Source organism: Coloeus monedula (genome assembly GCF_965178545.1).
Source record: "Coloeus monedula genome assembly, chromosome: 2".
Lineage (NCBI taxonomy): Eukaryota > Metazoa > Chordata > Aves > Passeriformes > Corvidae > Coloeus > Coloeus monedula.
The window spans coordinates 72,110,981-72,255,159 of record NC_138782.1 but is presented as its reverse complement, the minus strand read 5'-3'; positions in this window follow the sequence as shown (position 1 = coordinate 72,255,159).

The following is a 144,179-nucleotide window of genomic DNA, read 5'->3' as shown; positions in this document are numbered from 1 at the left end:
AAGAGCATCAGCTGTTAGTCACATTCTCAGAGGGGAGGCAAAATCTCATGGGGTGCTGTTCTCACATTTGCACAGACAGCTCTGTTTCTGTCTCCTTGAAACCTTTCTTCAGGTCCTCAGCCCAGGAAGGAGCAGCATTGCTCAGATGGGGTTTGTGGCTCCACCATCAGCAGGGCTGGGGTTGCAGGATTTCTGGGCAAAGAGCAAGACAGGCTCTTGTCCCTTCTCTACCCTCAGCATTTTTCCTCTTCTCCAAATGGCTGTGTGTCACAGAGCCTTTCTGTTTTAGCTGATATAAATTTGTATTTGCTCCTTCAATTGCTGGTCCTGGTCTTCTGCACACATCCTGTGCCCTGGGTAAGGAGAGGGAACACAATGAAAAAATGTCAAATCAGCAGCAAACTGAAGATTTTACTGCTTACAAGAGCTCACATGCAGAGGAGCAAAGCTGCTTTACATATGTGTGCTTTTGTATTTGCAGTCACACATGCATGAAATGCCCTAGAAATATGCACAGCATGACCAACTATTGCAAATCACAGATCCTTGTTCCTCCCTTTTCCCACTAATTTTCCACGGTCTGCTGGTCTCGCTGATATCTTGTCTAACATGCTGTGGTTGGCTGTTCGGGGATGCTTGGACACTGCTTCATATCTGTGCTATGCAGAAAACTGCAGAAGTGACAGGGCCTTGGAGCTGTGTGGTGGTGTTTTCCCCCATCTGCACCCACTGCAGTTGGCAGCAAGCAGTGCTTCCCTCGAGGCTCCAGTCCTTCCCTCTGGGGCTTCAGTTCTTTCTGTGCTGGAGCCTTCTGGATGTGGGTGGTGAAAGTCACAGACATCCCTGATCCTGTCATTGAGGCTTCCCCCCACCAGGCACTCCTGTCCTGCCAGCAAAATCAATGGAAATTCAGTGTTTGTTTCCACAGCTCAGCCTTGAGTCAGGGTCTGTCCCTGTTAACGGTGTCTGAGCTGCTGTGACTAAATTACCTACAACAGTAGCCTTGACATTCAGGGGTGGGATGGAAAGCTTAAGCTTATAAGCTCAGGTGTCTGAATTCTTAAATATGTGGGAATTATGCTCTTGTACTTAATTAAAAAAAAAAAAAAAAAGCCACACAGATTAATTTCTATTCCGTTTCCGGCCTGCACCTGGTCCCGGAGGTTCCTTGCATTTGCTGTGATGGATGTTAAAAATCACAGCTGCACAGGGGAAGGGTAGCTGGTCCCATGGTCCCAGGGTACCATGTGCCTCCACCATGTATGAAAAGGATGCCATGTATGGCTGTGAGGCAGCCCAGGATGGTGGCCTGTGCTCAGCTATGTGGACCCAAGTCCTTGGGCAGATTCCCTGTGCATGGGAAATCTTCCCCTGTCCTTGTAGGGCAGGTCCCCCCTGGCTTTGGACTATCAGGACAGCACAGGCCCCAGGATATTCATTGTTTGTCAGAGTGTGTGCACCTCAGGTATTAAACACACCTCTAATCTTTCTGTTTTACATCACCCTGAAAATTTGCAGTACTACCCTCTACAATTTAAGCAATCAATTGAGAAAGTAATTTAAAAAGCAATTTTTTTGCAGCAACTCAGTAAAAAAAAAAAAATTAAAAATCAAGATCTAAAAATTATCTGTCTGAAACAGCATGTTTCATGGTTTTGTCATGTGTGCAGCAGTGTTATAATGGCTTTCTCTTATTTATTTATTTATTTATTTATTTTCTCTGTAAGATCTTTGGGTTTCTAATGTTTTGGGTTATAATGTTCCCACAAAAGATTTCCCATGGTAGACTGAGTACCCTAGCAAAATAAAAGGCCTCCTGCAGGTGGTGCTACAATGCTGCAAGTATTTTTAATTAGAATGGGCACAAGAAATGCCTCCATTATCGTTTTCTCTCACTTTACAACAAATGAAAATCTCTGTGTGGGAAGTAGCTCATTATAGGAAGCCAAGTTCAAACTAGCTTCAAATGAAGATGTACAGGTGAAGCTTCTTGGAGACCTGGACCTCACCCACTCTCAGTAGCCCAACTCCACTTTCTCAGCACAGCTAGCAGTTGTGACATATTAAGAAAATCATTTCTTCTCCCCCTGCAAATTCTGAAAAGAATTGTTGCCTTATTCACCATGCCCAATGACTTGTGCAGTTAAATATTATGGTGCGAAATGAGGTTGTAAGATGTCATGTAACAGATGGGTTACTATCTTACACCCCATATTAGTGTAGGAATGTACAAGAAACAGACAACTGAGGAAAAATGGTTGAAAAAACCTTAAATGTCTGCTAAAGAAAAAACCTTCATATTTTATGAATCTCTAATTTTCCACAGACTGGGCAAAATAGCTTGACTTAGCCAGACTAGTCTAATGGGCCACCTCTGAATAGATACAGCCAGTATTCTTTTTTTTTTTTTTGCCTTTAAATGGCATTGGATAGCCCAAAAAAATGAAGCCATTATGTAGGAAAAAAAGTTAACCTGTGGATCAAAATACTTCCGTTTTAAACCTTTGTAATTTCAATGATCTTTACAAGAAAATTGTTGTTCTACAGACTTTCTTGTCTTTAAAAGTGTCTTCTTTTTCCTCTTTCTTTTCTGCTGAAATTTTGTTTCTCCTTTATTTTTTTTTTCTGCTTATGGATTTACTTGTTGTTGTGAAAGGAAATAAAAGGAAAACACAAAAAGTAAAAAAGGGGAAAAAAAGACAAAACACCTTTACTGATTAAACATGAAACAATTTGGTTTTAAGTATCCTTTGCTATTGCTTTTGCCTTCCATTTTAGTTTTTATCCCAAACATGTGCATAAATCATTCTTTTCCTTTTTCTATGAAAATATGTTTCTAAGTGTGTCTGCTTGCTAGTCACAAACTGTTGCAATCCTTGTAGTTAAGATAACCTGGCATGGCATCCTGTGAAGTTACTCCACTTGCATTTGCTCAGGGAAAGAAACAATTAAGCCATCAACACAAATGCATCTAGGGCTGTCAGATTAGAAAATAAATGGAGGCTGAATGATGATGTAGTAGTAACACTTCTATAAGAAACAGATGCAATTAAATTAAAAATGCAGTGACAATATATGAAATATTTCTTTCAGGTAAGATTTAATCTTATGCTCCAGTGTGATTTTGTATTTTTTCTCTTCCTAATGGACAGCACCTGAAACTTCTCAGGGAATTTACAGGGAGAGGCATCAATTTGGAGACAATAACATCTTGCTCCTCAGTGGAATTACAAGAAAAGTCAGCACAGGTACAATATCCATTTATTCTTCAATTTCTCATTCTCAGAGAGGTATAACATGTCTGGGTTGGCATGGCTATTAGCAGTTCAACAACAAGTCGTTTTGTTTAGAATTAGAGAAGAGGTTGCTTCTTATAAATTGAAAGCCTATTAGTACTCATCAATTGAACTAATAGGATATTGTGTTGTACACATCTATTTCCTTGCAATGTGCTACTGTGATCAAGAAGATACTCCTTATTTAATGTAATATTAGCACTGGCATGAAAGAATTTTAATTTTTTTTCATGAGGTGAAACCCTGCGTGTAGATATGGTTTTAAAACACACAAAAACAATACCTATCACTAAACAACCATGTCTTCTTGAAAGATCAGATGCGTGGAGGAAACATAGAGACATGTTGTGAGGTTTCTTTGAAAAAGACTAACCTTCAGAAGGAATTTCTAATGAAAATAGGTGAACAGAAAGATTCAGTGGCTGTGCATGCACACCTTCTGCCCTCTTGGGAAGAAAGGTTTGCCTTAGAGTGCTATCAGTTCATTTTTGGAGACACTAACCTTGGGAACTGTTCATACAGATGCTATTTATGGCTTTCTTGAAGCACATCATTATGTCCTTGAGAGTAAAGGAATGACACCAAGTCTGGACTCAGCACCCCAGGGATTTCTGCATTAGCCACAGATCTCTCTGGGGGACCCTTCCTCTTAGACTGGTCTATTTTATGGCTCTATGCCTTTCTTTGGATGAGTCCCAGTCCTCTGCATGGGTCACACCGCACAAGCAAGATTAGAGGGGGACACCTGGTTAGCTGAGCCCAAGGGGTTTATGTGGTACCTCATACTCAGCTGCTTAGTGCTGTGGAGATTGAAGTGATTTATGTGCACAGGCACACAGGGGACCTCCCAGACAGGGACACAGAGACTCAGGTCCCACTGACTGAGGGAGTTTGAATGAAGCCCATGTTGGGTTCAGATATGTCATGTAACATTGAGGTCACCATTAGAGGAAATTGCCTTTTTTGTGGATTTATTTTTCTGCATTATGTAACATTACTCTCCATAGTTATTTTTATCACTGACATGTAAATGTCATCACAGAGCTTAAGTGAAGGCCAACCAGCTACTGGTTGTAAACCTTGTAAACCACTCCTATTATCATTATTATTATTATTACTACTACTACTACTACTACTGCTTTGTAGGAGCATAATGTTCTTCTAAAATAAAATCTCTGCATTTGGATTTCTTCACACACTGGAACTACAGAGTAAATTTTTAGTGATTGGAAAACAACCTACTGTGAACCTAATCTTTACCTGTGAAGGAAATGGTTGTGCTGTCTCCTTGGGGAAGCTGCTTTAAGATACTTCTGGAGCTTATGATTTAATGGCTATTCCAATTTTAAACAGGAAATGTGTTACTGACATAACAGACATCTACCAAAAACCATCAGAAAAAAACCACAAAATCTAGTGAGGCAGAAGGAGCAAGGCATTACTTATATCAGAGAACCACAGGCTTTTCATATTTGCTAAAGAATTTCCCCCGGCTGGGCGGTCTGTTGACATAAACCTGAAGGAACTGAGAAACCATTTCTATATTAGTATTTTGCTCAACTGCTGATAAAAAACCTAGTTGTAATTCCTTTCTATATGAAAGTTAGCAGAATTTTCTTTTTTTCCCTTTGAAACCATCATCAGACTTGTTTAATTTAACATCATTGTGAGACTACATAAGCAAGAAGCTTGCAGATTGAATTGAGGGGCTTTTGTTCGTAACCAGATTGTCTTGCCTATAGAAAAGGATGCAAAGGAATGGATGCAAAGAAGCAGAAGTTTTAGCCATGCTTCTCCCTTACTGATCTACTAAACTGAGAAAGTTCTTACCGCTATTCCCTGTGAAAAGAGAAGTCACGAACCACCACATCTTTCACCATAACCCTATAAGATTTCCACAGAGCATAACTTCACTATATATGTGAGCCACAGATGTGAAGCCTTCCCATAGACCAGCTCCTTGTTAGCTTGGACAGACTGTGATGCTAAATAATTCTATTAAATTGCAGTTTATCTGTTGGTAATTGGAAGGGGCCTAAAGGCAGTGTTCAAAATGTCCACATTCAAACTGAACTGATCATAGAGCAGAGGAATGTATTAGCTGAGTAAATTGGCCTTTCAACTTGGCACATTTCTTGATATACCAAATAATATTGAGAACAAAGTAGAAAGAGATTAGAAGAAAATGCAGTATTTACCATGTGGCCAGAAATTACTCTCAGTTGCTCTGGCCATATATAAACATTATAATAATTCTTGTGCAAAGTGGTGGCTGCAGTGCTTCACACAAAAGCACAATTATTGTTTGTTCTGGGTAGGCATTTACAGCTACATTGTCTCAAAGAGAAAGATAAACAACATACATATATGTTTATTTTCCTATAGTGCAGGGAACCTTTTCCTCTTATTTCTATACACATTAGATGGCTCCCCTCCCACGAGTTTTTGTAAAGAATGGCTTTAGTTTGTAAATTGCAGGATAAAGCACTTCAAAGGCATGGCAGCAGGAGTCTAGATTTTGCTCTCTATTCTGTGTTAAACATCCCTGAATGTAAGGAAACAATATACCTGGTCACACAGCAGGTAACTCGAGGGTTGACTGGATTGCCACTTGTGCATCCTGTTGGGAAGAAGGACCCATCCCTGACTGAGGTAGTTTTCCAAGAGTTCAAAATTTCCATTCTGAGTCACAATGAATAGTTACTGCCATTATTTATTTCTTTTTTTACAATTTTTTTGATTGCAATTATCTTAGGTAAAACGGTGCTGGCTGGGTTATTGCAGTAGTTGCAAAGTGTTTAATTTATGAAAATATTTCTCTTACAAAAAAGTTTTTGTTACACTTTATATATAATTCTGTTTCTAAATAAAAAGGTGCAGAACAGAAATGCTATGAAAAGCTGAGGTTTCTACCCCATTAAAATCTGTAGAGGTAAATTCCGTGAAGGTATTAGAGATTGAGCCTTGACCAAAGAGCATTTTCTAGTGAGAAATATTTGGCTATGCATGTCCAATTGACTGTTTGCCTTTCCAGCAAGGTGAGCAGATGGGAGACAGAAAGAAGTGTGCCATTTTGAAGGCTGCTATTATAAACATTCATGTCTGCATGTGAGGAACAGTCAGCAGAAGACCAAACCCAAAACCAGCCAGTGTAATGCCAGGATTTACCCTGCCTGATGGCGACACTTCTTTCTGTTGCAGTGTAGGTACTATAATTTGCATTATGCCTGCATTTCTTCTATATTTTTTTCCTCCAGAACTGTAAAAAAAAAAGTACCATTATATTAATTTTTCTTGTTAGTTACACAATGTTCTAAGAATAGATGAAATTCATTTTATCTGCCTAATGTTTAATTTTAAGATTTTTCTGAAGTAGTAGAAAAGAAATCAATAGTAGCTAAAAAAATCAGTTTTGACATTTGAAATCTGACACACAAGGTTGGTATATTTTCAGTGTTTTGTTTGCCATTCCTTTGCAGCTACTGCTAATGGCTTTGCAGTATTCTGAGCTTTGGATGTGCAGAAATGGTTCCAAATAATATATCTCAGAGATATGAAGGCAGAAAAATGCTTTTTAAAGGAATATTCAGTGTTTTTCTTCACTGTGAAATTTTATGTAGGAGTGTTGCTTTTTAAGTTCTCTAACATGTGATGGGAACTGGTGTAGCAGCAGTTACAAACTTTAGCATATTCTGGGAGCTGACAAAAATCTTTAATTAGGCATATATTTTAGGGGTTTTTTTTAAATAAATATTTGGCTTATTATTAATATTTGTTTCCCACGAAGTTATTTTGACCTTTAATAAAACAAAAAGCCAAACCAATGAAAACATAAAAGTTTAAATCTGGAATTATGGATTAAATCCAGAAATATGAGCATGGTTATGATCTCTCCTGCTCCATTTGTCTCCACTGTCTGGTTGCTGAAAGCAGTATATATGCTGGTTTGTCCTGGTGATTATAGTGTTTTCCAGTTTGTCAGCAGAATGGGGGGTGAGAATATATTGGTTGATCTTCCTGGCAGGATGGAAGGAGTAGAGAGCGCCTGTGGTATGACTGCTGCTAGGCATCCACTGTCCACTTCCACCTCTGCATGTGGCAGGAAAGGTTCTGGCCTATGGTTTGCATACACTAGGGACATATGATATGCAGAATAACAGACAAGAAGGTATATCAGAACAACAGGCTGGAATACTGGCATTTTTTTTCCTCAGTGTCAAAAGTGATTAAACATATATCACATTTGCCTGGTCAATCTGAAATGGAAACTATGCTTGTGCCTGTAATAACTTTCTGTGAATAGCTGTTAAAGACAAACAAATGACTTCCTCATTAATGGAAAAAGGGAAGTAATGTTGCTGTGCAAAATGGCACCTGTGAAGGGAAGAAACAAACTCAAGGAGCCAAAGAAAGAAAAGAAAGATGCATATGCAAATATATTTGTACATGTGCCCACACAAAGGCATACACATGTGTGTGTGCATATCTTCATTCCAAATGCAAAGTGGGATTGATCTTGGTTAACACTGGACAACAAAAATGTAGGCTCCATCTAAAAAGTTGTGCTCTACAGTCATATTAATATGTGGAGACAAGTAGGCAGCTCCCATAGTATCTGTAGATTCATCCTAAAGCAGAAGTCTAAGATCAGTCTAACTAATTCCTCCTGCCTCTTTCCCCCTTAGCCACACAGTAATTTCTGGCTTTCTCTTCTACAGCCTGTAAGAGTGTCATCGTTTTTCCAATTAATTGAGGAAAGGCAAATCCCAGAGCTGTGATATGCCATACCAATGAGGCTCTGAAGGAATAGCCCAGGGTTATAGCACAACTCCTCTCCACCATGTAGACTATGACCAAGCCATATTAAGCCTTGTGAAATAAATTTTAATATGCGCAGCCTTTTTGCATAGTCTGCTCCTACTCCTCCTAAAAATTAAAATAAATAAACTGTCTAACGGGAAGGCTGCAAAATCTGAATGCATTTTTTATTTTCTTACATGCTTTGCTTATGTCAAAGGTGTTTTCCTGAAGCCCTTAAAATGATCAACTGAGAATCATTTTCCAACCCAGACTGTAATTTAGAAATATCCAAACCATAAGCTTGTTTTATTTTCTGACTGCATAGGGGTGACATGACAGTCTCCAGTAGTTCACCAGATAACACTGCTGTCAGCAAAGCCTTCAGATAACATAGGAGCTGATCTAAAGCAATACAAAATCAGCTTCGATTAAAGTAGAAATTTTAGCTGAATCCATTCTATTTTAATCAACTTTTTCATTAATGTATATTTCTTTGCATTTTCATTTCCCAGTCAGGAACAGAGGTGGAAGTTCAGAAAAACCTTTTTTTTTTTTTTCTTGTTTACTGAGAAAGGAGATCTCAAAAAGGCTATGAGAAAATTGGTTCTTTTAAGAATTTCAACACTCTGAGCAGAATCACATGGTCTTCAAGAAGGGAATTTATACTCATTGAGGTAAATAACTGCATTTACAGAAAAAAGTTCTCCTTGCTGGATGCATTTCCAGTGAACATTGCATGAATGTTAGCAATAATGATACAACCACTAACAGAAAAAATGTGCCTTCGGAGTGTGTTACATTTGAAATTTCCTTCTTCTCAGTAAGGAAAAGATCCAGCTGGATGCAACGCTTTCTAGTCTACACCTACATTAATAAATTCAAAATGCCACGTCACATTTACACTACCTAATTACTAGCATCATTTTGCCCTTAACCAGCTGGTGCTCTCCCAGGGATATTCTAGGGAGCATAAACCAATCCTGACAAATAATCTGGATGCAGCCACCCTGCCTTGGAAGGTAGGAGACTGTAAAAGCATGGCTGTGGACCAGTCCCCACACAACCAAACCCAAGGAATGGGCCCCGACACAATGGTCTCTAATTGGGTAGATGTTGCTTGAGAATTTTTACTGCCTGTGACTATACAAAACAGCAAAGTATGATGAAGTGAAGTAAAATATGAACCTGAATCAATGTACCTTTGGGGCTGTAAGAGTAAATTTTTGGTGACAAAAGTGGAGTCAGGGTTTGTTGCCTTGAGCTCATACTTTCCATTCCTCTCCTGCTCTAACTAGAAACAGATGACCTGAAAATCACAATACTTAACCCATGATGAGGTCTCTGATGAGTTCTGGTTTAGCCATACACGAACCTTTTGGCAAGCTTCATTTTGAAAGGAATCAGGAAGCCAAGCCAAAGCCTTATTGGGAGGTATTTCTGCCCTTGCTATGTTGTGGTCTCATCATGTCACTCAGGAATGAGGCACTTGCTGTTACATTAAACACAAAAATAACACAGGAAATTGATTTGTGTTGGCACAGTTTTCCTATTTTAAATTATTTACCTGAAATCCAAACCAGAACTGCAGTCAAAGTATAGTTCAGAGCTCAGATTTCTTGGGCTTACATATTAGAGGACTTGACATTTGATCCAGATGGTCCATCTGCCTTTGATTACTGTTTTCTGGTAAATAAAATGAAGAGGGTACATACATTCACTGCCACATTGGAAAAAGCTAAAATAATGTCAAGAGGTTTATAAAATAAGTTAATGAAAGAAGCCAGAAAGTGAGAACAAATATGTCTGCTTTCACTGCAGATCTTTAGTATCCCCATTTATCTACTGATGCTTGTGTTGGTGTTTGGAGCCAAAAGAAAAGTGCACGAAGATGCCCCACACATTAGTGAGTAAGTAGCAAATTCCACCAGCTGCAGCTGCACATCTTTTACAAATATGGACTGAAGTGAAAAAATATTTTTCATTTCTTAATAAAACGCTTTATCAGCAGAGATAGAAAACTACCAGATAAAAATGAGGCAACTGGAAGTCAGAGGGCACCATACCTATAAGGCTGTTGAGATGGGGAATATGTTAAGATATCACATTTGATTGTGATCAGTTTGATATCAGATTTTAATGAGTGCCTGACAAACTGTAGTGCAAGTATTAGTGGGAGCATTTTTGAGATAGGAGGCTTTTGGTTAACTTTATGATTATCATTAGGTTTTTTTCCTCATTCTTTTGCACTTTGGGTCCTAGCCAGAACCTGAAAAGGAAATACCTCTGTACCCCGAGAGAAACTATTTGTGAAGAATTTCTGGCTTGACCTTAAACAGGAATTGTCTGGAATTACAGGAAAGACTTTTTACAAGACTTCCCTCCTAGCTTTGCAAATGCAAGCCATTCAGAGGTATTGGGTGCTTATCAGCAGCTCCGGGAAATGTTTAAGGCTTGTCCAGTTTTTAGCTAACGGGGAGAGGTCCTTGCAAACGGCAAAGAATGGTGCTATTTTCTCTGAAAGTTGTTAGTTTCCTGACTATGGGCTGGGTTGGAACAGTATAGAAGCAACGGTGAAAACATATAGGCAAAATAATTTAATTTTCAACCTCAATGTTTTTAACATGACCGTTCAGTGCTACCGTAGCCAAGGAAAAGCACTAAAAAAGGCAAATATGTGTGTGCTTTATTCCGTTAGTATTAGCTCTTTAAATTAGGGTCCCAAAGTGGACCTTTCCCACTGTGCATGAAGAAGGCATTATCTCTCCATATCCAAACAATCTTAAAGCAGCTCTGTGCGACAAAAAGGTTTATTTTGCAAAGCATTCTGAAAAAGTAGGTAAATATCTCCGCAAAGCAGAGGTTTCCAAATTCATGGTTAACTGCCCCTGCACTGAGCAATTAAGAGGAAATTTAAGACACTCATCAGACACTGATGTGATTGAAAACATTGCTATGTAAGTGCCAGTCTGTAAGCATGTTGACCTTAGAAGAACTACTGGCATGCTGCAATCTGTGTTCCACTCATAACTTCATGCCTATTAGGAAGTTTCTGAAGCATTAGCATGCCCAGATGGCTGGGTCCTCCTGTTTGTTTTGCCTGTGGCCCTGTTCTTTGTTATTGGATATTTACTACAGATTTGAGGAGAGTTGCTTGCCTTGTGCATTTACTGGGTGAAGACTTTGGTTACTTCATTGGAACTCCAAAGTGAGAAACTGAGAGAGGTGTTCCAGTCAAAATGACTTGCCCTATTCATTTCCATGAATGAAGGCTCATGTTTGCTTGGGGAAATCTTCAACTGTTTTGCTATTGTCTCCCTCAAGAAGTAAAGGAAGCAGTCTCCCAAGTTCAACTTTTTGGAGAATGCCTTTATAACATAATTTCAAGAGAGAGAAGAAGGTTTCCGCCTCATCAGAGCTTTTCTTTATTAATATATATGAGTTTTGAATTAATGGGATCATTACCTCCTCTTGAAATTTTATTGTTGACAACTAATAAAATACGCTTATGCATGCATTACTATGTTACACTGAAGAGCTGTTTATTTGAATCTCAAATTATTTGAGATATTAACTGAGATACAGTTTAAGATCTGAGCCAATCTGCATAAATATTTAGCAATTTTTCATCAATTTTCAAACTTTCTAATAGTGATTACCTATAGGCCCTTTTCAGATCTATCTGCAAGTCTGCAAGTTGTTGTTGCTGTTGCTATTATTATTATTAAACCTTAGTACTAATTAGTTTTACCCACTTGATTAGGCACAGAGTGTGTCCACAGGAGAGGCTTTTGCTCTAGGGAATTTACAATGGAATTAGCTCATGTTCTAAAGAGTCTAGTGACATTTAGTCATAGAATCATAGAATAGCTTGGATTTGAAGGGCCCTTAAAGGCCTGTCAGCTCCAACCCTCCTCTTATGGTCAGGCACAGCTTTCACTAGACCAGGTTGCTCAGAGCCCCAACCAACCTGGCCTTCAGCACTTCCAGGTATGGGGCATCCATAACTTCTTTGGGCAAACTGTTTGAGTCACCATAAAGAATTTCTTCCAAACATCTAATCTAAATCTATTGTCTTTGAGTTAATTTCCCTTTGTTCTGTCACTACATTCTCTTTTAAGTAGTCTCTCTCCATCTTTCCTGTAGGATCCCTTCAGGTACTGGAAGGCCCACAATTAGGTCACTCAAAGCCTTCTCTTTTCCAACCTGAACAATCCCAATTCTCTCAGCCTTTTCTGGTAGGAGAGGTCCTCCATCCCTCTAGTCACTTTGGTATGCCTCCTCTGGGTTTGCTCCAACAGGTCCACATCCTTAGTGTGCTGGAGGCCCCAGAGCTGGATGCAGTGCTCCAGATGGGGCCTCAGGAGAGCAGAGCAGAGGGGCACAATCTCCCCCCTTGCCCTGCTGCCCACACTGCTTTGGATACAGCCAACATGGGGTTGGCTTTCTGGGCTGTGGATACTCATTGCTGGGTCATGTCCAGCCTCTCATCTACCAGCACCCCCAAGTCCTTCTCCACAAGGTTGCTCTCAAGCCCTTCACCCCTCCCCCTGTATTGATACCCAACACAGGTACATTACACTAGACAAAGGTCCCATCATTTAGTGCTTTGCTTAACGTAGATTTTTGAGCAGTAATAGATTTGATCAAACTTTATTCAAAATGAATAGCTTTATTGGAAATAAATTGTGCATCAGTGTTATACCTGCAAACATAGAATACTCCACTACTAACATTGTGTGACTCTCTCACTGGCATATCAATATTCCTAAAAGTGGAGGAATATCAGGCATAGATTTACCAAAGGAGAAAGGATGTTTTTCAATTTTTCCTGTTAGTCATTGTAGTGAGCTGGTTGTGACATGAAGGAAGAACTAAGCTGAGCTGAGCTGAGCTGCAAGGATTCCTGAGAGCACAGAATCTCTCTTTCTTTCAAGCTCAATCTGATGGAAATTTGCTATAAAAAATAATCCTGTTTTTAATTCCTTACTAACCTTATGTTCATATAAATGTATTTATCTAAGCTACTGAAAGTGGTCAAATCCATGCACTGTTTCTTTAAATATTGGTCCATCTCATCCTATGAAAGATTCTTCAGCAAACGATTGTTGACAGCTTAACCAATAGCATGCTTGTCTTAATGTTTCTCTTGCTTTGTTAGTTAAGCATTCTGTCTCCTGCCCGCTGAAGAGATGTATTTTTAAACACACAGCCAGGGCCAGCTCCAGAACTTACATACAATAATCAATTGAATACATTTTCATTAATTCACCAGTATTTTTGTCTCTATATTTTATATTTTAAAGCAAAAAATCTATGAATAGTAGAAATTAGTATCTTGAGCTAGGAAATTAAATTTTTTTTTTTTTTTAAATGAAAAATTAAGTGTCCTAATTGTTTCATGTGTGCACACAGATGTCATTGTAGTGATGAATGAGTGGTAAAACTTTCGGTGAAACTATGAGGTGCCTGGCAGAGCCCCAAGCAGTGAAGGCCAGCTTTCCTGTTGGAGCAGCTCTTTCCAGCTCCTTCCATTGAATTCTTGAGTAAAAATTACTCCAGGCTGATAAACCACACAACGCTGACCAGCAGAGAGCTGCTCCAGGGTTGCAGATCTGGAGGAGGCTGCACATGAAGAGGTAGCCATTTTGTTACCCTCAACTTGCAGCCCCTGCAGGGGGTTCCTCTCAAGGACATTGATGATAGCCTGTCTGATTTTAGAAATCGAGCAGTATTGTTTGGGCATGCATACAAGAAATTTTCCATCTGGTATCTTTGTTCTGGGAAGAAACACTTGTCAGGAGTTACTCAATTTTTCATTTTATTTACAAGGAAAACAATTCTGCCAAATATTGCCCCTCCCATCTGGACTTTTTCCTATCCAGACACCAGCCTCTAACTGAACATTTCCCACTTTTGATAGCTTCTGAATGGCATCTGTTAAGTATTGGAATAATTATAATTCATAAGAATGACGTTTTGATACTATATATATTGCGTATTACCTAATAGTAACTGTTAAGCGCCTACATCATTGGCAACAGTAAACAATATTACTGTTACCAATGACAACTTCTAGACCTGTACTGGTGACTAGTGCTTTGGAGTAGTATGTGTTCCACAAATTAAGAAGTATGGCAATCTATTACGTAGTATATCTTTTATTTTATAATGTTATAATTAAAATTCCTTCTGCAGTTGCATTTGAAAGCAGGCAAGCTGCAGAAACACCAGGGCTGATGAAATGTTTTAATCAGAGGAAAAAGCTCAGATTTTGTGTACTTCAGATACATACTTCTATTTTGCCTACATGGTTAAATACTCATCCTTGTCCATAGACTCCAGGTAAACATGGCTATTCTTGCTTTCCTCACATTCTCCTTTATGGTTTCTCAAAATGACAGAATGCTGAGACCATTCCATATCATCCCCCTCACTGTAAAATTTATCCAATATTTTCAGTAAAGGAATATTTTTTGCCTTACTGGCTGATTCTCTGTTATGAAATTTTCCCCACTTTTGTGTGCAGGGAGAACATCTCAATTTTCCAGCTCCAAAATATGTACTTATGTGCCAGAGTCAACAGGAAAAGAAGACTTACAGGATCCAACTCACTTAGTTTTGTATTTCCCTGATGCCCAAACAACCGGAAAGCAGCAGGACCAAAACATTTCATAAATTTCTTCCTAGGTGGTACAGATGCTAAAGCAGGATGTTTGGATCTTTGGCCGGTCCCGGCAGGAATATTACAGTACAGGAAAAATTTGTGCATGCTACACACATTTATGAGGGATGCTTAAAACTTATCTGGACAATGCATTAGTGAGTATGCTTTAGGGAACAGTTCTGATCTGCCAAGCAGTTGAATCACTTCATGTAGAAGGCTTTTACACTTTCTAATCTTATTATTGGATCCACTGTTATTGTGTGGCTCAGCGGCCACACAGGTGGTAAATCTCTTCCCTTCACCATCTTTTTCAGTTGCCTTAGGTTATGAATCAAATAACCCTGATCTCTTCCATTCCTTTCAATCTGAGAATAATAATTTCTGCAATAGTAAAAGCTAAAAAACTTCCTAGCAAGAGAGGAGGCTTAATAGAGAGAGAAGACACCAGTGGATGTTATGCATACATGTTCACCTGTATGTTCATGTCAGTGATTTCAGTTCCACTTCTGGAGGGAAGTAGAAAAATACTTAGTTCAGTTTCTTATATTAGATGCATGTGTTTAATAGAATGTTCACTGATATTTCTTTTTGCAGTTAGAAGTCAAACAATACTCAGTGGCATACTTCTGTTTTATGCACTGACTAGATCTTTCTTTACTTATTACTAACCTTTATGTTCCTCTAGACACCTCTTTCTGCTAGGCATTACACAATCACCAGGAAAAGCATATCCCATCCCAAAGAGCTTATGATCTAAGTGGTCAAGGTAAAACCAGAGGTAGTGACTTTTCCTATGTCACCTGGTAAGCAGAAGGATATAAAAAAAATGAAACACAGTCTTCTTGACTCTTGGTCTCCCTCTTTTCTGAATCACACAATTTTTCTTGGCAATACTCTTTGAAATCTCTTTTCTTTTGATGTAAAAAGAAATGTGGCACATTATGTTATTACTTTGTACTGTTCATTCATGTGAGTCAAGTTGATACACCCTTGAGTTGGTCAAGCTGTTTGTTTTTGAGGATCTCTTCACATTAGAAGCAAAAATAAAAAAGGTTTTGCCTGACATCAAAGCCATATTTATTCTGTTTGGAAATAGGTGGGAATTTGAACAAATTTTGTGTAAGGAAGGATACATTCCCAACATTTGAAACATATTTGAGACACATAGTCTTTTTCTATATGCAAATCCTGATCAGTTGGAGACTTGACTACAGTTCTCACACATATTCAACCTTTTTGGTGATTTTCATGTGGGGTCATTAGCAGGTTTTCTTCTGCAAATTGTTTCAAAGTGTCATAGCACATAGGATTTTACTGCCCAGCAGAATTTTATTAAGTAAGAACATTAGAAAATTGTCTGTGATCTTTTGACCCATCTCTCCTAAGTTCATGATCTGATTTCACCTTCTATTGGGCCTGGAAGAGAAGCTAGTGGTGTAAACTGCCTTCCTGGTCAACTATGAGTAGTGTCCTCCAGGGAGTGTGTTGCCTGAGTTCTCTACACTTACTGCACAGAGGCTAAGATGATGATTTTAGTCTAGATAGCAACTTGCAGTTAGCTAAATCTAGGTGGGATTAACTTTTCCATTCAATAGGTTGATATCTTAACAACAATAAGGAAAAAACCCTGCAGTTCAGTGATGGTATAGTAATTTATGATAATTATGAATTCTATAATCCTACCATGACGGCTTTAGTTTTTCTGTGGTGTGTGGCATTCTTCCATGTATGTTAAAACTTCAAAATATCAAAAGTTTTCTTTAAGCACCTATATATGCTTGAAAAGCCTCCATGGGTTTAATCAAGCACATAAAGTCTAAGCTTCCTCCAGAAGGTGTGCTGAGTCAGAACCCCTATTCTCATCTACAAAAGAAGCCTATATGTTCACAGTAGTTTACTTCGTTTGCTTTTCCTCCTTTTGTGATTAATGTCTGTGGATATTGTAGTGAATGAAATTACTGATCATAGGTTTTGCAGGAACATTGAATCATAGGAGATATTAATGGAAAATTAATTTTGGTTTTGTGTAAGGCATCTCTGTAGGGGGAAATCTGGGTTCTAAAAGCTGTGGTCAAAAGCTGGGGAGCAAAAGTAATGTTTTGTGAGCACTGTCTCATCTGAAATATCTAGAGTGGCTCCGATTTTATATGCTGGGAAGGATCTGCTAGAGTACAATTGAAAGACTACAAAGCATTTGCACAAAATAGGCAGCAATTTTGAATCACTAATGTGCATGAGAAAATTTTAAACTGCTTATAAAAAATCAAGCCGAACATGTCAAATGACATTCATTCAAAGGCTTCCAACCCCACTGTTTCACATTTGAAGTGAGGACTGAAAACATTCCTTCTAAATTAAACACTACCCATATCTTGCAGGACTACAGTAAATTTGAAAGACATCAACAGCTGCGACCAAAGCTAAAGGATGATCTACTTCTCTATACAAGTAAAACAGGTGAAATCTTGGTTCTTAGAAGATGTGGAGTTAAGTAAGTTATGTATGGGTGAGATGCTGGATTCTGGGGTCTTGGTTTAGAATAGCACATGGAAGATTTATGAAGAGTTTTGTGCAAGAAGTGGCTGTACTGCTCTGGTGCTGTGGACAGCTAATACATTAGTATTGTAGTCCACAGATGATCAAACCCAAAAAACTAAGTCCCTAGAAATTTTGTGATTGGTTTAAAGATCAAGAAATGTTACAGACCAGCACTGAATATCATAAGATTTGTGATAAAATCTCAGGAGCTAGCAACATGAAGTGTAAGTTGCACTCAGTTTTTTTTTCCAGTAACAAAAACCTTTCTACTTTTATTTAACTGAAAATTAGTCCATACAGATGAATATGTTCTTTCATTTGACTTAAGCAAAAAATAAAAAGTAATTTTTCACTGACTATTGCAGTTTAGCAATGTTTACTTTTTTGTAGAGAATTCCTGTTGCTTATGTCAGATTGTATTCTCTAAACAATTTTTTCCAGCTGTTATATGGTCTGTCTGTCTGCATGACCATTTTGTTGCTAAGACTTATTTCGTTTCAGAACAGTCCAAAAAACTGCAAATTTTTATTCTCCATATATTACTAGCCTGAACTAAAAAATTGGTTTGGAAGCCTGGGGAAGGAGAGCAAAACCTGGGCCATGTTTCATATGAATCCTTGTTTCTCCTGCATTATTTCCCAGACACAATACTGCTGATGGCAACAACAGGAGACCTCTGTGTCTTTGTCACTCTTGAGCAGTCAGCAATGGGGACTATAGGGAGAAAATGCAAATATGAATATGCATACACATTGATCATTAATGCATTTCCTCTGTCAGCAGATGTATGCCTTAAAAGCCACTATAACAAAACAGGAGTTTAGTGGCTTTCATAACTTGAAAATAATATCAGAAGCATGCTCAGGAGGCATTAATGTTATTTAATAGAGAGTTTTCTCTTTGAAACTGAAGAGTTAGCTCCCACTGCTATAGAAACTGACAGGTCTGGAAGATGGTGAAGATGAGTTACTTCTGCAACTATAGACGTCTTAGAGAGCATGCAGTGTAAAACCACATGGACTATTACCTTTTTTATTATCAGCAAAATTTCTTATCCAGAAATTATAATTTTTTATGTGTCACACAAATATATAGATTTCTTTGCTAAGTAAATGAAGAAATAATCAGATAAAGTAAACCTGTTGCTGTCAAAGTTGTGTAAAACTGTCCTTTGATCCACTGAATGAAATTATAAAAATAAATAAACAGTTTTGAGGGCACTTTGAAGTGAAAGCAATTTTGTTATCACTGGTGAAATGCAAAATTCAGAAAAAATTGCCTCACTGCATTTAGAAATGAAAAATGTTACTTCATATTAGTTTTTTTATGGACTTGTAGTGAAACCTGATCAATGTTGAAAGAAAGAATGATTTAAACACAGAGAAAATGGGAAGTTTAAAGTGAAATACTAAAAATGTTCACCTTTTCTTTCATTAGGTTTAGCTCATGACTTTCCTTCCTTTTTTCCCCCTTATTCAGCAAGCATATGGTAACAGTATTGGTCAACCAATGACTTGATCGAACACAAATTTTGCCCAGCTCTAGTAAACCTCCTTTTGCTTTATACAACCTGAGCTACCATTTCATCACACACAAAAAAGGCTATGAATCAATAGCAGATCACAAGTGAAGAAAATAATTTGAGCAAATGTCACTGCAACTTGACAGAAATAGGGAGTGTGAAAAGAACTCAACAAGTGTTTAGACTTTAGCTTACAGGAATTTTGGCTGCACCTATCTTAATAATGAAGTGTGACCATTTTCTGCTTGCTGCCTTTTTATAAAGATATTATTATTTGCTCTTATGAAATGTATCAAGGATTAATGCTTAAATGTCCTGAGTATAATTTTAACATCAAGATCACTCAGTCATGAAATTTTCAGTAAAATATGGAGGCTAATATAGTTTTACTATGGTCAGTATTTTATTTTCTGTGATATCACTTTGCAATAAATGGGATAGCATCTGAGGCAATAAGTACTTCAAAGGATTATAGTATATGCTGTGGAGTATATATGTTCATGCTGCTGATTTCCATGCATCCCTGATTTGAAATTGCATCCCTTCGTGGGATGGAATTTCAATGCATCTCTTTCTTGAAATTGCTGACAATATCAGGATTGTCTTCAATAGTGGCGAGTTATTTGGCTTTATTCTAGGATTTGTCTGTGGTCATTGATCTAAGTGTCCTGCTGTTTTGAGACACTGAAGTCAAAGCATGGCTAGAGGTTTAAAAAGCAACTATGTAAAACCATTAAAAAAATGAGAACTTTAACAAATTTTAAAATGCAAGGTATATTTATACTCTAAATAAACATATTAACGAAGTGGTTTTATCAGATTTATTTTTATGCTGGGTCTCAAATTTTTAATTCTCAGTGGAATTGATATTACAGGAATAACACACCATTCAGTCAATGAAAAACATTAGACACTGTAAAAATATTTTGTCAGTATAAAGCCCATTCTCTGGTGGGTAAAGGCACATCTTTTTATTATTTCAGCAGTCCTTTGGGCCACTGAATGTGATCAAATGTACATGATAAGCAATCTACTGTTTCAACCAGTGTTTGTTCTTAGGTAATGCATGGCACAGATAAATGAGTATTCAAAAGTGTTAATGAATACTGAAGATATCATACATTTAGCAGGAAAAAAAAAAAGTAATCCAAAGATTTGTGCCAGAACCGTGTTACTAATTTTCCTGCTATTATATTTTTAGAGATCATGATTCTAGATTTAGTATACTATTAATTGGCTGTTGCATTTCCTATCTGTCTTGAAATTTTCAAGCTTTTGGTTATGTTCTATTGACTGTGTTAAGGAATTATGACTAAATGAAAGAATAAATATTCTTTGTCAGAATTTTTTAGCCATGTTTAATTGTGAAGTAGACCTGAGTTTCAGATCTGCAAATCAAGTTGCAGATCTGCTGCATTTCTATAGTAACAGCCATGTCTTGCAGTGCTGAGGTCCTGGCATTGTTTCTAGACTACAGGGTACTCAAAAAGCATAGACTTTTTTATTTATTGGGAATGAAAAGAATTGCCAAAATGTCATCTGGAATCCTTGTAGTCAGAAGAAGTAATGAAAGCTGAGGAGGATAATTATTGGAAAGAGCTATGTATAAGTTGCAGCTTTCCCACACGCCTATCAGTACATGAACTGAGGATTGGATAAGGACTGTGCAGTTTTATAAAACAAGAGTCATACTTGCTTTGTCAGCAATGTTTGGTTTTCCACAGAAATTTTGGGAAAATTATGGGGAAAACAGAGCAAAGAAATTCTCTTGAAGTATCTAAAAGGCTTTGTTGCAAGACAGAAGGAAAGATAAGAAAACATCCCATTGGAACTTTTAAGCACAGTCCTTTCATTAAGCCAAATAGAATTTTTCATTTCCTGTTAACAAAGTTGGAGCTCTTATATTCATAAACTATTAAACACTTGAATTTTCTACAAGATCTAAGTCCCATTCTTTACACTAGTCTGTTACAAGTGAAGGAAAAGGTGAAGTCTAGAGTACAATGTCTAATTAATTATGGAATTTTGAAAACTGGTATTTTACCCTCATTTGATGAATGCAGAGCTGCGTATTGGTCAGAAAACTACCTCATGTCCATGTATTCTGTTTTTTCATTTCACCTTTCAGGTACCCTTGTTATTTAAATTATAAATGTATGTGGGTGTGTATAATGTCCCTCTCAACAGGACTTAACAAGATCTGCTACGATACATTTTAATATTATAAATCCAAGAGAAGTGTCAATGCCTGTGTTGCCCTTTGACCCAAATATTCTGAAAGGAAAGGGAAATTTAAAGACTATCGAGATGTGAAGCTGAAATGATACAGTATTTATAGCAGTTACATGATAAGTAACTATATTCGGCAGCCTTAGATGAATCTTTTTTATTTCATATAGGACTTTTATATGTCTTAGAGGTAGTTTGAAGGTTGGTTTCACATATTTCATCAGTGTTTCTGAAGATCCAGTGAACACTGGTAAACCAACAGAGGTCTTCCAACGCTCTTGTCATGAAAAGACTGGGAGTTTTACAGAAACTTGGTGTCCAGTAATGTCCAGTTGGATGAATCCAATGCTCAGATTCATAAGACCCTCAGAGGCAGGCCACCAGCTGAGAACCAGAAGAGGCTGGAGGATTTGGTCATAGAATCGCAGAAGGATTTGGGTTGTAAGGGACCTTTAGAGTATCTCCTTATGTCTCTCCTGGGACAGGCAGGGACATCTACTAAACCAAGTTGCTTAAAGCAAAGATGGGGCATCCACAGCTTCTATGGGCAGTTTGTTCCAGTGTCTCACCACCTGGATTGTAAATAGTTCCTTATATCTAAGCAAAATCTAAGATCTTTTAGTTAGGACTGTTGCCCTTCATCCTATTAGTACACGTACTGCCTATACCACCAATAAATATATTGAACTGTACAAGCCCCTAAGGGTCACCCCTTTTTACTCATCTCCATTTGGACATTGAGACATTAACTACAACTCTGTGGATGCTGCCATCCAGTCAACTCCAGCCAATTCCTCATCCATAAAACTGTCCACCCATCAAATCTGTATCTCTTCAATTTGGCAACAAGGTTGTTCTGTGGGACCATGGCAAAGGGCTGACAGTAGGTGGTATCAGTTGGTCTTCCCTTATCCACCAACGGAGTCACTCCATCACAGAAGACAACCAGATTAGTCAGGCCTTTTGTGGAGTCATGTTGGCTCTCTCTAATCTCCCTCTAATCTGTATGCCTTGCATATCTTCCAGGAAGATCTGTTTAATAATCTTGTTGAGCACAGAAGTGAAGGTAACTATCAGGTAGTTCTCAGGGTCCTTAATTTACCCTTTGTAAGAATGGGTGTGATGTTTTCCTTTTCTGGTCACTGGTGATTTTGCCTAACTGGTGTGATTTTTCAAATATGATGAAGAGTGCCTTAGCAGCTGTATTTGCTGGTTTCTTCAAGACCCTTGTTTCATTTATCAGAGACAGGTACAATTTATTTTGTCTTCTTTTTCTGAGTAACGTACCTGTAGAAGTCTTTTTTATCATTCTTCACATCCTTTGGCCTTAGCTTTTCTGATCCCACCATACACTCCAGAGAAGTATCCCTAAATTCTTTCTGGGAAGCATAACCTTTTTCCACCGCCTGTGTATTTCCTTCTTGCGTTTCAGTTTGACCGGGAGGTCCTTACTCATCTATGCTGGTCTCCTGCCTTCCTCCTGTCATCCACGCTGCTTTCCTTCGAGGCCTGCAGTGTCTTCTTCCCTATGTTCCAAATTTATGGCCAACATAGTTTTCATCTTACAGATCTGTGGAGAAGTAGCAGCATATTTCCAAGCATTTAAGTTCCTGGAGTTAACAATAGTGTTGGGGTCCCTCCCCTGCCATGGAGCCCTGGGAGAGGGGCCCTGGGGGGGAGGCACGGGGTTTCCCTGCCCCTGGTCAGTCCCATTTCCCATTGGTTGGTTTGTGTTCCCCTGTGTGGCCAAGGACCCTCGGGTCCCGTGACCGGCGAGTTCCTGAGCGGAGCCCCGGCCATGCGGCTGGAGAAATAAACATCTCTGAAACATCTACCACGAATCTGTCCATATCTACTTCGGTTTCCACGGGACTCCTGGTTTGAAATATACTTGTTGCAGTAATCCCCGCTGCAACAAACTGGTGGACGAATGCGGGCAGGATACCGATCCCTGAGGAAGATTCGTGAGTAAAATAACCACTCTAGACCTCTCTCTTCTCATCTTGGTTTGGATATTCTCTCTGGACTATGGAAGAACCGTGGGAAATGGGGCTCTCTGAGCCACAGAGAAAAATGTATCTAGAAGTAAAAGAAATCCTTGAACAACAAAACAAAAAAGTAATGCAACTGGGAGATCTAGAACACTTTTTCATCTGGCTTTTCAAAAGGTTCCCCTGTATTTCTCGAGACTTACTTTTTGATATCGAACCTCCTGTATCTTGTGAGGGGTGTTTCTGGGATGAGATCTGGGATAAAGTATGGGATCAAAGAGAAGCTTGCCGTGCATACCTTATAATCAGGGAAGCCCTTGAGGAGCATTTGAACGGTCCCATTACCCCTAAAGCAGAGGATCATACTAATCCCGTGGCCGAGACCGCGCGGCCGCCATCCCGTGAGCACATGACTGCAGCCGTGCCAGTGGAGATGCCTGTGCTGGATGCGCCCGGCCCCCTCGGGAACGCGCTCCTTATCACAGACCCCATCCCTGTCTCGGGGTCCCCGGCCACGCGGCCGCGAGTGAGGGAGCGATGCCGCAGGCGCCGCGGGTGCCGTGGGCCACGAGCAGCCAGGAACCGGGCATCGGCGTGGCAGCCCGCTCTGAGCACACGGCTCGGAGAGCCCTGCGGAGGGAGAAGCGGCGCTTTCCACAGCGACACGAGAAGCCGCGCAGCGCAGCGCCGAGCCGGAACGGGGCCGCACCCAAAGCAGCGTGGAGTTGGCCGAGCAGAACCGCTCACAGGGCACGGAGCCAGCGGCGATGGCAACGCGGGGCCGTGCAGAGCCCAGACACGCGCCAGAGCAGCCACAGCATGGGGGCCCGGCCGAGACGTCGGAGCCGGCGAGGCGGCGGCCACGCGGGACCAGCAGCCACGACGAACACGCAAGCATGTGATAGGAGGAGTTATAGCCACGAAAGTCACAGGAACTGTGAAATGGTACAATGTCAAAAACAACTATGGATTTATAACACGAGATGATACAGGCGAAGATTTATTCATCCACAGAACTGCCATTAAAAGGAATAACCCTAAAAATTACCTGCAAAGTGTAGGAGATGGAGAAGTTGTACAGTTTGATATAGTGCAAGGAAAGAAGGGTTTACAAGCAGCAAATGTTACTGGGCCTGGAGGTATTCCAGTCAAAGGCAGCCGTTATGCACAAAATTATAAACAATATCCATCCCAGCAATTTCCCTACCCACAGCCTACTTCCCCCTTTTACCCTATACCCAATATGAACCCCTTCCTAAGTTTGCCCTATCCCCAGTTTATTCCTAATCCGTTTTTCACCCCATGGCTTCCCTATACAATTCCATTTCCCTACAATTCCTCTCCGCTACCGAGGGGGGGATGAAAAGGGGAGGCAAGAAATTAAACCCTCTCCTGCCTCAGTTTCCCCACAAAGCATGCCCAGAGAGTTCTGTCTCCCTTCTGTCAGCCCTAAGATGTTCCAGAGAATCTGTTTGGACATTTAAAGACTCAGGAGGGTGGCTTGTTTTGTCTTGAAACTGTTCTTGTTATGTTTATCCAGTTGTTTTCATTCTCCTTTTATTAAAATAAAACGGGTGAGATGTTGGGGTCCCTCCCCTGCCATGGAGCCCTGGGAGAGGGGCCCTGGGGGGGAGGCACGGGGTTTCCCTGCCCCTGGTCAGTCCCATTTCCCATTGGTTGGTTTGTGTTCCCCTGTGTGGCCAAGGACCCTCGGGTCCCGTGACCGGCGAGTTCCTGAGCGGAGCCCCGGCCATGCGGCTGGAGAAATAAACATCTCTGAAACATCTACCACGAATCTGTCCATATCTACTTCGGTTTCCACGGGACTCCTGGTTTGAAATATACTTGTTGCAGTAATCCCCGCTGCAACACAATAGTATGGAGCAATCTGTCAAGGGGACTCTGTAAAGTCAAATAGACAAAAAAGAGAAATTTTCCCCCTTTCTTTTAAGTGAAATTGCTTGTGTGAGAGGCTGTCGTCCTGAGGCAGCAGGGTTCACTTAATGATGCTTTTTATATTTTGTTTAGTATGGAGAATGGATAGTTGAAAAAGAGAAACAAATTTTCTAAGGTTGTCTCAAAGCTAGAATATAACCTCTCCTGAAGTCAAGTAACCAAGCCTGGGAAAAAAGAAAAATTGGGATAACCATTCACACTGCATTTATTCAACTATTCATTGAACTGCTTATATTTTAGTTTTGTTTAGTTGCTTGGAAATTAGTTTTTATTTGTTAAAAATATTTTTGGTTTTCTTTAAGATTATTTTAAACTGTTCTCAGGAATAATCATTTTAAATTCAGAATATGATGGCAGGGAGGGTATCAGCTGAAACCTTTACATTGGTCTTGTTGACATACTGAATGTATATAATTAGTCATCTTTCCACCTCTGGCCATGTCATTCTGGGTCCAGCTGTCAATAAAACCAATGTATGCCAATATATGTAGTGATACTGTACACATACTGTAGATACTTTCTCACACTTTACAACAGAACTAAGCTTGACGATACTAACAGGTTTCAGCTACAAAACCAAAGCTAACCATTTTGTTAGTTATTGAAAGCTGTAGGATTTCCAGGAAACAGAAATGCATTTTTATGATTTAGAGAACACATTCATTTCCATGTTCATTTGTACACGGTTATCACAAACCTTTAAGAACTTCCCAGAAGTAATCAGCTGGATATTACTCCACAATTCACAATAAAAATTCATTGTGGCTTGGATTTTCCCCTTTTCTACATATGCTCTCTGCCTAACATAGTTTATAATTTGATTATATTTGACCCAGGATGGGTCTGATGCCATCCAGAAAATCAGTGGAAGTGCTCAGACTGGGACTGTTCAACTGGAGAAGTCACTCTGTGAAAACTGTTTCATCACTATGGTATCACGCGAAGAAAAAGTGATCTGAACTCTTTCTTTTTTTCTAAAAACACTTTTCAAAGTTCCTATTGAAGACCCATATTTTCTGTACAACAGATTAGGTGAAACTTTAGAAAAATCTGAAGGTTATGATATCTACCCATCTGTCAAGATAACTGGAAAAGCTGTTAAGCTCCTGTGTGGAATAGACAGGAGAAACAGTAGGAGTCACTGCCCAAAGCACATTTTTTCTGATAAACTGGTTAAGATTCAGATAAGTAGTGTCATTTATCAGTCATCTGAATGTGCAGCTGGGGAAGTGAGTGTCAGATGACAGGACTGTTTCTGTGCAGAGTAATGAAATCACTAAAGAAGCGCACAGAAACACAGGAGTATTTCTGTGCATCTAAATGAAAACGAATTCACACTTAGGTAGCATATTTGCTGTTATGAGTCTTAGTACTACAGATAAAAAAACCACTGCTGGTCTTAAGGCTCTACAGTGTATAGGAATTGAGATTTTGTATACGACACTTATATCCAGGACATAATAGAAGAATGCAAGAGAAATATCTGACTCAATGATCAATTTCTTCCCTAATGGAAAAAACCCCAAAACATAAAAAGCCTGAATACTAACTACCACTCTGTGTTGTAGCTGTATTTACCTTCCTGCTATCTTCAGAAGTATTTAAGAAAAAATGTAAGGATTCTTCCCTAAGAAGAGGAGGAAGACTTGATTAAGAAGAAAGGGAAGGCAGGTGCTTTGTTTCTCCAATATCAAAAGTGAACAGTACCAAGTTTTACTCCCTTATCGGTGATTAGCAGGCACTACACAGAATGGGAGACCAGGTAGGCTGGAACTGCTTTGAACCCAAATACAACTTCCATACTTGGTACAAAAGGAAGAGTTTTGTGTAGCCTGTCTGATTGCTAATTCAGCCATATGGGAAGAACTATCATTACTTTGTCCAAAACCAGATTTTTCCTTCAAAAGCTCAATTAAAGGAATGTTGAAACTTTTTTTTTTCTGAAGGAATTATAGTTACTGCAGCTGTGCTTTTTGGGCTCAAAGGGAAGCCCAGAGGCGAAGATCAGCCTCAGATCATCTGTTTGTGCACATTTAATACTTAAAACTGGAAAAACTGAACAAAAGGATTTACACATTGGCCTGCATAGTACAACCAATACCTCTGAATTTTGTTAGGTTAAAGATCAGTATACTTGGCAGGAAGGGGAAGAAGCCCAAAAGAGCTCTATTATTCTTACAGTCCCATCTCATCCAACAGATTTTCACTGGGTGAATTCAATTACTCTAAAATATTTGAAGTCAATTACTCTGAAATACTTGGTTCTTCCTCAGCAGCAGAATTAGTCTATCCAAGACCTCAGCTGAATGACTAATGAGACAGAAATAAAACAATGTAAAATCTATTTTCTGAAAAAACCAGAAATTTGAATTAGTCAGTGATGACTTACAGATTTCATGGGGAGCTCCAACAGGTTTACAACCTGATGTAGTGATAGCTTTTGTCCTGGCATTGATAAAAGTTTTCATGCAGGAGATCAGAGAGATTATGTTATATGAATCTTCTTTTCACCACTGTTTTCATGGGTTGGCTGGAAGGTTAAAGATGCTTTGTCCACCATTAGTTGCCTTGGGAGAGTTCTTGGCCTGTGCATGTTTAAACAACCCTTTACAATCCAGACTATATTTCTCATGCTTACTGCTTCTTGAACAGCTCTTGAAAGAAAAGGTGACAAAAACTAGCTGTGGAATTCACTCACGTATGTTCATTCATACAAGATTGCTTCCTATACAGATTCTTTAGGGTAAAAGCCATAATAATCATGCACTCTGTAGTGTCACTGCAATTAGGTTAAACATTTCAAATTATTGTTGTAATATCCCATAGTATTTTGTAAACAAGATAAAAGTATTTTGTAAACAAGATAAAAAAGATACATACTTTGAAAATACATGCACCAGCTGAGAGCCATCAGTAATTAATTAAGAAATAATTGAATCCTGATCTCAGGTCGCTCAACATAAATACAGACTTGCTTCATTGATGTCAAAAACATTTATTCATAACACTTTTGTAAATAGAGTCAGTGGTTGGTCTTTCATATTTACAGTTTCTACTGAGACATTTTTAAAATGCATTTGTTTCATAGCTGCTAGGGCCATAGAAAATTTTCCCAGTACTATGTAAAAGATAATTAAATTAAATGGATGAAATTCCTTTAATATTTTGGAATATTACATTTTAAAATATAATTTAATATATAAAATATATCTTATTTTTTGCTACATATATTTCTTTCAGTTGTAGTATTATTTTATTAAACGTCTTCATAAATATGAAATACACAATAATAGCTGAACATGATAACAGTGGTTAATCTTTACTGAAGGACTGACCTTTGCAAAGGGAAAGTCTCAGGGATCTGCATTCATGTTGGCCTTCCTCCCTGATGGTCTCATTGATTTGAATATGAATGTAGTGCTTTGGTTCGAAATATACATTACTTACTTATTTTTCTTCTGTGAGATAAGAATTAGGAGAAAGCAAAGCAGGCACAAAACTTAAAAGAATGTAAAGAAGCTTATTAACAGACCTAAAAGAAAGAAAAAAAGACTAAACATTCAGAACACTTCCCCCCACTTTTCTCCCTTCTCCCACTGACAACATAAAAAGACAGCCCTTGAGATTTTTTTTCAGTCAGTTTACCACCTCTATAATAATCTTCTTCAGTTCACTTAGGGAGAAGAGTCTCTCTTGCTCATGCTATGGAGACATCTCCACAAGAAATAATTCTCTCATGGCTTCAATGTCACAGCAAGACAGCCGCCCGGGTTGGTTCTCTGCTCCCATGTGAAAGTCCCTTCCCTTGACTTACAGCTTTCCCCACGACTGTTTTTGAGGGTTCAATCTTGAGCTAATGGGGTACCATTTTAAGGTTGAGCTGTTCAGAAGGTCCTCTTCACCTGTGTCTGGGATCATCTTCATCTCTAGGAACAGAGGTCTTCTTCTTCCCTGGGAGGAAGGGTCTTCATCACTTTCATCTCCCCCTGTTCACGCTTCTCATCAAATCACAGCTACTTCAATATTTGCTTATTTCAGCACAGGGGCTTTTGCTCAAAATTGCAGTTTGAACGCTCCATCCCCCATGCTTTCATGAAATTACAACAGGTACTCTGATGTATCATAGTCCATCACCATTGCTTTACAACAGAATTTCAGCTTCTAGGTTTGAAGCATCTCCTCTTTCTCCTCTCTCGGGGTTTCAGCTCTTCCTTCTTCACTGACTTCGGTGTCTTTATGGTGTTTTCTTCACGTGCATTTCCTTTTCTTTTGACTTGGGAGAGGATTGGTTTCTACAGGCTTCATCTGTTCTGGAGAATCTTACAGCACTAAGAGAGTTAATCTCACCCGGGCCTTGCAGCTGGAATTTGCCTTTTGCTGTTGGTCACCTAATTTCTGCCGGGTGGTGGCCAGAGGTTGTTTCGGTGTAGCATTTTATTTCAGCAGCTGCACTGGGAGGGGCTGGCCGAGCCACGGGGCTGCCTGCACGGAGCAGAGCTGTGGGAGCTGGCCCGCATGGAGCAGGGCCGTGGATGGAACAGGGCCAAGCGGCTCTGGGGTGGCTGTCTCCTGGCCAGCCCGGCCCGCGCTGAGGGGGCTGCACCCCCTCCAGGTGTCCAGCCAGCAGAAGCGGCTGAGATCTCAGCCAAGCCGTGCTGAGGCTGACCCGGCTGGGCCGTGCAGAGCAGGGCCTGGCTGGGCCCCGCTGGGCCGTGCCGCAGGTCTCCAGTTACCTGTCCAAAAGCCGGAAACAAGAGAGCTTTCCCAGGGTTTGCTCATTCTCAAATGTAGATCACAGAGGCATGTCAAGCTTCTTAAGTGGCTTAAAAAAGTTGCCTTCAACTAGCAGTTGAAGTTGGTTCTGTTGGGTCTGGAGGAAGCTGTAAGCACCTCTTTGCAAAGAATCACTTCCATGGCTGATGGAGCCCTCTTTAACTAAAAACCCAAACTATGCTAAACCATGACAATGAACAAGGTAATCAAACATACACAACCTTCTGAATCAACTTTCCACTTAGAAAGTTTTGCACTGTGTTTTAGCCGAAGACAACATTATGTCTTAAGAAACCCTGCTAGATTCTTCTTTTGGTAAAAGGATCAAATAAAAGACTAGAATTGAAGCTCATGTTAAAGGAACACATGACTCATTCCAGATGTTCAAACAGTGGGACAATCTGTTAAGTTGAACAGTCACGGAAAAAGGGTAAGGAAAAGAAAATCTCTAAGGTATATGGAATCTAAATTTTTATGAGGACTTTATGGATAAGGTCAGCACCTTATATGGTGCTCAGATCTTTCTATGAAATCAACATAGTTCTTGCCAACCAAGCTGCTGTTAATTAGTAATGCATCTTGGTTAATTAAAGATGTCTGTATTGAGGGGGAAAAGATACTATAAAGTGCTATAAAAAAGTGTAGGTAAGTAGTCCAATGTTTCTGTCTATTGCTCATTATAGTGGTTTTTTTAGTAATCTAATCAGTCTTTGTTGACAGACCTATTCCTGGGGAGGAAGGACTGATCTTACTTTTGCTGCTTTAAACATCTAAAATATATGATGATTTATTTAAATTTCCTTTCAGTTTTTTTTTTTTTTATTATTCTCAATATGAGAAAGAAAGAGTGAATATATTTTTTCTTCCTTTGTAGTTGTCATGTATACAGTAATCATAGAATCATAGAGTCACAGATGGTTTGTATTGGAAGGGACCTTAAAAATAATCTAGTTCCATCCCCCTTGCCATGGCCAGGGATGCCACTTACTAAATCAGGTTTTTCAGAATTCTATCCAACCTGGCCTTGAAGACTTCCAGGCAGAGATGAGGCATTAAATGCTTAAACAGGAAAGTTTTTTGTGCAACACTTCTAAGCACCTGGAGAGGTAAAGCAGGTAATGTAAATAACTTGTCAAGTGATCTGGGAAAATTTCTTGCCAGATATGATGGAATTGAAAGAACTATAATCACCCTTATATACTGTGCAGCATCAGAATCATGAATTAAAGCTTGTAGATCCATACTGTGTTTCTGCAGAGAGGACTCTTGAGATGAGATCCTGGCTTTGAGATTTACTGCAAACATCTGAGTGTCTCCAAAGGAGCAGAGATTTCCCTATGACAATGAGGCCACATTGTCCCATCATTTTGAGTACCCTAAAATAAATGAATAAATATTAAAACAAAAGAACCAGCTGCTTCACATTGACACAAGCAAATATATTCTGTTCAAGTTTTGTTGGGCAAAATGGGAAAAAAAGGTAGGAAGAGACTGCTTAGGTGGGAGACTATGGGAAGGATTTAGGAAACAAAACCCAGGTGGCTGGTCCATAGATCTCCCATTTGAGGTTACCATACCTTTTGTTGATGGTCTTTGCTGGCAGACATGCAGAGTCTCTAATGCTTAGCACCTATCCATACCCATGCTACACCATGATTCCAGGGTGACCTGGACAGATCCCAGCTGCCCCTGCCATCTGATAGAGACAATACCCACTGAAAGGGCACTGCAGCCCCAGGGCCTCTCATTGAAAACCCTGGTGAGCGTAAATGTTGCTACCTGCCCCCATGGCACCAACCATGAGGCCAAAAACTTGACCCATGGAGCAGAACTCTGTGTACCCCTGAGCCAGAAGTTGGAGAGGATGCTACCATTGAGGAAAACAGCTGGAGGAGGACTCGGGCTTCTATGTTACGGTGTAAAAGGTGTAACAAGAGAGTGTCTCCAGTATCTTCTCATAAGAATAGCCCTTCCTCAGTTAGCTTCCTGCTCCAGCAACTTGTCAAAGCTATGGGGCATCTCTCAGTTCACATCCACCATGTACCCATTTGTTTCCTGGGGCTTAGTTACAAATGGCTCCATTCTCGGAAAGGCTTCTTGTGAAAACTCTGCACTAAGAGTGTCTCCATTAGGGGCTTTTTTCTGTTTTTTAGGATCTTTCATCTAGAGGTAGACAGACACTTTCAGGCATTTTAACAGTGATGCCACAAAAGCTGGAAGTACATGCACTACTTGCTTGTGTCACACCGTTAGTCTGTGAGTTAGCAAATTAACTGTACAGGGTCAGGCCTGTTTAGTGAAAAGAAGATGCAGTTCTGTAAAATATCACTATATACCATGGATGTTTCTAAAATCTTTTAATAGCTCTGTGTGATTTTTCACATTTCTAATGGCTATATTTGCCATGGTTTCCATGTAACTTGCAGAAGCAGAAATCAACAATGAATGAAAAATGCATGTGAAAGATGAAAATTTCCTTCTGGAAAGAGAAATCCCTTAAGAAACAGTGCAGCCATTTGAAACTGTGTACACACAGATGAGGAAATGTGCTGCTAGTTGTTGAGGACTGTACACTCTGGGGCGAAGCACCTCTTCCTGGGTTGCTAATTTCTGCTGAGAGACTGCCCACCAAAGAAAACCCTTTCTCAGTTTCAACTACATATCAAGTCCAACCTCACACTAGCTTCACACTGAGCTTGGCTTCAGGAAGAGTTGTGATGTAAAAAATTATTTCAGAGTATGTTTGCATAGACATAAACTGAGAGTGGTATAGCTTGGTCCATTTTGATCCTTATTCTTTTACTGTTGATACTAGCATGTGTTTTGATAGTTTATTTTTCAAGGTAAGAGTGTTTTGTTTTAATTTTTCTGGAATGTGGCATTATGAAGCAGGAACACTTAGGTGTTTGGCTGACTTTTTTCCCCTAGACTTTCCAAAATAGCAGTCATCATTGTCATGTCCTTTTCTGTCCCACCCCCACCCACCCCTTTCACTGCCTCCTGCTGCTGTCATCACTTGCTATGGACATTCATCCTAAGCAACAGCCAGTAGAAAAAGAAGAGAATGCTTAAATTCTTTACCTGGAGAAGCAGGAAGGGTGATACATGGTGTGCAAACCTCTAGACTGTCTCTTCACTTGCTTTGTTTTCTTCATGTAGTATCACGTGATGCATGGCAGCTGCAAGAGAGATCACTCTCAATGTTTGGGCTTCATCTGAACTCAGAACTCAAAGTAAAGGTCAGGAGCCCTGACCCTAAGTAGATTAAACTAAATAGAAAGGTATAAAGAAACCCTGCCATACGAACTGTCAACCAGAGGGAGGAAATCACTTTGCATTCATCTCTAGACAGAGGTTAAACTGAATTTGGAGACATGGTGCTTAAGCACCACTAAAAATTAGTTAATATGTCTGCAAAACTGATTAAATGAGAAAAAATAATGTATTCATATTAGGTGTTGTTACTAGGCTTTGAAATTAACCTATCCCTAGAACACAGCAGCTTTCAATATTTGTTGTTTTTATTTCCCTTTAACCAACTCAGTAAGGTGGCTCAGAGTTATTTCTCACTGGGAAGATTTCTTTGCAAATAAAATTTTAAAATGAGATTACACAAACCATTAGCATTCACCAAGTTTGCAACTATATTTAGGCGGAAAATAAATCTCTTAGTTGCAAGGCTTGATAGTTTTTGTTTTCTTAAAGATTAAAAGAAAAAAAACCCCACCTTTTTTAGAAGTAAAACCCCAGAAGTTTAATTAGCAACCAAAAAACAAAGGCAAAAAGAGAAAGACATTGATAGATGGCCAGAAAATACTGTTATGTTAGAGAAAAAATTCTGTTTCAGACTTATCCCAGTAGTACTTCCTACAAAGCAAAGCATTCCTGAAGGAGTTGCTCTGCTGGGAGCCTAACACTATTAATGAATTAGTGAACACTGATTCTGAGTTAAGACATTCGGCTTTTAATAAATTACTCCCCCTACACAGCACAGCCTGTCTTTTCCATGCTGCTTTGTTTCTCAATACTTTGTCTTAAATGGGAAAGAGAAGCAAATTCAGTGTTTCTCTTCTAGGTACAAAATTTCTGAATTAATTGTTTTATTGTTGTATCAGTAGGCTTTATGAGTGATTAGTCATGGTAAATATAGATTCAAAGTTAATAACTATATGTACATTCTGTGAGTGTGTCCTGCATCTTTAATACATTATATACAGAAAAGTGTTTTATAGAATATGAAGAATCTTTTTTGCTTGTTTCACAAGTTACATTCACTTGTTTAAGTACATTTCTTGGGCTGTGAAAGTATGGAAATCATGTGAAGCTATGTGATAATCCTGATGCATGGAACTTTTTAAATGCATGTTTGGACTTTGGAATTCCTTGTAAAATACAGTTGTTCTACTGAGTTTGTACTTGTATATAAGAAAAGTAATATTTAAAAAAAACTTTGCTTTCCAAATTTCCATGTATTTGTACCATTACCCTCACATTTTCATAGAAATAACATTAATTTTTGATCCACAAAAGCAGCAACATCTATCTTACACTAAAAAACTGAGAGCCATTCAGAGATAGGGATAACTATGATTTTGCTGTTATTATGAAGAAGCACTAATAAATGGAAATTAAACTTATATCTGTGTTTAGATCTTCCCAAGTTTTTTCTTATAAGACAAGATTTCTGCTGAAAGAGGTGTGCTGTGAGCACCTGATTTTTTAAAGGAAGATATATGTATGTCTGAGATTTGGTAGATGATGTTTTTCAGGTTTCGTGTATGGTATTCAAAACCAGAGATGTAAGTATTAATAGGAGACACTATCCCTTTTGAATATCCAAGAACTGTAGTGTGAGACACATATCTGGGATGTAAGAGACTGGAACTCTATGTACGAAGGATAGGGAAATGCTTAGTTAAATGTGTTTAACTACATTTCTCACATCCAGTCCTGAGCACTAACAGACAAGCAGTGAAGTCCAAAGTAATGGAAATTATACATAGCTACAATGAATGAAGCAAGATGAGAAGCAAAACATCTTGCCAGACCAAGTAGTGGAGCTGGGTAAAGCACACATTTTTTTGAACAAGTCCTCCCTGCTTAAAAATGTGACACATAAATATAATTCTATCTGAACCCAGATACCTTAATTTCCAAACCAAAATGCTACACATATGTTCAGACTTTACATTCTTTTTCATTGCTTTGTGTATATATTTTTATCATTTGTTTTTTCTGGTTAAAATATGGATCTTTGGTTTAGATAATCTGGGGTTTGAATCTTCCTTATATTTTGCCATACTTATTAGAAGACAAGAGAAGTATGTACAAGTTACTTCTTTTCCTATTAATGTTACATTGCAAATGAAATTCAGGAGGCAATTTCCCCCCTTATTAGGACTGCTTTGGCTCCAAGGTTAAAATTCCTGGCTGTTTCAAATTTGGAAGGCTTCCCATGGTAATCATATTCTATATCAGAGTGTGGTCTGTAAACTCAACATTGCCTTATTTAGATCTGTCAGGCAGCACTGACTAGCTGAAACCAGTTTAACTTTCAGCAGGAGAAGAGTAACAGGAGCCCAGTGCCAGTCTTGAATAACCCAGCAGGAACTCAGCAAGAAGCTCTTCCCAGATAAGCAAAAGCACTGTCCTATGGAGAACTTGTCTCTGCTGAAAGACTGGAGATATATTGTTTTAATGAACTCACCTCAAGCTGCTGAAATCATTTGAGGGAACAGATTTGGGTTTATGAATATCCTAAATCTCTTTGATTTAAAAAAATGTGGGAAGTTTAATTTGTATCAAGATTATTTTCTTTCTTCCATTATCCCTACCACACGCATGCACTCTGCAGGTGTGGCTTTCTGTGTGTCCATGGGTATTCTCTTACAAAGACAGGGAACTCTCAGGATAGGATTTTGTTTTAATTTTTTTTCTGTATACTGCTTAGCCGCTGATATAAAACTAGTTTATAATTTAAAAAGAGATAAAAAAATTGCTTAGTTTGCCTGGCAACAGGAGCATTCAAATCTGTGCTCTTTTGCTTCAGCTCTAAAGAAAGCTTCTCTTTCTTTCCACAGATCAAGATAATTCTTGTGTAAGCATTTTACCTTTCATGTAGCCTCTCTTTTCACTGTCTACTTACTCTGCAAGTCCTCATAAATCTTTTACTTTCATGTCCACTTTCCCTCAGTACAAAGTTCAAGACTGAGGACAGCAGCAGGTTCAGGAGGAAGCTGCTACCTCCTGGCACGCAGCTGTAGTGGATAACAGCTTGGCCAATCATCTAGTCCATATCTGGGATACCACTTTATCACTTCAAATTACTAGGACAAAGCTGCTGCCAAGACTAGTTCTTCCTGAGTGCATTTATTGTTTATTTAATTATTTTATATTTAATCATATTTTAATGACACTGGATTCCTAAATTAAGAAGGATTGATTTTTGATTTACACCTGCTGGTGGGAAACATGCTATTTTTGGGAGGTGGGCACACGGGATGAAGGACTAGACTTATAATCAGGCTCCTGGCACACTCAAGCCAGCAGTACTGTACTCTCTCATGGTATTTGTCTGACCAGTGCTGCCTGCCTTTAACACATTAGGTAGATATTGGATAGGACAGAAGATGATTTAAGTTTTGGCTGTTTGATAGCTACTTTTTGAAAAAATGACCTATCCTGAAATTTTTTGGTACAAATGATGCAGCTGAAAAGGTACAAATTTAGTGTCAAGAAGCTATGGATTTTGCAGGAGGTGGCAATCTGATGGATCACTTTACTAGCTCAGTAATAGCATGACATACTATCCTGCTTCTTAAAGTAAAGTGTGGGGAATAAGAAAGAAAAAAATATCCTTTGTCCTCACCTGTTGACATGGAGGTCAATATGTGAATAGATTCACCTGTTATTTTTGTAGCTGTGTCTCTCTTCAATTTTCTCACCACATCTCTTCCCTTTTCTCAGGATGAAAGAAAAGTATGGGACTGGATTGCTGGCTGGCCTTCCAAACACCTAGAAAAAATGATTTGAGTCTTTGTGATTAAAATCCAAGATGTCCCATGCAAAAATTACCAGGTTTTGTGTGGTTCAGAGCTGAGACAGAATCTCAGATAAGGCTTCTACCTTATGCAGGTGAGCCTGAGGTTGATTCGATGCTCACTTCTCACACTATTAAGCAAACCTGCTTTGCACAGGCTGCCCAACCCTAAATTGCCTAACCTTGAGATGCTGACAAATCAGGGAGTGTAACTTCACTGATGGGGGGGGGGGAAAGCAGCAGAAGTTTCTCTCTCTCCTACTTTTTTCTACCTGTCTGTAAGAAAAAAAGTGTGAATGTGGCTTCAGGGCTGTGGATGTCTGAGCTGTCCCTTTTTTAGAAATTATTCTATTTTCGAATGCCATTGAGATAAATAAAAATGGAATTGTTTTTAAAACCCTTACCTAGGAAATTCAAGGGAGTAGAAAGGAGAGTGAAGGAAGAAGAATCCCAGTTCCTGGCCCGTGGACTGTTGCTAACAAAATGAAATGATGAGATCACATTATCTCATTTTACTTATCTATTAATGTATATAATATCTAGCTACAAGTAAATGCATTTATATCTGTATTATTTAGCAATATTGTTATAATATAAATTACAAATACATTTTTGTATATCACATTGTCTTTTCACAGGGATTCTTTTTGGACATTTTAAGCCAAAGTAGAAATAACAGAAGACTTCTCAATGACAATTTCCAACAAATTCCATAGAAATAAGTGGCTGAATTGAAGACAGAGACTCAAATCAGTTCCTGACTGATGGAAAAGCTGGACAGAAATCAGACTTGCTTTGTTGAAAGCAACTAGATGGCTCCCTAGCCAGTACACATATAACACATGTATTACATACTGCTTTATATTGCTTGGTGGGGTTGAGAGGGGAAAGGGGCTTTGGGGACCTGGGTGAGGGATAACAGTATAAATGTGTTTTGTTAATTCTACTGTTCAGAAAATAACTTATAATCTATATTAAAAACAGTCATTCTATAAAATACTATCTATTTTCTTTCTATTGCATATCAACCCCTTGTCATGGAATTGCCAGATACTTAGAAGTGCCTTCACTGCCAAAAGCTCTTCAGCAGCAATGAAGTGAGATATGCCCAGACCAGACAGGTTTCATACTGTAAAGGGAAGAAAAAACTTACCAAAACCAGCCAGACTCATGATGATCTAGGGGAAATTGTGGCAATCAGTTTGATGCCCTTAACATGGGAGAAGAAGTAATTTACCCCTAAAGCCCTTTTTGTTATGTCTCAAGTTGTGGCCACTTACTCCATCAGTAAGTCTCTATTTCAGGTGCTTTCATAGCATTCTCTAGAGTCTCCCTTCCTCTGACTATGTCAGGAACTTTGGCTCCTAAGCACAGTAGCCGTCAATCTCCTCTTTAAATCTGAGACATATTTAAAATAGTGTGAATAATATAAAGTTGTAAAGTAATATAAATTCTCTGGGCAATTGTTGAAGAATGGTTAGAGGATCAGGGGCATGGGTCATTGATAGAATTATGGGATCAATAAAAGAACTGTACAAGCAAAAGGCCTGCAAGCAAAGGCTTGTGTGAGAAACTGCCTGCATGAGAAAGCACCTGTGTGAGAAACAGGCCTGAGAACAAAAAGGGAGTTTTGAGGATGTGCAGCTGTGCAGATAAGATGTACTGACCATGAGAAGGGAGGGTGAACTCTGAATTCTTTAATCATAACATAACTAGTAGAAGCTTGCCAATGTAGTCTAATTATGTAGAAGCAGAAATGCACTTTGATAGGTTTAAGCCAATTAACAAGCTGGTATACTATATAAGTGCCTCTGGATTGCTAATAAACGGAGCTTGCTTTATCAATCACATTGGTTGTCTACAATGTCTTCCCCCGCCGAAGTCGTCGAACTTTTTCAACAGGCAATACTGATTGTCCTGATCTTTCTAAGATCAGTGAAAGAAAACATTTAACAGTGGGAACCATGGAGTCACACGTGTAGATTTAATGGCCAGAAGTTAGCATTAGCATCTGACAGTGTTCCTGTGTCTGTGAATACTATTGCATAAATGGTTACAAGCAAAGCCTTGTATATTTAACCATCACCACCATAACATATCCATGATAGCTGAACCATTACAGGGACTTTTGCCTTCAGTCCTGAAGAATGTCTGTCATGTTCAAGGATAATGCATGATACTAGGAACACTAAAGGAAGATTGCTTTGCCATATCCTTTTGCTATTTCTCTTGTACAGATAAGCTAGGTTTCATCTGACAGAGTTGTCAGTCCACCACCTTTTTATGAGAGCTACATTTTCTATAAAAAAGAAAATAAAAAAAAAGTTGGGGAAAAAAAAGGTTATTGCCAAATACAGTATGTGCAGGAAAACCTAGACACGTACTGTAGGGTGGAAATGAACTTTAAAGTGTGGTAGGGATACATGGATATTAGCCCACTTACACCATGGAAAAAATGAAAGTAGCTGATCATGCCCTAGGCGGGAGATGCAAAAACCAGATGGCTCTTAAAACTGAGTGGAAATCCACAGCATGTGTTGAAAGGGCAACTAGTGAACTGTGGAAACAAGAGTCACTGCAAAGCCTAATTAGCTCTTTTATGTTTGATTCAGGATAAAACATTCTGGTGATCCTGTGCTGAGGCCTCTGTCTTGTAAAGAGGAATCTCTCCTTATTTTTACTGCAAAAATCTTCTCCAGGTACAAAATCACTGGAAACAGAAATGTGAACTCAGCTAAAGAGTTGTACTGAATCAGGCAAAATAGTAAGAAACATTCAAAAAGGAAAACCTCCTTCAATCCAGTTGCAGATAACACATTTTGCAAAGAATTAGAAATTAAACTAACTGATACATAAAAATACAGGCTGTGACAACAAAGCAATGAAAGTTTATCAACCCCACTATCCACATGTTCTCCTTAACCTATAAGCACTGATCAGGAAACACTGGTTGGAAAACAATGTCAAACACACATCTGTAACTGCTCGCACTGGAATGAGCAATAGATCATTGACACTGGGATGTGGACATTGAAAGGACAATTGAAAGATGTTAGTTCAAGAGATAATTCCTGAAATACAAATATAACAGGAAATTTTTCCAGATTATAATATTTAGAATTATTCTTAGCTACCCTCAAAATTCATCATTTACAGCTGAATTTAACTTAATACTCTCTCCTAGTAGCTCTGTTTCAATTCACCAAGCAGACAGCTGTCATACTTTTAAAAAACTACTATTCACAATGGTTGATTATTGCTCTTCTTCTGGATGGTGCCACCAGAATTGACAGGATAGGCTTTATAATAGTCCTTCAATTTCCACTCATCTTCCTTGTTCTACCAGTCTGACATGTTTGCACAAATCGGCCTTATTTGGCCTAGTCTGCCTGCTTTTGCATTCTAGAAATAGCTGATAGACTTGTAAATTTGACTTACATGTTCAGTAAAGAAAAAGATATTCTGAATCACAGGATAATTATTAGAAAAAAATTCCAGCTCCCCCTGCCAATCAGTGCCTGATGTTGGCATTCCACTGTTGATAGTTGGTTTCTAAGAGATTTCTAAGGACTTTACAAAAATGATGAATTTCAAATACTTATATATAGAATTCAGCATCATAATAATAGAATAAGCATTGTCAGTCATTCAGCAAAGAATTTAAATTATACACTTAAATTATTTAAATTCTGGCATCGTTCCTTTACTTACATATTTTGCAATAGTATTCTTAACCGTGACTCCAATTACATGGCTTTTGGTTTATTTCAAGTTTGTCAGCCAAGTAAGTCAGGATGGCTGCATCCACATTGTGATTTTGGAGCAGAAAGCTGGGTCTAGCTTGGTACTTTGTACCTCCTTTGCATTCCAGCATGACAGGTCCCCTTCTGCATCAACCAACCCATCTGTACTATGATGACCTGTGATCTGTTGCTGGATTAGATACTAATAATTTTCTAGGCTTCTCCTCTGAGAATATAGCTGCTGCCACCAGAGCCTTCTCAGTATTTAATAAGGCATATATTAAATAAAGTCTGAGTGCATTAACCTTTACATTCTTCTGCCTTTCCCACTGAAAAAATTGGTTTGTTTGCTGAAGATCTGCTGCTGAGCTGCAGGGAAAATATCTGAGAAATTATTTATTTTGCCTTCCCTCTACCAGCCCCCCTCTAGGATCAAAACTCACCCCACTCAGTAAACCAGGTGAATCCTGAAGACTTTGAGTTTTCAGGCTCTGGAGTTTCATGCTTAGCTGACCAGTCAATGTGGGCTTTCACTCTTGTTGTGAGGAGTGTTCTCTTCTTCTTTTCCTACGGCTTGGAGCATCTGGGGTCACCAATGTCTGGGATACTCCTGGCACTCACCTAATGTTTCCCTGTATTAGTGGGAGCTGAAAGAGCAGAAGAGAGTGTCTTAGTTCTTGAGTTTAGTCTGTCTTGAGCTTTTGAAACATATTTTGATCTTTTCTAAATTCAAGTATAACTGCTAACTTATATCCAGCTGGCTGTCAACCAGCATTCACAAATCCCTTTCTGCTGAGCAACTCTCAAGCCACTCTTCCCCCAGCCTGTAGCCCTGCACGGGGTTGTTGTAATCCCTTTGTTTTAGTAGGGTGCACACCAGAGCTGTTCTTTCCAACAAGAACCAATAACCTTTGTGTACATTTCCCCAAAGCCACAGTGGGACACTGCCCAGTGTGCAGAGCCGGGTCCCAGAGACTTTTCCTAGTAAGAAGAGGGCTTAATGCCTGACATGATAGCAAAAAAGAATGGGCATAGGGATGTTCGGGGCTGATGTGTGATACAGTGCCAAGGCACTGGATAGTTTGGGAGAACAACATTTTGCAGGACACAGTGCTCCTCTGCACTGGGCTCCTCTTATGCTCACAGGGGAGGCAGGATGGGAAGTACCAATGATATCAGTGCTTGGACTATACTGGTACTCATGTTTACTCCCACTCCAGGTTCCAGCCTGCCTCTTTAGCCATGTGGTTACTCCCGGGCCACAATGGTGGTTCTTCAGTCACTCCTAATAGGAGGAGCTGCAAAAATTCCACCCCCAACGAGTTCCGTTCCTGGCTGCCTCCGTCTCTGCCATGACAAATGCGTTGTGCTTGATTTACATGCAGGAAAAACCTCCTAAGACTAATGTCTGCAAATCTCCCATCTTTTGCCAGTGGATAGGAGTCTCCCATTCTCGAGTCTTGACTCTATTGTTGAGCTGTGGAATTCTGTTCTATCAAGTTCCTTTTGGCAATGCATCTTTGGGTTAATCTTCTGAAATATTCCAATTCAGTTTTTTAAAAATTATTCCTACAATGATAGGAACAGGAAAAATAGAAAAGAGAAAATAGTGGAACACATTCTCTAGCACAGCTGAAAAAAGATGCTTTTTCAGGTGTAAGCATTTTTGCGACACCAAAAAAATTCACTGTTTATAGCCTTTAACAGCCTACTGGGTATTATGATCTGCAGAAGTATATATGTGCAACATGATAACCATTATTTTATTAGTATTATTTGTCCATCATATTACAGATGAACTGTGAGGACGTCATTACAGAGATGACACTTGAGGTTTGCCCATGAAGTGAAATGTAACACTACCCTGCCCTGACTGTGACAGCATTACCCTTTATACCAAGTGACAGTTCCAGTCAGTGCACATAATACATGAGTCCATGCACTTATTTAAACCTACTGCGGTGCATATTATGTTTGATATGAGAAGATTTTTCAGGGAAAAGAAGTGCCACACTGAGTGTGCAATAATTGTACTGATACACCAAAGTAAAAAGAACTAATAGGATTACATTAGCTTTTTCACTACAATCCCCTCTTCAGAAATACTTGCAATGGTCTGAAAAAAATCCTAAAACATAAAGGAAGTTCCAAGGACACTACAAACACCATTCTTTCAATTTTAAAAGAAAGAAAGTAGAAAAAGAAAGAAAGGATTATCCTTCTCAGATGGGGGAAGAGTTATTGCATTAAAGCTAACTTATTGGTAGTTATTGGAACAAATGATAAAGTGCTGTATAGACATAGTAGTTTTCAGGAAAACTACTGAAAAAAAGGTTCAAGACTCCATGTTTTCTGTTAGGGTGATTTCCTCTGTGCCACATGACTGTTCTGAAAAATAATGAGTTAATGATTATAACTTGCAACTAAATAATCTCATTAGTAATTAATGTCATGTTTGTAAATTGCTTTGGAAATACATCATGAGTTCTAAATGTTATCTTCATCTACATCAATATTTCAGTGTTAAGTTATTCATTTATTCTGACTGAAGTGAAAAAATCCATATACCAACAGTTTGCTAGGCATAGCTAAAAAATAACTTAATTTGAGCTCTTGCTTTTCACTCTGTATTATGAGCAGAACTAACCCTCCAGCCAAAGAAACCTCTATCTTTTAAAGAAAGGACAGTCAATTTTCAAAGCTCTCAGAGACATGAACAGTTTAACTGAGAAGATGAAAAGCTTGAGGACATATAAGGTGAATGTAATATATATATACACATACTGTTATGTATCCTATAAAAAACATACGTAATTAGGGGAGGGATGCTTCTAAAGGTGTGACGTAAATCTGAGGCTTGTCACCTTTGCATTTTGTCTGATCTTAGCTATTGGTGTTAAACAGAAGGCTGATGAAATAATTGGTCCTCAGGCTAGAATTCTATGAATAGTTAGAAAATCTTAAATTACATCTAGAAATGCATAATTATTTTATAATTAATAAATATATTCATATATTATTAATAATTAATAAAATAAAAATGAAAGTATATAACTAATTAATCAACTAGGAAAGAACTTGACATATGCTAAATGCCATATTGTAAGAAATGTATTTGTTTCCCAGTAGTGTTGAGTAGTAAAACAAGTGTGTTCATTGTAAAAGGTAATACGTGTGAAAAGCTGGCTTCGGATGTATTTCTCTGTTCCCTAGCTAATTGTACAAAATTATTTTTGTTGAAGGATGAAAGAAATTCAAAGTTTTGTAATGCTCATCAAGAAGAGAATTTCCATACTAGAGAGAAGCACATTCTCTATACTCTAGCAGAATACAACATGTTTTTAAAGACACTCAAAGATATAAATCAATTTATAGAACTACTTTATTCAGAATTGTAGGAAAGACATACTATTTAAGGCTAACATGGTGAGATTGCTGGTGCTAAAATTGTCCCTTGGGCAGGGGATCTTGGTGCAACTCTGTCTGGCACCTCACTGCCCTGCCTGTGTCAGCCAGTGCCACAGGAATAACCTTTGTGTCAGGTACCAACAGAAGCATTTGTGGTGTGCCTGGAATTCTGGAGTGTAAGGCAGGCTGTATTCAAGCCCAAAATAAATTGCTTTTGTTAAATGCGGTATTCATTCAACTGTGCCATTTTGGGAGGGATAATAAATGGCTGTGGATACTTCTTCAGCTGAGCTTGAGAGCCTTCAGCATTTTGCTTTCATTCTGTAAGCAGTGGCGATTGCTGTGTATAGACAATTTTGTGTTAAGGAACAACAGGAAAAAAGCTCAGTGAATGGTAATGAACTTTACTCAGCATAGTGGTTAGTTGGTAAAATATTTGTAAAAAGGCACAGGGAGACCTAGACAGAAAACAGTAGTGATAATTCACGTCACTTCAACTCTAGCTGGCTTCCTCCTTGAGATGAGGGAGGCTGCACACAGCCTGGACCCTTTCTCCTCCTTACAGACCTGGACCTTGCCCTCGTGTCCCTCTGGCTATCAAGCCCACTTGGCAGCTTCAACAGCATCCTCCCCTCAGGCTTTCCTGAAGCGGGAGGCAGCTCCATGCTGGAACAAATGGGTTGTATTGACTTGGCTTTCCAGACTGCCAAAGGAATGGGAAATGTCCCACATGGCATGGCTTACATGTAAGGCAAAGCAGAAGGTGGCTTCATTCAGAGTTCTTGTGTAAATGATATAGGTTTGAGTTTTTGAAAAAAAGCCTTTATCTTTATTTTATACCCCACTCTTTTGAGTGTTTTCCATTCACCCCCCTTGCCAGTTTTCAGCCCTGAGCTCTTTGCTAGCTGTCTGACATGTCAAGTGGTAGTTCCCTGTGGAGAGATGCAAAGCCATTTTGTCTGACTCACTTTGAAATAAGGTTCCTGTTACCTCAAAACAAGCAGTAGCAAAGACCCTGACATAACCTGGCCCAAAGAGGAAAAAAAATATGGCCTTGCAAGGAAAAACTGGAAGAATAGCCATGCACAGGAGAAACACTATGCTCTGGTTTATGTTACTTTGAGGTTGTTTATATCAACATTAAAAGGCAAGCTCCAGGAAGGAGATAAGTTTACACACTATAGAATTTGTGCAGATTCTGATTGCATGATGGAATCAATACCAGCTGAGAACTCTAAAACTTGCATATATTTTCCATACAAAACTACACACATACTTTTCTCCTTCATCCCAACTATTATATACATCACTTATTCTTTGTATTCTGTGAACAAGGATTAAATACACAGGTTGCCAATGGAAAATTCAGTCTTCATATCTCCTATGTAAACATGAACTTTTAGCATTTACCCTGAGTAGACTTTTTAAATAAATACCATACAATCCAGCAAATTTTACTGAGGCTTGTGTAAAGCTGGAGTTGTTCCATTTTATACACATAATTATGAAAAAGCAATTAGTTCAGAGTGACTAGATTTACTGATTACAAAATCTTTTGTGAACAAACATCCACCCTCCCTTTCTAGATCCCACCATAGGGCACATAAATCTTTCATGTCTCTGAGCATGTTCTGATGTCAGAACTGACACCTCACTTACTGAGAATAATCTCCTCATTCAACCAGGTGAAGAGAAAATAAATGGGAAATGTGAAATAAAACCCAAGTGCACAAGAGCTGGAATTAGCTGGATTGATGCACATGGATGTTTAAATGAAGACTCCCTTGTGCTGCATGGTATTACACACCTCTTCTCTTTATGTGGGCTGACTGAACCAGGCACCAGTGTGAGGGCACAGACAGCCTGCTCCTGCTTTATTTCTAGCAGAAAGGTGAGAACTGGGCAGTGCCTTGACAGCAGATCTGATATGACACTAGCAATAACCTGCACTGGCACAGCCTATTTCTGTCTGGGCATAAGTGAATAACCTGGGTACCAAAATATGTGTGCTCTGCCATCTCTGCAACCATCAATTAGTTTTCCATAGAAACAACGTAATTCTTGTCAACAGCACCTTTGCTCTTTATGCCACCCTTAAAACCAGAGCTGGAATGTCTTAAAGCTGAACTTAGCCCTCTTCAAAACTGTAAAATGCAATTAAAATCAGGAAAGGCAATGTGGAGAGGAGCAGACACATAGTAGCTGCAGCTCTCAAGAGGGATGGCTGGTCTTTAAAATGAGGCATTGTCTTTAGTTCAGCTTGTCCCCTTCACTTAGTCTCAACCTTGCCCCCTCTTTAGTTGCACTTCACAGACTATAATTAAAGGGCGTGTGGAAAGCAAGTCTGAAGTCTACAGAGATACTTAAATTGTATAAAACCTCCATTAGTAACCAAAAAAAGCCTCAAAAATATTCCATATTGGAGAAACTTTTAAAATATATTATCACAGGCAGTTTGCGCGATCTCTGCGAAGATGCTGTGCATCCATAAGCTCAAATGCAATGTGCACTTGTGGTTTTCTTGCACTTACATTAGCTAATAGGATTCATGTAAATACATACAAGAGGCAAATTTGACCCGGATTGCTGCCTTGCATACCTCTAGGGAGACTTCTTTCTCATGTTTACTTAGATAAAGCACCTATTAATTTAGCAATATGAAGGCTATATGTAGAATAAAATAGGATTGTGTTTCAGATCTGTGGGGAATGTTCTCAAACTCACATTTGATACAGATTCCGATGTAACTGCCAGTGTTGTGCCTATTTCTCTTCTGCAAGAACAACAAAATGCCTGAGAACTCATGGGGAATTTATTATTTCACTGAAGGTTACTTAGAAGACAAATAAAGATGCTATTAGAATCAAACTGCAAATAAAAGAATAGCTAGAGATAATATGCTGTATAGAATTCTTAGTATGATTAAGAACCAAACCTCTGTAATTTAAATATTTTAAAAGGTTTACTGACCCTTAATTCCCCGAAGAAGAAAGAGAGTGATTGTTTGAAATCAGACTAGTCATGCATCTGATCAAGTACGTTGAAAACAGATGCTGACCAGCTGAAGTTTGTTTAGCTTTTTCTTATTCAGATTGCTTCTGTGGATGGGGTAGTGAGGCCATTAGCATTTTGTGATAAACAGCAGCACGTTCACAATGCTGTGGAAAAAAACAAATGCTAGCTACTCTAACTCAGTTATATTTATTTGTGTGTTCATGCCTTAAGACAGACCTATAAAAATGAATTACTGATTTAAATAAATTTCACTGAGAGATAGTAGGTTTCGTTTTTTCAAGAGTTTAGCATAGTATTTCCATGACATGAGAGGAATTAATTTCTATTGTTTGTTTTAAGAGGCATGAGGTTTATTCTGAATACACTGTGTATGGAAGATAGCCGGTCTATGTGTAATGAAAGCACAAGGATTTGTGGCACAATTTGACAAAAGATAATGATTTTTTCATGGGTGTCTATAAACACACCCTCTGTAAATACTGGCCACTTTTTAAATATATATATATGTAAAAGACATATATGGCTTTAAACTGAAAGAGGGTAGGTTTAGACTAGGTATTAGGAAGAAAGTATTTCCTGTGAGGGTAGTGAGGCACTGGCACAGGTTACCCAGAGAATATGTGGGTGCCCCATCCCTCAAAGTGTTCAAGGCTAGATTTCATGGGGCTTTGAGCAACTTGCCCATGGCAGGGGGTTGGACTAGATTATTTTTAAGGTCCCTCCCAAACCATTCTATGATTCTATGTTTCTATGATTCTATGTTTCTATGATTCTATGTTTCTATGATTCTATGACTTTTTCAAGTGATTTAAAGAAAGGAGTAAATGACCTGAACCCTTTGTCTATGGATCACCCAATCAGATATTTCTAATAATTTTTCTTTCCTCTCGTTTTTTTTTTTTTTTTTCCTAGTCACAACATATTGGGGCACTTCTTTGGGAAGCTGGAAGGGCACAGACAATTAAATACTTTGATGAGTAAAGAGGTGTCAGCCCAAAATACTTACCCAGCCTGGTGTTGTATGCTAATACTATTTCCCTGAAATAGAAATGCAGTACAGAAAAAAAGCAAGAAAACCCTTCCTGTCTTATTTGTGAGTGTGACTGCAGATTTGCATTACTGGAACTCCTCACTTACAATCCCGGGCTGGACTTAAATACCGTGGTAATGGGTAATGGGAAAGGGTGAAGATCTTGGTCACCAACAGCTTGCTGTGTCTGTTTGTTTGCTTTAGTAAAATTTTCTCTTGAAAACCTGTTCAAAAGCATTAAGAGCAATGAGACTGAGTGGCTTTCACTGAGGGCGTAATTTGAATACCAGGGGTTTATTCAGATGTAGCACTGGCCTAATTTGTTTGGAGACCCTTTATTGTTAGCGGTGCAAGAAAAGAAAAGAGCTCAGAGAACACACTGAGCTCATTGGTGGCAGTTAGGAAAAGAAAATCTTATTGCTTATAAAGAGAACATATGTGCCATGGAATCACTGAAAGTAAACACTAAATCCTACAGTTTTTTTTTAATAAATGGTTTAATTTCAAAGAGGAATTGTGCTTTAAACTGGGGCTTTTTTTTTTTTTTTTTTCTCCTGGAAGACAAAAACATCTTAAATACATGTTGACAGATCTGTACACATTTGGACCAAACTCACAAACATTCATATAGTTCTAAAAAGTTCTAATATTTTTGAAGCAGTATTGCTATGGTATGAGAATCATTTAAATCAGTGGGTCCAAGAGCAATTCTGTTTTACCAATAGATGTGGAAAAAAGGCAAACAACAGTTAAGCTGCTTTATAAAACCAGATTACAGAAATAATAGCAGCTTTCACACAAAAAATAGACATATATCTTCATCTGGAACCAAAAGATATGCAAATCTGTTGTGGGTGTAAGACTTTGCTGAATTGTATCTAAGGATATGTAATAGAGGTCAGCAGTTTGAAGACAGTGTTGTTTAAGAAGAATTTAGAATTAATATTTCTATTGTTTCTCACTTAAACAAAACCAGTTTCTTTCTGGTCTGCATAAAACTTCTGTTCATCCTGGAGGAAGAGTTTCAGTACTTGCAAGAAAAGCAAACATAAATTTCAGAAGTTTTTAAGGAAATCCCTTCCAAGTATAGCAATCCCACCTTCTTGGTCTGTATCCTCCCACTCAGTGAGCCAGAGGGTCAAAACCACCTTTTGACTTGGAGGCTGGAACTTCCTGGAGCACGATGTACGTGTTTGTGTTCCTGCAGGTTTGGGCACGATGGTGCGGTACAACAACAGCACAGGGTGAACTGGGAGTGCTGCCTGGTGTCTGAGTTCTCCCCTCAAGGTCAGATGGTGTTGATTCCCCCAGCAGAGAACTGCAGTCTCTGGGTGCTATGTCCTACTTGAGAGCTCTAAGCACTGACACAGTGACCTGCTGAAGGGGATTGACACACTTTCTGTTATCAGAGACCTTCTCCAGTTTAAAACTATGCAGACAGGTTGATCCAAAACCAGGATCCCTTTTCTAGCAGCCAAACACACACTTTTCAATGTTTCCTCATTTTTCAGTGAGTTTACCAAAATATCCCTCAGAATAGAGATAGCCTTGACCTTTCTGTCTCTCATCTTCCAAATGGCCTCCAAAGTAGACCAGACAGGGCCCTCTACTCCAGGGCAATGAACTATAGTTGCCATATTATGTCTTGCAAAAAGAAAGATCATTTAGGTCAAGAGGAGCATTTGTGTCTTTAGGGACCTAACGGCAGTGCAGCAGCCAGAGAGCACAGAGGTTAAACTAAGCCATGTTCCACACCTGTTCTGAGCTACTGGCTCACTCCTGAAATCCTGCCCTGAGGGCTATATGGGCTGCAAGTGATTCAAATACATCCTGCTTCAAGATAAGAACAAGGAGAAGAGGGATGCTGTGCAATGATTTCATAGAGCAGTTTCAACATAGAAAAAGAAAACATGTTTTTTAAATGGAAAATTAAATGAGATATAACAAAGTCTGATGTAGTTTTCTCCCAAAGAAAAAGAAATGTGAGACCAAAGACTCAGTAAGCTGGAACTGATTCTTATTTAATGCAGCTGTTTAAACACCTAATTTTGTTGAATGTGGCACTAACTGATTTTTCATATTTTGATGTGGAAAGACTGCTCACAACTGTCGCATTTTATACAAGAAACATTTTTCCTTAGGTACATATAAGAGTTTAATCTCTTGATTTGGTATCAAAATATAGCAAAACCTTAATCAAAAGAATGTACTGTGGCAACTAAAGACTTATTTTGGTTTGAGGACTTAAACTGCAGCCATGTAAGCAGTGGCCATGGCTCTCACTACCATAAGACATCAATTTGAAATGGTGGCTTTAGTAAGTGGGATGTCCACTTGGAAGATTTTACAAGGTTAAATCTTAAAATAGGACTATAAACATCAGGCTATGTACTCTTGGCTGAACATCTGCAAATATTCATTAATGACACCAAAAATACAAGAAAAATGGCTAGTGTGAAAGATATTCAGCTTAAATTAATTTCTTTTTTTATTCAGGGATCAACTGCTCATCTAATACAAAACTTAATGCAAATAAGCATAGTAAACTCGTTTTTTTCCCTTCAAATTATAAAGAAACAATGTAGCAAAGCAACAATTTTCCTACTTTTAGTAGTGTTGTATCTCTCCATAAATAAGGATTTTGTCTGGATGATACTTGCAAATTATGCTGAAACAAGGAGAGCAAAGACTGCTACATTATACCCTGGTAATTTATTATGTGCAGATTTTTGTACAAGACTGTGTCAATGTAAGGAGCAATAGACTTAGAAAATCTAAAAGGCAGCCTTTGTTTTCCTTTCTGGTTTAACCACCTAGAATCATTGACCAGGGACACATTGCAAAATAGGGGTTGGCTCTTATCTATTCCCTTTTCTTACTCAGAGAGTGAGTACTAAAAGGCCAGGGTCCAGATCTTACAGATGTCCAAGGAGCCATGTCAGTCTGTGGATGTATCTGGGTCCCACTTTCCTCATGCTCAGACGCAGTGCAAGGGATTGACACATCCATTGCCTGCTTTCAAACTCTCACATCATCCCATTTAACTATTTTACAGCTGTATTGTCCAGTTTCAAAAAGCTTGAACACCGACATCATGTTTAAGGCTTTTCTGAATTTGTGCCTTGTCTGCTGTTAATGGGGATATTAGCCTTTGGTCTGAATAATTAACAAAAGATCATGTCCTTTCTAGTTTTGTACTGAACCTCATGTGTAATTGAAACTATCAAGCCTTTCTACAATTCAAGCATAAAGTGATTTTTTTCCTGTGCTTTTCAAATATAATCTGAATTTGAAACCATTACATAAGAGGCATCTTCTGCATTTTATATGGTGTGCAATTCAAGCTGTTATAGTAGCAAAGCAGCACTATTGCCTTTTTTATTTTGCAAATAAGCTATTTTTTCCTTCTCTTACTTATAATTACTTCTAATACTTATTATAGAAAGATTGAATAAAAGAGAATCTATTTGCAATTACGCAAACAGCAGACTAATTTTCTAATTAACAACAAAAAGTCATGATATCATAATTGCTCCACTTCCATAGCACATAAGTTATACACAAAAAGAAGTCCTGATGATATAATTGCCTCACATATATTTTGTAGCACCATGAATGAATTTCTCTTCCACTCTCAATTAAAAAGAAAGTTGTTCTATATAATTAGAACATATTTCCTTCTTCCTTTTTCCTATGTGCATGTAATTAGAAAACAGAAAGGAATATATTTTTGAAAGCCAAACATAACAAAAAATATTCTCCTTTCATTCTTATGATTATATAAAAAATTATAACAAAATATATCTCAACTTCAAAACTTTTCAAATAAAACACTTAGATTATTGAAAAAATAATGAATAATCTAATGTAGTTTAGGATGCTTCATTTTTATTGCATTTAACTAGTATTTTTCTTTGAAAATTTTAACAGGAAGTGTGGATTTGCTATATATGTTATTCATACACAGGGACACACACACCCCCATACATTCACATACAAGCAAAAAATATGCAGTTTAGCTAGCAACATGGAAAACAGGAAAAAAAAAATTTTCCTGTAATTTTTCCAATATTTTTAATTTCTAAATTTCCGAAAAATATGTTTAGGAAAATAAAACTACAGTGTTTTCCATATTGTCTAATATCTCCCAGGAGAACTGTATCTATTTCCCTGAGGAGTAGGAATTGCATGTTGTATTCTCAAGGAATCACAAATGAACTTGTTTTACTTCACATAAGTTCTGAGATATAGAAGTCCTAAAGGGCAGCTGTTTTCCTACAGAAAGGTCTGATATGGCCAATCTGTGTGCAACACATAGCACTTGTTATTTTAAACCCCCTGCAAATAGTGTGTCTGGATGGAGCTTCTACATAACGCCCATTAAGTGAGACAGTGCAGACTTTGCTCCCTGTTTTACTGCTAGGAGTGCATAGCTGGTGCTCTCCTGGGGCTGGCAGAATGCAGGATGAAGCCATGGCCCCATCCTGGGCAGGTGGGACCCGAGCATCAGTGCTGGCTGCAGCCCCAGTGCTGAGAGCAGCACTTTGTTAGGTTGCAGAGACCAGCCCCAGCTCCAGGTCCAGCCCCAGCCTGGAAATGCAGCCAAGAGACCACTGCTCACTCATCCGGCCAGGGCTCTTGAGAGGTCTCCTCAGACTGGGGAATAGGAGGGTAGTGGAGGAAGGGAAGAGAAGGGACCATGTTGACTCTCTGACCTGGCAAGTTATTTTGTCCTCACTTTTGAGGCAACAGTATTCAGTTTTGCTTACACAGCTGAAAAGCCTTAAATAGACTCCAGCTCCGTTTTTGTTAACATAGCAGCACCAGGCTTCTCACTGGAGTTGGATTTGAGGCAGCTGGGGTGAATCCTTTGATGCACAGTATCGATGATTTTCAAGCAGAGACAACTTATATTTTCACAGGGGAGAGGAGTGAATAGAGCCTTTCTTTAGCAAATCTGAAAAATAGCCCTAAGGTGTGGCATGCTAGCTTTCAAGAAGCTGTGCTGGAACAGAATAACAGTAGTTTTTCACTTGCAGTACAAAACACTGAGAGGTATTTGGTTAACTTCCCCCCCCCCCCCCCCCCCCTTCCCCCCCCATGAATGTTCAAGAAAGAAACTGCAGAGATTTAAACCACTTTTTTCCACCTCCATGTCAGGATTATGTTCTTCACTAGCTCCAAATTTCCTTTCCCCTCATTCTGGAGGCCTATTTGCATCCCAAGCGAACAAGAGAGGTGTCCAGGAAGTCTTTGGGAAGTTGCACTGAATGAGGTGAAGTTTGAGGCTTACCATATGCAGCCTGCTTTACTCTGTTATCACCTGCCACGGAGTTTGTAAAGTACAAAACCAGATCCTATAGTAAATTGTAAGATTATTCCTTGATGTGCTTTGTAGTGAGGGTACTGGACATTTAAGTACCATCAAATGTTGCAGTATATATATATATATATATATATATGTATATGTGTGGGGTGCATGGATGTAACATGCTGCCTGGACACTTCAGAGATGCAGAAGATGGAGCACAGCCATTCAGACAGATGCTGGGATGGTGACTGAGTCACAGCCCCTTTAACTTGTGGGACTCCTTGGAATGGTGTATCTGACTCCACCCTATCCCTCTTGTGTCTGGTCCTCAACCTGTCTTGAAACATAACCGAGGAATTAAATCTGGTGTATTTGACTACAGCTTTTGCAATTCAGCTGCACTGGTTCTGCAGGGTTAGCACTCAGAAGGCAGCAGCTGTGTGCAGGTCTGGCAGAAGAGACCAGTTCTTATACAGCATTGTCTTTAGCTAAATATGGCCGAAGCCATGACTCCATTTTTTTATCTGAGGCATATCAGAACTCCACATCACCAATTTATGGATAAACCTTTCTAGCATTATCATGCTGAACTTCTCTATGGGAAAACTGCAGCTCCTCTTCAGTCTGCTGCATCTGTCTGAGTCCAGAATGAGCTTGACACGTGACCTACTGGGTTTTGCTGATGTGAGCATGCTGCTGTAATACGGCTCCAAGCAGAAATTCTTCCCATCATCTATGGCCAGTACATTACTGGCATTTAAGCATCACTTAACTTTATCTCACCTGTTTAGTTGTTCCCTCAATGACAACAAACATTTCTGTGCTTAGCAAGTGTGTGATAGATTGAGGCATCACTAAACTGTGACTCCTCACTAATTCTCCATCTTACAAACATCCATAGCAAAAGTACTCTTCTAAAAGTTTAGAAAATTATACTTTAAGTGAAAATGTCCACTCCAGGAAAGGCAGGCACCGAGCCAGCAATTCAACCTCCTTTTCAACTATGTCTGTGTGACAAAACTGCTGGTATCTCATTTGCTGAGCACTTTGCTCAAGCAGAAGCCAGGGACACTTGCTGTGCTGGTTAATGCTATGTGAGCCTTCTTTGTGCCCTTTCTCTCAGCAGAAATCTCACCTGTCTCTCTTGAATGGCTCAGTACACAGGCCACACTATGCTTGGAAGATGAGGAATTTGGTTTGGGGAAGAAATAGGTGTTTTTTTGCTTTTGCTGTATAACCATAAAACAAAACCTGATTTTGCATGGTGCAAGAACAAGCTTATCCTCTTGATAGAGAAATGAGAGTAAAACATTTTTTCCAGAATCATCAGGCAGCAGCAACACAGGATGTAAAATTTAGATCTCATTTCAGTTAGCAGCCAGACCATCCTCTGTAATTACTGAACGTGCACAGGTATTATTTCATTACATCCACCCACGACTGACCTCCCAGCAAGAAGCCTGTTGCCATAATTTCTTTCATACAGAAAATAAAACCTTGTAAAGGACAATAGTTTAATTTTGGTTGGGAGTATGGCAGATCTGAGCAGCATGACTTTACCAGCTATAAGACCAATCATGAGAGTTTCTACTTAACATGCCATCAACGTGGGCGTTGCGGAAGCTTTTGTGTTATTCTCTCCTTCTGCCTTCTATCTGCAGCTGAAATTGCCCCAAACGATGGCCATGGTACATCTGTGCTGGACTGGACTGCTACAAAAATAAAATGCATGAAATTAAAGCTAGAATAGGGCTTCTCAGAAATTCTGAGAGAAAAAAGGGTCAAGAAATAGCCTTCCAGGTTCTCATAACGTTTCTGTATTCCTCCTCAAAGGGTCATTACAGGAACACTTTCAGGAATGCCATTTGTGCAATGTTGTTGTTGCTGTCTGCAAGGAAGGGGCCATGAGAAAGCATGATATTGCTGGCTACATTTCTCACTTGTAGTATTAATTACCTCCAGCCCTTTTTGACAGTTTGGTTCCTGCCCTCTTCTAGTCTGTATCTACATGGGAGGAAAATAATTAGGAAAGTAATAATTATGCTGTTAGGTTTAAATACAATTCCCTTGGCTCAATCACTCAGCCCATGAACACCTAGTCTTCCTGCATCAATAGAGGAGATTTGTTTTAACATTTAAATCTCTGTGGCATTCTTTCAAGTATTTGCACTTATCAGTAAGTGTTGTTTTTGCTCCCATTTAAAAACCAGTGGCAAGGGTGAGAAGTAGGGGCTTTCCTACATGAGCCAAGGAGACGTTTTACACCACAGGAACAGAGTTTATGGTCCTGCACTGATTAACAAACAGGGATTGCTCTGATTTGCACTGTATGCCTGAAATTCCTGTGCACGCAAATCTTGTGTGGTTTGTGGTTTATCGAAACCCCATCATTAAACTATGGAGTATGAGTTTATTCTTATGTACCCAAAAAAGTCAAAGTGTTTATTGTAGCAGTACTCCTTTCAGGGTGGCTGACTTTGAAGCATTACACATAGTGATTCTCTATTTGCCCTGCTCCCCCTGTAAAAAAGTACTTTTTTCTTTTCTTTCTCCAGCACTGATTTTACCAGCATAACTAGAAGCCTATGTGCCTTGCTAGTTCCACATCTTCCCCTCAGGTTTTGATCTGACAAGACTACCATCCTTTCAGTGTTGTGTCCACATTTTTATGCATTTCAGAGAAAAGAGAAAACCTAATGTCTCAGATGAAATGTATAGGTTTGCTCAGTGCCTGGCAACATGAGTGCTTGCCTTCCTCTCCCAAGAGAAGTCAGCCAGGTGAAATTAAATCACTGGTGGCTGAAGTTTTGGTACTGGTCCTCAGCATTCCTCTCCCAGTAACACACAACTCAAGAGTCTGTGTCTTTTTAATTTTGCCCTAAAAAATGATTCAAATATACTACTAAAGCTGGATTGCAGTTTATGCACCTACTCTCAGGTGTGAATTTATTCCTAACCTTCTGAGGGCTTGCTGCTGCTTCAATTTAACCTGCTGTGGTAGGTTGACCAAGACAACAGCCAGGCACCCACACACAGCTACTTGCTCCCAGCTTGCTCCCAGCAAGACAGGAGAGGGAATCAGAAAAGAAAAGACAGGATGGATCAAGATAAAGACAGTTTAATAAGTGAAGTAAAGCTGTGTGTGCAAGGAAAGCAAAATAAGGAATTTATTCACTATTTCTTGTTGGCAGGCAGATGTCTAGCCTCTTCCCTCAGAAGCAAGGCCTCAGCACATGCAGTGATTACTTGGAAAAACAAATGCCATGACCATGAAGATCCCCACTTCCTCCATCTTTTCTCCAAGCTTTTAATGCTGAGAGTAATGCCATATGGCATGAAGCATTCCTTTGGGCAGTTAGGGTCAGTTGTACTTGTTTCATCCCCTCCTGGCTTCTTGTGGACCCTGTACTTTACCTGCTGTAGAGGCTGAGTGGGGACAAAACACCCTCAAAAAGTTGGAAAACCTCAATGCTGTGCAAGCACTGCTCATAAACTGACAAGACACTGGTGTGTAATCAGCACTGTTTTAATCACAAATCCAATCCATATGAAGGAAATTGTCTTTATCACGGCCAGAGCCATCATACCTTCCCCCAGGTTCACCAAGGAGCATTATTATCTTCTGATGGTAGGATGTCTTAGTTTCAAGCTATGAGTCGAGAGAAAAAAAAAAAAATGCAGGCCATGGGATACTAAGTTTTTGAATAGTCAACGATTTCAGGGAAAAACTTGCTCTTAGATATGGTTCAAATGGCTGTATGGCTGTGTCCAGAGGAACCACACTGGATATAAGCAGAATTCACATTGAAAAAGTTCTATGCCAAGAAAAAAAGGCTTGGAACTGTTTAAATATTCATCTATAGATTGCTTCCAATTTAGTTTCTGCATACGTTGAAGGGATGTTCTTTTTCTGTATAAAAGTCTCCCAAAGGAATTTCAATGTACCTTCTTAGCCAATTAGGTATGTGTGCTCAGGAACAGAAAAAATTGGATACTTCTGTTTCCATGAAAGTAATAATTTAGATACACAGAAGGATTGAATCATGTTGAATACTTAGGATTTCTTCTTTTTCTTGGCAAGGTTAAGAGTTATGAAAAGAAAGCTATGCTGCTCAGGAAGTATGTCTAAAATACAAACTATACAAAAAAAATTAAAAGAAAGGGTTTTTTAAAGCATGAAAACCACAAAAAAATTTTGATCAATAGTTTGGCTTTATTTGGCCAGGGTTTTTTTTATGTTGGTTGATTTCATTATATTGGGATTTTTTTAGTATCTTCCTTTTAATAGAAGTTACTTTGGCACATGCTTTAAAACATTTTTTGTTACTAGTCCAGTCTATTGCATAGGACAGGAGGGGTCACACAACAGCTCCTGAGCTGTGTGGAGTTTCTCACATGTTCAACTCACTCCTATGCTGTATGTTCATCATGTAACCACTCTCCAGGTCAATTTGAATCCATGTCTGCAAAATGAAATTATTTTATGTGGGCTGTTTTGTCTGTGTTTCACAGCATTTGGCAGCTCCAAACCCTTCCCCTTTGTGTATTGCCATGGAGACATGAGATGCCTGAAGAGTTACAACCTCATCATGAGCTACTTCTGTCCGGACAGTGCAATGCCTTATGATTTTTGGTCATGGGGAATTTCACGGCATTGAGTTCAGAAAACCCAGGAAAAAAACCCGGGGTATTTACATGTTCCTGTGTTCCTGCCTAAAATAAAATCTAGTTTCTACTATGAAAGTGAAGGAGACTAAGGGTGGGCATCTGAGATTCCATTTACGTCCTCACATTCCCAACTGTGATATTATAAGGTGGCATAATTTCAGTGGTGAAGTAAAAGAAGAGAAAAAATTAGGGATTTGTGTTGGGTAAAAGTAGACATTGAGCCTGAAAATCTTTGTTCCTTTCTAAGGGAAGTATTTTGCAGGAAGGTATCTGGCAGCCGTGGGAGAGACTGAGAGTTGCACTCATAAATATCTGTATGCTTGCACACACAAACACACAGAGGCACACGTACATGCACGCAGTCACTTCAGACTCCTGTCTTTCCTCAACTCAGTAAATAAATGAAGTAACAAGACAGGTGATCAAGGCACAACTCAGACCATTGTACAGTCTGAACTGTAAGAATTTTAATTTACTTTTTTTTATTTTTCCTTTTCAGTGGTAGTTTAAAATTCATCAACGTTCTAAGACAAATTTCATTACCAATGACATGAGCCTAGTGAAATACTGTTAAGGCCAGCATAACAGGTCTGCTGTTATCCTGTCAAGGCCAATTAGATAAAAAGTTGGGTTTTTTTCCATGTGTCAATTCCCAAAAGAGAAAAAGAAAATGCAACTTCATTAGATGAGTGCTAGTAACTACTAAGAATCATGGAATGGAGATATTTGTAATGGCAGTTAAGCTGAACAAAATCAAGAAATTAAATTCAGTGTGTGTCACAAGGAAGGTTCTAGTTTTACCCGTGTATGTTTGTGGTGGGAACAGGGGGAGCTATAAATTCTCTCCTACAATTAGTAAATAAATCAGACAGTACAGTTGCAAAGGACGTTTTTACAGACACACCCGAGAGATTGATCTTCAAATGAGCAAAGACAACCTAAAGGAAAATGTAAAATAAATTGAAGTTTTCTTTCTTACATAATCTACATCACTGGGCACATGAATCAAACACCATTCATGCTTGTATCGTACTTTGAAGTTCCTGGGTTTAAAAGGAAAAGAAACAATTTTTTAGTGGTCCATATCAATACTACTTCTATCACATTATGTAGGGGAGCTACTCACAGAAGTGTGTAGGCATAGGCTGGAAGACGTCCTCAAGCAAAGCTTTGCCTTCCTCCCCACTTCAGTCAGTAGAGCTTTAGGAAAGGTTAATCCTGCACTCAGTCCAGAACATAAAAAGTTCTCTCCCTTCCCCCCTACTGACAGCTGAAGAAATGTCATGCCTCTAAACCACACTGCAACTGTTGTAATAGGTGTGTCAGCACCCATAGTAAATGAGCAACAGGTACATTCTGGTCTAACCTGATGCTAATTCCTGTTCCTGTCTATTCATTTTATATGAAATCTGAGGGACTGAATAACATAACTCAATGAAATAGACAGAATTAGGCATTCCATTTGACTGACATTACATTTCTAAGGGTCTTATACTTCTCATACAGAAGTAAGATAAAGCTTTTCATTGATATTAGGGGCAGAAATGAATGCAAACTCAGCATTGTGAACCCTGACAATAGAGTTTAGAATGCTTATTTAGGGAATATATAACTAATGTATAATCTACATGAAACTCATATTATGCAATGATTGTCATCTGAGGCACAGATGAATAGTTAAACTTCTATTCAAGTAAGCAGTGCAACCCCTCTCATACAAGATCTTATTCTTTGCTAGTAATGCTAGCACAGTAACAGGAGGTACTCAAAATTGGCCCATGAAGAACTGGGTTACTGGATATAGGCTGGTTTCTGTCAGCAGAACTAGAGAATGAAGAGTGTAAACTGGTGCATTGTCAATAACACAAACACTCCCGGATATTGCTAACAGATACAGTGATCAGCACAGATGACACAGGTAAAATCTCTTAAATGCAGTGAAAAGTAAATCACAAAGTGTCCATGATGTTATGCTTTCTAAGAGGCATATTTAGAAAAATGCCAAATTAGACGAGATGGCAAATCACCCAGCCTGAGCACGGCTGAGGACCTACACCTCTGCTTGTTGTGAGCCAGCAGTCTGTGCTGCTTTGTGAGACTCAAAGTCTAGTGGTAGCCTTGGCCTGAGGCTGAGAATGTGATTTACCTCTCCACTCCCCACGTGTGATTTATGCTGTGACCTAACTTAGCCTTCTGCCACTTCCCTCTTCCTCCACTGGGCTGTGACCACCCACCTCTAAAACCTGTTCCGAACTTTGGAGTTTTAGTTCCTGAAGAGAAAAATAGTTGCAGGAGAAGCAGGAGAAAAAGCTTTCAAAGGCCCTTACAAAAGTTAGAGTCAATGATTTTCAAAGAAGTTTGAGCTCCTAATGATGTAACATCCTGTTAGAAGGAACAGTCTTATGCCTATCAACTCACTAGGAATATTTAAACATCTGAATATTACCAGTCAAAGTATTTCCACTTAAGTGGGGTCAAAAATTTCAGATCATCTCAGCTGGTATGTGTTTGTAATTATTTATCTCCTCAGCTAGTATAAATCACAGAGATAAAATAAGTAGCTAACTTAAAAAATTAATTTCAACAAATTTTACATGAATTCATTTTAAAAATATATGCCCTTGCACTCCCAAATTGAAGGGGATATTGAAAATTGCACCTACTGAGGAAAGCAAGAAACAAAGGTCAATGTCTCTATAATATCATGACTGATCTAAGCTTTTAAATATGTATTAAATACTGTGTTTCTCATTATTTGTGAATGAAAGTTCTGCTGTCCTTTATTTGATGTAACATTTTACACAATTGAAAAGACTAAATCATTTGATAAAAAAAGCAGAGCATGCATTGGGCTTTGCAAAAAATTTGCATAGCTAAAGGTTTCTACATAGCTTGATTTATTGTGTTATAAAATATTGTGCCAACTTTAAAAATTTTGTTTATTTATGCTTTTCTTCTTTACCTCCCTAATTATCTGTGGATCTGTTAGATAAACTCAAGAATTATTGGCTGACATATAATTAATATTTTCCACTTAGTGAAGGTTGATTAAGACAAATAAAAGTATTTTACTAACTCTGGCTTTGCTTTTTTGCTTCTAGCACTACACACATAAAGTACAATCTTATACATTCTCTACTCCCAGATTAATTAAAAAAAAAAAAAATCTAGTCCAGTGACCCTTTGAATAATCTGTTTAAGAGAAATGACGCCCCAAAAACTCTTTATCCTCACAGTACGTTGATGTGTACTATGATGGACTATATTCTTTAGAATTATCATGGGTATCAAATTTAAAGTTAAAACAGGTTGGGAGGTACCAAGAAAAAGAAGAATTTCAAAGCCACCTGAAAACAGCTTTATACTACAAGTGGAAGTTTACTTTTTCTTGCAGAGACTTTTTTTTTTACTTGATTCCTTCCTATATCGTCAGTTTTGCTAACAAACGTAGTTTTTTTATACCATTAGAGACAGGTATATCTGTGAACTGATTTTAGAGAAGGCATTTGATTTTCCCCCCATCAAGGAGAAAACATTCTTGTAAAGCACAGCTGTATGTCTGGATAATTGATAATAGACACAGAGAGACAGTGCAGGAACAATTTAAGGGAAAAGTGGTAGGCTAAAAGCCCTTTTCTCCCTCAGCTGTAAGGCATCTCAGGGTGGGAATCCAGTGGCTGCTGTTCTCTTGCTGACTACAGCTAGCCACATGGGAACATCCACATTCCACTGATGCAGTGGCAAAGAACTCACTGTGGAAAAATACAGTTTTATGAGGCTTGAGTGTATAACACCCCCCTCCTCACAGTGCCTTGCAAGTTCCTGTTTCCATGGCAAGCAAACCTTCAGGGTAGAGGAGACATACAGTGTGTCCCCCATATGAGCAATGAGTGACCAGGGCTTCAAGATACTAAACTGACTGCAATATTACTGACACATTGTCATGAAAAGCACAGCAGAGACAGTATTATCATTTGAAATGTTTAAATTTACTTCCCTTATTTCCCATATTTTTAATGGAGCAATTTTAAATTTTGTGGAAGTCTAAAAATTTTTTATATTTATTTATCCATCAGTATTAGAAAAAGTTATTTTATTCTGACAAAATCGCAGTAAAAAATTCAAAATAATCACTGAAAACTGGCTGGTTTTCTTATTCTAGTTAAATATGATATCCCCTCCAGTCATAGGAGGAAATATTATAAGGAAAATACTTATAGGAAATGTCTGTAAGAGATGATTGAAGATAAGTAGGTTGGCCTATATGCTGGCAAATAGAGACTGGAAAGTGAAAGACAACAAAAGAAGGAAATCAAACCAAGCTGAAGAGAAACAATAGTGTGCCAGAAACTTTTGGAATGAACTGCTCTGACCTGCAGTCTGAACAACGACCTGCTCTGCCAAGACGCCTGCAACTTTAGGCTTCTGAAATCCAAAGAAAATAATTATTCTGCCGGCTGCTAACGGAAGGCATCAGCCACAGTTTAGACAGGTGAATCTGCCAGACCATGGGAATAAAGTGCTCTTTTGCCAGTACTGAAAAGTTCTGTGTTTGCCAAATATCACCAGTCCAGCTACTGCTCTCCATCTAATCTCTCACTCTAAGCCAAGCCACTGAGACAGGAGTTACAGCAGCTTTATTATGTGTAGAAAACCAACCTGAACATAAAGAAGCTGCCATGAACTTGTGTTTTGGTGTTGTAATCCCAACAGATATGGAGTAATTTCTTTCAAGGACACATTCCTGATCACAAGGCCATCAGTGGCTTAAGCCATCAGTGACTTGAGCCAAACTGAACCAGTGATTGCATACAAACACACAGTGCAGAAAAAATACATCTATTCCCTTGGACGAAACAGCTGACGAGCACATGGAAGAGTGATGAAGTAAACCTGTAATAAATAGATTCAGACCAGGTAGAAATTTCAGAGTAAGAGATATAATAAGGAAATCAGTAATTTTCAACCAATAAGAAACTTTCTGCACACTTAGGCAAGTTTCCTGTTATAAATATGTCTAAAGGGAGAGATTGAAAACAGGAAAAATACAAAAAATTCCCAGGAAAACCCCTAGCCAATACAGAGCAAATAAAGTTTCTGCTTTAAAAAGATCTTTAACTGATTTAGATCTCCATGGATCTAGAAATATCCAGTGAAATTTTGTTGTTTTATATCAGGCAAAGATTAAGTTTTGAAAACAAAAACCAAGACATTTTTAGGTACAATATAAACATTATATGAAAAATGATCTCTGAGATAACCAGATGTACAGATATAAAAATATACCAGAAAGATATTTTACTTTTAGTCAGATTGCTCAGTCATATCGCCAGCAAGAAAAAGGCAAAATTCAAAGAAAAGAGCAAATATGAAAAAATTTACATCACTTTAAGTTGTTTTCTTTTTTAAAGAAATTTTTCTTTGTTTCATTTGGTTCTGTGAATGAGTAGACTTAATTGTACAGTCAGCTAAATGAAATAACTTATTTCTCCATTTTTGTGTTGTTTGCTCTTATTTTTACTCTTCCATGATTTGCCTGTTGCTTTCACTTCAGTATTTGATCTCGCAGCATGAAAGCAGAATTATCAGAGTATATAGCAATATTCTGGCTTTTCCAGGTGCTTTTTAGTCTCATTGCAATAATCTCATGATGCATCTTGATTAAACTGCTGCTCCTCTTTGAGCCTTCAACTTCTTTTTTCTCTTTTGGGCTACCGGAGAGCGATGTGCAGTTTCTGAAACACCCTGTTCTCTCGCAGACTCTATTCTACTGCTGGCATTTTAACTAAACTATTCATCTTCTGAGAGTTACATTTCTTTTTTACAAATGAGAAGGCAAAAAGGTGGTTATAACTTTTTTTCTGCAAACTGAAATTCCTCAGAAAGAAAAGAGGAACCATGCAGACTTCACATTAAGTTGCACACAGCTTTATTTAACTGACTTATTTAGCCAAAGCAAAGGCAAGTGAGGGAGAGAGCAAGAGCCAACATGAAGTCCACTGGGGAACTCCTTTTTCAGTACCTCAAAAAGCTCCTAGATACCACGGTAATGAGAGCCTAAAATAGCTCTAAGCTAGAAATATACATTCTAATGACTTCCTATTATGCTACTAGTTTTCTAAAGATCTGTGGGAGACTGTCTTAATGATAAATTATAGTGTATAGATAGAAGAAGGACTTAATTATCATGTTCTATTTTTATTGTTGTATGAATGTAAATAACACTAAATGATAACCTAATTTATGTCCTGGATACAATTCCTGCAAATCACATGTTCAGAAGAGGATGTTCTTATCTTTTGCTCCTATGGCTAATGCAAGCTCTTTTCAGCAATGCAGCAGATGCTTTGTGGCTATTTTTCAGTGCCTCAGAGGGTTATTGTTCATAAGAACATGACAGTACTTTATTTCCTTTAATGACTTTTCCACTTGCACTTACAATAGGTGTATTTTTGTCTTGTCACTGTTTGGGTGGAAGTGACAGAAGGACTTGTGTCTTTGAGCTGTCTTTTCCTTGGCTGTTCTGCAAAAATAGTTTCTTTAAGCACCAGTAACAGCTACATGACAGCATCTCATTCCACTAAAAACTAGAGTTCAAAAGTGTGCTTAGTAGTGAGATGCTGCTGAAGTATCATTCTACAATAAATCCTCCATGAAGGACAACTGTATCCCTCTAGGTCTTCTCCTTATTTTAACACATAGTGATCACAGTTTAACAAAGGAAAATTCTTGTTGATATCTCACACTTTGGTCTTCATTCTTTTAACACCCTCCTGAAAACTGTATTTTTTTCCCTCAGAAAGGACTAGCACGGGAGATACAGGGCCAAGGTCACTCAATAGGGAACATCTACAGAGTATTTGTGTTAATAAATGAGAACTCATTTGAAAATTAGCTAATCTTCTCCCTTTCAAAACAAACAGATAAACAAAAATAAAAAAGAAAACTGCTATGAGATGCCTTTTATGTGAGCCTTCTCTGTCTATATGGCATAATTACTAACATTTCATTCAGGAGGTCACGTTCATCAGTCTGTTTAAATCAACAGTGCCAACTGTGTCATGTAAAGCTGTGGGCAGCTGGCACTGATGACTGTGCTCCAACTGGCAGCCCAGGCAGCTCCTACCAGCCCCCATGGTAAAAAAACTGCTTCAGAGTCAGCCTTGTACTACACCCTTTTCTTCCTCCCAGCATCAGTCCCTCCTACCAGTTCCACTTGGAATCAGAGATCCCAATTCATTTTCTATTACAGATGAATGAGAGTTTGAAGGTGATTTGGAGAGTGTTCATGGATGGACTGAAAGGGGATTCCTGAATGAACAAAAACTTTGGAAACGGTAAAATATTATCTTGACAGAAATTATGCACTGAGTGAATTAAGTAGATGTGGACCTGTAAGGCTCTCTGTTCTTTAAATGGGTGTGAATCTGTTAAGCAACTAAACCGGGATTTTGACTGGGATGATTTGGTCATATTCCACAAATAAGACAGGAGAAAACATTTATGTTGAAAGATCTGTTGTCAGGGAACCTTGATTAGTGATTGATTGCTCAGCCAAAGCAATGATTTCACTAGAAAATTCTGGTTGGAAAATTTAAAAGAAACAATCAGAACATCAGAACAAATGTGGGTAATAAGTATCTACATCTTTTATATCTTTTTACCCGGGGTGTTGAGATGCACCTACAGCACTTATATTTTTACATGTATTTATTTGTTTTCCTGCATAGATTAATTAGTCTCTACAGAAATGAGTAAATCTGAAAGGTAATAGCAATTTTACTAAGAAAGTCTTTGAATCCTTCATTCATCCTTCAAACAACCCTCTTTATTCTCCTAATGTTTCCTTTGACTTCACCAGAAGTGAGTGACTTCACCTCTTCATGGAGTTAGCAGAAGAATGATGACAACTAGAAGAGGACCTAGCTCCTCACATACAGATGACTTTTAGGGATGTTGAAAATGGCTTTCCCTCAGTAATGCTCAGGAGAGCTTTCAGGCTTTGTCTCAATACTTTTGCTTTCCAGCTTGTTTCAAAAGAGATTTCTTCCTTTAGTTCTGGTTCTCACTGAGGGGAAGACCAGAGTGAAAAGCTGTTTGCTGCAACAAGGGCAAAGACAAGAGACGTTTCTTAAATTCAGCAGATTTGATTCCCCTCCTGAGTAATTGCAGCAAAGGCTCACAATTTGTGATGGATTTTCTGTGATGTTTCCCATCCTGAGGCCACTGCTGTAGTCTGGATTATCAGATCTGACTCATGGTTTACCATTAAACACTTTACATCACTTTTGTTTTGTACTGCAGAAGAATGTGACCCTGTGACATTTGAAAATGCTAAAGTAACAGTGGCTCTTTTCTGAAATTCCCTTAAGATACACATTGCTTTTGCATTAATTGGATGGTTTTGCTGGTCATTGGGATTATCTCCAGATATTCTTACTGAAAACATATGTGCTTAGATTCCCCTGCAGAAGAATTACAAATCCTATCTCAAGAAGAAGAGCTGCATGCAGACAAATTATACTCTGCATCACACTGAGAGGATGAGAGTATGGGGTCGCAGGGTGCTCCTCTCATATTGTAACAGCATATTTGAAACTGGAGAAATGCTTTCAAAGTACCTTGTATGTCACAGTATTTTCAAATGTGATATTTGGGCAAGAATTTGGATTAAAGAATTGATTAAATTTGATTTAAAATACCAGGCAAAAATATGTATTTGTATTGTATATTGTAGGTATGTTGTATATGTATACTTATGCATGTAGATTTCATATACATGTACAATATTATATATGGTATGCATATGTATTATTCTCTCTATAGTACTCTATAAAATATATACTCAACAGACAAGGTACATTTAATAAATATACATATATATTCATATTTTTAAATCATTATAGCTGGCTCATGCTTAACAAGACAAGCTGCTAAACCATCACTGCTCCAAACAGCCTCCTCGTGACACCAGTCTGTCTCCTGACAGACTTCCAGCTGCTGCCAATTTTCCTTTTCTAACTGGATCCAGCCATTTTGTTTACAAATCAGCTTTGTTTGTTAGTCAATTTAACATGCTTCAGAAGTCCTGTAGCATAATTGGCTAATTGCTTACCAGTTAGGAAACAGTGATTGTGATTTTTTTCCTTCCACAAATCCTTGCAGCCGCAGTCAGGTTTATTTTACATTCAGGGGCATTGATAGGTATGTTTTAAATACAATTTGAATATTTAGAGGGGGAACCTGTTTATGCAACCTTCAGTGTTGAAGTCTGCTCAAGAGCACTTCTGTACCAGGAGCATGTCTTTGTAATGTAAAGTGCAAGGTGGCTTCAACATCAGTGGCACAAATGTGCAGTAATAACATAAGCCATGAATGTTGTGGCTTCCCAGCTCCTGACAGGTACTGATGCCTGTTTCCATGGCACTGGCTCAGATTCCTGCCAGTCCTGAGCTGCAGCTTGTAGCTCTTCCTGCATTCAGCTGTCACTGTGTTGAAGAACATTTTCCTCTGACATCAGAGTACTCAGCACTTTAACTAACACTCTCCACGTCTGGAAAAACAGGTGTATTTAGCCAAAATAATTTTGCATCTGATCTGTAGTTTTAGTCTGCATGCAAGTGTGGAGAGTGAGAGTGAGAGAGATCCACTGCTGTAGAAATTATTTGTGTGAGTAAGGCTGAATGACATTTATTACTGAAACTTCAGGAAATCCTCACTGCTTCTTGTCCCACTCAATGTAAGGGGTGTGGGGTCAGCAAAACAGAGCAGAATACATCATTCATTAAGTGCAGAGTCAGAGCTCAGGAGCCAGACCTTATACACTAAGCAGAGTCTTCTGCTTATTACTTGGAATTCAATGCCTGTTATCTATGAATTTCAGGATGTTGCTCGGGTATGAACTTCTTGAGATAATATAAATCACAGAATAAACTTACATGCTTATTCTTCAGTGCTGGGGATCTTCCTGAGCACAAAGAAGGAAGATATGGACTTCTTGCAAGCCTTTCTCTGTGCCCATGAGAAAAGAACAGAACCCATGAAAGGTCTCAGACGCATCTAGAGAAGAGGCAGAGAACAACAGTTCTTGGAAACTTGATATAGTAGTCTTTGAAAGGGTACAGGGGGTTTTGACTAAAGCCAAACAGTCTTGCAGTTCCACATGCCCATCACCTAGGAGCTGAGCCAACCACAGTCTGAGCATGGAAAGGTTGGAATTCAACAAGATGTCTGGATTTCATGTCTGATTAATCCATCATGAAGATATGACTGAAATAAAAAATGTTTCTTGTAGCAGCTGCAATCAGGTAAAATATGCTGTTTGCTTTACCACTTTTTCAAATGCATGCCATGTTAAAGTAAGTTAACAAGAAGAGACATAAACTGTGTTGTGATTTCATGGTATCCACACCACTTAACCACGAACAAACTTGGCCCTGCTTCTTCTCCTCTAGGAGTGGGTGGAATGATGCTCCTTTTGTAGACTCAATGCTCCAGAAGCAGGGACAGAAGGTGCTAGAAGAAAGCACCTTCTCTCCTTCCCCTTGCTCTGCTCCCATCTGTGGGGCCTCTCTGAGCACTGTTTTTGTGCTACAATAGGAAGTCTTTCAGTGAAAGGGGCAGAGGTGGAGAAAAGGATCATCACCTTGTGCTGAAGCTTGAAGTCCCAGGGGAGCAGATCCCAGCTGCTCACACAAGGTCACACTGGCTCAGGAGAAGGGGCTAATGAGAATAAAAAGAATTCATCTCCTGCTACCCACAGAATATTTATACATATATATGCATACATTTAAATACATATCTTCTGAGGAAGTCGTGTCTCTGTCTTTTGGGAATTTAACTCTGAGTTACAGTCTAGGGACTAGAGGGGAGACCAAAGGAGATGAGTATCGTGTTCATGTTTTGGAAAGTCTGAGCTCTGACCAGTGACAGAAATGAGAAGAATGGCTTTTATATTATCTCTTAATGCCCTTCATAAACATTCATCTTTCTTACAGAGCTTTGCTTTCCCATTGTGTTTGAGTATCCTTCCCTTTGTTTTCCCAGTTGTGCAGTACATTGTAGTTCACTACTTTTCCTGCCTGTATGCTACTACAAAAAGTTCCCTAACATTTTTTTAGGTTCCCATAGAGTACCAGAAGAACAAGCAGTACACGGGGTGAGATGAATTATACTTATAGACTTTACAAAGTGTAAACTGAGGCAGAGAAACTTTCAGACAGGGCATTTTTTTTGGGAGAGAAGCCTGGCCTCTGGAATGCCACTTTCCTGCTTTAACCCCTAGACTACAACCAGAACACTGTAATCTGGAACTGAGCAATGAATTTTTCTGGTAAGTTCTGTAAATCTCATGCTTTCTGTAAATCTCATGCTCTCTGTATTCACTAAAGCCTAAGCTAATGGCTTCCTTGAGCTTTGTGTGCACACTCCTCGGGGGTGTGTGCACAAGCCAAAAAGGAGGGAAAGGAGATGGCTGTAAATACTTGGCTCCAGTATGTGCATTACATCTGTCACAAGGGAATCAGTAAGAAACGTTTGAAAAATACAAGCCACTGCATTTATGCTGGCCAGAGGTAAAGCGACATTTTCAAAATGTTTAGCAGTGCTTCTGCAAGAGACCTTTATATACGTGCAAAATATAAACATATAATTAGTAGCAGGACAAAAAAATAAGTACTAATAAAGGAACTGTAAGCCAAATATGCCAAGTCAGCCCCTATATAGCTCAGCTGGAGTTGACCAAGGCATGAATATGACTCCAGAAATTAGCAATGGCCTCACTGAAAAATTATACAAATTTGTATTTTCAAAAGTAATTTTCATAATGACAGTTTCATTGTGTTCCAGAATAGAATGACCACATGCTGCAAAATAAAAGCTCAAATGGAAGCGAGGGTCCAAGCCATTCATCTAAAGGGAAAGTAGAAAAACTTAATACCAGAAGGACACACTACTAAAAACTTGCATATTCTACTTAATTCAGACTTGCTGACTTTCAGAAAAAAAACTTGAGGAAGATTCAGAGGTGAAGTTTAAGGCAACTTTGCATTGGCTGAAACCAGTTTCTTACGTGGCATAAAGGAACAGAGAAAGCAGACAGTGCAGTCCTCAAAAGAATTCACACTGCAGATTTTAGGACTAATCCCTTACTTATTAGCTTTGTTATCATTTGGGAACCAACCACCTGATTTGAGAGACAAAGAGACTAAAAACCTTAAAATCACCTGCCATATTTTGAACAGCTGTGTTTGGAGAACCTGTGGTTCAGGCCACCTCTGTGCTGTGTGCATTATCATTGACCTCAGGTAAGAACCTGGAAGAGGACTTTACTGTCTCCAAAGTTGTGTTTCATTTTTAAGAGCAGCAGCTGGATGTAGCTACATTCCTTTATGCGAATTTGGCTGCTGATCTGCATGGACAACTCATTACTGGAGCCTAAATAATGTAATTTCCGCTTCCAGCAAAGGCCCATCTCCAACATATTTGATTGACTGGAGCCATGGGAGCATGATAACCTAAAACATGAGATTTTTAGGCTAGTAAATCCCATGTGTTTGGGCTTTTAACAGTAGCAAAGACTTTTCTGAAACATTTAAGGAAGTAGGGACAACTTCATGAGGTGTCAGAACAAGACTTGGCTCTCAATCGCAGGAGAGGTAAAAGCTAGGTAAATAAAAGAGGGTTATGCTGAAGCATAACTAGGGCACTTAAGCTGTATTATCCCATCTGTAAAGAACTGAGACTCTCTTGGTCTCTCTTGCAGGACACTGAAAGGACTGTGACACAATTAAACTGTCTCCATGCTTTCAGACCTGATGCAGAAGAAAAGTCTCCTACCCCTTCACCATTCTCTGATTAGAAATGATCAGAGGAGCCAAAAAGGCAACTGAAGAAGGTGGCTGAAATAGAGTGGAATTGCACAAAAGTAGTAGAAAAATAGTGGGAGAACGTTGTGCTCAGAAAAATTAAGTAGAATGTGTTCTCTCCCTTCCTTTCACAAGAAGGAATGTCAGATCTTTGATACTCCCATTTCCTGCCTCTCTAGGTTGGGCAAGGAGCCAAAAAAACAGTCTTATAGAAACAAGAAGCAAAAAATATGAGTTTGAGGTCACATCAACAGTATCTCATATGAAAGCACGTCTTGCATATGCTCACCATTCAAGCTTCAGCCAAAACTCTCACGTGAAAATGTATGAACAGAAGAATGGGTTAGGGAAATAAATTACTCTCCAAAACATGAATGCTTTCACCTCTTTCTTTGAAGAGATATGACATATACACTTACTGTAAGAGTACTGACTGAGAGGGGACCTCATTAGTATATAAATATCTAAAGGGAAGGTGTCAAGGGAATGGAACCAGGCTCTTCTCAGTGGTGACAAGCAATAGGACAAGAGGCAATGGGAAGAACCTGATGCACAGCAAGTCCCCACCTGGACGTGAGGAAGAACTTTTTACTGTGCAAGTGACCATACACCAGAATAGGTTGCCCAGAGAGGTTGTGGAGTCTTCTTCAGTGGAAATATTCAAGAACCATCTTGACACAAACGTGTGCAGTGTGCTCTGGGATGACCTTGCTTGAGCAGGGAGGTGGGAACAGATGACCCTCTGTGGTGCCTTCCAGCCGGAACATTCTGTGATGCTGTAAGTCAGAACATGTATCTAAAAGGAGCATATCTGAAAGTTGTCCATAAAGGACTGATTCAGGAGCTGAAGTCACTCAACACTCAGTATTTAAGATGCACAGAATCATGTCATACCTGGAATAATCTTTTCGTTTTTTACTTCCTGATAGGATTAAAAGCAGGTTACCTGTTCAGATACCACATGAGGCTTGTTAGTAATCATTCTGCTAAAAGTGTTCATCAGTGTTTGTGAACACCGTGGTACTCTGGGGTTCTCCACAAAGGACATTATTTCTCATTATAGAATAGTGCTATTGTTTTTCTCCTGGTGGTGCTTCATTTTCTTTAGCTCAAATGGGAGCAATGAAGGGGGAAAGAGGATCAAGGTTTTAATTTAAGATAAAATTGCTTTCAACAAGAATTAGAGATGGGAGTAGCAGTGTAAAGAACTGCTGATGTTGGTGGTCCCACACTGACTTTCTTTGAGCAGTACTATCATAATACAGCATTGCTTTCATACTCTAAAAGAAAAGACAGAGTTTTAATTTTTTTTTCATTTCTGTTGATGACAAAATTATAGGTTAAAAAATTGTTGAGTGATTTTAATAGTGCTGACATCTAGACAACTGTATACAGAGGTGGGTGTATTAAACCTGTGATCTTTGAAAAGATAGCTTCTTTCAGATGTGTTTCTCTTCACTACTTTTATGGTTTTTCTTTTACATCACATTCACTTGCATTTAGAAAGTGCAATGAAAAGGACAGTCACCTATATTTACAGCGAGACACTGGAAAATACAGTGACACCAACAGTAGTTGCGGCTTTTGAGACAAACTGTGATTAGGCAGTATAGAAATATTTCTTTTCATTTAGTCCCTCTGGAGAAAGTTATTTTCATAAGCTTCTCTGAAGGTAAAAGACTGGTGGTGTCAACATCTCCATCTCTCTTGAGGAAATTATTCTTGACACTCTAATGCCACCACTGACTTTTGCTTGCAAAGGCTGGTCCCTTACGAATTACCATATTCCTCAAAAGTTTAACATTGTCTTTGTTTCCTCTCTTTGTGCTTATGCATAGCAGAGGCCTCTGAGTGCTTGCAAAGAAGAATGACGCCAATCCTTTTCAATACAAGAATGTTCCCAAGGAAATGGATGGCTCCTGGACCCGAGGGAGACAAGGAGCAGAGCAGGATGTGCTGCAATACACAAAGCAAAGACTCTCTAGTAAAGGTTATGCCACCTGCAAGGGAGAGATGGACAGGATGTGACTGATGCACAGGAAGTGATGCAGGCAGGAAACATGAAAGCCAAGTAAAGAGATTTCCAAAGTAAAACAGGAAAATGGTTGAAAGGAACGAAAACTAAATGACGTGGAAAAAGATGTCGGGGTTTTGTTGTGTTTTGCTTTCGTTCAGACTAATAGTAAAGCTTTGGCAAAACAACTGAGGTGTGCTTCCCAAACTGATGTAGCATGGAGAACTTTGCAGCTTAGATGTGAGGTCTTGAAGTGGCTTTCAGAAAGCCTTGTAAGTTATAAAAGTCTTGTGTGTGTTTGTATGCAGTGTTCATGACAACTGTATGCATACAAAGCATAATAAAATCTATATGTGCTCCAAAAGGTTCATTTTAAATACACAGTAATCTCAAATTTCCTCTTATGATAAAATCCCTTCTGTGACAAACTCTGAATATAAAAAGAAAGATTCTATCTCATACCAGTGAATTCAGCAAGTTTTGCGTCCAAATTGTACCAGTGTCTCTGAGACTGTTTTTCTGGGACACACTTTAGCTTTGATGGGATGTAGACTGGATCTTGACATATATTATGCTGTATTTCTGGAGTTTGAAGCAGCTCAGGAGTCTATTTATTCCTTTCAGTTTATTTCCAGTGTCACTAGTAGATAACATTAATTATTCTATCTCCATAAGGGAGACAAAAAAAAGCAAAACATTTTTAGAATTATATGACATTTGTAGTTTTCAGGACCTTTACTACTGCAGAAATATGACATCATCATTTGCCTCACTTCCTTCACACACAGTTTGCAAAAACATGTTATATTGAGAATATGACATTATTAATGTCTTGAAAGTATTATTTATACAAATTTAGTTATATTAAGCTGCTTCGAAGCTTCATATAAGAACACTGTAAAGAACTGACATTTTTATTGTCATTGTAATTATTATTAAAAATATCCACTATTATTAAAAATTGTGCTATTAGTGTTCATAAAGCTCCAGGTTCATTTCTTATGTTGAAATAAATCCAAGAGGACTACACTGCTAGACCTTTCTCTGCTCCCACTGTTTTTCAAGGCTCTGTGCTGCTTCAAATGGAATCTTCTGATTATGAAAAACACAGCAAAAGTGCTGAGACAGCAAAAAGGAGATGGCAATTACAGTGTATAGACTCTTAATTCGAGCGTATCACAAGATGGAGCCAAAGAGACTTGACAGAAGAACTGGAATGAAAAGTGTAAGTCTCCAAAGAGCTATTTTCCAGGAGTGCAATAATTCCAATGTCCCTTCGACAAAACAGTTTCAAATAAATAAAATAGTGCTGAAAAACAGTGTGGTTATTAGCATTTGCAAGAAAGAGTATTAAATTTTGGAGTCCATCTTGAAAATAAAAAAAAATACAATTAAGTCCTATTAAATAAACTGCCGAGAAAAAGTGTTTACTCAGAAGACAAAAGGCTAGAACCCAGCAAAATGAGGGAAAGAGCTTTTAACCTAAAATACCTTGGGGCCTCTTCATGTACTTGCTGAGTTCATTTGTGACTTCAACAAGGTATGGGGTAGTACAAACTGCCATTCTCCAGTTGTGATTAATTGACAGTATGGCTTTGTGAGCTCAACCCCAAGTGCACTTCCACCATGAAACATGAAGTTGCCTCCAGTGTTTACATAGGCGATTTCTGAAGTCACTCTCTTTCACTAACATAACAATTGCATTTGACCTCATTTCTGGACTGGAGCACATTCTGACTTAAAACAACTCTTCCTGGAGTTCATGTGACCTGCATCTTTTGAAAGGGACAAGGAGATTTCCAGAAGAAGGGAAATGAGAAGTAGGCATGGCATTTCCAGTGGAAGAGGTCCTATTTGCAAAGTGCACATTTTAGGTGTTTGTTTGCTTTGGTTTTGTTAGTTTATATGATAAGCTTAAGGTGAAGACAGACTTTACATATTACTATCTGATAACACTACTAGGATAAAGAAAAAAAGCAATGTGTGCTCCTTGGAAAAGTGATATTTTTACAAAGCACGAATGATGCCTTTCAGCTCCAGCAAGGGCAGAGGACACCAGTCTTGGAGATGGCAATGTTAATCCAGAGCCTTTATGGTGAAGTTTTAAATTTACTGAAATTTGGGTATTTAGCTTCATGTGTTCAGATCTGTAAAGACGAAGAGTAGTCTATGTTTCATGACTTATCAGGTTCTACAAAATGGATTTGATAGATTTAGTTTAATTTCCAGGAGAGAGAAAAAATAAAGACCACGGACATGGTTCCTGCCTCGGAAAGATCAACAACCTTGAGGCTGCCTTTTCATGCACTGAGCAGAGGATGCCCCTAGCCCAGGAGGGAACCCTGGTTGCTCAGGCCACACAACCTCTGAATAAATAGGAGCTCTTCTTACCAGAACTGTAGATTCATATTCTTGAGCAATTCCTAATTCTTCCACATGTTTCTCACCCTCATTCCCTGAAGTGATGGATACTGCATGTTCCAGAGCTGTTGTACAAAAGCCAAATATAAAGCAAGAAGCAAGACATAGCTCCTTTAAGGGAAAGGCTATTAAAACCAGGGCAGTAGGTTTAATCTGCAATCTGGTGCTAACAGACCCAGGTTCTAATTTTCTCTGACACTAACTGGTATCCAGTTCATTCAGTGATGGCTTATACTGAGCTGAAGGTAGGTTTTCTTTTCTGAAGGAAAAACAACCAGTGGAACTATATTCAACCATGGATCCATGGAGCAGTGTTGAAGTGGCTTGGGGGAGGCTACTTTGGCCTAACGTGTGTCTGGCTCTGTTTTCACCTCTGCCACGGTCCCCTCATGATTCTTGCTTACAGAAAGCCAATCTGTGGCTCTAGCCTATGCCATGAAGCAGGTGCTCTAACCGTGAAATTGGGTCACAGCCCAAAACTAGTCCCTTTTCTGGCACAAGAGACTCACAGCTCGTCTTCTGTGGAGCTCAGGGTTAGATTTACTTCTCAGAGATGCAAGGGAGAATTTGCTTGCTAGGTTTAGTTATTACACCATTTCTGCAGAACCTGTTCTTAACTCTGTTTAGATGTATGAAGAAAATGCTACCTCTATCTTGGTCTCCTAACAAAATGACTCCTGATAGGGTTATATAACTCACACTATTTCAAGGGTGTCCCATGTGGGCAATAGATTGTATGCAAAGTTATTTTTATTTTCACATATCCATCTGCCACAATTCATGCTTTATCAAAGCAGTTTACATGATTTCAGGCAAGGCTGTTAAAGAGCATTGGTTTCTGCAGTTGCCATGGGTACCAAGCAACATGTTTTCATTTTATGACTTGATAATTTTTTACAATTCTGTGTTAACTTATTTTTTTTTCATGACAGTAGCATCACCCTCCAGTTCTCAACCATGGCTTGTGACAAAACCTTGACAGAAGGGACTTAGTGGCCGAAACGCGAGGATTGCACTGTTTGTAACCACAATAAAGAACCAGGCAAAACTAGACTATTGACATGTCCTTTTAGTAAGCTGAAATCAGGGAACAGTAGATGATGTTTCCATGAGCCATTCAAGAAGAAGTTATCTTCCTCTTGAACAATTTTTTTCTTTATGTTCATGTCAGGAAATCTCTCTTCCTTTCACATTCAGTGTGATGCAGGTCAATTGTTTGTCAAGGCGCCTCTTTCCTTTACAAACCCAAGCAAGATCTTTGTTGCTGTGAATTAGTATCTCACTTGATAAGAACTAAACTTTCATACGTATCCAGTATCACAGAACCCTTTGTTCCACAATACCAGCTGCCCTTTTCTCTCAGAGGATAGCTTAGTGCATTTCAGTGATGTGCATGCAGTAGCTGGATGTTGTAAAATGCTTTGGGGTCTATCCTGACAAACACTGCTCTGTAATTGAAGGCTATTATTAACTGTTAGGAGAAGTATCCATATCCATATCCATATCCATACATAGGAAAGTTCCATATGCTTCTCCCTTAGCCAGCTGTAAAGGTTTTTAGAGACCTTTTTCCTTCCTCTTTTTCCTGCCTTTTCAGACCAGATATGTGATTTATCAGCACTGAGATTTAGTTGTTGTACAGCAGTATGTCTTAAAATATGTTCTTCCAAAATGTGCTGCAAGTAGAGTTGTGACAAATTCAGTGAAAGCTGAAGGCAAACAGGTTCCTTCTGCAGAACACGACTTTAATATTTGACTAGGCCCTTCTGTTCAGTGAAATGAATTCTGGACACCTAAAAGAATTGAAAGCAGGTATCTGCTTATGTAGGAAAGCTCAAACCCTTCACTAGTCCATATAATTTGATGTGCAGATTTAATGAAAGTCAAGTGAGGAATAGTCAGTGAGTCTTTACTGCTGTCACAAGAAGATGTGGCCATGAACATCAGGTTAAAGCTATAGAATTCAGCAATCCAAAACTACAGCTACATGTTCAGAAATAATTACATATAAGCAGAAATAAATTTGTCTATTCTTGGTAGAACTGTAACAGAACAATGGCAGGGATATAGCAAACAACCAGGCTCTTCATGGTGCCAAGCAATAGGACAAGAGGCAATGGGCAGAAACCAACTCACAGGAAGTTCTACCTGAACATTAGGAAGAACTTCTTCATTGTGCAGATGACCATGCACTGGGACAGGTTGCCCAGAGAAATTGTGGTCTCCCTCAGTGGAGATATTCAAGAACCATCTAGATACAATTCTGAGCAATGTGCTCTGGGATAACCCTGCTTGAGCAGTGAGGTTGGACCAGATGACCCTCTGTGGTCCCTTCCAACATGATCTATTCTGTGAACAGCGATGCAAGAAAACTTTGGATTTGCAATCCATATGTGGCTCATGTCCATCTGCACTCCCTTGCTCTGTATCTAAATTAGTGTTATATTAGTCTTGATAACACTGGGCTTGGGATCACTGATTATCTCATAAAACCTGTGGCAGGTAGCATGCATCAAGTAATTTCTTCATTAGCATTACCCCAGGTAGCTACACACATGGAAGTCCAAATCAGTATGTCTAAAATAGTCTATATGGTATGCTCCCAAACCCTGAAATGTCTTAGCCTTTTTATTCTTGCCATTCCCAAAGATGAAGCAAAAAGCCCTTCTTTGTTCCCAAGAGAGCGGCAGTACTGTATGATTAGTTGCTGCCACTAGCATTAGGTATAAACTGTTGAAGGGATGGTTGGAGTCCATGTTTCTTGTGATCCACTTGGCCTGGCTCACCTGAGCTACTCTGCCTTCTGTTTTCTGTGGTTCACCTATTCAGGTTCACCTACACCTGCCTCTGGCATTGATTTTCTCCACAGACATGCATGAGATACCGTGGCTCACTTTTAAATAGGAGAGGGTGGCTGGGATTCACATAACCGGCATCACAGGATAAAAATAACATGTGTTGGGCATGGCTGGGCTTTGGAGACTTTGGGGAGGACAAACTAGAGGAAGAATTAGAAAGCGCATAGAAAATAGAAGTAATGAACTAATGGTCCCCCCTTTGTAAGGAAAGAGATTGAGAGTACGCAAGAGGAAACTGGGGGAGTTAGGAGGGGTGTTAGGAAGAGTGTTAAAAAATTCTCCATATTTGGCAGCATATGGGGTTCAGTTCCTGGCTGGAGAAGGTGTGATATAAGAATGAGTGAGGGGACAGTGACAGAGATTCAAGACTAGAGTTGAAATATTTCCCTTGTGAAGCCTTTTTCTTTTACACTCAATTTGTTAAATTGATTAGAATAAAATTACCAGTCCACTAGATAGCAGGATGTTTCTTATGCTTGTCTCTCTCTGCTAGCTCCCAAATGAAGCATGGGCTGGCTGTTTGACAACATAAAATTAACAATGATTTTCTGCCTTTTAAAATAAATATTTGAAGCTAAAAGCAGCTCAAAACAAGATCAGTTTGACATGAAAGCCTGTCTAACCGAGAGAAACAATTCATCCATGCAGCTCCTCCTTTATGTGAGGGCATTCTTATTTTGTTTTAAGAATACATAGTGTAAATCAGTGAAAAATTGCTTTTTAAAGACCTTTAGTTCCACTGCAAACAATTTTCTCCTTAGAGAAAGCTTGTGTTTCAACAAAGCTATTTACGTGGTTCAGTGGGAGGTACTTTCATACCCTGCCTCTATTTACAGTCTTCACTAGTACAACACACTTGTTTAGAGCATGCCTTTGCCTTACCTCTTCTGCTCTGAGACAAACAGACCAGTGCAATGAATGACACGCAACAATGACAAGACAGCCTTGTGTTTGCTGCAGGCTGCTGCTGAAAAGGCAAAAGAAAAACAGTCTGCAACAACAAATTACCGGTATTTTTACAGTTCCTTTCAACCACAAGCTGATTCTTTCTACTCAGTAAAACTAGCTCCAGAGGAGCTACCAGGAGCCAGTAAATAATTAGCTGTAGACATAACTGGCAATTACTGAGTCAGAGAGGTGCTGGTGCCCTTAATACCTCCTCGTGACAATGACTGTTGGGGGCATTTTCCAAATTGCTTTTCTAGAGTGATTAGTGCCACTGATTTTTCAGTGCAACTGAAGCTCTTTTGTTCTATCTTTCCTTTTACAACCTGTCTTTTTCTTTGACTGAAATTTTAGCTGCACTCTATAACCTTAATTTGGTACCCATCAGCTATTTCAGTAGCTGAGGAAAGACACAAGTACAGTAATCTTTGTATTAAATAGTAGAATAAATAATTTTCTTGCAATTTTTTTGAGAAGTTTTAATCAATCTCTTGATTTTTAAAGGTGTCTGTTCTGGCAGCTAAAAGCCACTGCTCACTGAAACATTTTCACACTTTGCTGCTAGTGCACTACAAGACTGACCTGCAGAGACAATTTATTATGAGCTCCCAAAGGCCCTGAGGCACTAAAACATTTTGTTTTATTAGGGCCTGAATTTCTAAGAATCCCTATGCATTACAAATATATTTATACATTTATACATTAACTAGATATTATACATATAATTTTAAAAATCATTGATGATAAAAACATGCTGGTCCCAGATTCTTGGACAAGAGAGGGTTGTGCCAAACATGAAGGTTTCATAATATGTGACTGAGAATATTTTCCTTATTTCTGTTCCCTCCAATTTGCATTATTTTGAAACATCAGCTGTGTTCCTGATTATCATACAGTTTTTGCATATTTGGGAAAAAGTAATACATGCTCTAGTTGAGGGTACTTCTATTAGCATATTATATACTAGTGTGGAATTGGTATGACAACGATCAGCCTCATGAAGACAATAGTAAACTCATCTGTATCTTCCAGTACCAGAAGTAATCCTTCCAGATTAATTGTGTATCTCCTGCAAATGGCTACACAACTGCTGAAGACAGATCATTCCTCAGACCTGAAAACATTTTTCTTGCCTTCCTGTATCTTGCTGGTATAACGTGATACTTGTAACACTGCATTATAGGATCATAGAATCATAGAATATCCTGAGCTGTAAGGGACCCACAAGGAACATCCAAGTCCAACTTCTGGCTCTGCACAGGACACCCCAAGAGTCACACCACGTGCCTCAGAGCATTGTCCAAACACTTCTTGAACTCTGGCAGGTTTGGTGCTGTGACCGATTCACTGGGGAGCCTGTGACAAACTTTAATGCTGCAGCTGCCTGTCTCTGAGCAAAACCTGGTTTATTCAGAGTTCATTTCCACTCTGCAGTTCTATTTATATAACCATCTTCTGCTGATGTGTAAACTGGTTCTCATTGACTTTCTTATCATATGCCTACCTTCTCAGCATGCTTAAGGGATGGCTCAGTTCTGCTGGCCATGCTGATATTTATTCTAAACCAAGTTATAAAGTGCTGTCTGCATTTTAGAGTGTCTTACCTTCGTTTTATATAAACTAGCAGTTGCAAAAATATTCTAGCAAAATTTCAACAGTTGCTATTAGCCATTACTAACAAAGAAAATTATTCTGGTGAGTCCATCTGTATCCATACATCCATATGTATCTACATGCATTTATAGTCCAACAAGGAATCCTTCTTATTATTTTTGAGTGTGGTTTTTCATATTCTAGGTCTGCGTTGCTTTGTATGATGATGTGCTATGGACTTGGTTTAGCAGAACTAAGTTTTATGTTGTCTTTATATTTCCAAACTCTGCTCATGAATTCAGTGCCTCGAAAGGATAGATTTGAAATTACATATCAGTAAATCACTTAATGGTTTTAGAAAACTGGATTCCCTGTGTTCCAAATGACATATGGATTTAATATAGCTTGAAGGTATTTTTTTTTCTAACAAAAAATGAAAAATAGTAAACCTCTATGATTGATACATTGGGAATATGGACTGTTGCAACAATAGCTAGACAGATTTATTCAGAGGAATGTCAACTTTGTAACAGATTCTTCTGGTTCTCCTTTTACAAGAATCACACCCACATTCCTCATGAGTGCATTATTTATGATCTCACACTACTTAATATGTTTCCCCTAGTAATTATGCAACCAGCAAACACACCATGAACAAATCTTCAATAATATTGTTAAAGATATTTTCCTTCCCCCCATAACTATCTCTTAACTTTTTAAGGATACAAGTATCTCCCTCCTGGCAAGACAAATTATTTGTGTCATCAGAAGCTGTTCAGAATTTTATCAAGAGATGTGACATGCAGGTGTCAGTCATCTAATGGACTCAGTGTTTTGCATTGTGTTCCACTGTATCTTTGGCAGCTGGTTAATATACCCTATTTACCTGCTATTACAAGATCATGTCTCTATGTAAATATGCTCCAAAGAATGACAATTTTAAAAGATTTTTTTATATTATACATCTATATAGTTGACAATACATTTTTAATGTTTTTGTTCCGTCCTCCTGCTTAATATCTCACAAAAGTGAATTGGATGCTCAAATCGTTTTTTCCACTGTAAACTTCTATCTGGCCTAGATTGAGCACATTTTCCAAATATTTCAGATATTGCATTACCTCTCAGCTTCCACGCAAAGGGCTGGCCTAGCTACCTGGGTAAAATACACCCCAAGACTGTTACTAGGCTAGCTACTATTTTTAATAGAAATGTGGGTCACCAAATAGAGGGTACACTGTGACAATTAATCAAAGGTGGCTTTAGGATGGTAATCCCTCCTTTTCTGGTAGTCACTTGGAAGGAAGCCTTGTGTGTCAATAGGGTGGAGCAGCCAAATTTTCCAAACTCTTGTTCTGAGAACCTCTCTTTTTAATTTTATGTTGTATATTTAGCTTTTGTTTTACCTTTTCTCTCTATGCCCCCAGATAAAGAATTCCAGCCTTGCCATTTCCAGCTTTCCAGCCTCACTTACATGAAAGAAAGAAAGAAAGCAAGAAAGAAAGCAAAAAGTTCATAACTGATGGTCTATTGCTCTTTGTCCATTGAAAATACCCAAGGCAGACATTTTCAGAGTGTTTTGTTGGTTTTTGTTTTGCCTTTTTTTCCACAGGGAAATGGTGTGAGCTTCAATAAATGCTTTGATCTGTCCTTTTTGCACTTAAAAGTACAAACACAATGTTTCACATCAACAATTTTTTTTTTCCTCCAGTTCTTTCTGCTTTTTTTGCACAGTAAATTCAAATGTATGGGCACAGATTAAATATATTCCTCATCTAGACCACTGACAGTACCAACTGAGAAGGAAAGGACAGTAATCAGGATCCAAATAATAAACTAGATCTGTCTCTCAATCTAACTTCTCCAGACGGGTGGATGCTGTCACCATGGCCCATGTACACTGCTTGCAGCCTGTGAAAAGTTGTGAAGCATTTTGCATAAAACTGCTGCTGTGAAAGCTTGTATATTCGTTAGGAAACCACCTTCCTGTGTCTAGTCATATTTACACAAATATATTTACATGAGTCCCTTCCTTTTCCTTTTTTTTTTTGTTTTGTTTGTTTTTGAAAGCTTTATAATAACTCTTGAAGCTAGTTCTTTAGCTGGTGTAAATCAACAAAGCTAAGACCATTTGTGTCACTTGAGGAGGCCCTGATTCCCTTTTTCTTACTGATGGAGGGAGAAGAGGCATGGAGAAGAAAAAGAGAACACAGACGTGGAACAAAAAAACCCTTCCCAGATCTATCTGGGCCTAATCCCCATCTGCCTCCTTCTGATGTGTCTCTGGAGGGAACCCCTGTTACCCATAGGGACTCTACAACATTAGCTTTTAGTGGTATTTTTGTGTAAATCAGACACTGACCTCTGAAGTACAGCTGTCTAGCTAACCTGAAGCCAGCTGATGATGGTGTAAGTATCATTCAGACACATATAGAACATTTAGATGTTCCTTGCAAGCTACTAAAGATATGTAGGTACAAAAATCAGCAGCCACTCCATGCAATACAGTGAGCTTATTGAATATAACTTAAATATAGATTTAATTCTGTGCATTTATGCATATTTTTGCAAATAAATTTCTCTATCCATCCCTTTGAGCTAGTAAATGCTCCTCGAGATGTGGCTTGTGTGACTCGTGCTTTTCCATTGTTCAGGAGATAAGGTACTAAGGAGGAAGTCCTGACCTTGCTGAAGTCAATGATAAAGGCTGTTCTCTCCACTGGGGTCAGAATTTCACCTGGGTGTTTATTTTGATTTCTGAAGGTCGCCTTTGACAACGGTGAATTGACGCAGTATGCTTTGAGGCTATCAAAACAGCAACTTGGAGAAAGAGCTACTTAACTTCTGCATAATAACCTTCCCAGCTAAAGCCCTATGTGTAACAGTTTTTTGTGGAAGATTTAGCTGTAGATATTTCCTGTCAAGCAGTGTTCTTAAAAAGAAAACTTTTAAAAAATTACAAAAAAAATTACAAAAGAACTGAAGTCTGCAGTTTTAGAAAAGTGCATTCCCTAATTTTTAAAGCATGCTCATTTTCACAGCTTAGCAAATGATTTTCTCCTTTTCCCTTAAAAAAAAAAAAAAAAAAAAGTCTGTTGCAGGACTAAGGGTAATCCCCAGTGGGCTTGACATTTTTCCAGAAGAAATTAAGAGCAGAATTCATCAAACATTAATGTTAAGAAGTCAGAAATTCTGGAATGTTTGTCCAAAGTCCCAAGACCCTGAGCAAACACTGTCATCCTGCTGGGCTCCAGCCGAAAATCAGAGCCAAAATAAACAGAGGCAGAAACTCCATCTGACTGATCCTGTGGAAACAGCTGTAACCACTTAGGTGGAAAACCACCTCAAATTCTTCTCCCAGAAAACACTGATGACATGGGAGATGGCAAGCAGGAAAGCCCTGTCAGGGTCTCTCTTCAACTGTGGTCAGGAAAATATTTTCTTTCTCCAGAACTCTAAATAGAAGGGTTCAACCCTGGTCACAATAAAATGCAACCACATAAAAGTTAAATGCCTTCTTTTTCTTGTCTTTTTCTCTTGTGTATTTCTTAGTGTTTGATCTTAAGGTTCCCTCTGCAAATTTCCTATCTGCAAAAAAAAAAGCTCTTCTTCTGTATGAAACCCATGCTTGTATCCAAAAGTGAAATATGATGAGGCTCTAGTGTTTGTGTTCAGATTGTGATTTACAAAGTTGTCTGAAACATACTCACTTCTTGATTTGCTGAAATGAAGCCAGCATTCAGACTAAACACCTTCTGTTCAGCCTTTTTCTTATTATTCTCTTAAGAGGGCTTTTGTGAGTGCTATTTGGCAGAAAAAATAGGAAGCGAATTGGAAGAAATAGCAAACATAAAAAATTCTTAAGGAGAAAGAACTCTGGTTTGGGTTGTTCAAGCTGCACATGTCTTCCCTAAGGAATCTGAAAGGTAGAGGAAACAGAAAGAGAGGATGAAATTCAGGGGGTGTTAACAAGAAAAGAAAACTGGATACCTGCCTCCATGCTCTATGTGAAATAATGCTTAAGCATACTGGATCTTTAAGGTTGAATAGAGAGCATTGCAGGAACACAGTCTGCTTTCAAATTTTATTCACTGCCAGAGGCAATAATTCTGGATTCCCTATTTTTTATAGGAAGGCAGTGCTCATTTTCCTGAGATTTTCACTCTGGTCCAGGAATTCTATTTGGTTTTAGCCCATCAGCAGGCTTAGCACAAACACATAGAGGGTAACACTTTTAGATGTTGTTAATATGGAAAAGTCATTACAAATTCTTGTCCTCTGTGTCTTCTCACATTTGTCAAGACTGTGCCTTACCTGCTTAACTGCAATTCATTTCAGCTAGTTTTCCTGGATGTCAGTTAAGAGCATTTTATTTTCATTCTTTATGATTAAGTCAATGTACAACAGTGGCATTGGTTTTCCTGGCAAGCCGTAGTTTCAGGGAAGAGTTTTATGTTAAAAATAAATGGCCTCTTACAAGCTTCTGCAAAATTAAATAAGAACTATAGCAGGCCTAAAAATTGTAACATTTCCTTATTTTTGACAAATCAGACTACACAGCTTTTCCCATCATTATGGCATAGCATACTGTGAACAAGTTTCCTTTCCCCAAGTGTTCCCCCTGCCTCCTCATCATTCTTTATGCTCACAGATTCTGCTCCTTCTTGCAGTGAATCCCTATACAAAATAAGTAGGGATTGTTTGCATAACAACTTGAAGTGGTTTTGTGTATATCTTTCAAAAAAGGTGCAATTATATGTGATAAGATACCCTTCAGGGTATTTCCCAAGCAGTAGAGATCCTTCAGGGATGTAGCTGCTTGAGATACATGTAAAGGAATATATTGCCCGAAATCCTCTGTAAGTCTTTAGTGGGGGCAACTTATATTTTACTCCTTGTAGAAGGCATAAACCAGAGAACTAGTCCATAGAATAAAGGCTGACACAGGTACTTGCTACTTTGCAAGCAACGGACTGCAAGACTTTTACATAGGTACACCATTACTAAGTGGATTGAGCTTTCTGTGTTTCCAAATGTCACAGTTAGCACATGTAGGAGGTATGAGCTGAGGAAATGCGCAGTGGTCAGCAGAAAAGCCACTGTATTTCCTAGGTCTGAAATCACTCCAGTTGGGAAGGAGTGAGAATAAGAGCAAAGGCAGAGTGGCAATGGAGACAGAAGGGTGGTGGTTTGGAAGAAAAGTCCACAGAAACCCTATGACTGACTGACTAATGCTACCTTGTCTGCTGGTGCCAAGATGATGTAAGCTGAAACGACAGAAAGAAGATTCCATTATTATTATATGTATCCTTTTTCCACAGCTGCAGCTGGATGAGAGCCCGGGAGCTCAGAGAGGCTCCCTTCTCTAGAATAACAACATAACAAGAACATCTGCTGTAGCTATGAAGGTCAGAAAAGTAAGGTCTGCGGTGGGATGTACCACAGATGACACCTCTCTTTGGACAGACAGGTCCCTGGACTCAGACCTGATAAAGGCATGTGATCTTTCTGTGAGCCTTGGAGGAGGGGAGCAGGTGTGATCTCTGAGTTTTGTAATAACTAGTTTGTGTTCAGGCCTCCTCTGCAGGGCAGGGAAGATCATGTTGGGGAATGGCTGTCTGCCTCTAGCCTACTTTTCACTGCTTTTAAATATTTCTAACAGATATGGTACCAGATCACAGCAGCCAGTGGACGAACACAGGATCGATACAGAAATGCCTGGGAATCTCTTGTAAGTCAGACTTGGGCAAAGTTGAACAGCCAAGTTAGCTGCAGCAAATTCAGCAAGCAAGTAAGTAGAGAAAATAATGGAAGCATGCTTTAGTGTTGGGTTTTGTCTCTTCAAGCAAGACTGCATTCAGAAATGCTGGAGAAGAAAAGCCAGCTGAAAGGCAGCTCTGTCTGATCACATTGTCATTTGCATTGCAACTCACTATGTGATGTTTCAGTTCTTCTTGCAGTCTGAAACCAGTTCTCCAAGGATCATGGTCCAGTCTAAGTCAATCTCTTCTCTAATAGTTTCTTTGGCATTCATCACAGCCCATGAACAAGAAGAGCATCTGTCTAGAGATTAGTATGACTGGAGGAGCAGCTGTGCAGTTCCTCTGCCTGTATGCTTAATGACCTCCTATGAGGGTTTGGGGTTCAAAATGGTAAAGATTTTGGAGTGTGGGCTTTAGAAATGCCTTAAAAAGAGCTACTAGCATTGGATAAACAGTGTGGATATCTATTGTCATTTTCAGCAAAACACTTTTTCAATCCTTCTGTCTTTTGAAATAGATTAAACCAGCTAAATATAAAACCAGATTCCATTACATTGAATCTCACAAATCCTTTGTTGTTACACATGGTGTTCACACAGGAACATGTAAATTTCCAACAGAAAACTTATGACCATGGTTAATTCCCATTACCCCTGTACAGAAAAGACTAATCCCCTTTCATCCTCTGCACTTGTCCAATATTCTGAAATGCATTTCTATTACATACCACTGCTGATCAGACCATCAAAGTCTGTTAGGACTCAGCACCACGTACTTACCATTAATTAATCCTGAGCCAGATGGTTGGTCTACATGATATAGTTGGACCTCAAGCCAGCTTGTAGTAGACTATTGCCCACATCATGAAAAACAAACAAATAAATCTATAAACACATAGTGATATCATCCTTGTTGGAAACCACAGCAGAGATGCCAAAGGCAAAATAGCTGGGAGTGCTGAAATATTCTCTCATCACTGCATAGAAGGGTGTAGACAGTCTGTGGAGTTAACATAAGGATGGTTATGCTTTTCTCTGAACCGAAGATGGATGGAGAAATATAGGCCTGTCAGCTCAATACTGTTCGTCAGCATGAAATTTCCTATTAGAAGAAAACAACAAATTAATCTTTAATTTTTGTAAAGGCAAGAACCTTTTGATTTTGCCAAGCCATCTGCTCCAGTCCCCTGCTACAAGGACTGAGCTCGTAACACACAGCCCTGAGGGGGAGATCCTAATCATTAAAAACACAAGATGTGCCAGGAGCCTCTTCAAAAACCTGACTCTTGGTATTCTCTGTATTAACCTTCCCAAGCCGTCCAGAGATTTGATGGTTGGCTTCTGTGAGGTACTCACCTGGTATGAGTGGGCATGATGCCATGGTAGCAGGTGGACTAGGGCATAAATTTACCAGTGGGCATGTGGGGTTGTGAAAACTGAGGAGGACTGTCTTTCCATGCAGGACTGTTGATTTATTCTTTGTGGAAAAATCTCCACATAGGATAAAGTACAAGGTACATCAACCCTACTCCTTCCTGAGGTTGGAATGATTCACATGATTCACGTAAAAATCTACGAATCACAGATTTTTTAAAATTATTTTTCTCTGAATGAATGTGATTTGTAGCAGTCTTTATTCATTAATGCACGTGAATGGTTTTTATTTTATTATTTTTTTTTAATCTGAGGAATTCATTATTTTTTACCTAATTATTATTAGCTTTCTCCTAGAATTAAAATAAAGTTTTAGGCTAAAAGAAGAAATGTCAGATAGAAGAAATTTGTTCAAGTCATATTATCCTGAAAAGGATAATTTTCCTGAAAAGGATAATATAAATAAAACTCCATTTTTTGTGGAGTCTATTCAGGACAGAACGCAGGGTTAGATAGCAAATTGCTGAGATCTGTTTCAAGAGGGAAAAAGAGGGGCAATTCTAGTGTCCCTGAAAAAAGTTCTTAAATTCAAAGGAGGAAAGCAGATCTCAAAGGAAGGGCTAGTACACAAGCTCTAGCTAGTACATAACCTTCTGAAGGCCTAGCTTACCAGTTGGGAATGGTAAGCACCCACATGCATTTTGAAATATAGGCAGCACATAATGGAACAGGCCTGGCTTTATTTTGAAGAAAGAAATAACATTATCACCTGCTGTTCTCCTAGTAACCTTCCAGTTATGTTGTTTACTCCAGGGCAGAAACCTGCCTTTAAGTTATACATTGATCTGTGTGTATCTGCATATAAATGGGGGAGGGAAGATGGTGTATCCTGTGCATGCAGTACAGTTTATGAACCTTTGAATGCTAGAAATAAAAAAGAATGGCTATGCTCCAACCTTCCTGGTGAAGTTAGACCCATGAACCATCATGGACACAAGCCACGGAGCAGCCCATGACCCATGGAGGATGTGGGCTCCCACCTATGCTCTCTACTGCAGTTGCACACTATCCTACAAGTAAAGAGGGAAAGGAGACAGAAGCAGCTTTCCCCTCTGCTAGCCAAGTCCTCTAACTTTTAAAATAGTTTTGGTTTCCTTCTTTTCTCATTTTCCTTCCACATGCACAATTTCTGCTGTTGTTGGTTTCAGGATAACTGGGGAGAGCGAGTGGCCAGGGCACAGTGATCTGTCAGTTTTCCTGGCCCACTGGTTTGCACTCCTGGGAGTAAATAGGACTTCAGTGTGATTCCATACTTCCTGGCCCAGTGCTCCCACTAGCACTTGGTTTTGTGAAAGGTTTCCTTCTCTAGCAGGTAGAAACCAGTTTCTGTGTGTTCCTTGGCATGAATGAGCACCTAAAGCTATTGGCTCCAGAGGCTTTCTGGTGAGGAGAGGCAGTGTTTAAGGAGTTCAAGCACCTAGGGGGTTAAGACATCTGCAAAGGAACAGAATTTCATGGGTGTAAGATGTTACCTGGAATGAACCCTTGTCCTCTGCTCAAAATCTCAGCAGAGAAACAGCTTTTTTTTTGCAGGGTTGGGTAGATAACTCTCATCCTTCCTCTCCATGGGGGAGCTGCCTGTACCTCATCTGCCTGTACTTTGAGCTGACTTGACCTTGAACAAAGGTGCTTGGGGCTCACTTGGGATGTAAAGTGATGTGGCTGGATGTTTACATGTAGGTTGTTTGAACGTGTGGTATCTCAGCAAAGAACTGATGCTGGAACACAGTCAGTCTGCTCCATGCATCCCACGCTTTACAGGATGGCATCACTTGCCCAAGCCAGAGGCACTTGTGGCACCACTCTGGGTTTCTTAAATGAGCACACAGGGCAGCAGTGGCTCAGTCATATCACAGAAACTGCTGACACGTGGCCTAATAATGTCCAGTGCAATACCATGAGGCTCTGGGCAGAAGCATGGTACTGAGACACTACTAGTTTTTCTGGTGATTAGATTCTTCTAGTAGCAGAAACTTTTCACTGGAATTTGACACAACTAGGTTTTGCAGAAGATCAAGGTGAGCTGAAGAACACTGTATTTGCAGACTCTAGCTTTTCCTTTCAAACAAATTTTAGAGGATGCTGGGAGATGTTTTTTTCCTCAGTTGATGACATTGCTAAAGAGAACTACTTCTAGCTAGCTGTCATCCATTTTCTCCAGTTATTAGGTACCTGGAAAAGAATGACTGAGTACCACAAGCTTTGATACCAGTACAAGAACAGTGCCATGCTATGTTTGAATCCAAAGGAAATCTGATGGTATTTTCAAATGGCAGAAAGACAATGTCTGTTAAAACTGCTTCTTGAAGTAGTTAAGGAGTATTTTTCAGGAGAGAACACTTCCATATACCTAAAGAACATTAACAAAAACCCTTTAAAAATAGCAATTGTCTGCAACATCCTTAACATGTGCCCGAGTGGCAGAGGAAACATATGAGATCTTGCAGCAACAAACCATTGATTTATGTATTTTTCCTTTTGTTTTTTTTTCCATAAAACATCAGTACCATTTTAACAGGTCTTTTGAAGTGTTACCATCTTTTGTCTAAAACCACCTGCATCAGAGGGGCATTCATTCTTCACACTTACAGGAATGTTTTATTTTTATATGAATTACAACAGATGTGCACATATTTGTATCCTAAAATCTATGTAGCTATGGCAGAGTTGAAACCAGCTGCAAAACAGAATTTTAAAGAATACTGATGCGGGCAAAACCCCATTTCTCACAAATTGTGTATATTCATTGGCATTGAATATTTAAATTCTACTGAACTTATATTTTCTCACATTGCATCCAGAGATATGTTATTCCAGTCATGTATATTAAATAAAGGTCCAAAAATAATTTTTGTTCCAGGACTATAAACTCTCTAAAAATATTGTTTAAGAATGGAAAGCATGACAGCCCTCATCTATAGCATTGCAAGTGTGGTGCTGTAATGTCCTTATCATCTTCTCAAAAGGTATGTCATATAAATATGTCAGAATACTTGTCATGTTGCGAACACTTGCAGGTAGGAACTGGAGAAAATTTGCATAAACGTTAGAAGCAAAAGAGCATATGCCTAGAGATCAAAATAGCACAGAAAGGAAAGCAGCCAGTGGTAAGAATAAAATTGCACATGCATTCAGATTGTCTCTATTTCTTTCATTTTCAGAAACCCTCTCTGAGTGAGCCTTGCCTAGTTGTGTGCAAATTCTTGGTTGCTCTCAATGATTATTTTTGTAAGCAAAAGATAAAATAACTCTTTTTTCCTCCTTCTATTTGCAAATATATGCAAAAAACCCCTAATTGTGGATATCGTTCTTGTGTAAACAGCAAGTTTTGTGAAGTATACATGAAATCAAAGGCCTTCCATAAATGCTGCTATAGAGCCATGTAGGGTTTCTGAGGTGCAGAGAGCCATGTAGATGCCTCAGGGACCTTCAGGTAATCATCTGAAGTACTGTGATCAGTTCTGGGGCACCCAGGATAAGGAGGATATGGACCTTTTGGAGGAAGGGCTTGGGGACAAGGACTTTGACTCGGCAAGGCTCAAAACACTGACAATTTGCAAAGAGAGGCTCCAGAGTCATTTTTATAAATGACCTCAACAGCACCACTCCAGCCAGTTTGTACAGAGAGCTTCGTGCCACTGAGCACAGTTTGCCCAGAGAAAAGCCGTGCTGTGGTTGTGCAATCATTTGGGAATGCACGTGCCCCCATCACACATAATCAAAGTCCATTAAGTGTCTCAATTAAAAATCTGCTTCAATCACTGAGCTCTCTGATAAAAGTCTTAAAACTAAGGGGATATGATGGTCATATTTGAAGAAATAAAGAAGTAAAAGCACACAAAAGACAGTAGAGTTAGGGTAGGGTTGTAGAGGAATGGAAGAATATGAGGGAAAATTGCAGCCAAAATCCCGAATAGTTTTGCATAATCAGAACTGGTATATACCCTTATGGCTTTTCTGGCACTAACTAGAACCTTTTGGAAAAGGAAAATATATTTGCATGGTTTTTTTCCATACTGTCCAAGCTAACATGTAGCAGTTGGAAACTATTTTAAAAGCTATTTCTTATTACTTCTCAGGATGTATGAAGAAAGAAATACATGCAGAAACAGAGTTTGTGTTGTAAAATCCAATGAGTAGATTAAGAGATTTTCAATTTGGAGAGAGACCACTCGGGCTTTAAAAAGCCTTGTTAGCATCTTCCAGGTTCACTGCCCCTGCTGCTGACCCTGAGGGAAAAGAGATTTCAAAGGTTGCCAAGTGACATACCTTGTGATACTCACTCACTGGTATTTAAACATATTTTAAGAGATCCAATTACTTGGAATAAAAGGAAGCTGTTACACAGAGCTGCCTGCTTTTAAGAGAGCAGAGTGCTCTCCCAGTTAGCCTCATGTTTGGTACCATTCTGGCTTGTTAAAGGCAGGCTTTTCCCCTCCTCTTGTCCTTTCCCCTTCAACCTCCAGTTTGGATGTAGAATGTCACTTTCAGTGTGTATATGTGTGCTTATGTCATATACATTGTCTTAGCATGCTCACAATCTGTAGGGAAGAGTTTCTACAAAAGAAAAATACTCTGGGGCTGGTGCTGTGACACATGAAACTGCAATCTCTGCAGGAACATAGGAAGGCAATGAAAGTTTAGAAAAAACTTTCAGATTTTAATTCATTTTAAAGTCAGAGGTTTCCAGACCAGACTGCTTTACTGTACATCAGATTGTACCACTAGCCTGCTCCCTTTTATTGATTTAATCTGTCTTTGGCTGTGCTGAATGGAAAAGCCTCCCAGTCACCAGTGGTTAGGAGTTAACATGACAGCTGAGGAGAGCTCACATACTTCAGCAGTTTTATTCAAAAATTCCATTAAAAAATGGAGAAGTTTTATAGGGCAATATAAGCTCAAGTATCTCTCACTCAAGATCCACATTTACCTTCATCTACACAGGTGCAGCCTACCTCACCTGAACGTTTTCACACAAATCAAGACATTTGCATTAAAAAAAAATCAGAAGTCAGAAGGAAATTAATGCTTGATCCCATCTAGCTCATTTTGTCCTGTATCATTTCTAACTCTGCATGTTCTAGGTGCAGCACTAGGAAACTCACAAGGCCAAGAGGGAAAAGATGAAGATTATTTCCTTGGTTCTTTTATGCCTTGATTTAGATAAACATGTTTTATGAAATTCTATACATACATTTATACATACACACAAGTACATACACACACATACAAGAAATCTACCTGGTGATGTTCTGTGATTGATACTTCTCTTCCAAATCACTTTCCCTTGCAATTTGATATCAAACAGATTTGAAATTGAGACAGCTCTAATAGAGCATAAATGATGGAGAGAGGATTATGCTACAAACTGTTGCAGGCCTCTCAAGATACTTAAGCATGGATTGACCAAGGGCACGTCATGCCTAACCCAGGTGGTGACACAGGTGGCTGTGTAGGTAAGGGGAAAGCAGTGACATAAGGGAAAAAGTATCACTGTGAGGGTTTCCCAGAATTGGTGGACTCTCTCCTCTCTGGAGACAAAACTGAAATGGACACCACCATGGGAAACTTGCTCTAACTCTCCCTGCCTTGAGTATGGGGTTGGTTGATCTAGAGATATCCAGAGGTTACCTGTTTCTGTGATCCTGTGGCAAAGGGAAGTCCACAATCTCACAGAGCTTCTAGTGCATTGGGAAAACAATTGGGACTCCATGCTTTAAATGCCAGAGGGTACTAGGATCCAGTGTGCCAAGATGCATAGCAAACTGTTCTGCATGCCTCCGTTTTGATGGCTTAAATGTACTCAGTGTTTTCCGATGGTCCCATTGGTGATGAGTGAAAAATAATTATTTTCAAATATGGGGTTTTTTTCTTCATATGGTTTTCCTGACAAGATGACTAGATAAATTTGTAAAAAAAAACCCCCAGACATACATATATATATATATACATATATATATATATATAAACCAGTTACATTTCTCTTGACTGACAATAGTCATGGAATGTAGTCGCTGACCTGCTGATATGTGTCCTGAATATATGGTCAGAAAATTAAACCAGTTAGAATAAGATAACAAGATGTGTTGATCTTGGATCTGAGCCTGATTTTGTATATTTTTATTTAATCAAATCTAACTAAACTTTGGACGAATGAGGAAGCAATCTCCCCACCCCTTTTCATGCAGAATCAACTGTGACATCCTACTTTATGATTTATTTTTTATACTTCAAGTTGTATAGACAATGACATTTTTAATTACTTGTTTTATCTTACAGATAAATTTCTTCATCTCTTTTCTAACAGCTAACTAGGCATATACAGTTGCTTCAAGAACTGCAATATAAAAATATAAACCACAAGAACGTGCTAGCACTTCAAAACTCTTTGTATGAGATAGAAATAATTTTGAGAAAAGACAATCTAATACAATTATTTTATTACTTTTTTGCAGTTTTTTTACCTTTTTTGTATATTTAGACACTTATGAACTCTTACCAAACAGCAAGGAAAATTTTCTCCATTTATGCTCTATTAGAAATAATAATTTACCAAAACCCATCATTTCAATGTTATGATTTTTAAAATCCTGGATGACTTCAACCCAAATTTACCAAATCCTTTCATCTGGGAAAAATATGGGGATTATTTTATCCCTTTATTCAATTCTGTGCCATATTCTCATTCCTGTGTCCATACAAGTCTGTTTAAAACCATGTTGCAGGACTCCCAAACAGTAACTTAAGTGTCACACTTAAGTCCCTCGGCGATATGGAACTTTTAGGCTGTTTTTACTAGACTGTTCAAGAAGTGTCCTGGAATGCAGGTGTCTCACCTCCAGATTTAACTCTTATTCTCCAAGCAGAAGACTCATTCTAAGTCTTGTGCACAATAATAGCTGAAGGATTATGGAATATGGAACTGTAGTTGTAGCAGATGATCTCGCAGTTAAATGAACAAGCTGCTGCCTTGGAAGCTAGGAGTTTTGGACTTAAATTCCTTCGGGTACATGTGGAACAGGGGGCTTTAGTCACTTCCTGCAGCATGAGAGTTTGCAAATCGAGCCCTTCAATTCCTCTTCTTCCTTTATGGTACTTTTAGTGTTTGATTCCACTAGAAAACATTTACTCAATCTGAATTTTCAGATTCTTAAAACTCTACCTGTAAGAAAACTCCAGTGTCAGAAATGCTGTAATCCTGTGGGATCTGATGCAACTAAAATAACTTTGTTGCTGAACATAGCAACCCTTAAAAAGCCTTGGAAAACAGATGTGCTAATAGTCTTGAATGGAAAACACTATATATTCACCACCATCCATTCTCTAGCTTAGGATGGAAAATAAATGACACCAGTCATCAGAAGTTCCTTTTTAAAGATTCATTGTGCTTCTGGCAAATGTCAACAGTCAGGATGGGAGAGAGGAAAGTGTAGGTGATCATAAAGGGAGAATTTGGCTGTCAGTTTGTATTTAAAATTTCCCTGTGGGGAAAAGTGGGGGGAAGGGGAGGTAGAGAAGGTGAGATTTCACCTACCCTTTACAAGGTCATTCTTTTAATTTGAGAAGACCTTAAGAAAGGGTTGTGCTTCTGAGATTTCTGAACTATAGCAAGTGCTTTTTGTTCCACAAAATCCTAGAACTACAGATTAAATCAATGTGCACAGTTAGTAGCAACACTTTTTTCAACAGCAGTGAAATAAAATGACTGGTTCTATGACAAAAATATCCTTTTAATTGTCCAGTCTGGGCAATGACCCAAGGTAAAAACAAGCAGGCTAAATGGCCCGTTGCCAGATCTCTCAAGAATCAATTATAATATTGTTCTTCTATTCCTTGTGTTGGCTGAGTTCCCATTCCTTAATCTGTCTGGAAGGGCTGACATTATTATTTCTCTCTTTTTGCTTTTTAAAAAGTGTTTTTAGAGTTTCTCTTTTCATTTATCTCTCAGGCTCTTTTCACACATTTCTGCTTTGCTACTGAATTTTCTCATCTATTCCATTTCCCTGTGGTTGGTTGGTTTGTTTGTTTTGTTTTGATTTTTTTTTTTTTTTTTTTTTGATGTTGTTTCTTTTCTTCCTGGCACAGCTTGCTAGTGTTAGTTGTGATACTAGCTTAATTCTATCTAGTTTCCATTCACTTCTCTAACTTACCCAGGATGGGATCATGCTATCAAATACTGAAAAAGAAGTCAAGGGTACCTTTAGAGGATACCTCTAGAGGGTACCTCTAGAGAAGGGAAGTGTACAAAAGAGTCCCATTCTTCAGGAGAAAAGGAAGGCATCAAAGGAAGGATTGCCACAGATGGCATATATTGGTGAGGTGGTATGCAGGCAGTAAGCTCAAGAGAAGGATCCAAAAATGGAATGCACGCTTAGCACAGAAATCAGTGCTGAGGGGAGCACACAGCTATTCACATTACACTGAAGAAGCCATCTGGACCACACAGAATATCCATCACTGTGCTTCCCTATGGCTTGTATGAGGCACTTGAATGGAAAAGTCATGTTCTTGGCACTGATGAAAGCAAAAGTGGAGAAACAAGGTTTTCAGATGAGCTGATGTCAGATTGCCACTGTCATTGCTGATGTATTTTGTTGTTTCCATTCATATTAAAACTGAGAAATCTGAGAGCCATTTAATAAGTATGTACAGTGATGCTCCCTGTAATGTGAACCAGGATGCTGTTATAGCAGTCTGGATACGTGGCATCTCTGAAATTACTTTAATAGTAAACTTAATGCACCTCTGTCCATTATGCAGAGTCCTGCTTACTGTTCCTTGTGACTTGAAAGGAGTCGGAATTAAGAAATTAAGAGTGATAAATTGGTAGGAGAAGAGGAGATGGTTCAATATTGACAAGGGAGATTGGATAGAAAGGAACGCCAGTTAAGGCCCAGAGTAGTACAGAAGCTGTCATCCTCTGCCTCACCCATCTTCTTGCAGGGTAGAGCTTTCTGGGGAGGAATTCTAAAAGAAAGATCTTGAGTAGGTAAGAGTGAAAAATACATTTCAGCATAAAATAGACCAAATTTTATTTGGTTTGCTTCTCTGTGACCCTATCTCACAGTTTTCAGTTGACTTGTTATTCACTTATTGTTTTTCCACAGAAAACCAACACATTTTCTCCATTAAGTTGTCTGATATTAAAAATGAACCCAGAAGTAGCTGTCAGTCCAGGGCACATACATCTCTAGTAGTAATGAACCTAATTAAAGTGATGCATTAAAACAATCACAAGGGACACCCATTACACAGCACACATTTAGGAGGGAGCTGGGGAGTTTTCAAACACTTTGGATCGCTTGAGAGCTGAGATTAGACTGCCAGGCACCAAATACTAAGGAAAAGCCTACCCTGGACTGCATCAGCCAGCAAGGAGCAGGCAGCAGAGACACAGCCCTGGGTCATGCCCAAGCTGCCATACACACACACTCAAAGCTTGGAATCATGGAATCACAGAATCATAGAATTGTTTAGGTTGGAAGGAACCTTAAAGATCATCTGGTTCCAATGCCTCTGCTATGGGCAGGGACATCTTCTATTAGACCAGGTTGCTCAAAGCCCCATCCACTCTCACCTTGAAAACATCTAGGGATGGTGTGACCACAACTTCTCTCGGAAACTTGTTCCAATTTCTCACCATCCCTAGAGCAAAAAGTCTTCCTGTTCACATTTTTAGTTATTACCAAGCTGTGCATCACAATGCCCAAGTTCTTTTGAGATCTGGAACTTTTGTCCTGGAAAATCAATGGATATAAGCATGTTTTTGGCACAACAGTTCAGAAAATGTACAGAAGGAATGACTCTCAAAAAAGTCCATTGCACCTACATGGACTGGAGGAACTGCGTCTGTTCCCTCATGAGGGGTAACACTGAAGAAGCACATTAGGAGGAACAGTGGGCCACTAAACACACCATCACAGCTAAACTGCAGAAATTATATGGACCTCTTGCTCTTTTCTACAATCTCAGTGGCCCTTTTGAGTCTCAGGGAAAAAGCAAGCACAGATCCACAGAGTTCTTCCTCCCATGTGTACTGATCAAAGAGAGAACTGCATCACCCACAGCCGCAGTAAAACATTAATTTTTATCTGCAGCCCTTTGTTGGCAGAAAGGGATCAGAATGATTGCATTTCAACAGTAACAGAGTTAGAATTTATTATTATTATCATTTTTAATGTAAAGCAATTGTCCTTGCAGGGTGAAATTTAAAGATAACAAGCTGGAACCATGCATGGCTTTATTAACATAGTGAGCTGAATTCCTCTCTCCCTTCCAAACACAAACCCATGCTGGGCCTGTGAAATTAAAGCTGTCTTTAATGAAACAAGGAAACGACATGACTGAATGAATGGAGCTGCCTAACAGACCCATGTCTGGTAACTGAAGAAAGTCTTGCTGAGAGAAATGGACTGTGAATATTCACTACAAAAACACCGATTAAGAGTTAAAGGACAACAATCTGACCCCAAAACAAATGTTTTTTAAGATCTATCCTCTCTTATCTTTTTATCCTCACCTATATAATTCTCTTGAAGTATTGGAGTCATGTCATCTAAAGAGCTTTCTCACAACCTGCTGGCAATTTCAGCAAGTGTCGTCTTTAATTGGGGTTACTGTCTGGAAATAAAAATTAGGTGCATATTTCTGTGTTATTTAGGAGACTACTTTTAATTACTGGGAGAATATATGCTTAGCATCTCAGACATGATTGTACTGTATTTTGTTTGTTCATGTGATGGGTTTGCTCTTAATTTTTTTCCCATGCCTCTTTCCTCAAGGCTGTCTTGAAAATCTGGTATCAGTATGTGCAGCTATACAAAACCACTGTATCCAGCCCCCTTTTTTACAGAAGACGGGTGTATTTTCGATGGTTATGTGAGCAAGGACACCACTGGATCCCTGTACTGTAGTCACCAGTCCAACTTGGTAAATCATAGCCTTGTGGGTTTTTTTTAATGGTCAGCTTGGTCCAGTTTCCCATCTTTAATAACTCATTTTGTAATAGTCCCTATCCTTTTAGGCCAGATTTTTTCACAGCCTTCCTGATTTTATATATTCCATTCATTTCTTGTTTCTCTCCCTTTACCAACTGCTCATCCCTTTTCACTTAATTTCCTTAAGAATATAAGTGAAAATGAGTGCATTAGTTCTGATCAAATGTTTATTTACCTTCTTTGGTAGTCATCGGTAGTAAATATGAAAGAAAGCAGGTAAGGAAGAGTTCTTCTTTCTACGTGGCTTCCTGGCTTGTAGCAGCCAGCAATTTAAGGACTTCCTTTGCAGTAGGTTGTGTTCAGGCCATTGACTTTATTAGCCTGCTCACAGCCTCTCTTCCATCTATTATTTTTCTAGTTTATATCTATTTTTAGTCTACACAACATCCTGTGGCACTACTAGCACAATGTGTGTGAAGAAGTTCTTCCTTTTATTTTGATTGCAATTGTGCTACTTGTTAATTTAATTGGATGACTTCATACTTGGGCACTGTGAGAAATACCACAACTTCATTCATGATTTTATGAATTGTGATTTTCTTGACCTGTACTATACTTACTTTTAGATGTTCTCTGTCAGTTAAGACCCTTGCACTTTTTGCTTATTTTTTATTCTTCTTGGATGAAGTCTGTGCCTGATCATTCCTATTTCCGGTGTTGTTTCTTTTGCATCTAACTGTATCATTTTTGAGATTAGGCAAGTAGAATTGCATGCAGCATTCAAGAACAGGTGCAAAACATTTCTAGTGTTTGCTTGCTTGAATACTTTCCTTTACTGCTTTTTAAATGGTTCTGAACTTTGTATATGGCATTTTTTAGCACAAATGTTTCCCTCAAACTGTACACAGTGTTCCCTGGAAATCTCTTCTACCTCCTTTAATGGATATCATCATAGGTGTATATAAGTAGGGTAATTTTGTCTACAATGTACATTGCTTTGCACTCATGAATACTGAATTCAACTTAATATTTTCAACGTTCATTTCTAAGTTTGACTACCCTGAAAAATTTTGTATCAAATCTGTTGTCATGAAAATTAAAGTAATATGCTAAACCCATTGGTAGATCATTTATTTTGTATTAGAGTTTTGTTTAATTGTTTGGGCAAATAAAGTCTGGTACTCATGATATTATTGCATTCTTTCTGTTCATTTTTCCCAAAATCCTTTCTATAATTGGAAGGCAGAGGGGTGGGGGTAGTGTTTGCATCAGATAACCTCAGAGATCCTTTCCAACCCCAGCCATTTTGTGATTCTGTGATTCTAGTATTTATTTTTGACATTTTTTCCCTGCATAGACAGAAAATGGTATGGGAACCCCCTATACCCCTCATCAATAGTGCATATAAAGAGTCCACCTAATTTTTCTGTCTTATTTTCCTTTAGTTCTCCTTTTTAACTGAATTGGCCATATTAGCTCTCAGCAAGCTACCTACTCATAAGAATTTAAAAATGTTTTTCTCAATACTTTTTATGCCTTTAGCAATTTGGTCAGAAAAATATTTTCTGGCTGACCTTATTATAGTTTACATTTAATCTCTTTTCCATTTTCTTCAGTTAAATATTACCTCTGATTTTGAGGCATGCCTTTTTTGGTGGCTTCATGGTGTGTATATTTACTGTGATTATAATTTGATAACTTTTACATCTTTTTTCTTCTTATCTCCTTCCAAGTAAAAATATCTGTCTTTATATCATAAAAAGCTTCTTGATGTAAAGATTCTTAAAAATAAATGTCACATAGTACATTTCAGAATTTTTCTTTTCCTTCTTCATTTATTAAGACTGTTTCATTCAAGTATATGATGGTTACTGTTAGAGAATAAATCTTCAAGAATAAGATTTATGGATTTTCAGTTCTTTTCATTTATCTCTAAGAATTGTTGAGAACATAGTTTGTGTTTGTTAGTCCTCAGTAGTAAGTTACTTCTTCAACTAACTCCGCAAAGTGAAACACCACCTACTTCCATGTACTACAACTGACTCTACAGACTGTGAAAGCCTTGCCTGCTGAGGAATTTGCTTCTTTATCATATAAATAGAGTCTATAGTAGGTAACATGTACTTTTACTGAAAATTCTACCCAAATTTTATCAAGAAATGAATTTTTTAATTAAGAAAACATGAAAATTCCTTTGAGAATCTGATTCATGGTGCTTCCTAGCAGCAAACAAATGAGATTCCTTCCCCTCCCCTCATCTTATTATTTTTGGAGACCTTTTATTGTTGTTGATAGGAAAAAAATACGCTAATATAACTTGCTAAGTAAAATGTCTCTTTGGCAGCTATCCCAGAACAGCAACTATAAACACATGTTTAGGTTTTAAGCAGTGTTATACACTAGATAATTTATCATTTCCCTGCTATAGCCATTTCATTTCAAGTCATTAGTCAGACCTGTAGGAATAAATCACAACTAGCAAAATGTTAATAATCCATATAAAGGAAATGGCATTCTTGTCTTTTCTGTATTTGCAGAGAAAACTTGTAAGGAAAATTTAATAGAGGTGTAAAATGCTTACTTTGCTTTCTACCTTATTAAATTATATTCCTGGATATTTTGTTTCTCCACAGAATTGGCCTTTCGATAGCACCGGTCTTATTTCACTGTTTTCAAGTATACATTCCTTTGTGTTTTGCTTGGCTGAGGAACCCTTCCCTCACTCTTCTATCCTGTAGGTTAGTCATCATATTTCCTCAATTACTTGGACAGCAGAATGTGCTTTTCAGCGTGCATATCATATAAATCTAGCAGGTAGGCTGATGAGAAAGAGTTGGACTACTGCTGACTGAGGGTTTTTTCACCAAGAACCAGTGAAGATTTAGAGCTTAATTCATCTCTGTTTTGAAAGAGAAATATAGATATTTGAATGTGGCCCACTGCTGATTGCTGCCTGCAGTAATGTGTTTGTGCGAGTCCTCCCAGCAATAAGTTTGGGGTTTGCCTTAATGAAAGTGGCTATGATCAAGAATATAAAAAAAAAAAAAAAAAAAAAAAAAGTATATATAAACCCCTTCCAAACCCATTTCCAATCCCATGATCCTCAGCCATGGAATTATTTTTTTTAAATTATTTTTTAAACAATGAAAATTGCAAAACCAAATTGTTTTACAAACACTTCCCAATCATGCAACTGTAATCCTTCCTTTATTCTTCAGGGATGTCTTTTCTTGTTCTAGAAAGTGACTCTAAGAAAAAGAATGCACAACTTATGAAATCTCAGTTTTAAACGCTCTGGAAAGTTTTTCAAATAGCTCAGAGAAGTGTTTTCATCCATGCATTTCAAATGAAACCAGGGTGGGCCAAGGAAAAGCCTATAAGCCTAAACCCATTAAGACTGTCATGAATGAAGAAAGGGTGGTGGAGAGGATAGGGGGATTGTCTTTCATGACCTTCTGTTTGATTGTGATTATATTTAAATTTGAGACCTTATTATATTTACAGCTGTGACTAGGTTGCTGTGACAGCAGCAGCACTACCGCCCCTTTTACAGTAAAAGGACCACTATTTCTATATCTCTTCATACAGCTTGAGTTTCATTCCTTTCTTACAGACCATTGTGAGTTATGAATGAATACACTTGGCCTGTCCCCCTCACCTGTCTTTCTTTCCCAGAAACTGGGAAAATTTCTTAAGAGTAGCTGAGGTGCAAGTATTTGGGCAGGGAGGGGTAGTTGTTTAAAGCCTTCTGAGGTTTTAGTTCTCAGAACTTTGCTTTAATTTTCACCCTTTCTTCCCTGGCACCCAAACCTTGCTGCGTGCCCTGCTTTCAGCCGCACATGCTCCTGTCTTCATTGTCACAATAGCATAGCTAAAGAGCGAGCAAGCCACTCTTGTTTCTTGGAAAGAAAGGGCCGTCTGCCTGTCTGTCTGTCAAGTGTGTGAGCTCCTGCTGCTCCCCAGAGTGCCAGCAGAAAGCAAATCCCATTGTGCCTGCCATTTCCTAGCCAACACCAGCACAATGGAGAGCATGTAAACAGTTGGCTGGGCTGATTATTACAATGACTGAAGCAAATCAAGGGCAGCTTTGTCCTGAACAATGAAATCTGCACTCTGTATGCAAATTCCTCCCTGCTTTCACTTCTGTTTCTCATCTGTGCCAGCATGGTCTTAGCAAACCTCCTATGAACTACATAACAAGTTGCAAAATCTTGCAGATCACTGGTCTTTTATTATAAGCTTTCAGTTTCACTTGCTTTACACAAAACATGCCTGGAAGCAGAACCTAGGCTGCACAGCTGTACTTTTTCAGGCAGCAGTAGTTTCCCTACCCTATTTTTTAATACTGGTCTTAGTCTTCTTATTTGCAGCATTATTAAATAAAGTGATAGAAAAATGAGACAAAGAAAGGGTGACTGCATACTGTGAATCCCACGATTCTCCCTAATTTTCTATTAATCACAGCACAGGCTGGCTATTAGATTTATCAAAGTCATTATGGTTCAGAAATGCCTTAGTTATTTAGGAAATAGCACCATTTTTACCTTTCTTGCAGAAATAACCTGATGTGTCAGTGCTGAGGTCCCAGCACCTGCTCTACCCTTTGCTATGTGTGAATGGCCACATGCCAGGTGCTGAATTTAAGCACGTGCTCTACTCACTGATGTGAAGCTTGAGAGGTTCAAGAGGCCAATTTGCCAGCTTTCAATGTTGCAGTAAACTGCTCCATGCAAGCTGTTTCATTTTGTGCTGCTGGGAACACATCGGTCATTTCGGGGCCCTTTTGCTGAAATAGAGTTATATCCTCAATTCAGTTATAATTATTTCTGCTTTTTCAGAGTGTGCATTTTCACTCAGCCCATTCTTATATGTAATTGTAATTGGGATGTTTTGTTTTGATTGTTAGCAGTCATTACTGAAAAGCATTCAATGGACACTCTTTGTTATTAGTGCGAGTTTTAAGAAAAAGTTGTAATTTCGTTTCTAGGGATTTCACCTTCTGCTGGAAAATATTTCAAAATCTTTGCACAAATGAACCACAAGTGAGGGTTGTCCTCAAGGGGTACCACACCTGGTGACATATATGACTGCTGACAAACTGTGTTCACTGTATTGCTTGGCTTGTACTGATAACTCCAGCTTTCCAGATATGCGGCAATGCAGGTAATTGCATATTACAAAACATGGTATGAATCCAACACAGCATCTAAGACTGCTGAAGAAGGGTGAGGGAGAGGAGTACATCACAGGATAATCATTGTTTCCTTGTTTTGTTTTCTGACTGAAGAACTGCTCAGCTTCATGCCACTTGGTTTCATTTGCATGCTGAGATGTCATCTAGATGATCAATTCTCCCCCTAATTTTCTGGAGATGGCATGATATGCCTGAAGAGCTGAATCAGATGTCTCTGAATTAAGGCTCCCTAAGGATTTAAAGGGGAGGGTTTTGAACCAGTCTGCAACATACAGAAACATGGTCCCTCAGGTGCTTTCTAACTTCAGGGGTGAGGCTTGTGTGAATGCAGCAGCATGGCCAACACAAGGATATAAGCAGATCAGTGATATGAATTGAAGGGAAGAAAGCAGATAGGAGGCAGAAACACCCATCTACTGTTGGAAGGTAACAGAAGATAGGAGTCCAAACTGAAATTGATAAGAGAGAATCCAATATTGTTAAAGAGGTTAGTCATAAGGTCTGTGTTGTTATAGCTGTGATACATGGCCCTGAAAAGGTGAGTCAGCCTAAGCTGAAAGCAACCGTAAACTAAGTTTAGATGTTTTGGGGTCTACACAGAGGCTTGCATGAAAAATAGCTGTGGAGGTGTTTGTATTAAGAAAGTGAGCAATTTTTATGTGTTTATTATGTGCTAGCATGAAAAGCAAATCAAAGTCAACTAAATTTCTTTTTCTCTTTCTCTTCCTTTAATTTTCTTTTTTTTTTTTTCTGGTTTTTTTCCTTTCCCCTTTCCTTTTTCTTTTATTTTTTTCTTTCACTTTTCCTTTCTGCCTTCAAGAAGATCCCTACTTACAAGGAACTAAGCAATGTAACATGTATCCAGCCATCAACAGAGCACCCGTACCCCAAGTACAGCAGCTTTAAATGCTTAGTCTAAAAGGGGTTTTCTATTGTTAATGTAAAACTGAGCACAGACTCAGTTGTGTAGTAACATGACCAGCTTTCGCCATCAAAGAAACACTTGGTGAAGGTGTTGTGTACGTCTGGCTTGGACACAAACATTAGTTCAATGACAAGCAATATCCTTTCTAGTGTTTCTATATAAACAGAACACTAATGAGACTTATCTTGAAGAGCCTCTGAGCTAATTCCCCTTAAAGATATTTTGCTTGATATTAAATGTCCCATTTTTTTCCAAAATTTATGCGTATAAGAAATCTTTCAGTCAGTCGTGTTAATATCATTAATGTATTAAGAAATGAGTGACCAATTAGCCTGTTAATACCTGGTTTCACAAAAACCTCTACTTAGCACAGAGTATCAGACTTTATTTAATATTAAAAAAAACAAATAGAAGAGGGAAGCAAATCAAATGCTTTAGTTAGACCCTTCCTGATGACATTCTGCTTTACTTTGCTTTCATTCTTTTTTGCTTCCAGTCCAGACATTTGATCTTTATAAAATATACTTTCCAGCAAAAGAAAATATTGTACATTCTTAGCTGCAAAACATCCAGACTGTTCATTACTTAATCAGTTATGAAAGCAAAGTCTCACAAGTTGGATTGTTTAAAGAAGCTGTATTTAACTTATGGTCAGATATTGTTCTCCCAAGGCATTTTTTAAAAGACCAGGGAAAGTTCTTGTGCCGTGTATTTTTTTTTATCCAAATAACAACTGAATTGTAAATAAAGTATTTTCAGAGGAATTATGGTTAGCATGCTGCAGTATGGATTGGAAAAATAAAATTATGAAGGCAGTATATCAATTCTTTAGGAGGTGAGCCTTTCAACATAAATCAATCCATTAACCAGTGTCCCTTGGCTGTAGTTTATGGCAATACTGACAAAAGTGCAGAGCTTTCCAGAAGAGAGGGTGTGTAGACTATGCAAATAGATAAATGGCTATTACCTGGAGGAGACTGTATGGCAACAAATGAAGTTTAGGTTTTTCTATCAAGTCAGCACTTTAGCAGGGCAATTCAAGTTTGTGACCTTCTGTCGCATACCTGAGCTGGAGCCAACACCAATTGGCTGCAAAAGTGAAGAGATCATTTCTCTCATAATCCATCCTGTTATATTTCTTGGGATGGAATTTTGACATATGTCAGGCATAATTTCCCCTTTCGAAAGAGGCAGAATTTCATCCAATTTCCCCCTTGTCTCCTGGGCTTTTTAGAAATAGGAGTTTATGCAATTTATACAAATGTTACAGAGTTTTGACTACAATGGCCTTTTTTTTTTTTTTTTTTTTTTGCTCTGGTTCTTTAGGAGCAGATATATTTTGCTGCAAATTGTTCTTTGCTCTTTACATAGGGGGTTTTGTGTCCAGCAATATCCTTTGAAATAGATAGAGATAGACTGGTGCTTGCTCTTCTTTTTCAACCTCTTATTTTTAAAGGTGCATTTCAGGACTGAAGTAAAACATGTTTTCAACAGAACTTCAGTTTGACACTATTTCAAAGTTACAAGTTTGTTTATTAACATCCACAGCAGTAAATAATGAAATCTGAATTGTTCGTTTAAAGTTAAATGGATTAAAAATCGAGTAAGCATAATTACAGCAATTTCATTTAGTTAAAATATTATGAACATCTGAATATTTTGACACTAAACAAAGGAAATTGCCATTAAACTCCAGCTGCCATAAACCATGTCAACTATTTTCAAAACCAAATAAATAGAAATATTTATTTATTTCCTAAGCACATTATTTTACATTCTTACCCCCCATTTCCAATCTTTTGAAGCTTTCCTCAACACACTGTACAGTCTTATTTTTATTCAGAAACAGAGTCCTTGTTTTATATGGTATTACTTTTGAGTAGGAAATGGTGAAAACTGCGGTCCTAAAAGACTTAAAATAGACTTACACTACTACAACATTTATAGGGATATTACTAGTGGATCTAATTGAATATTTCAGATTGAAAAATTTGTCTTTAATTTCTTTATTGCTGGTAAAATGATAAGACTTCCTGTATTAAGCAAAGATTCTTGACTAGTGTAAGTCAGTACATTTTCACTGCATGCAGTACAGGATAAGGATCTAGACAGTGAAAAGTTCATAAATATTCATCTTGCTAGGTGTGCAACTCAGTTTTGACTGGGCAATAAATCACAGGGTTTCTTTTCCTTCATGGAAAGATTGTGTAAGAACTTGAAGAACATGTGTTTCTGAGTACAAAAGTGCATGGCAGAATGAGTTTCAGCAAAAATTGCTGAATACAGCCTTGTTGCTTTTTTTCACAACTTTGTGTCAGTAAATTAAGAACTTTAAAATGTATAGGATAAACAAAATGGCATGAGAACCATGGAGAATCAAAATTTTGTACAAATTCAAATTTTTACCTGAAAACCCCACCATCTTTCAGTTCTAATGAACAGTATATGTTTGTGAAATTTTACAGGTATAATCTTTGCATTATTGAACCTCCGATATTTTTTGGACTGATTAACTAGCTTCTTATAATAACTTTTAGACTTTGGCATTTTAACCAATCAAATAAATTAATAGAAAACTGTAAGAAATCACTGCAATCTTGATTGGAACTCCCTAGCACTGATCAGAACACTATATTGCAGTTTGAGCAAATATGTGTGTTTAAAAGGAAAGAACTCCACCCTGGTTTACAGGCTGTCATTGGGAAAGAGACTTTATCTCAACTTTTGCCAGGTTTGTCAAGTTGCTTTAATTGCTCCTTAAGTTATGGCTCTTGGAAATAAGTTTTCTATTTCTTATTATCTAGAATATGGCTGGGAGATAAAGAGCTGTGCAACTGCTTCATTTTCCCTTGACATGGATAAAATTTCACCCAAGACAAGTGAATAGAGTATCTGAGATTTTTGATTCAAATAGAATAAAGATCACAAATTTCACATTCATATGAATTATCCAGAAGAGTTAGCCTTCCATGATTTAGAGAGGTCAGAGAAATTCATAAAACTGGGTACTATTTTGACAATGGAGTTTTATTGACTACCCATAAGAAAGGGAAGAAGATGTTAAGTTATCTGTCTGGCATTCAGTTTGAATCAAGGAATTTTTTCTATGGGAAACTAAGAAAATAAGAAAGATATATATCTATCTTGTCTTCAATAGAAATGTGACCAGAAACAGCTGTGATTATAGACTAGCTAGATATAGGCCTAGCCTAAGTGTCAAGTTAAAGCAGTAACACAAGTACAACAAACTGTTCAGGGACTGTAGGACTTTGGAATCACTGGGAAAATTAACTTGGATAATTTGATTTGCCTTTCACGCAATAGGGGCATTTTCTTGCCCTGAAACAGAGCATAACAATGAAGCAACAAGAACCTCTGACTTGCTTACCAGATCTTCTTCTAAACCTCTAAACTTTCACTGCACATTAAAGAAGTCAAAATCTCAGTACTCCACAGTGCTGTGGTTGCATCTAAGTAGACTCAGGCTGGAATACTGTTCCACAATGATTTCTTTTTATCCTTACCATTTCCCATCCTTACCTTTTTTTCATCCCCGACATTCATGTAGATAATTTAAGGTTGATTTTACTTTTACACTGATAGCTTTTAGTCTGGGTTTTCTCTGTGTGCTTTAGACATCCAGTAAGTAGTAGAAGTGAACCTTGACAATGAACTTTGTCGTGCTTTCACTTTTGTATTAAACCTGCTTTTGCCTGTGATGCTTTGGGGGATCTAAACAACTCATTTATGGCACACTGTATTCTACCCTTTCTCAGAAGCACTCATAATGGCAAAGACACAGAGGAACTCCACTGTTCCCAAAGAGTAGCGGACTGCAGATCTCTTCTGTGAAGGCACAAGGTAACCAGGCCTTGTCTGACATCTCCTATAGATGAGTGTCCTTCTCCAGGCAGGTATGTCTTGGGGAAGAATGGACATCAAGCTAGTCCATATCCAGCCAAAGAATGAATAACATTTATATGAGTTCAGTTTAGTGAGGATTACTTATATTTTTCAAAGGGGAAGAGTGTCTTGATTTCTATTCCAGATGTATTTTGCCTTTTCTCACTGAGAAGTTGCTTGCTCTGGAGACTTTTATCAGAATGCTATGAACCCCTGTGCATTATACGAATTAAATTATTAATATATTTTTAACTGTAAAATTGCAAATGCAGCCGTAATGCAGTTGTACAGAATCTACTTAACATGCCTACTGCAAAAAGGGATCTATGAAATTTTCATGAATGTTTTATATTGCAGGTAGGCAGAATCATTCAGTTCTTGATGTTGCTCAATAATAGCATTGCAGACAGTTTTCTAAGGAGGCAAGCTGTGCTGCCAAATTTATGTGGTGTCACCCGTACCACGAAAAATAAACCTTCTGATGCTTCCAAGATTGTTCTTCATACCACACGTGCACACATGCACACACACACACTGATGCACCCTCTAATCTCTTTCTTTTTGTGCTTACAGACCCTCATATGGAGTAAGCAGCAAAGCACGATGCTCATCTTTTAAATGGGTAACAACTTCAGCCTCACTGAGTTACCATTTTCCCTCTACAATTGTCTGTACCTATCTGAGTAGATGATAAAAATAAGATAAAAAGTGAAAGAGCAATCTGACATTTTAATCACTTTTACTGCTCTAGTCACATTTCAGCATTTTGGTGAAGAGGAAAAACTGGAAAGAAAGAGAGGTATTGAGGTAAGGAGAGATACTTGTCATGATGTGCCACTCCCTATTAGCATGTTCTCATCTAAGCAGACACAATATATCTCTTTCAACACTTTCTGCGTTGTTCTTCATACAAATATGCTAGAAATGAGGGAATAATTTACAGGAAAAAATGTACAGTGACCTCAGAGTGTGCTTTTGTTGTTGCTCATTTTTCAAGTATTTTTAATGATTGTGTATGTCATATGAGATTGCTACTGCTTCCTCTCTAAAAGAATATAACTTTCCAGTCAGGAAGGGGGTAAGAGGAAATCACTGAGGCTTCAAATTTATGGAGGATTAGACAGGAGGTGATTAATCAGCAGGTGACCAAAACCTAAGTAACCTAAGAGCATTTAAATTTTTTTTTCCCCTGAAAGGGTTTTATTAAATCCAAGAAGCCTTTTTAGGTATTCAGACTGTTATGACACTTAGTGGCTTGAATGGGAAATTTCAACAAGTTCTCTCATCAGATAAGTATTTGACAACCAGCTGTAAAAAGGACACAGTTAGATTCCTATCTTGCTCAGTGTGCCAAGGCTCTGGCCAGAAATGATTTTGCCAAGCCTTATCTTAAAAGCAGATAGTAACATTCCTGACCTATGACAGGAGAAACAGTCTCCTCTTAAACACTGCCTTGTTTCTTGAGTATTTTGACCTAAGGGAATGTAGAAGGCAACACCAGCTGGTTTGTTTATTTTTCCAGAATATCTTACATTATTGTTCGCACCCATCTTTTTTCCACTGACCAAACGAGAGAACAGCTGAGGCATCCAAATGAGATCTCCCAGAGTCTCCATCCCTCTCTAATCCACAACAGAGCTATAGTCTGCAGGGGGATGCTCTCCAAGCTGCTTGGAAGCAGCAGAACCAAATAATTCCTCTGCTTTTCAAACTGGTAAAATTTATCGCTGTGTAGAAGAGCAGAGACCAGTCTCTTTTCTCGTAATGAGCTTCCCAGAAAGTGTTTGTTCTTCAGGACTCTTGCTTGTCAAAATTTACTTTTGTGGTTTATTGCTTTTTCTACCAAAAACTATTCTGATTTGGGGTCAGACAGTTCTCTTTTATAAGAATCTTTTTTTTTTTCAAACAGGAAGACAAAATTATTTTGACATAGACAGTGAGGTGTGTGGATTTCCTGAAAGAATATGTATTTAAAGGCCCTGAGCATTACAAAATTATGTTAATTAATTCAATGAGTTTCCTTTGGTTTGTTGCTCATTTATTTTAATTTAGTCTGAATTAATCCCAGTGCACTATATCTATAAGGTTCAAGAATTACTTAATATGTACACCTTTAAATCTAAAGACTGTTTCTGTTGGGACTTTTAGCAGTGGATATTTAGATCCTGTTATGACTGCACTGCTGTGAAGATGCTTTACATTCCCATTGCCAACAATTATCTCACTTTATCCATGCACTGTTATGAAGTGATACTAATATGCTGTACAAGGAAATAACGTCATGTGTCACCAATGCATCCAGAAAATACAAGCTCATCTTACTGAACTGAGTCCCAGCATTTTTAAACTTTTTTAATGTTGTCCTGCCTCCCTTGTAGAAAAAAATATTCAGTGTGGAATGATTTAAGACATCTATGTCTAAGCAAGCTTTGAGAATAATATTTCATTGATCAGAACCAAGGGCAATTACAACTCAACCATCTTTGAACAATCATGGTAGCAATGTTCATAGATGAACATTGTTCGTAGTTCACTGTTCATAGTTCACCTCAGTAAAAATATTAGTTGAAAGAGTTCTTTTCCAAATACATGTTTTGTGTCATAATGAAATGAGATAAATCCCAGCAGGACTCCCTTTCCAGTTAGCATATATGTTCTACACCAAGAATTAGGATCCCTGATGGGTCACAAAATACCTGGATTTGGAGTCACTACTGAACATGAAAAACTAAAGAATTTAATAGGCATTATACTAATAGCAGTCTTGGGTTTATTAGATTCACCCCCCATTATCTTCCCTCTAGCAATTCACACAAAATTGGCTCTTTCACAGCACTTTAGCTGCTCCCTCCTTCCTTCACAGCTAATGAGACTATACTGCTTTGCAGCAGCTGGAAGTGTGTGTCTCTGTCCCATGCAGACAGATTTGCACTATCCTGTGTGGCAGCTATGTGTGATTTACCACACAGAGTGGGTCTTCTGCTGTGGGATATTATCTGAACCCAGGAGAGGGAAGAGAGACAGGTTTAGCTCAGCCTGCTCCTGCTTTGGTTGCATGCACTTGTGTCCAGTAGGACTTTAGTCTGTGTTAAATGTGTATGGGAGCACTATAAAACATCCCAAGTTCAAAAGAAACTGTAGAAGATGGAGAACATCAGGCATATGAGAAAAACAAACCTAAGTGGGAACAGTGTTTGTACTTTTGTTTTACAATCTTATTCCTAAATAAAACTCAAATATTTTCAATCCTGCTTTCAAAACCCCAGAAGTAAAATTTTATCTGAATCTGCATGATGAACTGTTCAAAATGTCTCATGAATTCAGTACAGTGTAAGTACCGTACTAGATGCAGACAAATGGAATTGTTCCCACTGAACTATGCATTGATTATCAAATGATAAATCCATGGCTGTTTATCTACAGGAAGAAAACATTGGACCTCTATTCATTATCTGCAGAATTTTTCAGCAGTCTTCAGTAAAATACAAAAGACTGCTGTAGTCTCACAAAGGCCTTATATATAGCCATCATAGCATTAAAAAAACAATCCCCTTGTTAAAAATTAGCTAATGTTATCCCATATTTCATTGCCATCTTCAAATATCTGAAAAATCTTTGCTAACAAAAATCTGAAATGGAGAGCGAAAGTGCTGTGCTCATTTGACTTTTGTCCTGCCTGCCACCACGTGGTCTGGCCTAGCCAATAACATAGTAATTGATTTTACATTATTTTTCAGTGGCTTAAGGAGCTGCAATTAATCTCCTTACAGTTCTTTTAAATGCAAATCCCATAAAACTGACTAATATGCTTATGAGACCAAAACACCAGGCCAGTGGCTTAGGATCTGTACCATGCTGCTGAGCACAGCCCTTTGTGCAGCTTTTACCAATGAGCTTACAGGCAGGAGCCGTGAGATGGTGAAAGCTGAATTCTATGATCTTACAATCGTGTCTTACACAAATGCTACCAAGTGTAAACACAACAGGGAAACATTTTCATTTTGGCTGGTGTTCAAGACTTTGTGTTTGTTGTAGGATGGCCAGTTAATGAGTGTTTCTTTCTGGCCTAATGTCATCTTGGCAGAAGATTCAAAGGATTTACACTAAAACCCAGAGACTTCCAGTTACTATCAATGCTGAAAGCTCTGCAGACATCTCTGAATATATAGAGGCCAATTATCTTGAATTTGGAGGGGAAAAAATAAAAGATGTAAGTACAAATACAACCTCTCTCTTACTTGTTAATTTTCAGGACAGTACCAAATAAAGAAGATTCTCCTGCTAACATAAAGTGAAGACCCAATGTAACAATTTACCAAAGGCAAAAGAAATCCTTAGATGGAGAAACAAGACATGCTAAGTGGTTAAAAGTTACTGAATCACTTGCTATTTTATCACAGAGATTGCACAGAGAATGTAAAATTGACATGTATACATTTTTATAGCCTAAGCTTTCTAGCAGAGAATCTTTAAATAGCATTAGTGAAAAAATAAAAGGAAAGATGTGACAGGAACACAGAGCAGTTTCAATGTTGTATATAGATTTGGCTCCTTCAACGGTGGATTAAAGTGAGCTTGAAATTAAATAAACAGAACAGCTTCAGAAGTGTAGAGCTGAAGGGAAGTCATCCATCACAATGGAGGAATGTTTGATCTGATGTACAGTAGTTTGCTCAAAAACTTCATTGCTAAAAACTTTCATCTCTGTGCTCAGTGAAAATTCTAATAATATAAAGCATGTCCTGAAGAAATTCAATATACCAAATAATTGTGAGCATCAGTCTTATGGAATGTGTAAAAAATAGACACAGTGGACATGCAGATATATTCTGTTTCTGTCTGAGCTTGACGAGAATGAAAAATAAGTCCCATAACAACACTTACATAAAATATCTCAGTTGTTTAACAAGTTTTATATGATTTTCCATTCTAAAAGAAGGTATTTAAATATTTGTTTCTTAACTATACGTTGTTTGGTAACTGAATGTTTCATGGGAACTTTTCTGTCATTCCTTCACCTTGTTTTAGACACTCCAGTCTTATTAGTCAATTAAAGCTTCTTATCATGCTTGTTGCATATTGTGATTTCCACAGTAGTCACACGTATTGAGAAATAGAGTCTGCCCCAAGGGGCTTGTCTTCCAAAAATATTAAGCAAGCGGCAGTTCAGAAATAACCTGAGATAACTGGTTATGTTCAGCCTTGTGATAGATTATTTTTGAATACATAGTTAAAAGTGTCATCCACAAATAGTCCTCAATAACAGATCTGATAATTTTATCAACTTGTCTTTTTCCTCTTCCTTTTCAATCACTTTAATGTATAATGTGTGAACAGAGTATCTTCCTTCCAGGCAACAAAAAAGAAGCTATTTTGACACTTTCAGGGTAGAAAGAAAAATTCCATTTTCTCTTTGGAGAGCACAGTTATCATTTCTGTGATACTTCAAGGTTAATTCCTGCCATTTGAAGGAGATTACACTTTGACAATGCTGTATCTTGACCTCTAATGTACCTGTAAAATGTGATGGCCTACAGAGAGCACAGAACTTTAATAAATACACAGCTTAATTGCAGTATCAACACACTCTCAGATCTGGGGTACAAGTCCTTCTTCTCCAGAATATATACATGAGATACAAAAGCATGGGAATGAGTAGCTTTTGGGGGTTTTCTACAGCACAAACCTATAGATTGGTAAAGATGTAGAGGACTAGATAGACAAATAATCCTTTTCAACTGGGGGGTAACTTTAACTAAAGGGCACACTGACAAGGAAGTAAGGTGTCTCACAAAATTAAGTTGATAGAAGTAGTTGTAACTCCAAATATCTGAGCTAATTAGATTCACATAAGATTTTAAAAAAAATTGTTCATATCTAAATTAGAGCAACACGCAAATATCTTGAATAACATAATTTAACTGTTGTATAGCAGTTGTTCATCAAAAAATTTCATACTTCCCCAGATTTAATAAAGGTATCTTTTGGTGTGCTTTGGTTTTTGCTAGGTTTTGTTTCTGTGTTTTTTTTTGTTTTTTTTTTTTTTTTAATTATGGCTACAGACTTGATGTTTTAAGACTTGAAAATACTGATTGTATGATCATCTTTACTGTAGAGTAAAATTTGCCTTGGCAAAACATGCAGCCTTTCATTTTATTGATTTGTTCTTGCTTTGTTGTCTTCAGACTTCATGGAAGTGGAAAAAGGTAAGGTTTGACCCCTTTCATTTCCATGAGTCACTGATTAGCTCTCCTTTTTCAACAGCTGGCCCTCAAAATCCCTGGGGCAGCAGCCATAAATGTAGAGATGGCTGGGGTTTTTATGTGCATGCATTGTATAAGATAGACATATTGTTTAGCTAGATACTAAAAGGATCTGAGTAAAATAAAAAATCTAAACAGAGATGAGTGACCATGTTTATTAAAAATATGCATAATGAATCCATATCAATCATCTTTTCAGAAATTACTTGGAATTCTGAAGTCTTTGCAGATGCTGCTTTTTCCAGATTTCCCTTTTTGAGTCATATTTATCTATCTTAGTGTAGATAGTAAATATTTCATTTATCGCTTGCCTCTACCTCTGTTAGGAGGCTTTTCACAGGCTTTACCCATGAAGTAGATTTTCAGAGCACTTAGACTGCAATTTCCTACTCTACATTTTTAGCAACACAGGCACATGTCTTATTGAGAAGAACAATCTTTTTTATTCTCTTGGGGAATGCGATTAGTTTCAAAGGTAAATGCCAAACCCAGATTTTTTTATCTTTTATCAAATACTTTTTAGCTGGAGAACCACTTCTTTTAAGCAAAAATCTTCCAAACAGCTGTCACCAGTGCATACAAGAACATTACCACCTTAAAGCTTGTCAGTTCAATTTTGCACTTCTTCACTTGCCATCTTATGAAAGTGTCATTATTCTTCCCACTCGTGTAAGTCAGCTCCTAGATCAACACAATAAAAGAGGAAGTAATACAGGTTCCAGAAGGTAAAACACCCAGTTTTAATTTAAAATTCCATCTAGTGATGCCATAATATCATCAGACCATAAAAAGCTATTGTATAGGCAGTTTTAAAACAGTAGTTTGTTCCTTGGTGTTGCTTAGGAAGGAAAAGTGGGTCTTATTAGTGCTCTTACATTAGCACTAATGTCACTGTTGGAGACAGTTTGCAATGAAGTTTATGAAAAATTTAATAAATCTGCAAATTTTAATACATGCCTACTGCTGTAAAAAAAAGGTAAAACAAATTAATCAAGTTGCTAAAACTATAAAAGGCCTTTCATGAAGGCTTACATTGATAATACTTTAAATGATCAATCTGCTTGCAGTAACAAAAGGCATCCTCGATCTGCCCTAACTACAAAATCAGGTACTATGTCAATAAGAAGCCCACAAATGGAAAATTGATCTCACAAATTAGGCTAGCTAATTTGAGTATTCAGAAGCAGTATAGAAGTATAACCTTTGTCAAATTCGATCTTGTTGTCCATGCACCGTTTGTAACTCACATAGGTCATAGGGAATCCTGTCAAAAGATGGTAGCATCTCATGTCATGACTGCCTGGAAGCCTTGCATAAAAAGTTTTATCGTGAAAAGTATTGTGTCTTAATAATAGAGGAAGATAGAACATTAGTAGCTTCAACAGCTGCTGTATTAACAGTTGCTAAATGCAAATAATGAAGTGTGGTAACTAGCTGAAATGCAGGCAGGTGTCTGGCATCTAAGCTTGTTCTGTAACCCAAATCTTTCAATAGCAGAAAATAGAAATGGGAATACTGACGTATTTTGTGTGGGGCTTAACAGCAGCAGCTCTGCTGGACTGCACCAAAACCAAAAAATCCCATTTTATTCATCACCTCTTTTTTCAGTTTGCATCAGTCTGTCATTACAAAGCAGCTCTAACACCACGCGTAATATTTTTTCCTAGCCACTTAAATTTTTAATAGGTAAGTTGCAAAGATCATATTAAGTAATTTAGCACTGTGATAGGAAATACAAAAACACAGCTAGAAATGTACAGTCTTTTTTGCCACACTGCTTTCAGTGTGCATCTCAATAAGCTAGGGTATGAATTGTGTGGCTGGAGCCAGAAACAGATCATAAAGGTGAAAAATACTAACAGGTGGCTCAGGTGTATCCTCTTACTGAAGATCCCAGCAATAATGGTCTTACCAGTTGGTGGAGAATTGGCTTCTCTATTAATTAAGGAAAAATGGAAAATATGGTAGAGAGAAATATAGCTGTGACTGACAGAAAAGACAGTATAAGCATAAAGAATCTTCCTAGTCATCTGAGAGAGAAATAATCCTTCACTGTCACTGCAGATGAGTTTATTTATCAACTCTATTAAAGATATAGAATATCATAGAAGCAATAATTGACAAAAAACCACCAGATTCATCATTGCAAAGAGCCATATTCAATGGATGGACTAGCTCTGACAACCAATTCCCTTAAGAAAAGCAAAGTAAAAATTGCACTTGATCACACCTGAGCTGAACTTAAAATTTGTTTGACTGACCTTTTAATATATGTTCAGCTATTTACAAAATCCCTGAACACTACTGTAATTAAATAAATGTCTACTACTTTGCACGTACCTTGTCTCACAACATAAACATATATTATTAAGCTGAGAGTAATTTTTTCATCCTGTATTTAGCTTTGAAGTATGCTGACTTTATTAACAGTAAGTTTTTGATTGCTTGAAAATGTATCTATTTTTTTCCACTTACCCTAATGAATTTTTTTCTCTCTTTCTGTGAACTCTGACTTGTATCATGTAGACATATCATGTCATTTGGAGCTAGCTCAGAATAGCTCTTAATATAACTCTGCCTTAGCACAGTGAGGTCACCCTGAGTGAGTGGTGACAGCTGGATTCAAATATCTAAACGTTCTCATTACTTTCCAAATTAGCCTAAAAGACAGAAGGTTTTCATATCCATCTTGATATAGAGCAGACAACATTTCAGAAGAGTTCCCCCCACAGACAGAACGGCTGTCAGGATGTGACTGCTAGAATAGGAACTTCACTACTCCCTCCTGTAATTTCCAAAGAGAACTACAACCATGACAGGAACGAAGACCTACTAAATAGAGTTGGTAGGATCAGGAAGGGGTCTCGTAATGCTCCTTCATACGAAAACTATAGATAACAACTCTTTAAAATTCGTGTCTGCAGAAAGCACTGTTAAATTTTTTACTAAGGCTATCTGAGGATTTTGCTTAAGAGAGCTTGTAACAAAAGCTTCATCAAGAAAGCTAGCAGGGATAAGAGGTTCCATTAGAAACTTTCTGTCCTTTGACTGTGGAATAAAAAAAAAAGGAGCAAATCAAAACTTTTGGTAATTATGAAAGGTTTAGAGACTTTTGAGAAAGCTAAAAAACAGTATGGGGTCTTGCTTCCTACAGTGCCTGTCCTCCTCCCATGGTGATAAAAATAATATATATTAGCATGTGTAATCTGTAGCATTCATATTGATACACATGAAATATGTGGGCACTAATCTAAAGAGATCTTTTAATGTTGACTCTCTCAAGATCATTGTTAGCAGTAGTGTCAGCTACAGATAGGGTCATCTACACTTTGTGTCAACTTTATAGAGCTGTGGACTCTTTGAAGAGCTTTTCTGCTGTAGTAGGCTCCTGATAAATCCATCCAGAAAGAGTCTCTAAAAGAAATAATATATTACTGTTAGTGCTACCACTTTTGTTTGAACAAGTTTTTTGTGTTCTAGATTTAGAGTTTTTTTTTTCTGTTGTGCCTCAGAAATCAATTCCTTATTCAGTATGAGAATATTTTTTTAAAGCATTTAAAGTTTTTTCTCTGAAAAAAGAAACAAAAAGATGTCAGCATAGGAACATCTGATTTACTTTCTTTGCATTTGGCTTTCTCAATCTCTGAGCATTTTCTGAAGAGAAAGTGAGATCACAACAGGATTGAAGAGCATAATTTTTTTCCAATTTATATACTGCACAGAAACAGAAGAGCATTGAGCACCTTTGAACAAAGACTGTTACTAGGATTACTGTATGTAAGCATCTTAAAAGATGTTCTCACCTGTTGGACTTAAAATCCACTGTAAAAGCAGATGTAGAAAGAACAGTTAGACCTAGCAGTACCTTAGCTTGTTCTCTAGATCAAGTAGACAGGTCTATTTAGATCATCACTCAAAACCAACTTCCACCCATACAACTTGTCAACTTTGGCTGTCAAAATTTTCAAGAAAGCAAATACAAGTATCCCAACAATTACTGTGTATTAAACCTTCAAGTTTTATATGAGGTTTTGGTGGTCTTAAATTTTTGAAAACATTGCATTAGTGGAGCTGTAGCTTTCCTTTTCACATCTATGATGGTCCAGCTGGGGAAAGAGGTTTTGATAGTCCCCACTAGGAAGGAACTGTCTTTTCCTCATATTAAAGTCCTGTAAAACTACAGAGTAAAATGTTATCTTGGCCCTAATATTGAAATCCTAATGCGATTTGCAATCCCAAGTAGAAAAATAACACTTTCTTATGAAGAAATCAGGTGAGATGCCTCATTGCCTGTCATAAAACTTTTTTTTTAAACCTCCAACACATTGGTTTAATGACCAAAAGACCCACACAATTACATCAAACCTGCAGGCAAGGTCTGGAATGAGAGGTACAGTTTTAGCACTTCCAGTGAAGGCTATAAATAGCCTGAAGTTTCTCCACAGTCCAATGTTTAACCACAGCATACTTCATGCAAATAAAAAGATATTTTAAAAAGGGGGTTGAAGAGTTTTATAGAAATGTTCTACTATTTATTGGAATAATTTAAGGCATGCTAATAGCATGAAGGAAAGAAACAGGATGAGGGTTTATGGTCTATATTATAGCAGATGTCATACAAGATAATTAAAATGATTTTTCAGGTCTTAAAAACCTATGAACCTGTGGGTCACTCTCACATCTGTACTGCACTTTCATTGGCTAAATTTTGTGAGACTGATCCTAATTTATAGTCAGTCTTAATTTTGGGGAAAAAGCAGATATATATCGCCATCTTAATTTCAGTCATTCTAGCTGAAAAGATGTTCTTCTATCTTTTAGTTTAGTCTGCTTTATGGCAAGTTTACTGATAAATATGAGATTGTATTGAACCTTTTTTTCTGGAACTAGTGCTTTAGAAATTCAATTAATATTGTATTAATCCATATTAATTACTGTAATCATAGATTCTGTGCATTACCAGGCAATACTAAAATGTGAATGTGGCAAGTTATCTTTTGATCCTAAGAGATTTAGAAATACATATTTCAGTGATTTGAATATGAATTCCAGTGTTTGAAAAGCTCATCTTGTGTGATTTTCCTTCTTTTTAATTTTGAAATTAAGATTCCAAACCTTAAAAATTTAGCTCATTGAAAGAAAGGCATCGGAGTCCACGCTTAGACTGAAAAAACCCATTAGCTTTCACTGCTATCCGAAACAATATGAGATCTGAATTTTTCATTTCAGGTTTGTCCGTAATCAGACAGTGTTTATTGTTTTAAGAAGCCATTACCATTGCTAAAAATTGTTTTTATAGTTAAGGTGACTTCCTTGAAGTCCTCTCAACTGTTTCTTACACATGGTTCCTACTGTCTATAGCTGTCTGATATCCACTAAAGCAAGTGTTTTAAAGTGTGACTTATTTTTTATGGTACTGTAAGTTACAATGATATAGCACTTAAAGTACCAAGTGATATTTTCACCTAATTCAGTGTGGATGTAACTCGCACTGGAAAGTGAGGCTGAAAGAAACTAGTCATCGCAAATTATTGCGGTAAGGTATGAAGCAGCTCTGATGCTATCTTAATTTGAATTCTAACATGGAAGAGCATAACTTAGGTGTGAACATGAGCACAGAGATGTGCATAAGAGCCAAATGTTCATCTTTTGCCTACTCAGGACTCAGATGGTTCCACCTGTCAAACACTGTGTCTAACTTTTCCTAAAGAATATTTAGAGTGATAAAGCTGCAGCTACCATTCAAGGCACACCCTGATTTCACCTTCAGCACTTTCTTGTTCCTTTAGGCAATAAGCTTTGGACAAATACTTGTTTATTTGCTATACTATATATCTCATATAATCTATTGTGGGGCAGCAGGTCTTAATTGACTCTTCATTGAGTTCATTGTTGTAGGCCTTTTTTCCGACCTTCTTTCTGACTTCAACACGTTGTGTGAAAACTTCCTGGTCCTTACTAGACTTGCAAGGGACAAAATGAGCTACTCAGCCCAATCTTTGCTTTTCTTCATACCTCTTCATCCCACTCCCTTACAACAGAGCATAAAAAGTCATCCCTGTACAAACCTTGGCCCTATCTGTTCAGAAGGAGATCTTTCCCCTAATACTCTATAAATGTCTCTGATTTCAGTCCCAAAGATTGCTGAGAGTCCAATGCCAACTCGTTAAGATCTCTTTTACCTGTCAACTTGGAATTTGATTGTTAGACCAAGAGTGGTGTATTTTAGCTGTGTTCTCGCCTTGCTGGTTTCTTTGATGCTGACATTTCAGATGAGTACTATCTTGCTGTGCCTGTTTCCTGATTGCTGTTATGTTGGAGTGGGCTGTTTGGAGCACACCAAATTGTGACAAAGTATCTGGAGATGTGTTTCGCAAGGTAACACGAAGCTGATGTCCTCTGCTGAGACAATTAGCTATTGTACACTGCAGCAAATGATTAAACATCAAGGTATCTTACCTTGGGTACTGGCGAAGCAACAGGGTGACTGACTGGATGAAAGCACCAATTAAAAGATAGACAATAGAATCAATTAGGAAAGCAAAGAATTAATGTGCTTGAGGAACTAGGTAATACTTCCTTAAGATGACTTTTTGATGAGGCAAAGATCTCTTGTTGCCCTTCAGGAAAAGAGGTATAGTTCGTGGGAAAGTGAGACAGATCGAAATGAAACCAGTGCAGGTGTTGGTCCATGGAGCAATGGGATCAAGAACAGAGTTGCATGGGCTTGGGGTGAGCAACATTTTCCCACTGTCCTCACTTGTCTGGGCAGATAAACTCAGAAAAGGTGTTTGCAGCTTTGCCCGGGTGCCATCAGAAATAGTAAGCATGGGTTAATAGTGAGACTCTTAATCTCAGGGTCGTGGGTTCGAGCCCCACATTGGGCGCCAGACTGTAGGAGCTTGGGGGGTTCGGCAATCACGTTGGGCGCCAGACTGCGGGAACTCTGTCTGGGGGGAGCTCGGTGCGGGTTCGGACGGTCGGGACGGTGACGGATGGAGACGAGAGATCTCTGTAGTCAGATCTTGGAACATGCGGTTTATTGCAAAGGGCGTGGGTACAGGGGCACTGCTTAGAGCTGCAGCTGGCAGCTCTGAGCAGGCCCAAGAGAGCAAGAGAGTAAGCGGGTAAGCAAAGAGAGAGTGTATAATAAGAGTGTGTATTAGGAGAGTGTAGAGTAAGAGTGAATAGTAAGAGAGAATAGTAAGAGTCCCTGAAGTCCTGGTTACAATACAATAAATCATCTTCTGTACTGAATATTCTAATTGTCACTAACCAATCTAATACAAGATACAAATCCTATAGCATTTACATACAGCCTATAAGAGTTCTTATATTACCGTAGAGTGTTACATCTTAACTCCTAAAAACTACTCTTTGGACCCCTTCTGCTGAGCTAGTAGGGTCTGCTCTGACCCTTGGACCTGCCTGCAAGCAGAGGGTATTGTTCAATCAAGAGGGGATTACCTTCAGTCGGCCATACCATTGTTTTCCAGTTGTTCAGTAACTAAGATTTGGTATCTCAAAGGTGGCTTTCATTTCGATGTCGCTTATAGTTTTCATATTCCCAAAATCTTTTGTCAGGCAATCACATTTATAAGGCTTTCCTGTTTCATCTTCCCCAACAAATAGAAAGCAATAGTAAGTGGAGAAAGATGCCAAGAGGTCAGAAATTTCCAGGGACCTGAGTGAAGCCATGCCTCCTCTTTCTTTCCTGGAACTCTGGAGTACAGCGTCCACATTCCCATCTCAGTTCCTGCTTCCCACTCCTGTTTCTTCCCTTTGGTGTGATAGCCCCCACTAAACACCAGTGTTTCACACCCAAGTGTCCCTACTCTCTTCTCAGGTTCCCAAGAATTTGCAGGTAACTGGATGAGGTCCAGCTCCTAGTGAGGGGGAATCTCAGGCCCAGGCCAGGGAAAACAGCCAGAAAAGAGTTTCAGAGGAAGAGCTATTGTTTTTGGGAAATACCTCCTTTACATTTTTCCAGTCCTCCCTCTTGTCTTTGGCAGCAGCAACAGAAACCCTATTGCAAAGATGAGGTGGGGATTTGCTGATCATCCTGGAAAGGCACATTTTTCTTTCCTCAGGCATACTCAGAGCAGGCAGCTTGCCATCCCTTGTTGACTTCAACTTCTTTGCATCCTGCCTTACTCTGGGATTTCATGAAGTTGTATGTCTACTTTATATTATTTTATGGAATCATAGGTTGGTCTGGCTTGGAATGGGACCTTGAAGATCACCTTGGAATACTACTTTCCATAGCCTGTCCACCTATCACAGTATTTCACATTGATATGAACATCCCAACATACCATGTTAATGGTATGAACTTGTGTCAGGGGAGGTTTAGGTTGGATATTCAGAAGAGGTTTTCACCCAGAGGAGAGTTGGACACTGGAACAAGATTCTTAGGGAAGTGCTCACAGCACCAAGTCTGCCAGAGCTCAAGAAACATTTGAACAATGCTCTCAGGCACATGGTGTGATTCTTGGGTCTGTCTCTTGCAGAGCCAGGAGTTGGGTCCCTTCCAACACAGGATATTCTATGATTCTATGATCTTATGTTTATTTACTTTTGAAATCATGCCTTCTCAGTGCCCTTGAACCTCCAGAGATTTTTGTGTAGCATGTTATCCATGTTATTAGAATCCCAGTGTAGCTTCCGCAAAGTAAAAAGAAGGCAGGACGCCACGAAACTTTTGAATTTCCTATAAGCCAGCAGGCAAACACATACACATAGTAAGAGTGACAAGCCTGCAAGAATTATCTGGGCATACATTTTGTGGTCTTGATGATAGATTGACATTTGTTCTTGAAGGTGAAGGATAGAATGGGAGCAGAAAGGCAAGATTTTGTTTACTGTAACTAATAAAATTTCAGTGCTTCACAACCTTATGATTACTTTTGGTGACCTCTGGAGAGGTCATGACCCCCTCACTGAAGAGATCCTGGCTTCAAACATGGCTTTACAGACTCAAGGAAATATTGTTACTGAGTTTTCACTGCATATGGATTTCACTATGAACTAGTTGTGAGTTTTCTTTTTTTTTGATTGATCATCTCTGACTGATCCTGACTTTCTTAATGATAGCATGCTGCTGGAATTTTGGTGAAAGCAAGACAAAGGGTCAATCCCTTCCTTGCTCTTTCTGTCCCTTTTCTTTACTTCTTCATCATGTCTGCTCAGAATTAGTGTGATTAGATTAAATTTCCTTTTTTTAAAGAGGGTTGTTTAAAATTTGTGACTTAAGTATGAGAATGGCATGGATCAAGAGAATGAATTTGACCCTATCTTCTCAGAGGCCCTGGATACACAACTGTACAGAAGGTGGAGATAGTCTGTGATTAGGCCAAGAAATGATGAGGGAGGTTGGAAGATGATGACTTCTTATCCTGGGAGAGGATGGCTCCCACACAACCTGCAGATTGGCAATTGAGGCATTGGGAGCTCTTGCCAATGAATGATAGGAGCCAGCTGAGACTGAGCCAGGCGGTAGGACCAGAAGGAAGCCACAAGTGACAGCAGTGTTCTTCTTGCAGGAGAGAGGCTCCGGTTGCTGACCTGACCTGCTGCTTGGGGAGGTCTGCTTCTTCCTAGGGGTGTAGGTTTGGGATATTGTGGGAAAACTACCAAGGTTTGTCTAGCCCTCAGGCAACAGCAGACCTCATCTGCTTTTTCATGTGTATGCCAACCATAGTACCAGCGAATTCCAGGAAAATATCAAGCATCAGTACTTGGCTCTGGAGGAGACACTCAAGAGCACAGCAGTGCAGGTGCTGTCTCCTTGATCCTGATGGGGAAGGGGAAAGAAGGTCTTGAGAAGGAGTGGGCATATCCTCTAGGTCAACAACTGCTAGTGCAGCTGATGCCAACAGCAGGGCTTTGGTTTATATGACTATCATATATTTGTTGAGAAATAAGGACTGCTGGGAAAAGACCCACCCAGTTAAATGGTAGAAAAACATCATTGCCAACAGGCTGGCCAAACTGATGAGGAAAGCTTTAAACTAGGAACAGTGGTGGAGAAACATGAAGAGCCCCTATCAAGTAAGAAAGTCCAGCTCAGCATATTCTATGATTCTATGACTCTGTGACTCTAATTCTATGATTCTGTAACAAGACTGACAAGTAGAGTGTGCAGGGTAATGTGGACAGAAAAGACATCATAATCAAGTCCAGAAAAGTGCCATGGAGGTGATCAAGGAACTGGAGCATCTGTCGTATGAGGAGAAGCTGAGACAGTTGGGCTTGTTCAGCTTGGAGAAGAAAAAACTCAGAGGTACCTTCAATGTGATAAATACCTGATGCAGGAGTAGTAAAAAGTATGAAGCTAGATTTTCTCATAGCCCCCCATGGCAGGACAAGAGTGAATGTCATATATCATATCTCTTTGGATATAGAGGTGGAACAGTCAAGTTTGACAGAGGTGCAGAAATTGACACAAACTAACACGACTAGAGTAAGGTTGAGAATACAAATTCAAAAAATACTTTACTATTGAATTCTTATTGTAGCATCTCACAAACATTAGAGTTCAGGCTAAACTAGAAGACTAATATCAGTCAAACCCCTTGTCTGAAGTAATCATGGTTTTTCTTATACAAAATTTGACTCATTAAACACATTTTAATTTGACCTAAATCATCAGTTGCATCATTATCTCCACAACTGAGCCCAGAGGCTAATTCAGAGGCGATCAGAAATGATCACAAGGATATACCTAGAACAGAAGCTGCAGAATACCCAGAGGGAGAACAGTAACATATTTAAGACTTGGTTGGGGATATTACATGAAAATGCCTCTTGCTGTTCTAGTTGCTGACTTCTACATCTGAACAGGAACGTGACAGTTTCCTCATGTCCACACAATTATTCCCATTTATTGTTTTAAGATTCTGCTTTCAGCTTTCTGCATTCAATGCCTTTCTCTTTTCTTTTTTCTTAAAAAAAAGTGCATTTCTGAATAACTTTTTTCATCTTCTCTGACCCAAGGTCAGACTGTCTTTGACTTCTGCATTTTTCCCTCTCAGTTACTTTTCCCTTGCAATGATTGCAAAATTGTTACTTCAAACCCCTCCTTTCTTAACATGAATTTTAGGCTGACTTGTTTTCAGCTGAGTTGCTTTTTGCTAAATTCTTCTAAAAAAACCACAGTATAATAATGTACTAAGTATGAACAGACCATTATATATATTTCAGATGGCTCTCAGTATTTACATCGTACAAATGGGATGACTTACGTAGGTAAGGATTATTCACAGTTCCCTAGAGTTTAACATTGATGTTATAAACCATGTACCATTACAATCTCTCTTCACTTCCTAACCAGTTATCCAAAACTTTCACCTTTCTCACTGAAGTTTTCAACATCTCTGTCTTTCTGAAGGGTGACTTGTTTTTTAAGAAAATTTAAGCACAATCTCCTCTGTTATTTTTTTAAGTTTTGTCATACAGTTTATCATTCTTTTAGTTTAACATGGTTTTTCAGGAACAACTATGTTTTGTTTCCCTGTCAGACACGGGGCAGAGAAATAAAGTATATAAACATGTAGGACTTGCATCTTTTAACTGAGACAGCGAGAGATTCTGTTTGTGATCATGCTTGTAAGTGACTTTAACATAGCTGTAGTAGGGTTTGGTGGACTCCTGTCACCTTTTTACTGCTCTCTGACAGTCACCAAGTCTGGACAAGCAAGTATTCACAAGAAGACCCATCTGCTCAAAATTTTTCTGGGACTTTTAACATCTAATTATATATGCATATGTCCTTGAAATATTCAGAATACATCCTCTCTGCAAAGAGATGAGAGTATGAATACTGTAAGTGCTGAAATGCATGAGAACTGTAATTTTCTCTCACAGAGAGAGAGTCACCGAGGAGCCTGGCAGAACTTCGTACAGTGCATTATTATTGATCCAGAAACAGGCTGATGTGGTGATTGATGAACAATAACAATTGCTATTTCCATGTGATACCACATATATGACAGCTAGTGCTAGTTCAGGAAAGCATAAAAAGAAAATTCTAAACCAAAAAGAATAGTAAAAAAAGAAAGTATAGTTACTAGTTTTAGAGATTATTCAACAAATTTAGCTGAAATGGTGCTACAAAAATCCAAACTCCAATGAAGAAAGGGAAATTACATTTCTAATGTCTTCTATGAAAAAAAAAAATTGCCTGAAGATTTTCCAGCACTTCTTTTAAGCCCTAGGAAATTTAATCTGTTTTTATTTGTTTGTGTTCAAAGAAAAAAGTGAAGGCTTCTGGAGAGAAAAAAAAGATCATAATTCACATCTACATTCTTGCAGTAAGCAGACTTGGAAATCTAGGCTTCTACAAGAAGGATCAACATATTTTCTTTTTTTTTGCTTGGCACTTTGGCTCTGTGTATAAGTATCTGCAGTCATGAAAATTTAATTTTTGTCTTGGCATCATATTGCCTGATGACACATAGTCCTATATCTAAGATTCATAGGAACTGGCCAGAATACTAAAAATATTTTTGAAGGCATTTTATCATCCATCTTCTCTAGACATGTTTTAAAATCTTAGCTGCTCCTAATGACTTTGAACTGAAGTCCAGCATATTTAAGTTTCTGACAGTGATTTTTTTATAGAGAGAATTATCCTTTTTTAGAAATAATCTAGTGGAAGAGCTGGGAAAAAAACCAAATCAAACCAAATAAATTAATAAATAAATATAAAACAAACAAATAGGAAAACAAGAAAAAAGAAAGCGTAATTTTTTTGTTGATAGAAAAAAGAAATCAAAATGGATTTTGGAATTATTCTACAAAATAACAATAAGAAATATTTAAAAGGTAGTTTTCAGATGGTATAGCCATTTGTTTTTTTTCCTTAACAAACTTATTGGTTGATAAGAGGCTTTCAAGCAAATCTTTGAAATGCACTTTATTTATTCTCTTTTGTAACTGAGTTCTAAAAGGTCTCCATCCACCTTTTCCTTTTCCTTTTCCTTTTTTTCCTTTTCCTTTTCCTTTTCCTTTTCCTTTTCCTTTTCCTTTTCCTTTTCCTTTTCCTTTTCCCTTTTCCTTTTCCTTTTCCCTTTTCCTTTTCCTTTTCCCACCTTCTTTTCCAGCTGGGTCAACAGTTGCTGTGGCATGGTCTGCAGAGAACTGATTACACCTTTCTTGTGCCTGAAGCCTGTCAAAGCAGCAGTGAGAATCTCAGCCACAGCCTCACACCAGGCAGTCCCACTAGCAGCAGGGACACTGAAACTAAGCAAATTAAATGCTCAGAAGCTGTGACTGGCATTTAGAGGGAGCACATTTTTCAAAAATACTGAAAAGTACTTTCAAAAATGTGCTCATCACTTCTAAGCTTAAGTCCTATCTAAGCAATTTTTGCCATTTTTTGGAAAGAAAAATTGCCAATATTTCTGTCTCAGTAAGATTTCCTATAATGTCCCTCTCCAGCACATGCATACATATCTTTAACTTCCTGAACACTTGGTTCAGCTGAATTCAGATTGACACTGACTCTGGCATGTGTTAGGCCTTAATATTTGCAGGGTGCAGAGCTCCTTTTTGAATTTGTAGAATACGTATGAGTGAAAGAGCATGGAGAAGGATGAAAGTTAAAGGAATTTCTTGCTTGAAGGTTTAGTCCAACACAAACATTTTTATCGTGCCACAATTTCCAATGTTTCATTTTTATTTATATGTTTAATCAAAGTTTAAATCAAAATACCAGACTGCAGTATTCTTACCTGTACTGATTTGTTTTGAAATGTTTCACTAAGATATTTCCTAGATAAAAATGAAAATTACAAAATGAAAAAAAAATGCACTTCTCATACAAAAAGATTTTTTTTGAGTAAGACTTCATTTGACATCACAGTAGTAAATGGCTTGGTGTTGCAGATCTTATAAGTCACATCTTATTTACTTATATAACCAGAGATGTGAAATTTATGTATATAAGATAAAGAAATGAGATAGAGAATAGCTATGGGCATGACAGAGGAGAAAGAAAATACCTTCAAATAAATTGTTATTATTTTTCAGGCAATTGGATAAACGGAAGAATCAGATTGCAGACTCCCGCTGCCTCTGGTGTGCTACTTTTCTACTCATTCTTTACTAGCCCCACAGTCCAAACTTTTACTAAGGACACATCTGAGCCCCTGACTTATGTTCAAATAAAGAGGAAAAGGCCTATATTGTCAAAACAATTAAAAGAATTTCCTTCTGTCTGAGAATCATTGCAGTTGTATATCTGTAGAACATTTATTTAATTGAAAACACAGAAGATGGCTGTTACAGTGAGTCTTAAAGGACAAGAATATTGGAAAGCTGCTCTTGGTGTTGGAGTTGGTATAAAACTATTACCCACGGGTCAGGCTGATTTCAAAGGGAAATCTCCTCATTAAGGTGATTGTTGGAACCACATCTCTCTAGGTGCTAGAAGTGTTTCATTCCTTTCAGTTGCTAACTCAACCAGTTTGTTTGCTCAGACAGCTTATATTGTCTCTGCAAGGGAAAGAAGAGATATTTAAAAGAAATCTCAAAAAGATAAAGGCAAAATATTATAGAAAACCTGAAAATGTGAACATTGCACATATTATTTACTTGCACAAGCAGATTGAAAGTATGAGAAATGTCTTATTGTATATTTATTTTTGTTCAAGAGATTGCACAAACAAAATTATATAAAAAATGAAAATTTAAAATTTTCCTTCCAGTTACTCAATCATGTCATAATTCCATTAAAATAGTTGTTTTCCAACTTGTTACGAATTTCCTTTTTACAAAATTTCTGTGTTATAGTTTATGCTTTGACTTTTCTCATTTTGAGCATTACAGAGATCCACAAGCTACATTACAAAGTGCTTGTAACCAGCCACTTAAACTGAGGTGATTAATACCATCTAACCTGTAAGTCTGCTGTGGACAGACCACGCTTCACTATCATGCATCACAGCCAAGGAACTCCAACAAGATATCTGGTTCTCATTGCTGTGGTTTATGATACGTCAGAAAAGCTCTATTTCTTAACAGGATATTCCTGGGATCCTTTCCTAGGAGTCAGCGGGTTAGATGCAAACCAGCTCCCAATATCTAAGCCTTTCCAAAGCTGTAGTTAGGGCTGTCAGAGGAAGCGATCAATCACCCAGGCTGAAAGTGAGAGGATACATCTTCACAGCTGTGGAATCTTCCTACCTCTTCACATAAGAATATTTGCAGAATAAGTATCCAGATGATTCTTACGTCAACATTCGCCTGTACAAGGACAATTCCAGCTCCGTATTTCCTCTGTAAAGATGATAAGTATTTGGCTGGTGTTCTGTGCTTTACCATATCTCAAAACAAATACTAATCTTTTCACAATATTGTATTAAGCCTCTTATGAAGTTTTTATTCCCTGTTTTAAATCATGGTATTAAAGCTTTTCGCACACTTTTGTCTTCTTTGAGATAAATAATTTTAGCTATCTGATGAAGTTCCACTACAAACATATGCATGATAAGAATTAACTGCAAATGTTACAAACACTTCCTTGAACTTAGATGGCTCAGTGAGAAGTTTCTTGATTCCTTCAAACATTTAACTTGGGAAAATAACAAAATCAGACATCTAATATCACAGAATTTGCTTGTCTCGTAGAATTTTAGAACTACTTTTCCTGGTTTTTTTTTTTTTCCATTTCTTATCCTAGGAATATCAAAGAGAAGATATTCACAGATCTCCAAATTTTTGACTTGGCTTTGCTTAAGTTGGATGCTGCACTAAAATGTCTTCATTTTATTTCATGGAAGCAAAAATTTTTTAATCTTAAATCTCTTTTTAATATAAAATATTAGCTAAGTGGGAAAAAAAAATTAAAGAGCTGGTTATTAGTTGTGGTTATACTTACGATTTCAAATTGTGTGCAAAATAGTCAGCATAAACTAAATATAATTATTGCCAGAATTTTGAAAGGGGGCATTGTCTGGTCTGCATTGATGTCAATGTCAAGTCTGACTTTACAATGGCGATACTAAATATTTCAATCCATAGCTTAAATATCTTCCTGTTTTAAGAAAATCTGACACATCCATCAGCATTATTTAGTTAAATAAACTCCTACCACTCTTTCTGGAAGAGAACTCCAGCATTCTTTCCCATGTTTGCTAGAAAGACTCACTGCATAAGACAGTAGTGATTTTAAAATGGCTAAATAATATGAGTTGTTTCAAGTTTGGGATGTCAATATTCAAGGCCTCTTTTACAGAGATGGAAATCCTAAGAACAAGCCTTCAAGAAGCATCTGAGGTGTGAGCAGAATGAAATGCAAGAATGAAGAGATGACATAAAAAACTAGAATTGCATTTTCCTTAGTTCAGAAAAGTATGACTTCCTTCCCCTCTTCCTGGCTGTGTTATTCCCTGTCATATAAGGTGGTTTCTGCCAAAAAGGGAGTTCCTCGTCAAGTGCTCACTCCATCAAAACTACTGTCAGGTGAAGACAACTGGGAATGCTACCAAAGGTAATTTCACTGCAGAATTTATTGATTTCTCTGTTCAGACAATAATGGGGTTTCTATATTATAGCAAGGCAAATGGAAAAGAACAAGCCTTCAAAGACACCAAGTAAATTAGGACTCTTTCCACATGGCAGCACAGGCAACTTATGTTCTGAAATCAGTCCCCTTACTGTGTGGACAAATTGGTTTTGTTTCACTGCATATATGTAGATGTGTTTCTGTGACTATTTTGGTATGTTTTTGGTACATCAGGGACTTTGATGAAATTGCATTAAATATAAATTATATTTATATATATATTTTATTTATATATATAAATATATATATATGAGATATATATATAATTAAATATAAAAATAATAGTATAATATGATATGATACAATTAGGGCATTTTAATAATGTACCATGGGAGTGATGGTAAAAAGAAATGATTTAATATAAATGAACAAACGTTCATTCCTGAAAATGCAGGAAACAAGGAATAAATCTAGGAATATTAATAAGGAAGCATATTTGGAGGATATTGGATGAGTAGTTTTTAGAACTGATTTCCCAAAGATGAGAGTCTCATCTCTTCTTAGTCATCTTAGTCATTCACACTAAAGAAACAGTATGAAAAAAATAAGAGACTGGGGGCTTTCTTTATTATTATTTATAAGACTTTGGCTCCCATTGTACAGGTGTTCACAGACAGCAGTACTAAACTAAATGCAATCGTTTAGAAAACTTGGTTTTGTAAAGGCACTGACATCTAATCTACCTGCATCTGCAGGTAACACTTCACTAGAACAGAAATTTGACTACTTTGCTATCAGCTAGAAAAACAATATGTGACACTGTGTCTGTAACCATGGGATAAATCTCATCCACCTTATGCTACTACAGAAACATCCATACTAGGGTCTAAATTCAGACCATTAGTGCTCGTTTGGAACAAATCTCCCAGTTATCCAGAATTTATTGGGCATTGGTTCATATCACAGAGCAGCCTCACAACACACAAATGGACTTTTTAAGCTAAAGCTAAAGATTATTCCAAGAACGCACAAAATGTACTACACCTGCTAATGATAGACATGCCAATATATGCTCCTGGCAGTGAGACTAGGATCAAGCCACATAAAATCCCCATACAGACACAGAGTACATATCTGTTTCTCAGCATCATGTGCTTCACTCCACAGATCTTCTCCTCCTGCTCCAGATTACTTTCTAACATACTGCAGTATACCTATATTACATATCCTTACACCTGTGGAAATCATCTCAAATTTTCTCTATAGGCAATGGAAAGAGAAAGAACCACAATTTTGGGGCATAGTGAAAACTTATAGTCAATCAATTTATTTTTTTAATTTTGAGCCTTTTCTGTAACTGATGACTAGCATGATCTCTGATTTACCTGGTCTAATTATTGTAGAAGTGAATTCTATGTTTGCATTCTATAATGAGCCTCATTCTGTAACCACCAGTGTTGTCTGAGATCTTGGTGTCTGGATCAGCTCTACTCTTATATTTCTCAGCGATGACATCTGGACCACTCCCAGTCAGACACATCATGCTGCAGACCACTGTGATTTTCTGTCTGTAAGCAGCAGGAGTGGGCTGCTTCTGGAGCTGGCAACAGGGCAGGGACAATGATTACTCTGGCTGGGGCACTGTGCCCAAGAAAGACCAAGGTGCTGAAGCCCACCAGGTGCCCAGGTTTGAGCCTAAATGGACCTCTGGCACAATGGGAAAATGGTGCCCTTGTGGGAGTCCAGGCAAGATGGATGGAGCAGGTCCACTTACTCCAATCAACAATTTTTATATGTGCAGGAGAAATTTTTTTGGCTGTTATTGTATGATTAGTCACATGGGCATGTGATGGCTGAATAGGAAAACTCAGACTCTCACAGCTCTGAACACAGCAGTAGGTGCTGGCATCAGCCTGAACATCCTTACAGATTCTGCGCATTGGTCTGGGGTCTCTGTTTTGGTCCAGGCTGGTGCCTCTGCCTTGCCCAACCTATGTTTCAGAGTACTTGTGCTTGGTCCTGTCTCACTGGCTGGACTCACTGGCTGCTCTGCTGGGACCGTTCCTAGACCTGATGTAGGTACCCTTGACTCCATTCCTGTTTTCAGGCATCTCCTTTAATTATTTCCTGAGATTCCTGTCTGGGACTGGGCTCATCTATTATTGTTCCTGGGATCCCTGGGAGAGGCTGTGCCTATGATTGCCCTGGTCTTGCTCTGGTGGAGAGGTGGAGAGGGCACAGCCTGCCCTGGGGCCACACTTGTCTCCCAGCTCATACCCCTCATGGCTCAGCTCCTGTCAGGAGCACTGGCAACAGGGACTGAATACATGCCTGAGCCTGCAGTTAGGCAGAGATGAAGCAAGACCATTTTATTAATGCAAAAATGATCTATTTATACAGGCGCAAATTTGACAAGCAAGTTCTAGAGCAACTCAAAAGACTAAAATCCAAACTGGAAGAGTTTAGTTCTACTTTATGTAGGTATGTCAGATACACAAATTTGGCATTTTTGAATTTGGCATTTTTGAATTTTGATACCATTTTCTCTTACCCTCTTTGGATTAACTGCTGCCAATGCTTCTGTATATACTCATCCACAAATCCCCATTTTAATCAGAAATATCATCCCTAGATGGTCTGTGTCTAGAGAGAGGACATGGATGGCTTCAGGGCCCAGATCATGCTTTGGTATATGTACTATGTCAACAGAACATGGCTGGTTGCCACATTGTTTTTCTAGCAATGGCCAATCATTTATTATCAACAAAAATTTTATTCAGTGATCTGAAGTGTCTACATAGTAAATCTGTGGATATTGTTTAACCTTATTTCTTATGCAGATGATATTTCTAAGAGGTTGTTGGTTTTGCCAGCCACTGACTCTTTGGAATTTGCTTTTAAAACAAGGCTTAAGAAAAACCTCTGCTGGTTGATGGATGGGATTTTTCTGCCTAAAACCAGATGCTTTTCAGATTACCTGGTTTTAAGTTTGCAACCAGTCCTTGTCCATAATTTATTTTCCTTAGCACCCTGTTCTGTAACTTGACTGACTACTATAGATAGCCCCACCTCTCCAAGGTCAGAGGAGAATTTCCACGTGATCCAGTACACGTCTACTATCTGTAAAGTGCGTTTATTTTACCTTGGCATGTATGACAGAATTTTACACAGTCTTATCTGCTCTGCTTCTTGCTGGTGTGGACTATCAGCCACATAACCTACAACACTCTAGCAACAGCCTTGAAAGTTCATGATGAAGGGAGTCCTTGATCTGTCATTGGTAAGGTCTTTGACAAATGTATCTAAGATTCAGATAAGTTCAGATACTATTACAACTGGGACTACGTGGGAGATGCTTATTTGCTTCATATTTCCTATTATCTCTTCCCAAGCATACTACTATGAACCAAGACAGACCCATGAGTCTTAAAGCGGGGAAAACACAGGATCAAAGCAGTGTCTCCCACAGCCATATACAAATCTAATAAGTGTATAAATAAATATTTCAAAGGAAATCAACTCATGTTAGAAAACACCAACTTTTAACATTGGTGGAAAATCTAATTGCTTCTTAGCAGCATTTTTTACTTGCTTACTTTCACTGCATGCTATAGCTGGTTCAAGACTTGAGTCCTCTATAGTACATCCTCCAGCTGATGTACTGTAACACATTCCTCTCATCCCATTCCCTCTCAACACAGCACTTGGGCTACCAGGTGCTCCCCATGAGCAATATCCGACAATCTTTGTGTTTCACAGGAGTTTGGACATATCTAAAAGAGATGGGCATCTCCTCATGTCAAGTGATCTATACTCTTGCTGTAAGAAAATTAAACAGTTTTGTTTCACTTATTAAATTATAGTAGTGCAACAGTAGCAGCAGTATTTCTCATTTATTATGATCTTTTCTCTTCTGATTGGTGATGATTTGTTTTCGTCTTTCCTTTGTAAAGTGACCTAATGCTCTGTGTCCTTCTCTGAGTGCAAACCAGGAGTTATCTACTTCAGCTGATTGATTTTGTTTGTTTGCACTGAACACTTTGCTGCTTTAGTAGTGCTATAAGCATGTTTATTTCAGAAAGAATAGGATGAGCAAAGCGATGTGGGGTTACTACTATGTGAAACAACACAGAATGGCTTTGGATTTTAATTTTGTTTATTTTGCTGAACCACTACTCAAATGACAAACATATTACGGACAGCAAATCCAAAGAGCAGTTACGATAATTCAGTTGCTGACTTTTAAAACTCTAAGTAAATGTTTGTCTCTAGAAAACCTCAGAAAGCAGTAATGAAAGCAGGCTATCTCCAGCTATGGATTAATTTTCATACCCTTCAAACTACATATGCTCAAACATATGAGCATCTCCCCACATAAAACATTAGAACAATTATGGCTTCCCACACTTTTCCAGTCACAAAGTCTTGAAAACCACTAGTGCATTTGCTGGAGACAGTAAGATGAGGTGGAGTAGGATTTGCCTTTGAGGACTGATATTTATCCAACCCTTTCCTGTATTTTCCAGCTGAATTTGGTCCCAGAAGAACTGATCTGAAGCCCTAATACAGAAAGGTCCTCAATGTCCTGCTGAGGAGCAGCCCTTTGAGCAGCTTCCTAAAGATGCCTGCGTATAGAGGCACTGCGACGGGGCCTTTAGGAGAACATGTGAAAATCACTGGTTACAATTTCCATCTTTGAATGGCAGTGAAGTAATAGCTGGGAGTGCTTTGCTTAGAAAAAGCCTGTTAGAGACTAAAAGTCATGGAGAAGCGTGCCTCTAACCTCCAGGATTATTTGGAGCTGGGAGTAATGAGGAGAGGAAGGGGAGTTTACAAAAAGATATCTTGTGAGAGGGAACGGTAGATCCAAAGATCTGTGCTTGTCTCTAAAAGAGTTAAGAAATCATAGCTGCCAAGCAGTAACTATTGCTATCAGTTGCCACACAGACATCCTTAAGGAAGTACATTAAATATGAGCAGTGGGGCAACAAAGAAACACCAAATATGTCTGTTAAATGAATGAAGTTTGAAGAGGTTTCTGAAGTGAGAGCTTCAATACAGACTGCCTAGCACCAGGACTGCAATAGCTCAGCTGGTGTAGTCAGGGGTGCCCTTGAAAAATGCAGTTCTAGGAGCTCATGACTTAGCTGTGCAACAACTGGGATTTGTTTGGGGATTTTTTTTCTCATCTTGAATGGCCACAGTGAAACACAGGAAATTCCACCTGAACATGAGGAAGAACTTTACTGCAAGAGTGACAGAGGAGTGACAGAGGACTGGAACAGCTTGCCAAGAGTGGTTGTGAAGTTCTTCTCTGGAGATATTCAGACGCCATCAATCCTCAGCAACATGTTCTAGGGTACCCTGCCTTAGCAGGGAGGTTGGACTAGATCAGAATTATTCTTTCAGACCTTTCCTTGACTTTATGTGTGTGTGAGTGCATGCTAATTTGTTGTGAAAGTTCAAATCTGCATGCTAATTTGTTGAGAAAGTTTTCTTACAGAAATCTGAACTAATCTAAACTAATCTGAACTGGCATGAGTAGATTTATTCAATACCTGTATTGTAGATTAATGAGGAACAGGAATATTTAGGTTCAGATTTAAGTAAAAAGTATTTTTTGTATCATTTAGTATAGCCCACAATCTTGGGTGCACTAAATACTATTTCTAGTCTATTTTGGATATTATGAGCAATGGAATTTCACATTGTAGTGCCCCCTGTTTATTACATGGCTTATTGGTTTCATTGTGCCAACATTTTAGAACTCCAAAATTGTTTCCAAAGTAAAGAATAAATCTCTACTCACTGCTTGACATGGTTTATTGTTTTCCAGTCTGCAGCTCAGACAATAGCATTTATAAGAAAGATTTTAAAAAAATCAGGAAAGTAAGTAATAAGAAGCCCTGTCCTCATAACTGCACTGACAATCTTCTAAGTGATGATTTTAACTCTCCTAGCAATGCTATAAGGAGGACATTTAGGGATGATCTGAACACTAATATAGAGAACCCAGGTAGCAAATTGGCTTTTCGTATATGGCTAGGGATAGAATATTGTTCTTTGCATCCCAAAGGTTGTCTCATCTCACAAATGCCTTACATTCACCTTCCTCACGAGAGGAAGTCAGTAGTAACTGCTAAATATTTCTAATTATAAAGTAGCCATTATCAGTGAAATATTTTGTAACCTAAATATTCCACTTGTAAATGCTTATGTTATGAAATGTTTTTGCAATTAATTTGTGAAACAAAACTGCATTAATTATTCTGCATGTTTCTGTAAAACAAGCAAGAGAAATTGTCCCCATTAGGAAGCTAGAGGAAAGCCTTATTTAGGACAGCTGGCTTAGCACACCAATTCTATTTTCAAGAATGAGCTACTGGTTTTTTTGAAAAAGGTCAGCAAACTTTTAAGGTGCCATATACAGAGCAAAGGCATTTCTAATGAGGGCTTACCAGAGTGGGAAACAAAGCCTGGGAAAATATGAATTTTGGTCAGTGCTGTACGTATTTCTCGATCCCGTTTGTACAAGGCTTTATTCACTCAGTAAATGTTGAAAAATGTTCAGAAAAGTTGGGGTTTGCCCCCACAGGATATCCAAATTATTTCTACATTTTTAGTAGATATATATACTATATATGTGAGATATGTTTTGTATGTTTCATGACAAATCTTTCAATAGAAGCTATTTTTAGGCATAGCTATTCTATGGAGGTGACATTTTCCTTTCCTTTCCAAGGAAACAAGGAGGTCTCATCAGTTTTCCTACAGCCTTTGGTATGCAAAGAGCAATAAAATGCCAAGTCAGAGCCCAGAGGAAGTGAGGAATTTAAAATCATATTCCTTCCTCAATAACTTTTTCCAGAAACTGTCTTGTTTTTAATTTATGCATGTGTTTACTGATTGCTTGGCCTAGAATCATATGAAGTTGTTTATTATAGGACACAGGTAATGTGTCTGCAGAATGTGCACTGCTGCCTAGTGAATTGCAGTTCTGCTAAAAAAAAAAAATTCTTAGGAGGCTAAGCTCAAAAAAAAGATCATACTTCAAACACAGTGGTGAAATTAGTTATATAACTTAAAAACAGGCACTCATACAATCTAATAAGAAGAACTCATTCATTGCACTTAGTGAACTTTAAAAGATTTGTTTTGTTTGGATACCCACCTGTAGACCTCTTTCATCTGGATATTGAAATTTCCATAGGGTACAATGCTTCTTCATTATTTTTTATTATTGTTTTATATTTTGCTTCTCAGAACAGAAATGCCATGGTCACAGTCTATTTCAGATTACATTTTGATCTTTATTTATTTTCACTCCCTCTTTTCATAATATTTGAGTGTTTTTCCAAAAGACAGCAGAAAATGCTAAGCCTTACAAAATGAAAAGCAATCAAAGAACAGTTTATGCCACTTCAAGTCTTTACTGCCTGCTCAGAACACAGTAAGACAAGGTTTCTTTGCTTTATAAGAACATATCCTACCCCATGGCGGTTGCTTACCTTGTTGTTGCTCTGCCTCTCTATATTGACAATAAATATTATAAGACAATAAACACACAAGTGGCAGATTTTTGCTGCCAGTTTTATGAAATTACTTATCTTTTTGTTACTGGATTTTCCTACAGTACCTCATGTTCTATTTTCTACAAGTAGATTTATTCTCTAGTAGTGAGCTCCTAAAGTGTGGCTTAGCGTGGAGCGACGTTAAATAGTTCAAAACTTTTTCCATCATCAGCTTTAGTTCAATTCTTATCACTGACCTGTATCATTAAAATGATTTCAAAGAATCTTCAGAACAGAAAGAGAATAAAAATTTTGTGTAAGTTTAATAAGTTCTACAAAGTAAATTGAGGTTCTATTGTAATTCACCATCTTTATAAGTCTATATCACCTCTTTTTCTGAAACCCTGACTACTGTTTTTCTACTGGACCTTTGTGATGACAATGTGGTACCTTCATAAAAACAGGATTTTATAATGGTCAAGGTAATTTTGCGTTCTGTTTTCTTCAGCTGATCCTTACACAGGTTTTCAATACATAGAGTAATACATAGAGTAATACATAGAGTATAAAGCAAGACATTGCAAGGCTCAGCCAGTTTAAAAATAAATCTTGGGCAACAAAAAAAAATTTAGCTGGATTCATCATATTATACAGTAGAGTTAAATTAGCTGTTTTCAGGAAGAAAAACACCATTGTGTAGAAGAGACTGTACCAGTAGAAGAGTGGCATGAAAAGAAACAAACCCAGAAATCCCTTTTACTTTTTTTGAAATCAATAGAACATCAAATACCAAAGTGAGTTTCGTAGCGAGAAATGCATTTTGCCTAAAGGAATCCTTTTATGAACCATTCTGATTTAACACAGGAGTTTTTAAGTAATTTCTTTAATAACAATATAAGTTTTCTTGTCCAGCAAATTAGAAGTCCCCTTTGCTGTACCCCACTCTAACATTACAATTCCAGGCCCTGATCAAATTCAATCTCTTCTAACAAATTTATAAAGCCTCCTACTCTCAGCACTCTTTAAAAGCTGATGGATCTTTGCTGAAACACCTGTATTGCACAGGCTTTTGCATTGTCTGCTTACACATTTTATCAAAAAGTAATGCACATCTCCCACAGAAACTGGAGCATGTGGGTGACACACAATGGTGTGGGCAATTTTGGTTGGATGGCATGTACCTCTGTAATCATGGGTGTGGGTGTGTATGGCTCTTGGGGTTAATTGCAGAAAGGTTTCTAGAAATGTGTAGCTATTTATTAACATTTTCTAAGCATCTAATACTGTGGTTTACTTGTATTACTGCTATTGAATTTTGGATGTATAGTTTACTGGTTGGTAGTAATTGTATACCATTAATATATTAACAGCCTCTTCATTCTTGATTTGGTAAACGATGAGATCTTTCATTGTCACTAATCTCTGTATCCGTAAAAAAAAAAAAAAAAAAGATTTAGGAGATTATGACAGTACTGTTTTAGGGCTTATTTGATTCATGACAGAGAGAAAAGCCTAAAAGTTGTTCAAACCTGCTCAGATAGGAATGGTCGAAGCATCTTGAGAAGTCACCACAGCATTTCAGGATTACCTAGGATCATTGGAGTTTCTCTGGGCAATTCCTTTTACACTTCAGATTGTTTTGTGCTGAAGCAACAGTGTGCCAAAACTGGGATTCATAAATCAAGTGAAAAGCATAAAACTGGGACAGAAGGTAAGTAGGCATTAACACCTGACATCACTGAAGCATGAATGAATATCATCCCTGGCAATTTACACTTCAGCCTAGTTTTGTGGCTAGCACCCTGTTACAGGCTTTGCCACTGATTAGGACCTGATGTTGTGCTTGGCTTGGTTCCCTGCTTGGGGTTTGCTGTTGAAGGTGCTCATGAAGAGGGCAGGGAGAGCCTCTTTCAGGTGGGGCAGCTCTCACAGTGTTCCAAAATTCCTGCCTGTTGTCACTCACCTATAAAGTGTTTCTATGCCACGTTCCACTACTGGTATCATTTTCATTTATATTTCTGCACAGAAGTAATCATACTAGGATATTGTGGAGAAGATCTGCAAACTTGATAACTTAAGTATTATTGTGAATCATATTAACACAATCTTTTTCTGCTTTTTGTTACAATTCTTTACACAACAGCCTTGGAAAGGTACCACATACTGAAACAGTCTCCTTGTAACACATGCTGCACTTGGTTCCCTTTAACTTGCACGGACAAGAAATAATTTTCAAAATACCATATGTTTCCTTCATAATTTTTCCTTCTTTTTCCTTTACTGTATCACCATGTCTGCACCTCATCACCAAAGCTTCTAAAAACTTGCCACATTTAGCAAAGATTTTTTGTTTGAAAAAAAAATTTATTTCAACAATTATGAGTGTAAAGTATGCTTGTAATATGATTAAAGGAGAGATATTTAGCTGGCTTACTGCAGGTGTTTAACTGAGTTCAGAGGACCTAGGTGGTCTAGTTCCTTCCCCAACAGATTGAGTAGATCTCCATGACCAGGCAAGGACCTTAGACACCCAGTACAGTGGTAGACCTGCATTGTATGATGTATAATGTACATACCTATGAGTCTGGGGCAGACTTCCCAGCCCTTCCTCTCAGTAAGTACTCCCTAGGAAGGACACGGTTTATTCCCACAAATGAGGTTCAGGGACTCCCATCCAAAATTTCTTTAACTACATTGATGATGAACATCATGTACACGAATGCAGTATTTGGTGAACTGAAGCAAGCAGAGCCTACGTTGCAACAATCTTTTGTTTCCCACTGTCTGTTTTGCACAAAGGAGCTGATGTGTCATCTAGACTTTGATCATTATCTAATTAGGATTTTTGTTTGCTTTTTTTTTTCCAAGACGCCACATGGCCCCTTTTTGGGGTAAATAAAACAGCATTAACAGGATTGCTTTGCTACTGTTTTCTGCAGCAGTTAAAAGGCAAGCGATCACCAGTCAAACACCATTCAGCAGAAGATCTGAGAGCTGTGCCTGGCCCTCAGTGACACTGCTACTTCAGAGACTCTGCCAGGAGAGAAAACTGATGCGAATTGCACCTTGTCTTAATGTTTTCCTCCTCATGAAGCTTATTGTTGTTCAGACATGTCCCAGAAAGTTAAAGACTGTGTTTTGGGCTGCCTAATCTTTTGGGGAATATAGGTCAGCCTAAAGCAGCAGCAGGATCTGTGATTTTCCACACTGGCCTGCAGGAAATTTAGGATCAGAGCAGATAAACAGAGCCCAAGAACATTGACAGAGAGTCAGGAGTGACAGAAAGATATCAGACGTTTATCTGCTTGACAGAAAAATACATCTGATTGCTGACACAGCGGACTCATATTTTCTTTTTTGAGGATGGCTGAGATATGATGCATGCTTGCCATGAAACTAACTTGTAAGATTTTTACAGCAACTTGGCACTTTTCTTTTAAATTATTGTTCTTCAAACACTCTGGAGCATTTTGAAATGATGAGAGAGGTACTTTGCAAAGACCAAGAAGTGGAGAATAATCTCATATGAATGCTGACTGAATGTTCAGGCTTGCCTGACACATTTTTTGATGGGATCCTGTTATCTCTGATAATCTCTGGAAGTGCAACAATAGCTGGAATTGTGTACCAACAAAAATCTTTTATTGTGAAGCACTTCCAGAGTGCCGTGGCTGCGTGCCCCTGAGTGACACCCACAGAAACGCTGCCTAGCAATACCAATCCTTCCTACTCAAACCTGGCTTTCATGGGAAAGGATAGAAATGGGAGGAAGCTTTACCTATTCAGATTATTGAGACATGATGGACATCTATTAAGCAGAAATACTGTAAAGAAAGTCTGCCCTGTATTTTTGCTTACTAATTATTCCAAGAAATAGATGTATTAGGAGGATGCATAAACAACACTAGCAGTTGATACTTGCAAGGCTCCTGAGAAGGATCATGATATCCAAGCCTTTTGCTTTCACTGCTTTATCAGATGATTCCAGAGGCTGAGGAGAAACAGTTTCTGCTCTTCTGAGTCATGGTTTAGGAGACTTATGAATTTTAAAAGCATAGTGGGAACTGTCAGAACTACCTTATCTCCACTGGCAATTTCTAGTTGCTCTCAGTGTTGTATGGTTACTCACACAAATGTATGGAGTCGGGAGTGCTGGAAGGAAAGAGGTTGCCTGTTAGGGAATTAACTCCTTAAAAACTTAGTTTTGTCACAGGACCTGGGGTGAAGTAGTTTTCCTGTCTTAATTGTGTTTGGACAATTGAGTATGATATGAAGTGTACTCACTCTCCTGACTTTTTGGAGGGAAGCCAAGCATCCACCAGGGTCTACAGTGATTGATAATATGGACTAAAATTACTAAGGTATATTATTAATTTATATGTTAATGGCAATAGTCTACATGAGAGAGGCAAAAAGAAGGTTTGCTTTATCTCATTCTTGTCAGCTTTTCCAAGCATTATTTTGGTGGCTCCTAGTTTTAATAACTACTCAGTACCACTCAGAACAGTGACCCTTTTAACTCATTAATGTTTGTCCTCATGTGGCTAACAATTTGTCCCTTAAAGTGGAGTTTGCTGTCCACACATATGAAAAATGCTACTACCACTTCACAGCATCTTATGCTGATTATTGCATGTTTTTATGTTCATCCCAAGAGCTGAATTTTAATGACTATATAAGACATTCCTTTCTGATACCTACAAGCAACAGGTCATGTCATGGTGAGTTTTATTTGGGTATGTTTTTCATCTAGATTAATGTTTGTAAATTAGAAAAGTAAAACATATAATTGATTTTATGATCTTTTTGACAGTGAATTGAAAGAGCCGAGCTTCCACTGGTCCTTCATTTCACAGTATTTTCTTTTTCAATAACTGTATCCACTGTTGAAAGGATGCTGATACATTGTAATAGGATGGATGCATCTGACTATTGAAATACATTAAAGCCCTTCTCTCTATTTTTTGCCTAAATAGCTCTTGCAAATTTTTGTCTCATATATATGTATACACACACTCACACACATATTATATACACTCTGCCATATCAAAATATATCCCTTTT